The following is a 134,678-nucleotide window of genomic DNA, read 5'->3' on the forward strand; positions in this document are numbered from 1 at the left end:
TTTAGAGCAGCATTTCTTACCCTTTTTTGACCCTGGCATCCCTATAGGTCTAGGCAGTCTAGCACCTGCTAATTCTGGTTAGCACCTGATTAACTAGAAGAACAAAGGAAATTGAAGTAAAGACTGCTTGATTATTCATTTTGTCAATTCCTCAAAACTAAAACCAATTACTATCAATGTTAATAAAAGAAGTAAGAAAACCTGGAAGTAGTATTTTACTACCATGAATTTAGCACTTTCCAAAATGCCCTGAAATTTATTTAAAGACTCCCAGGTTAAACACTGTTTTAGAGGGATCAGTTGTTGAGTGTAGTTAAGGCATATTGAAGTGTGTTGAGAGGATTAGGAGAGAGGGGGGGATAATGTGGATATAGGAAAGGTAGAGGGTGGGTGGATTAAATTTTTGTATTAAGGCAAATATCTGGGAAGTTTGTAGCAAAAGATGCTTGTTGGTTTTAATGTATCTGGAGAAGGCTTATGACAGAGTTAACAGGAAGGCATTGTGGAAGGTATTGCAAATGTGCAGGATAGGGGGAATTTGTTATTGGAAAATGGTCGTGAATGAATGAGAAGTTGACACAACCTGAATGGATTCCCCCCTAGTCTTCTCTGTTTACTTGTGAGTGGTTGCCATGGAAATGAAGCAGTGGAGGTAAACCATCTTCAGCTCCCAGGCCCTGCTGTGGAGGTGGTGTGTCTTGTTCGATTGCTTCACTGGCTGAAAATAGTAGGAAGCAGTTGCCAATCACCTATATGTGAAAAGGTCATGAAATGGCGTGGAGGTTGATATTACTACGATATTATGATTAAACTCGTTAAGAAATATTATTCAACCCAGAATGGAATACACAATAATGGTGTAGTCCCTATGCAAAGAAGTTGCAAGGGAAGGGAAATTAGAAAGGGCATTAACTAAAATCATCTCTAGCGTCTGACAAGCAAATGTTAGAAAATGGCATTGCCCGCACTGAGAATAGGTGAAAGAAACAATTTTCAGAAGTATAAACGGTGTAGTCAAGATTGGGCAAGATCAATATGAATATCAAGAAGGTTTGGCAAGAAACTACATTATATGTGCGGGACAGGTCGTGGGATAACAGAAGAAACAGGCGAACAACATACTCGTAAATCTGAATAAAAATTTAATGACTGAACGAAGACTGTTTCTTAGAAACTCCGCTTATATCAGATAAAAATATAATGCCCACCGTTCAGCCGACTAAAATAGTTTGCAGTTGGACAGAACGAATTTTGTAAAGTCACGACGACGGAAAGATAATTGTGATGTCTTGATTAGATAAAGTAATTGCATATCTATTTTTTTTATATATATACAATATTTCGTCATGCAGAAGTGCAGTCGCCTTTCTTTAACTGAGTTTGGCGTTGGCACAGAATCGTCAGCCGCCATGCAGGAAAGTTTATCGAAATGACATATATACTTTAAAATTGGTGACGTCATTTCGACCTAGTAATGTCATCTGGCATGACTCGGAGCATTACGCAAGTGGGGGTTCAAATAAACTTAACCCCGTCGCTACGATGTCTCCTCCTCGGGCAAATAAAATAGTTTGATTTAGCCCGAACAGTAGTCGGTCACCCTGGCAAAAGCAGTCAACGTGTACAAATCCCTCCCTCGACTGTTGTCATGATTTTCGCAGTGGCGGCTTGTGACGAGATGAAGTTGGGGTGCGGGGGAGTGCAAACGTATGCAACCGTCGGTACAACATTCCCCTCGCTTCTCCAGAGGATGACTGTCCCGTGAAATGTTTTGTTTATACTGTCGGACACGCCCCCACTCTAACTTGGCCGCACCACAAAGTGCAGACGATTTTTAGTATGTCCTCTGCACAACCTACACATGTCAGGGAGGTCACACGCCAGCGTCATTCTGAGAATGGGGCATGCGTGAGAACCGTCTATGCGTGTCAGGCGTGTTGCGAGTGAGCCAAGACAAAAATAACCGGCTTGTGAAATATAACGGAAGGACGTTCAAGGACTAATTAATGGGATTATTATACTTAAGAAATGACAACGGCAAGGCATACGAATTGTGGCCGCGAGAATTTAACCTTGTACTACCTTCGTGAGTTGGTAGCTAGGTTCCAATGATATTAGACACGTAGCAGCATCGCACCAATCGGCAAGGACAGATAGGGCAACGCCGGCAAAAGCAACACATCTGTTCCCTCCTTGCCCACTCGTAGGGGGAAAACGTCACACACACGTGAATTTGAAACAAAGCATCATAAATAGATTAGGAAACGGGATCACACAAATGTTGCTCATTTCTTGTACTATTGTTAATAAGTGTGCACACGCGCACCGACCATAAATCGATTTGAGGCAAATTATGAGGAGTTTTGGAGACGGTATTGCTGTTTTACGCGCATACACACAAAGAATATAACTAAGTAATACACGTGCACGGATAAATGGGTCGCAAATGTACAATTTAGGAATGGAAATTGTACCGAAACCAAAAGGGAAAATAATTTCGAAGAAATGTTGGTTTAACGAAATGGGTTTCTTCAGAAACGGAAACAAAAACATGATTAAGGGATGAGTACAGAAGAAAAAGAGAGGAATCAAACTTTTGAGGAATATATTTGATAATTTTAAAGACTAACCGAAAATGTTACAACGATACGATTAAGGTCAGAATGCAACAAACTAAATAATTTTTCTAAACCACTCACTCCCATTTTGAAATTGTTTTGTAAGATTTCCCAGTTAATTCCACAATCGTAATACTGTATTTTGATTAGAATACGTGTTTATAGAGCGGATTTCCGAAGGGAACGCGTTGCATTCATCACTCATTGACGGAACGTTAGAGTAATCAAACATTTGGTCTAGATAATACCGCCTTAGGATTGATTATTAGGTATACACTCGCAGTTTCTGTTGAAAAGTGTCGTAGAATTTAGTTGAATCAGAAGAAGAGTTAGACAGTGGAGTTCGTTAATTATCCGCCCAGCCTTATATGTTTGAGCCAAACGTACGACGTCAAACGTCGATAAGGCCAGGAAATGACTGAATATGCCAAAGTTGACCTTCTTAACGATAATGATGGAAATGGGAAGTCCGACCATAGTATTGAAGAAAGTGAGGAGGAGCAGGAAGAGGAAAAACAGGGATACAGTAGAGAAAGAATAGGAAATACTGAATGGTATGTCGGCTAGGCCTAAGTCTTAACCATGACATTGCTCACCCTCTTGGCTGAGGTGGGGGTGGGGCTGGGGGATAGCCAAAGGCCAAGGCCTAATGGCAGTCATGACAGTCTCAGTCTCATGTCAAGTGTTGGGACAGTCATATTCAGCTCCATGGTCTCTTATAGGACTGTAGGCTGTCATGCACATTGTGTGAATCTGCACAGATTATGAATATTCATTAAAATGTGCATAACCAATACTGAATTCATAATTGTGTACACAGCCAATGAATTTATGACATTAAAATGTGCATAAGCAATATTGAATTCTTAATAGTGTGCACAGTTAATGAATCTGTAAGACATGCCCACATTTAATTTCTACATTATCAACCTAATGTACCCTTTTTACGAATATTCATAATATGTGCACATCAAATTTTATATCTGTGTCCAATTATGAATTCATTATTGGTGCTACACAATATTCGGTTATTCATAATCTGTGCAGATTCACAAAATGTGCATTACATAGGCTACCTAGGCCTAAGTCTATTGGCTGTGGGGATGTTCTTGTGTGTGCGGAAAGTCCCTATTTACTCTTCAGAATCATGAATTAAACAAAGAGAGAAGACAAAAAACTTTGGGTAGATTTTTGCTACCCCGGCAATAACACAAAATTATGCTTTTTATGTAGCCCTCTTATATCCAAAAAAGGACATAACTTGCATGAATGATGTAACTGAAATTGTCAGTCTTGCATAAAGGAAAGATTAAACTACATTTATAATTTTGAGATATGAAAATGATGAAGACATTTATTGTGTCATAAATGGGTTAAATTGGACTATTAAATTATGTAACCAGTATAAACCTATGACCAAAAAGCTGAAAAAAAAATCCTGTCTCAATAATATGCTTTGTTGAATATCCTGCAGTCATAGAGGGAGGTACTTTTATAAGAAAACCTTCTGCATGAAAATTTGTTAATTTATGTGTTAGTATGCTATATAACAAAAGTGAAAAGAAGAAAGACAAAATATAAAGATGAAAAGAAGTTTGTGTGTATATTCATTCTACCTGCCTACAAATGGGATGCAATTACACTTGTATTAATTTTGTTAGGAACTGATGATAGTAATCTGCAAGATAAACATCAGAGAATCCTGTTGCTACTAAACTTCAAAACCTATCAACACCTTAACCTCTTCAATACGAGTCAAATACTCGTGTGCAGTTTTAGGCTGCCCAATGTACGATGATGTGATGATGCATCACAATGTGTGTGTTATAAAGTAAAAAGTTGCAGCTGTAATACTTATTCTCTTTCACCCTGAATATTGATAACCACAGAAAATGAGATCAAACCTGTTTACAGAATATGAGAGTAACTCTGCTACAACTACAAAATGGATATACAGTACTGTAATCAGGACACTGACACCCACATCCTTGTATACCTACTTGTGCCTCATGAGACTGGTGTCAGTGTTGTTGTAAGGAAAATAGACAACTGGTGACTGATCCCTTACTACTACTACTACTACTATAAGCTGGTGACAGAAAAAAATCACACATTGATACAATGCAGACAACTGTCTAAAGTTTCTTCTCAGAGAGATCTTTGGGAAGACTCAAATACCACTGCCAGCCATTGTGGGTCTGTGGGTTTCCAGTAATTGAAACTTAGACTGTAATTATTATTATTAATTTCATCTTCACTTCTCACTTGGTTTTCACAACCATGATATATCCCTCCATTGTTATACCCTCCATCTCCAATTTTTTTCTTCCACTGTTTCGTTACCATGTACATTGCATTGAGCACTACCATTCACCACTTTATCATTGGTCTTCCATTTTGTTAAATTTCACACTAGCCGCATTGTATCAGAATACAAATAATTTTTTTAATTTCAGTTGGTGGAATCTACCAAGTGATCCGGTCCAAGTGTGGTGTGTCAGTGGAGGAACTAGGTAACCAATATGTGCTTCTTGGACCCTACAAGGAACACAGTGTCCGGACGGAGGTTGAGATGGAGGAGTTTCCTATAGAATCGCCACTGGGTGCAGTTGTCAATGCTCTTAGGAGTGAAGGCTGGGGGGTAGGTGTGTGTCAGATTTGTGTATATTAGATTAGATATTTGTCCTGTGCTTGCAAAAGAATAAATCTTGGCTTGCTATTAATCACCTGGTGGTCTGTGTTGATGGAACATGTCATTACTTGGTAGTTTGTTCCAATGTTTTCACAATAAAAAAAGTTTTACACTGTCTACTGCATGTGTATATATGTGTGTGTGTATTGTTATGACAGCAGTCTCATAATTCTTGAAAGACTTAATTATTACATATATTTATGTATAGAATTATTTTATGTTTGTATGTGATCATGCACCATTTACCCAATGCATCTTCCCACAAGATTGGAGGAGAGATGTTTATGTGTTTGTTTGTTGTTCAAGCTTGCATGTGACTGCCAAGGTGGTTCAAACACTGCCCAAAGGTGGATATTGTGGATTTATTCATAATTTATTTTTATTTTGTTATTATATATTTGATTTATATTGATTATCATGTGTGAAATGTCATTTGGTAAGATCGTGTCAATTGTAATGTCAGTACATAATATTTTGGATAAATTGTTTGTCTTTAATTTCATACATGATTTGATGCACCTCATTACTGGAACAAAGTCTACAGGTTATTGTCCCTTTGCAGGTACATAGTGGTCGATGGCTAGTTGACGGAAACCCCCAGATTGTTTTGTTCGACATTGGCACTGCATCTGACAAACTTCACAAATTCAAAGAAGAACTATATGCACAAACCAAAATTGGAATACCGTTTGGAGATGTTGAATGTAATGATGCTGTCCTCTTTGGTTTTATGGTGGCCCGTTTCATACAACAGGTGAGAAGGAACCCAGATATTTATCACAATAAACCCAAGTCAACTTTAAAGTTGACTTGAGTTTATTGTGTTGTAGTCTTGAAATCAAACCCCCTGAATGCTTTTCATCATACAGACCAATATCACTACTGTGCTCAATATCCAGATTAATTGAAAAGCTGATAAGGGCTAAAATAAAATCTGAATTATCTACTCTCAACCAACATGGAGACTTCATTTACCTCTACCTTCCAGACTCCTTTTGTAGTCTTTCCTCGTTCATTCCATATACATATATAATTATATAGATGGATGTATGGTGTGAAAGGGGCATTGGGAAAGAGGAATGTCTGTTGAGAAAGGAAGGGAGAAGACAGGGGTTAAGGGTGAGTGCAGAACGGTTGAATGGGTGATGTTGAGATGGATGGAAGGGAGTGGGTGGGGAGGAAGGGAGTATGTTTAAATGATATTTTTGACACAGCCCAAGAGAATTTCTTTTTCTCCTCTCTCTCTCTCTCTTTTTGTTGTTGAGGGGATGGGAGTTTGCCAATTGAATGAAGCAGCTTGGCTGTGGATGTTGTGTCTTGCTACATTGACTCTGACCCAGGGCAGTGGGCGAGATGCAGGGATGACCCATCATTCAGAAGGAGCCAAGATAAGAGGAGGGTGAATGGGAGTGGAATATGTGGGGATGAAATATGTGGGAGTGGATTTTATGCCTTTGTTTTTTTGCTACCTCTCTTGTAAGGGGGAAAAAGACTTTGTTATATGTGTGTGTGTGTATATACAGGTACATATACAGTATGTTATTTATTTCCTTTATGTTACTTTCCATTCCTTAATTTTTTTCTGCAGTTCCGGGAGGAAGCGGAAAATTTCTCAGATGCCAAGCCCCAAATTTGTGTTCACTTTCATGAATGGCTGTCTGGAATTGGGCTGGTGATGTTGCGCATGTGGAAAGTGGATATCGCATTAGTGTTCACCACCCATGCCACACTACTTGGCAGACATTTGTGTGCAGGAGCTGTTGACTTCTATAATAATCTCGGTAATGTAAGTGTTATGATGTCAGTGTAAGTTATTTTTATCATTTTAGTGTCAGTATAATTTTGCTTGTAGAGATTACAGGTACATTTTCATTCTGGGTAAGGTTAAATAGGATACCTAAAATTCTGTACACCAGTCCTCTCCCATGTGTTAGCCATGTATTCCAGTATGATGATAATAATAATTGATGCCTCTAGTTTTACTGTGTGGAAACTCCAGAGCTGGGCGTGTTCCTCAATGGATTCCGCTTTAGTTTGGCTGTGGTTAGCACTCCCAAACTATTAAAGCGTGAGACAGGTTCATATTGAAATAAAAGTCTGGTAGGCCACATACTATACCAAAGAAAAAAATTTGTAGGCCACATACTATACCAGAGAAAAATTTTGTAGGCCACATAATATACCGGCACTTATATGACTTTGATAGTTTGGAAGCACTAACTGCAGCCAAACTAAAGCGGAACACACTGAGGAACGCACCCATCTCTGGGAAACTCACAACCCCATATAGCTAACAACAGTCTTTTGGCCTTTCCAAAAATCTCTATGGAAAGAAACTTTGGACAGTTGTCTTTGTAGAATGGGTATAGGAATGCTTCTGTGTCACTGACTGAGAGTAAAAGGGGAGGAGTATTTACTTGTCATCATGTGACAAGGTAGGAAAAATGATGTGTATATATAGATATACAGGAATACCTCACTATACGACTGAGTGCTATAAAGTAGGTAAAACAAATGTTGGGAGTATGTGAAATCCCCATGAGGCAAAAATTGAGGAGGGGTTTGGCAGGGTTCATGAACACAACTCTCCCCCCTATTTACATGTAAAACCCACCTCAATATACAAATTTTTACATTGTGACCAGTCAGCTGGGAACACAACTTGGTTGTATAGTGAGGTATTCCTGTATGTATTGGGAATATATAATAATTATGCATAATTAATTCCTTTTTTCAGTTCAACATCGACCAAGAGGCTGGACAGAGGAACATCTACCATCGTTACTGTATGGAACGCTGTGCTGCTCACCTTGCCCACACCTTCACTACAGTTTCAGAAATTACCGGTATTGAGGCTGAAAACCTTTTGAAGGTGAAACCTCACGTCATCACTCCTAATGGACTCAATGTGCGTAAATTTGCAGCCCTTCACGAATTCCAAAACCTACATGCTCTTGCCAAGGAGAAGATCAACAACTTTGTGCGTGGCCACTTTTATGGGTATGTATTTACCTAGTTGTTTTGGTATACAACTCTGTTCTTACTTTAAAAAACTGGCTCGGTTTTGACTTTGGATTGCCCTATATTCCTTGGCTATACTACTGCTTCCCCTCAAAAGTTAGTGAATTTTGGACCGAGAATAGAATGGGAAGAATATTATGGCACATAGTCCATAGATTATTGTATTTTTGATAAGAGTGAATGTGTGTGTGTGTGTGTGTGTATATATATATATATATATATATATATATATATATATGCAAAAAGATCACAAAACCATGTGATCCAATAAATTGCTGATAACCACAAAGGAAACCAGCTTCCTTTGTGGTTACCAGCAATATATATATATATATATATATGATATTTATAAGTGATTATATATACACATGTTATAAATTTACATAAGGCTAAAATGTAATTGTAGGTGTCTGCATTTATTATACTTAATGTACTTTTTTCAGTTACCTAGACTTCAACCTGGATGAAACTTTGTACTTCTTTACTGCTGGCCGTTATGAATTTGGCAACAAAGGTGCAGATTTATTTATCGAAAGTTTAGCAAGATTAAACCATTACTTAAAAGTAAGTGTTAGTAAAACATTTATGATGACTGAACATATGTATCTACATAGTAGATTGTATGATACATTCTTCTAAAGCTGTATTCATATAAATTAAGAATCAATTATATTAATATATGTATTATAGCAGGGAAGGGATTAAAAATTGTCATGGGAAATAGGCATACGGGATTTGATGCAAATAGGAGACTATATGAAGGTGTGATTGTGCCAGTGGTATTGTATAAGGCAGAGACTTGGAATTTAAAAGAGGTAGAGAGGAAAAGCTAAAAATGTATTTGAGATGAAATGTCTGAGAAATATGGTAGGGGTTACAAGGTTGGATAGAGTGAGAAATGAGGTGGTGAGGAGGAGAGCAGGGATAGAAAAGGAGATGGCAGATAGGGCAGATGAAAGAGTATTGAGATGGTTGGGACACATGGAAAGAATGAGTCAAGAAAGATTAGTATAAGAGGTGTGGAAGGCAGAGGTGGATGGAGTGAACATAAGAGGTGACAGAGGATGAGATAGATGGATGGGGTGAAAAGGGTGTTGAGCAAGAGGGAAATATCAGTTAGCTAGTAAAGGAGAAGGCAGGAGATGGGTGAGTGGAGAATGGCTGTATATAGATGATGATGTTATGCCAGGAAATTCATTCTATTGTGTCAAGGGTGAACTATACTCTTTAATTGTCACATAAGAGGGCTGGACATTATAGATCAAGTTTGTATATGTGTGTGTGTGTATATATATATTATATATATATATATATATATATATATATATATACATACAATTCGGTCTGTCTTGGAGTTCAGAAAACAAGTAAAAATTAAAGGAAGGTTATTGAGTTTAAAATAATATAAATTCTTGATGTGAAATGTAATTGCCTTTTTTTTCAGGCATCAAATTCAAAGAAAACAGTGATAGCTTTCATGATCTTCCCAGCTCGAACGAATAACTTCAATGTTGAATCTCTAAGAGGTCAGGCAATCACCAAAGCACTACGTGACACCATTCATGATATCCAGAACAAAGTAGGAAAGAGGATGTATGAAATATGTTTAAGGTAAGAGTTTTCTCAATTCTTTTTCTTTCATTTTATTACATTCACAACCACTCTGAACTTACACCCATCTCTGGCCTTTTCCTTCTGCTCAACATACCCCCTTTGCTCAAGGACCCCTTTGTCTTGTACATCTGTCTCATACTTGGTCTTTCCTTCAAGTTCACTTTATCTACCTCTGCATTCCATACTCATTTTTGTGAGTATTTCTTCACCCATCCTTTCCATATACCCAAACCATTCCAGTATTCTTTTGTCAACTGTATCTGCCAGCTTTCTTTCCACCTCTACTCTCAGCTCCACCTATTTATTTCTTACTCACCAACACCATTCTTCTCAAAAGCTTCATTTCAGACACATTTAAATTTCTTCTTGCAGCCTCGATTACACTCCAAGTCTGTGCTCCATATAGTATCATAGGCGCAATCTCTCCTTCCAATAGTGTCTCATTTCTCCCATCTGTAGATAGATATTTTTCATTCCTCAAAGATGTTTACTTTTTTCTCTCACTCCGGTTTACCTCTACCCCAGTCCTCCATTCCCTGCTACATGTGCCTCTAAATACCTAAAATATCCACTTCCTATAGTCCCTCTCCTTTAAAACATACTTCCAGCTCACTGCCACCTTAATCCTTTGTAATCTTCACTTTACTATTATCCACATTTACTCTCAATTTTCTCTCGCATACATATACCAAAGACTTTTTCCCCCTTACTAGGGAGGTAGCCAAAAAACTAAGGCATAAAATCCACTCCCACCCATTCCATCCCCACATTATCCATTCTTATTCACTCCCCCTCCCTCCCTCCCATCATGGCTCCTCTCTCACATACCCTCCCAAATTAGCTGCCTTAGAACCTATGACTGTCACAATCACAGTGTCATCAGCAAACAACAACTGACTCACCTCCCACTTCCTTTCATTCCCACTATCCACCTCAAAACCTCAGCTCATCATGGTCATAATTTTAATAACTTTATTTTGTTTTGGATGTGGGGGGTGGGGTAGTATGTGTGAGTAAATTTTGACGCAGCCCGAAGGGATTTCTCCCCGTCCTCTCCTTATATGCAAGGGGGGACTGAGAGGGGGGGTCGCCGATTAAATGAAGCAGCCTTGCTGTGGATGTGCTGTGTCTTGCGACACTGCTTCTGACCCAGGGCGGTGGGCAAGGTGCAGGGATGACCCGTCATCCAGGAGGTGCTCAGATGAGAGGGAGGGTGGGAGGGGTGTGGAGTGTATTTAGGGATGAAATGGGTGGGAGTGTTTTTATGCCTTTCCCTTTTTGGCTACCTCCCTTGAGAGGGGGAAAAAGCCTTGGTATATGTATGTATGTATGTTTTGGATGGGTTTACTTTTTGCCTTTAACAATTTTTATGGATTGTTTCAGAGGGGATGTGCCTTGTGGAGATGAGTTATTAACAAAAGAAGATGAAGTGCGATTGAAACGCTGTATCTATGCTGCACAGAGAGATCACTTGCCCCCTATCACCACACATAATATGATTGATGATGGTAAAGATGAAGTGTTGAATGCTCTCAGAAGATGTCAACTTTTTAACTGCAAAACTGACAGAGTCAAGGTAAGATGAAATATAGTGGGTTTGCATGTTTTACTCGTATTACAAACCAACCATTAGAAATACACTTAGCTATGCCTCCACAGTGTAGGCCTCAACAGTCAGCAAAACTAGACACCTAACATAATTATACAAAATAAAGCACAAAGTATGATAAGAGGTTGCTCCGAAATTACCCAGTAGAACTCCTCAGAAACCGAAATTAATCCCAGTAGGATATTACATTAAAATGATCAATATATAGTTCTGTGCTAGAACCCTCAACCCCACTCACCCATCGTTACGTCACAAAATCAACCAGCAGAACATAAAAAAGTAGCTGAATACCACACACACACACACACACACACACTTCAACGAATGGACGGCTTGAAGAACGTTCTGAAGAAAAGTGCAGATTGTGGATCCCAACGCAAAGAGAAGTGCCTTTTTGTATTTGCAGGGTGGGGGGAAATTGCTCGTGGGGTAGTGGGAAAGTAAGGAAAGAGGAGAGGGGGAGGGATTGCTGGGGAAATGGAAGGTAATGAGGAGGTGGAGGAAATGGCCCTGACGGGCCGCCGAAAAGTGGACAAACGACCGCAAGACGAGCTGGATGATGACGACATGTCTAATAGGAATGTGAAGATTAGAGGTATAGATAGGAGCAATACAGTAGAAAGTGATGAGAATATTTTCAAGGGATTTAAAGAGGGTGGGGGGGACACAACCCCCCCCCCCCCCCCTGACAAGACTAGAAGAGAAGGTCGATAAGATGAACGAGGACTTGGAGCGTAGGTTCGGTAATGTTGACAGTATAATACGAAGAATTGAAAAATTGGAAGAACTAGAGAGGGCGAACAAAAACTTAACTAAGGAAATTGAAGAATTAAAACAACAGTTAAAAGAAGTAAAAGATGAGAATAAAGTCTTAAAGGAGAATAATATGGAGAACAAGGAGGGTTGGAAAAAAAATTCAAGAAAATAGCAAGGTTGCATTCACTGACATAATCAGACAGCAAATGAATGAACAAACTGAAAACTCAGTTATTAAAGTGATGAGACAGAAGGAGAATATAGTAAGAGACTTAGCAGACAAAAAGAAATGTATAATTATATTAGGAATGGAAGAGAAACACAACACAGATAGAACCACAAGAATCAAAGAGGAAAATGAAAAAGTAAGCCAATTACTAGAATCAGTTCAGGAAGATGAACCAGAAATTATGAAACAAATCGAAGAGAAATTTAGACTCGGAAAGTATAGCACAGACAAGACCAGACCAATTAAGATTAAATTCAAGTCACAAACAACGGCAGAGAATATCTTATCCAAAACAGGGAAACTAGCAACAAGTGAACAATACAAAAAGATATGGATAAAAAGAGAAATGAATAAAGAGGAAAGAGAGGAAGAAAAGCAGAAAAGACTGGAAGCTAAGGCAAAAAACGAGAACAGAACGGAGTCAGAGAAAGAGAGATTCTATTGGAGAGTAGTGAACATGAAACTAAGGAATTTCGACATACAAAAGAAAAACATAAGGGAAACAGAGAACACAATGGAAGTGGCAGAAAACTAAGAGTGTCTTACACAAATATAGATGGATTAATAACAGGATTGAATGAGCTGAATGATTATTTGAAAGAAAAAGAACCAGACATAATGGGAATTGTAGAAACAAAATTAAAAGGCCCACTACCACCCAACAGTGTAGGACATGATGCATACAATTATTGGATCAGAAACAGAGAGAAAAAGCAAGGGGGTGGAGTTATGTTCCTGACAAAGAAGGATATAAACGTGAAAGGTGTCATATATGGAAAGAATACAGTAGAGATGATTATGATAGAAGTGGAAGACAGAGATAAGAAGAGCAGAAAATTTGTGATAAATTATGTGCCTCCAAAAACAGCCTCATGGGAGGAGAGTGAACATAAAAGTATGTTAGAGGACACAAAGATAACATTAAATAAAATAATGGAAGAGGGAGGAAGAATAGTTATGATGGGCGACTTTAATTGCAAAGAAATCTGCTGGGAAGAAATGACAGTAAAGGGTGGAGATGACTCATGGGGAAACGCTCTACTTGAGATGATTATTGACCACACAATGACACAATGGATACAGGAGAACGCTAGGTATAGAAATGAAGAAGAACCATCGAGACTAGACTTATTAATTACATCTGAACCTAGAATAGTGGACAAGATTGAATATAAAACACCAATAGGTAAAAGTGACCACATATTGATTGAACTGGAACTTAATGAAGAAAAATATATCAAAAGAAATGAACAATATAGAAAAGGAAGAATGATGTATGAAAAAACAAACTTTGATAAAATAAGAGAATTCTTTCAACAAGAAAACTGGGAAGAAATATACAAAGAAGAAACATCAGTGGAAAAGAAATGGAATATTTTGACAAAAATTTACAAAAAAGGAGTGGAAAAGTATGTCCCAAGACAAAAACAAGAAAAAGAATATGTAAAATGCTGGTACAACAAAAGCTGTAGGGAGTTAAAAGACAAAAGAGACAAAGCCTGGACCAGATGGAAAAAAGACAGAAAACCTGAAAAATGGAAAATATATACCAGTTATAGAAATGAATATGTACAAACATGCAGAGAGGAAAAGAGAAAATATGAAAAAGACGTCATAGAAAAATGTAAAGATCAACCAAAACTATTCTACAGATTTGTAAACAATAAACTGAAAAACAAACAGGACTTGGAGAAATTAAGACAAGGGGGAGTTGAATACACTGAGGAAATGGAAATGGCGGAAATTATGAACAAACATTTTAAATCGGTGTTTACAAGGGAGAACATACAACCTGAAGAGATTGAATGGAAAGAGAAAGTCCCCCCTATAGAAAAAATAGAAGTATCAAAGAATGAAATATTGATACAATTGAGTAATCTTGATGTCAGAAAATCACATGGACCAGATGAAATAGCAAACTGGATTCTGAAAGAATGCAGGAATGAACTGGCAGACAAAATACATAGCATAATAAGCAGTTCCTTGAAAGAAGGAAAAGTTCCAGAAGATTGGAAAAAAGCAAATATAGTACCTATATATAAAGGAGGAAATAAAGAAGAACCTACCAACTATAGACCAGTCTCTCTAACAAGTACAATAGCAAAAATTTGTGAAAGAATTATCAAAAATAGATGGGTAAAATACTTGGAAAAAAACAACGTACTAAATCCAAGGCAATTTGGATTCAGACAAGGACGATCATGCGTCACCAATTTAATATGCTTCTATTCAAGGCTAATAGATATAATACAAGAAAGAGATGGATGGGCTGATTGTGCATTTCTAGACCTAAAAAAAGCTTTTGACAAAGTACCACATAAGAAGTTGCTTAAGAAACTAGAATCTGAAGGAGGAATACAAGGTAAATTACTAAATTGGATGGAAGACTTTTTGCAAGAAAGAAAAATGAGAGTAGTGATAAGAAACCAGCACTCAAAATGGAATGAAGTAATAAGCGGTGTCCCGCAGGGAACAGTCCTGGCCCCAATAATGTTTGCTATATATATTAATGATATGGATGAACGAATTGAAAGCTATACGAGCTTCTTTGCAGACGATGCAAAACTACTGAAAAGAGTGAAAACTGAAGAAGATTGTGAATCACTAGAGATCTAAATAAAGTACAGGAATGGAGTAAGAAGTGGGAGATGGAGTTCAATACAAAAAAGTGCAGTATAATGGAATTTGGAAAAAGTAAAAACAGAATAACAGGATCATATAATTTGGGAGAAGAGGGAATAAAAAAAGTAGAAAATGAAAAGGACCTGGGAGTCATTGTTATGAATAATATGTCACCTGAAAAACATATAAATAAGATTTTTGGAGAAACTTATAATCTAATAAGAACAATCAAAGTGGCATTTACATACCTGGATGAAGAAATGGTGAGGAAAATCCTAATCACCCTGATAAGACCAAGATTAGAATATGCAGCAACAATATGGTCACCAAGTACAAAAAAATGTATAAAAAAACTTGAAAGAATACAAAGAGCAATTACAAAACTGGCACCAACACTCTCAAAACTATCATATGAAGAGAGACTACAAAAACTTGAACTACAGACACTAGAGCAAAGAAGAGAGAGAGGAGATTTGATAGCTATTTACAGAATCATGAAAGGCATAGAAATTACTGATAGAGAGAATCTGATAAAATGGGATGACAGAAATACAAGAGGACACGGAAAGAAAATAAAAAAAGACAGCTATAGAAGAGATTTGAAAAAGAACAGCTTTCCACACAGAGTAATAGACAGTTGGAACAAGTTAGATGAGAAAGTGGTGTGTGCAAAAACAATACATGAATTTAAAAATTGTTTAGATAAAATGAGAAATGAAGACGGGACCCCACGAGCATAGCTCCCCTTCCCGTAAAATACAACTAGGTAAATACACACACACACACACACCTACCTACCTACCTACCTACCTACCACCTTTGCCACACAGTACATTCACACAAAACACATTCATACCCAGATTACAAAACAAGCTTTTTAAGACAGACCACCAAACTTAGAACTCCCACCTCCACCCCACCCGAACTTCATTCATGAAGGAAAATCCCTCTCAAAGGAAGCAAGATCCACAGTAGTAGCACACTTGTGTTCAGGACCCTACCCAGCTCTAAAACAGTACCAATCCAATAGACCTGGCCCAGAATCCAGCTTCCCTAGATGCAGCCATCACACAGTGGACATAGAACACCTCATTCCACACTGTCCTGCACTAACAGTCCACAGACAACACAATATTTCTTCCATGAGTGACATGTGGACCCATCTGGTCGCCGCTGCTAGACTTTGGAGCCATAGAGACATGGGGCAACAGATTGATTGACCAGTTGATAGGTTTTGCATCATTGTCTTCTTTTAGTAGAAGTAAAACAATGGAAAAAATATAATGATAAAGATGGAGAAAGTGGGAAAATGCAAAAACTCTTAATAAGCTACACGTGGTTGATACTAACTGATTAGTATTTTAGACAATGAATTTTGAAATATGTATCATAATTAAGTTTTTGGCTGAAATTTTGTAGATAAAACAAAATATAGATTACATATAGTGTGGTATTTATTGGTATCACCAGTTTTGTGTGTGTGAAGTAAATCAATTGAAAAAAAATATAATGATTAAAGATGGAGAAGGTGGGAAAATGCAAAAACTCTTAATAGGCTATACATGGTTGAAACTAACTGATTAGTATTTTAGACAATGGATTTTGAAATATGTACCTTAACAATTAAGTTTTTGGCTGAAATTTTGTAGATAAAACAAAATATAGATTACATAGTGTGGTATTTCCTGGTATCACCAGTTTTGTGTGTGTGCAGGTAATATTCCACCCGGAGTTCCTGTCCTTAACCAATCCATTGTTTGGAATGGATTATGAAGAATTTGTAAGGGGCTGCCACTTAGGGGTGTTCCCATCATACTACGAGCCGTGGGGCTACACACCTGCAGAATGTACAGTAATGGGCATCCCGTCTGTCACCACAAATCTGTCTGGTCAGTATACATATACTGTTGTCATGTATCTACTATGTTCAGTATACAGGAATACCTCACCATATGACTGAGTGCTGTAAAGTAGGTAAAACAAATGTTGGGTGTATGTGAAAGCATACATACATATACCAAAGGCTTTTTCCACCATACAAGGGAGGTAGCCAAAAAACAAAGGCATAAAAACCGTTCCCACCCATTTCATCCCTAATACACTCCACTCCTCTCCACCCTCTACCCTCCCTCCTATCTTGGCACCTCCTGGATGATGGGTCATCCCCGTATCTTGTCCACTGCCCTGGGTCAGAAGTAGTGTCGCAAGACACAGCACACCCACAGCAAGGCCACTTCAGTAAATCGGCTACCCCCCCCCCCTCTCTGTCCCCTCATGCAAAAAAAAAATAAAAAAATGTGGAGAAAACCCCTCGGGCTGTGTCAAAGTATCATTCGCACACACTCCCTCACCCCCTTTCATGCATCACAGTATCATCTATTCACAACCACTCTCCATTCACCCATATCTTCTCCCTTCCTTCCTCAACAGACATTTCCCTCTTTCCCAATACCCCATTTACCCCATCTCATCCTTGGTCACCTCCTCATGTTCACTCCATCCACCTCTGCCTTCCACACCTCTTTTTACTAATCTTCCTTCTCTTGTTCTCTTCATGTGTCCAAACCATCCCAATACTCTTTCATCAACCCTATCTTCCATCTCCTTTTCCACTGCCTTTCTCCTCACCTCCTTGTTTCTCATTCTGTCTAACCTTGTAACAGTGTGTTACATTATGTATATTTTGAAGACTTTGGAACCTCAATATATATATATATATATATATATATATATATATATATATATATATACACACATATACATACACACATATATATGCTAATAAGAACACGGGTATGTGTGTTCACTTGTGCAAAGTAGACCACTTGGAAAAAGAAACTAGCAAAGCAGAGCGCACTTTTGTATATTACATCTTCAGTGCAAAAAGATGATGTAATATATGAAAGCGCTCTGCTTCGTTACTTTATTTTTCCAAGCAGTCTACTTTGCACACACACACACACACACACATATATATATATATATATATATATATATATATATATATATATATATATGTATATATATATGTGTATATACATATATACAAAGCATACATACATACCAAGTGGCACACACTCCCACACATTTTATTCCCATCCACCATCCATAGTTTCCCTCTCATCTTAGCTCATCATGGTTGAAGGGTCATCCCTGTCTCCTGCCCAATGCCCAGGTCAGAAGTAATGCAGCAAGACACAGCACATCCACAGAAGAGTTACTTTAGTTACATAGTGACCCTCCCTCCTCATTCCCTTGTGTGAAAAATAGAGAAGACTGGGAGAAATCCCTGTGGGTGGCATTAAAATATTCATATGCAACCATTCTCCACACACACACCTATCCCCTGCCTTCTCCCTTCTTTGCTCACCAGGCATTCCCCTCCTGCTCAAAGCCTTGCTCAAGGGTGGTGGATGGGAGTGGAATGGTTACTTCCCTTATAAGGAGGAAGAAGCCCATGGTATATAGATAGATGTAAAATATTAGCTTTACTTTATGCAGTTGTATGTACACTGTTTTGATGGCTTAAAGATATATCTTCATTTTGTATTTACACCCACAATAGATGGAATGAAATCTTTCATGCCTAGATAAATTTGATTCCCTTAAACCATCAGGATTTGGTTGCTTCATGGGAGATCATGTAGCAGATCCAATGAGTTATGGTATCTACATTGTTGACCGTCGCACAATTGGCCTTGAAGAATCTGTATCACAACTAGCAAGGTATCTGTATGAATACACTCAGCTGAATCGTAGACAACGTATTATTCAAAGAAACAGGACAGAGCGACTTTCTGACATGTTGGACTGGAGGAGTCTTGCTGTGGTGAGTTGGCAGTATTGTTATTAGTATTGTAGTAGTGGTAGTAGTAGTAATAATAGTTACAAATTACATTCAAATCAGATGAGGGAGCACAGGAATGGATTTCAGGTAGGATATTATCATGAGTGTTTGAAGGAGGGAGGGAGTGGTTAACAACCCCACCCACCCTTGGAAATTATATTTGCATCATTAGATAGAGTAAAATGGCTTGTAATGGTTGCATTATATTTGATAACCATTTGAGGTAATGTAGAAAAATTTGGCTTCTTAGGAGTTCTGTGAGAAGTATGACATGTGGAGTGTGTTAATGTGAAGAATGAAAAAATATTATTTGGTAGAGCTTTTATTTACATCTATGAAATAATCAAAAGTCCAGAAGGTGTGAAGTACAGTAGTTGACACTAGATAAAGGGTCCAAACTTAAGAAGATAGGAGGAATAAGATCAGTAGTGATAGTTACACCGAGAAATCCATCATCTGACTAAACTTACAATATGGTTGAGGTGCACAAAATCCATCCGGCAAGCAAAATATGCAAATGTTATATTCATTAATTAGATCAACCAGTAAACTAAAAAGAAAAATGTAACCATAAATTACACATAATCATTTACATAGGCCATCACAATGTCACTAGATAGTCCCCCTTCTAGAATGGAGGTCTGCCAGTGATATAGATAAGCCTAATTAGACAAACTAGGGCATTGACTCAGAAATAATAGAAACATCACTCCAGAAATAATAGAAACATCACTCCAGAAATCATCAATCAAGACAAACATTAAACTAAAAGCACCCAACAGTGAAATTAAACTGCCAGAACCCTTTATTAGAAAATTATGCTAAAATTCTGGGCCCACAGCAGTTCTCAATCAATTACAAAATAAAGCAAATTGGAGGAACTGTTAAAGTGGATTGGAAGAAGAAATAAAGAAGAAATAATCTGACAGAAAAAAAATAAAAGCAATTAAATAGAAACATCACAAAGAAAATGATCACCTTGCTCCTCCGCCACTTTATTTTATTTGTTTATTTATTATATATATATTTTTTATCTTATTTTATCTATTTGTTTGATTTATTTTGTTACTAAAGTTAGTGTTATGAGAAATAAGCTTGTGGGAATAGATGTGAAGAGGAGATTGTATGAATGGGTGATTGTGCCAACAGCATTGGGTGGTAGTGACTTGGAATTTAAGAGAGGCAGAGAGGAAAAGTTTAAATATGTTTGAGATGAAATGTGTGAGAAATATGGTAGGGGTTACTAGGTTGGATAGAGTGAGAAATGAGGAGAAAAGGAGTGGCAGATAGGGCTGATGAAGATTATTAGGATGGTTTGGACACATGGAAAGAATGAGTAATGAAAGATTATTAAAATAGGTGTGGAAGGCAGAGGTGGAGGGAGTGAACTTGAGGGGATGACCAAGGGTGAGATGGATGGGTTGAAGGGGGCATTGAGCAAGAGGGAGATGTCTGTTGAGCAAGGAAGGGAGAAGGAAGGAGATAGGGATGAGTGGAGAATGACTGTGTATAGATGATACTGTTATGCAAGGAAGGGAGGGACAGGGAATGGGAGGTAGGGAGTGCTTACATGTGAATGATATTCTGATGCAGCCCAAAGGGATTTCTCCCTGTCTTCTCTTTTTCTGCATGAGGGGAAGGGGAGGAGTCGCTGATGAAGTGAAGGGGCTTTGCTGTGGATGTACTGTGTCTTGCTACATTGCTTCTGACCCAGGGCAGTGGGTGGGTTACAGGGATGACCCGTCATCCATGAGGAACTAAGAGTTTATTATGTTTACACTATTTTGGTAAAATGATGCACATGCATTTGAAAGTATTTATTTCGTAAGCAGTAAGTCAAGTGATATCTTTTCATATGCACTATGCATATGCTATAGAATAGGGTTTCTTCCTTCCCTTACAGTACTATCGACAGGCACGTCAACATGCTTTACATCAGGTGTACCCTGAACTGGTGACAGATGAAGAGGGCAAGGGTGCTGGACGTATCAACTACCCACGACCTTTGAGTGAACCCCCGTCACCCTCCTCGTCCCGTGCCACCACACCCGCTCCTTCAGAACACGGCTCAGATGATGGAGATGACCATGACAGTGTGGACAGTGAGGCAGAGGTTAGTACTTAGGAACAAACTTTAAGCTGTTTATTTAGGATGATCTTTTCTTTGATATTTATTACAACATGTTTGTGATCCTGTAGTCGTATTTAAATCATGACTCTTCAAACCTTGAAGCAGATTTCGCTTATGGTTCTTTTTGCTCAAGGATTGTTAACTGCATTTCAGTAGGTTACAGGTCACTTCAGTAGGAAATCCATGGTTCCCAGTTAACTGAATTGGCCACCAGACAGGCCCATAAGTCACTCAGGAAGGAATTACTGTGTTGTTGCCTAAGGATTGTGAGTGTGTGGGGCTTTGTAGGATAAGGTGTTCAGCATCTTCTGTGTGGTGGATGCATCTAAGGCAGTGTGATTCTGTGTTGGTACTGTTTTAATGTTGAGTGGTGTCCTGAATACAAACAACCTAGTACGTTTTATTTTTTTCATTGATTTATTATTATTATTTTTTTTTCTTCTTCTTCTTTTGAGAGGTATTTTTCTGTGTAGCTGTTGTGTGTGTAAGGTGGGAGAAGGATATTGGAGGTATTGATGAATGTTGAGTTTGGTGGCTGTCTTGGAGAACCTATTAAGTGATCTTAGTGTGAAAGTGTTTTTGTGTGGTTGTAATGTGTGTTACTGGTGATAGGTTGTGTATATATCTGAGAAGTAAACTGCTATATTTTGATGTCCAGCCGGTTGCGATTGTGTGATGTAATGAGATGGGTGAATGATATTGAGGGCTCTTGCATAGAAAGAGTGTGGAAGGCAGAGGTCAATGGAGTGACTATTTCTCTTGCACCCATGCCCTATTTCCCCCCCCCTTCTCTCTCTCTCTCTCTCTCTCTCTCTCTCTCTCTCTCTCTCTCTCTCTCTCTCTCTGTCTCTCTCTCTCTCTCTCTCTCTCTCTCTTTTTTTTTTCTTCCCCCCTCAGTCTCTCTCTTCCCACCTCAGTCTCTCTCTCTCTCTCTCTCTCTCTCTCTCTCCCAGTCTCTCTCTCTCTCTCTCTCAACTTTATTTTTATTTTCTTTTAATTTAGTCATTTCAGGTATCTTCATTTGATTGACATTCCAGATGTTTTGTATTTCCCCATGGCTATTATTTGAGTATTAACTTTATTATTCATCCTAGAATTTTGTTTATATCAATAGCTACCATAACTGTTCTTTCTGGTGTTTTTTTTTTAATCCTTCCAGTGCTTGTATGATGTTTGTGAGCAGAGTGGTTCTATTTGAATCTATGTTGATTGGGGTAGGGGGGTGTTTCTGATTTGATTCCTGCTGTGATGAGCTTTTCCAACTCTGGATATTGTGGATAGTAGTGAGATTGGTCTGTATGATGTGGGATCCCTGGGTGATTTGTTTGGTTTCCAAAAAGGTATTATATGAGCTTTCTTCCAGATGTTTGTGATGTTGATAACCAGGAGTAGTTGAATGTATCCGTTAAGGCTCTTGTGACATTTTGGCCAAGATGTTTGAGATCCTGTTTGTACCTTAAACTTTGGAATTTTTTTAGTTTCTTTATGGTGCCTTCTGTGTCTGTACTTTGGGAAAAGGGGGAGGTTTCGCTGTTTTGATTTTCCATATTTCTTTGCTTATTTCCTTTTATAGTTTAATTTTATTTTATTTTTTAAGTTGGTTTAGTTATTTCTTTAATTAATTGTATGTATGCAGAAGTTTTTTAATCTACTTTTGTAAACAACTAAATGTATTTTTCCCTTCAGCTGGAAGAACTGAAATCCACAAATGGTGACAATTGAAATCAACTTCAGCCCAGATAGATTCTTTTTGAGTCACTGTCTCAGGTAAAGAAATGGATTAGATATTGCTGGATGCGGAAGGTTTTTAACACGAATCATGCAGTTTTGGCTAAAGCATTAACTTAGCTGAAGAAATGTAAAGTACTAATAAATAAATATGCAAAATCAAAAGTTGTTGAATAGATACATACAACACCATGGAAGAAAGCATGTTCATTTGCAGTCAGAACTGAGTGTTGTCGTAAAAGTTTACAACGTTATGCCATGGAAGAAAGCATGTTCATTTGCAGTTGGAGAATGAAGGTAGTGTTGTCGTAAAAGTTTACAACGTTATACCATGAAAGAAAGCATGTTCATTTGCTGTCGGAGAACGGAGTTAGTGTTGTCGTAAAAGTTTACAATGTTATACCATGGAAGAAAGCATGTTCATTTGCAGTCGGAGAACGGAGTTAGTGTTGTCGTAAAATTTTACATAATATGCTTAAATGTTGTTGTTGTTGTTGAGTGGTATTACTTTATCTCCTGCCAGTTTAAATGAAAATTGTAGAGTTTTATGCATTGTAATGAAATAGTAAATTTTCATGTACAGTATTCATGGAATGAGGGATGTTGCAGAAAAATAGAGTCTAACATGTCATACCCCCATTTTCATGGTTTTAGGGCTGGAAGGAGTGAAAGGGATGAATGAGATGGGAATGAAAGGGGTGAAGATTTGTCTCCCATATTCAGCCACCTCACTTTGCAGGAAATGGTATGTAGGTTTGGGGATTGAGGGAGGGGGACTCCCACTAACTGCCCACCTTCCATGGTTCCTTAGTGATATACTGCCTATATAAGAAGCCGTCACACTAGTGACCTACAAATCCTTGGCTTCCTGTGAGTCTGTGAACACTTGTTATTATTGGATTCACCTTTGAATTGTACTGTCTTTCCAACCCTTTTGCTGCCCTGAGGGCATGCAATGTTTTCTGCAACCACTGACAGTTTAATATCTTATTGTTTTATTGAAATGTCATCTTTTAATCTTCGTTCAGAAGTTAGTTTGAAGTTATATGTGTTTTCAAAATATGGCAGAATATCTTTGTATGTGCATGTGTAATTTTTTTTATTTCGTACATATTTTTCATTGTTATTTTATGTGTATACATATACATGTATATATATTCATATATATCTGTATATGTATATATATATGTGTGTGCGCGAGTAGAGTTTTGCTTATTTAGAACAAACAAAATATAGATGTCTATGAGGAAAGACTTTTTTTATCTTAGTAATAGCATTGTGCATTTTTTCCAATGGTGTTACTGTAGTATATTTCATGTAAAGACAATTTATCATTGGCAAACCCTCTTACAACTGATTTTGTGCATTCTCATTAGATTTGGAGTATTCAGTGCTACTGAAGACCATGTTTTGTTGAAAGCGCTGTGATAGATTGTATTTGAGATTCTTCTTAACAGATTAAAGTCACAAACTACTTGCTTTACATATATATTCGAAACGTCTTTATAGAGGACTCCAAGCAGAACCCAAGTGTTTGCATCATGAATCATGCAGGAATGTAGTACAGATGAGAGTAAATGAGAAGAGATTGACAGTACGTTTATGAAAAGAAAGATGTATGTGTTAGCATTGAGTGAATTTAAAGTTGAGAAGGAGGGGTGATTTTTAGCTTAGAAGTGTGGGTGTGGAGGGTGTTGGGAATGAGTAGGTGATGCAAGGAAGCCATTACACTGCTGGTAAGTGATGAGATAGGAAAGAGCATGGTGAAGCGGTGGTAGGTGTCTGAAGATAATACGGGCAAAGTTGAAGTTGGGATCAGAGATATAGAGTTTTGTGAGAGCATATTGTCATGGCAGTAAGTGAAGAGGAGAGAGAAAATTTGGATTGATTTAAATGAGTATATAGAAAGGAATGGAGGAATATAATTGTAATTGGGGGATTGGAGGAGCCAATAGATGGAATAGTATGGAGGTTCGGGGTGTCAGGTATAGTGGAGAGATGTGGTTAGAAAAGAATTGATGATAAACTCAGTGTTTAAGAAGAGACATAAGTAGAAATGTATGTGGGAAAGGTTGGTTGATAAGGCATTGATGGACTATGTAGTGGTACCCAATGGAAGGAATAGAAGAGTTCTGGATGTTGATATTTTCAAGAGAGGAGATTGTCGGATCACTATCTAGTAGAGAGGAATTTGAGAGTAGAGGAAAATTGGAGGTGGAAGAAGAAGAGGTAGGGAAGTGCTAAGAGTAAATAGAGAATGTTAAAGAGAAATAATAGAATCTAAGAAGTGTTAGGTGGTGAGACATAGGGGGATACCATAGAAGAATGGGTTTATTTCCAGAAGGAAGTGATAAATGCACAAAAATTGTATGTGAGACAAGAAAGTTCGAAGGAAATAGATGGTGGGATGAAGAGACGAAGACAGTAGTAGAAGAGAAATGAGAATAGGATTGATTTCAAAGACAAGGAAAATATATGAGAGATACTGAGAAAAGGAAGTAGCAAAACATAAGGTGGGGAGGCAAAGAGGAGGTGTAAATTGAGCCAGGAGTTTGAAGGTCAGTTTTAGAATAGAATGTTTTGAAACAGTGAAAAGTGAAGGGGATTTAAGTCAAGTAGATAGGAAAAAGTGAAGGGTTTAAGTCAAGTAGAGAGGAAAACGTGAAGGTGGACAGACGCTAATGGAAGAATTCGTGGTAAAGGGAAAATGGGAAAAAAATATTTCAGGGATTTGTTGAATGTAGAAGAGGTTAGGGATGGACTGATTGTGGCTCTGGGAAATGGCTGTGAAAATGACTGTGATGGACAAGAAAATTATAGAGCTATAGGCAAAGATGAGATATAAAAAGCATTGAAAACTGGTAAGATACCTGGGGCCAGGTATGTGTCACGTGGAATGTGATGAAGGGAGGAACAGTTAGAGTGAATTGTATAGTTAGGTTGTTTTATATGTGTATAAGGTAAGACTTGAGAAATGCTTGTCCACTATACAAAGGAAAAGGGGGCAAATATGAAGGTAGTAGTTTTAGAGGGATCATTCTGTTTAGTAAGTGTTAATTGAGAGGATTAGGAGTGAACAGGGAGTAATTAAAGAAGAATAGTGTGGATTTAGGAAAGGCAAGGATCCATGGGTCAAATTTTTGTGGTAAGGTAGATTTGTGAGAAGTTTTAAGCAAAAGGTAAGTTTGTCTTTTGGGCTTTATGGATCTGGAGAAGGTGTATGATAGTATTGACAGGAAGGCATTGTGGGATGTGTTGCAGATAGGGGGAAGGCTGTTCAGGACAGTCAAGTTTTTACTTTAGTAGTAGAGCTTGTGTTAGGGTAGGAAATAGAGAAAGTGGTTTGAGATGAAGATGAGGATGTGCCAAAATTGTGTAATATTGCAATGGCTATTTCATGTGTACATGGAATTTACAGGAAGTAAATGTGAGAGTGATGGACTGGTGTTTGGAGATTGCAAGGTAATATATGGAGAAAAAAAGATAAGTTCCATAAGCATAGCTCCTGTATTGTATATTAAATTAGGTATGTACCAGAATAAGAAGACAAAACTTTTCTTTGTATAAAGTTTTAATAAGCTCTGAAATCATAAAAGAAAAACATAATCTAATAAAAAAGTGGTCATCTCCACATAAGAAAAAATCACATTATTTCACACAGGGGAGTGAATTTGTAGAGAAAGGAGATATGAGCAGTAATATTGAGTTAGATTGTAAATGCAAAAGTGAAAGAAGTGTTCAAACTATTGGAATCATTGGATGTAAAAAAAAAATCAGGGGATGATGGGTTTTCTAATTGGTTGCTTAAAAAAAGGCAGGGAGCATTAGGCATACATGATTCATAGTAAATGTGCATTCATTGAAAGAAGTAATGCCTCAGGATTGCTCAAGGGCTAATGTGGTACCAATTCATAAAAGCGGAAGTAAAGAAATACTGTTGAATCATAGACCAGTGGCCCTGATCAGAATGATGGTGAAATTGATAGAATTGTGAAGATCAGTGGGTTAAATATTCTAGGATAGCTATTTCCATGTAGCTCAAGTTCTGCAGTTGACTTGTTCCATGCAGTATCCTAAACTCGTTTGTGATGGGTTTGTCACACATTTTTTCTAAATAGTATATTAACCAGATTATTTTGGTGATTTTTAATCTGTAAAATGCTTATACAGTTAACTTAGTTTCCATACATAATATGTATATATATAGCCACCCCAGAATATTGAGACAAATAACTTAAAATGCCTGATAGAAATGGTGCATAACTGGAACACTCCTGGCACTGTATTAGTCACTTTTCTTTCCTTTTGTTGATGTTTAAAAAGCAAAGGCATCATCTATGTTTTTCACTTAACATCTACAAATACCTTGCATAGGTGAAGAATTCTTTATAGTCTTTTTGTTCAAATTTGCACGTATTTACATTGCCTTAATAGTGATAGACTTTTATCAGGATTATATAAATATATGTACATAGTAAAATGTGGCAGTTGCAAAGCTTTAATCGTAGGACCTCATATTGAGATTGTATATATATATACACACACACACACACACACACACTTCAACGAATGGACGGCTTAGAAGACGTTCTGAAGAAAAGTGAAGTCTGTGGATCCCAACGCAAAGAGAAGTGCCTAGTGTTTTTGCAGGGTGGGGGGGAAATTGCTCGTGGAGTAGTGGGAACGTAGGGAAAGAGGAAAAGGGGAGGGATTACTGAGGGAAATGGAAGGAAATGAGGAGGGAGTAGACTTTGACCAGCCAGACAAGCGGAAGGTAAACAAAAGACTTAGCGAGGATCAAATGTCTAATAAAAATGTAAAGATTAGAAGTATAGAGAGGAGCAATACAGAAGAAAGTGACGAGAATATGTTCCAGGGATTTAAAGAGGGTGGGGGGGACACACCCCCCCCCCCCCCCCCCCCGACTGATAAGACTAGAGGAGAGAGTTGATAAGGTGATCGAGGACTTGGAGCGTAAGTTAGGTAACGTAGACTCCATTTTTAAAAGAATTGAAAGGTTGGAACAACTAGAGAAGGCTAACAGAAACTTAACTGAAGAAATAGAGGACCTAAAAAGACAGTTAGGAAATGTAAAGGAGGAGAATGAGAAATTGAAGAAGAATAGTAATGAAAACAAAGAGAAAATAGCTACAGAAGCTAAAAATTGGAGAATAACTCAAGAAGGGAATAAGGTTTCATTCACTGACATAGTCAAACAGCAATTGAAAGAACATAATGAAGACTCAGTTATTAAAGTGATGAGACAGAAGGAGAATATAGTAAGAGAATTAGCTGACAAAAAGAAATGTATAATTATATTAGGAATGGAAGAGAAACATAACCCAGATAGAACTGCAAGAATCAAGGAGGAAAATGAAAGAGTAAGCAGTTTACTAAAATTAGTCCAGGAAGATGAACCAGAAATTATAAAGGAAATTGAGGAAAAATTCAGACTCGGAAAATATAGTACAGATAAGACCAGACCAATTAAGATTAAATTCAGGTCACAAACAACAGCAGAGAAAATTCTATCCAAGACAGGGAAACTAGCAACAAATGATCAATATAAAAAGGTATGGATAAAAAGAGAAATGAATAAGGAGGAAAGAGAGGCAGAAAAGCAGAAAAGAATTGAAGCTAAGGCAAAAAACGAGGAAAGAACGGAGTCAGAGAAAGAGAGATTCTATTGGAGAGTAGTGAACATGAAAATAAAGCAGTTCGACATACTAAAGAAAAACATAAGGGAAACAGAGAATACAATGGAAGTGGCAGAAAACTAAGAGTGTCTTACACAAATATAGATGGATTGATAACAGGATTGAATGAACTGAATGATTATTTGAAAGAAAAAGAACCGGACATAATGGGAATTGTAGAAACAAAATTAAAAGGCCCACTACCACCCAACAGTGTAGGACATGATACATACAATTATTGGATTAGAAACAGAGAGAAAAAACAAGGGGGTGGAGTTATGTTCCTGACTAAGAAGGATATAAACGTGAAAGGTGTCATATATGGAAAGAATACAGTAGAGATGATTATGATAGAAGTGGAAGACCGAGATAAGAAGAGCAGAAAATTTGTGATCAATTATGTGCCTCCGAAAACAGCCTCATGGGAGGAGAGTGAACATAAAAGTATGTTAGAGGACACAAAGATAGCATTAACTAAAATAATGGAAGACGGAGGAAGAATAGTTATGATGGGCGACTTTAATTGCAAAGAAATCTGCTGGGAAGAAATGACAGTAAAGAGTGGTGATGACTCATGGGGAAATGCTCTACTTGAGATGATTACTGACCATTCAATGACACAATGGATACAAGAGAACACTAGGTATAGAAATGAAGAAGAACCATCGAGGCTAGACTTAATAATTACATCTGAACCTAGAATAGTGGACAAGATTGAATATAAAACACCAATAGGTAAAAGTGACCACATATTGATTGAACTGGAACTTAATGAAGAAAAATATATGAAAAGAAATGAACAATATAGAAAAGGAAGAATGATGTATGAAAAAACAAACTTTGATAAAATAAGAGAATTCTTCCAACAAGAAAACTGGGAAGAAATATACAAAGAAGAAACAACAGTGGAAGAGAAATGGAATATTTTGACAAAAATTTACAAAAAAGGAGTGGAAAAGTATGTCCCAAGACAAAAACAAGAAAAAGAATATGTAAAATGCTGGTACAACAAAAGTTGTAGGGAGTTAAAGGACAAAAGAGACAAAGCCTGGAACAGATGGAAAAAAGACAGAAGACCTGAAAAATGGAAAATATATACTGGTTATAGAAATGAATATGTACAAAAGTGCAGAGAGGAAAAAAGAAAATATGAAAAAGATGTTATAGAAAAGTGTAAAGATCAACCAAAACTATTCTACAGATTTGTAAACAATAAACTGAAAAACAAACAAGACTTAGAGAAATTAAGACAAGGAGGAGTTGAATACACTGAGGAAATGGAAATGGCAGAAATTATGAACAAACATTTTAAATCAGTGTTTACAAGGGAAAATATACAACCTGAAGAGATTGAGTGGAAGGAAAAAGTCCCCCCTATGGAAGAAATAGAAGTAACAAAGAATGAAATATTGACACACTTGGGTAATTTTGATGTCAGAAAATCGCATGGGCCAGATGAAATAGCAAACTGGATTCTGAAAGAATGCAGGAATGAACTGGCAGACAAAATACATAGCATAATAAGCAGTTCCTTAAAAGAAGGAAAAGTTCCAGAAGATTGGAAAAAAGCAAATATAGTACCTATATATAAAGGAGGAAATAAAGAAGAACCTACCAACTATAGACCAGTCTCTCTAACAAGTACAATAGCAAAAATATGTGAAAGAATTATCAAAAGTAGATGGGTAAAATACTTGGAAAAAAACAACGTACTAAATCCAAGGCAATTTGGATTCAGACAAGGACGATCATGCGTCACCAATTTAATATGTTTCTATTCAAGGCTAATAGATATAATACAAGAAAGAGATGGATGGGCTGATTGTGCATTTCTAGACCTAAAAAAAGCTTTTGACAAAGTACCACATAAGAAGTTGCTTAAGAAATTAGAATATGAAGGAGGAATACAAGGTAAATTGCTAAATTGGATGGAAGACTTTTTGCAAGAAAGAAAAATGAGAGTAGTGATAAGAGATCAGCACTCAAAATGGAATGAAGTAATAAGCGGTGTCCCGCAGGGAACAGTTCTGGCCCCAATAATGTTTGCTATATATATTAATGATATGGATGAAGGAATTGAAAGCTATATGAGCTTCTTTGCAGATGATGCAAAATTACTGAAAAGAGTGAAAACTGAAGAAGATTGTGAATCACTACAGAGAGATCTAAATAAAGTACAAGAATGGAGTAGGAAGTGGGAGATGGAGTTCAATACAAAAAAGTGTAGTATAATGGAATTTGGAAAAAGCAAAAACAGAATAACAGGATCATATAATTTGGGAGAAGAAGGAATAAAAAAAGTAGAAAATGAGAAGGACCTGGGAGTCATTGTTATGAATAATATGTCACCTGAGAAACATATAAATAAGATTTTTGGAGAAACTTATAATTTAATAAGAACAATCAAAGTAGCATTTACATACCTGGATGAAGAAATGGTGAGGAAAATCCTAATCACCCTGATAAGACCAAGATTGGAATATGCAGCAACGATATGGTCACCAAGTACAAAAAAATGTATAAAAAAACTTGAAAGAATACAAAGAGCAATTACAAAACTGGCACCAACACTCTCAAAACTATCATATGAAGAGAGACTACAAAAACTTAAACTACAGACACTAGAGCAAAGAAGAGAGAGAGGAGATTTGATAGCTATTTACAGAATCATGAAAGGCATAGAAATTACTGATAGAGAGAATCTGATAAAATGGGATGACAGAAATACAAGAGGACACGGAAAGAAAATAAAAAAAGACAGTTATAGAAGAGATTTTAAAAAGAACAGCTTTCCTCACAGAGCAATAGACAGTTGGAACAAGTTAGATGAGAAAGTGGTGTGTGCAAAATCAATACATGAATTTAAAAATAGTTTAGATAAAATGAGATATGAAGACGGGACCCCACGAGCATAGCTCCCCTTCCCGTAAAATACAACTAGGTAAATACAACTAGGTAAATACACACACATACATACATACACATTTACTTGTAAAGGGATGAGAAGGAAGACTCACCATGTAAATAGATTAGTTGGCAGTAAACCAGCTTTAGATATCAGGACCTGCTGTGGAGGTACTGTGTCATGCTGCATTGCTTCTGACCAAAATAGTGGGGTCAGACAAATGATTGATTTGGCAGCCTTTTAACAGGATTTTATACACACATACATATACACTTACTCGTGAGAGGACAAGGAGGGAGGGTTGCACATTAGGAGTAGAACCAGCCTTAGCTGTTGGGCCAAGCCATGATGGTGTTTTGTCAGGGGTGGGCTGGGCATTTTTCACTCAGACCCAACCAGATAAAGCTTTTTCCCAAGCAGAGCTGGTCCTTGTACCAGCCCACTTGGGTACAAAAGAACCGGCCAAGCGGGCATTGCCCTAATGGCCAGTCCAACCCTGTATTTTGTCTTGCTGCATTGCTTTGAGACCAGGCAATGCACAGGGCAGAGATGCCTCTTGCTCCACAAGGAGCTAAGAGATTCTTATAAGGAAACAGACGAGTGTGGAATGGGTGGAGGGTGGGTGCATTGTCTGACTACCTTCTAAGTGGGTAGAGACCTTTTGATATACAGGCACACATATACACCCACATACCTTGGCTAATGTCAGTTCCTGTTGACGTTATTAATGTGTGCCATAGATAGTTACTAGGATTTGAAATGAATTTATTTTACTGTATAGTCAGCCTCAACACTATAATGGTGCATTTTATCAAAATGTTTAAAGAATATGTAACTGAGAGGAATTGGATATGATCGTGTCAGTAAATATGAATAAAATAATTGAGGTAAATAAATACAGGACACAAAGTATACTGTATATATAAATGTATCAGATGAAAGATGTGCATTCACAAGCTATGTAAACATTCCAATGGAGACATAAATTTGAGAAAAGGAAAAGAATTCCATAAATTCTTCATCCATAGAAATTATGTAGATTTCAATTAGTATTCCCGATGGATGAGGTTTTACTCAAGTAGCAAGAGAAAAGATTTCCAAATAAGGGGGAAAAAGCCTTTGGTATATGAATGTATGGAGCAACATAAAGATTCAACTGGTAACTTAGAGCCAAGAGTACCATGAAAATGTAGGCCTATCAGGTAGGTTGTCATAATTGAAAAAAATAAACACGAATTTAACAGAAAAAAATTAACCATGTATAGATGAACCCCCTATTTTTTTGGCATAAAATTTGGATTAAAAACTTGCATTATACTCGAGTATAAATTATGGTAATATAGTAGAACCTCAGTTCTTTAACATCTTATAAGTCAAACATATCTGTTCTCAAAAAAAAAAGAGAGAGAGAGAGAAAGGGAATTCTTTACTCAGGCAGTCGACCAAAATGTTGGTTCTCAACCAAACCAAATGGAGAAAAATGGAAAATATGGTGAAATTCAAATTTTGTGGGAAAATATTACCCTGATCAAGCTGTATCCAGCAAGTCAATAAACTTGTTTCAGTCCTCAACCAAATCTGTTCTGAAACAGTTTTGTAGAACAGATTGTTGTCGAGAACTGAGATTCTACTGAATAGTTCTGCAATGAAAGAGAATGTAGTCTCAAAACAAAAGTCCTTTTGGTACATAGAATATCTTGTAGTACCTCTACTTTTCATTTCTTAACATTCCATAAACTGTATTTCTCATATTGAGATAGTTTTAAAGCTTTGTTTGAAATAGGTACATGTATACCAAAGGGCCCTTTGACCCTTGCGAGGAGGATGGCTTAGTCAGGACATCTGACCTTCACCCATTCCACCATTCAGCGCTCATTTGGTGTTACTCCTATCTTAGCTTCTTGTGAATAAAGATTTATCCCTGTCCTTCACCCACTGCTTGGGTCAGAAGCAATGCAGTGAGACACAGCACCACAGCAGGGCTCAACAGCCAAAGCTGGTTTAACCCCCCCACCAACTGCGTCAGTACATAGCAAGCTTCCCCACTCTTCCAGTTGATAATATATAGATCAGACAAGAAGAAATCTATTTGGGCTATCTTTGTATAGGTGAAAGCAAGTGAAAAACATGGTACTTTATGTGGGTGTCGTAATGAATAATGCATTTAACGTGAAATTATAGGTTACCAGTTCTGTAATTCAATAGATGTGTGCTTGGTTGTTGGAACAAGTACATGTGGAATTCATGAGCCCACTGTATCTTAAAGAGATGAGCATTTTAGCAGACAGTACAGATTAAGCCCAGGAAGAATGTGTGTCATACCCATCAAGCTTTTGCTTGAGTGGATCATGGCAAGAGAGGCTTGTTGAATTTTGTGTACTTAGTGGGGTAGGGCGTCGTTACTTGCAGTGGAGGTCAAGACAATGACTCTTTGAACCCTGCTTGGGGCGAGTTGAACTAAGGGCATGATTCATTAAATTCCATGCTACAAAGTCCACTGTAATGGGCACCGTCCTAGCCTGCTGATAGGGGGGAGTTTGCGACGTTAAACCAAATCACATTACAGGTCAAGAGAGATTATCAGGAAGTTACCTCACCAGTAACAGTTCTAGAAACTTATGGAAATTGGAGTACTAAAAAGTAAACTACTTGTTGGAAGGAGCAATTTCTTGAATGACAGGTATATGAAGACAGAAATGAAAAATAAGATGTCAAGATAAAAGTCAGTGACTAGCAGAGTCCCACAAGGGCCATAACTAGCACCTTTAATATCTCTTACCTATGTAAATGACATGAAAGGTACAATAGTCTACCTTAACTCATTTGCACACAATGCAAAAATCATGAGAAGAGTGAAAGATAAGGATTGTAATTTATTGCAAGAACTAGACAGTATATGCTTGGAGCCAAGAGTGGAAAATGCCAGGTAGCTGTCAGTGACCATCAGATTGGCTCGCAAGTCACTCAAGGAAGAGAGATTGTGTTGTATGGACAGGGGGCAAGAGTAAGGCAATGTAGGATAAAGTGTTGTGTGTCTTCTGTTTAGTGATTGCATATGAAACTATTCAATTCAGTTGCCAGTTCTGTTCTGTGTTGGTTTCAGTGCTGGGTGGTTGCCTGAATGCAGTTATACCAGTGTGGTTCTTGCTTGTAAGAGTTAAGCTGATGTCCGTATTTATCTAATTGTAGCATACAGGAAAGAGGCAATGCTCAAGGAGTCCTGTCTCCTCTCCAATTGTGAATACCTAGCTTCAAATTCATGTATGGGTCCAACTTGGTCTGTATCTATTTTCCAATTATCATGTTTAGATTTGAATTCATATATTGTACCATCTTGGGCTATATCTCCGAAGCTATGGGAGTCAAGTAGAATCTGGAGGTTGGGATCTGTCTTGGAGTGCTCATTTTGTGACCCGAGTATGTACATGTTTTTGTAGATATGTTGTTAGGTTGTTGAAGCTTGAGTAGTATGCTTCTGGTGTTTTTGTGGTTTTGAAGAGATATATTGTGACAAGCAGGTAGGCTGTAGATGGTTCAGTAGTATACTGCTGGTGTATTTTCTTCTTTCTTTTCTTGTTCACTTGGCTGCAATTGTTACGTGGTGGGAAGGATAGGTGACATTGAGGACTGTGGCAATATTTTTCATGTGCTGCTCAGTGATCCCATGGAAAGAAAAAATTACAAAGTTAAGAGAGGTGAAGGAGCTGGAAGTGATAATGAGAGATAACCTATCACCTGACAGTAAGGTTGTGGGAAAGACTGGATTTATTGCAGACACAAAAGATGGCTCTCTACTACATGGATAAGGTACACAAACTTTTTGTGTTTTCACAAAGGGAAAGGAAAATCAGAAGTGATTGGAATCTGGCTGATATTGTGCCAATTTATGATGATGGGGGTAAGGAGGTTCCTCTAAATTATAGACCAGTGTGGTAGCTAAAATTTGTGAAAGATGAAGGATTGAAATATTTAGAAGAGGAAAATAATTTTGGTGGACAGAAAAATCACTTTTGCACTAGGAGATGAAGATCACATGTTTCCACTTTGCTGAGTTCCTATTCAAGAATAGTCACTACACTTAAGGAGAGAGATGGTTGGCTGGACCATCCTTACTTAGATCAGGAGAAAGTATTTGATTAGGTACCTTACAAAAAATTGATAAAGAAGGTCTTAAAGATAGTTGGCTGGACCATCCTTACTTGGATCAGGAGAAAGTATTTGATTAGGTACCTATCAAAAAATTAATAAAGGTCTTAAAGTGAATCTGCTGGAGTGGATGAGCTTTTCTGTGGAACACTTTGTCTGAATGCAGGGAAGTTATGACATGATGGATAATTCAACCTGTTATGCTTATTTGCTGATGAAGCAAAGATTAAGAGAATGAAGGAAGTACAGGATTTCTGGTTGTTACAAGAGAATTTGGATGAGGTATACGGGTGGAGCCAGAAGTGGGAAATAAATTTCATTGTGAAGAAATGGAAGAAATTGGAAATTGGTATAAGTAAAAATAGGCCAGTACTGTTCTGTAGAATGGTTATAATAACGGAGGAAAGGGATTTTGGAGTTATGGTTTGGAAATATTGTCTCCAGAGACATGTTACAAATGATGCCAACATAATAGTGCTCCATTACATAGACATAGGCATGAATTTTTTTTTATTGAAAACCTGATTCACCATAGACTGGATTATGCTACATTGGTGTTGCTACACAATAAGAAGATATAAAAAACATAAACTTCATAGACCAGTGACTAAAATGATTTACTCTCATACTCATAAAACAATGAAGAGAGACTGAATATTTTAGAGTTGCCGGTATTAGAAGAGAGAAGTGAATTATTAGAAATTTTTACAACCATGAAATTTGTGGAATTACATGAGAGAACTCGTAGTACAGGAACAAAGGAAAATCACTAGATATTTGAAGAACAATAGAAAATAGTCATATTTGGGATTATTGATTCATGGAGTAGCATGGATGAAGTAAGATTAAAGTAAAATTATAAAGGACAATTTAAGGTGAAAATTGACCGATGGAAATCGAGATAGGACCCAATGGACATAGATTTTATCCTGTGTAGGTAAGTACAACTAGGTTAATGCCTTTTTTTAACTAACCTTTTTTGTTAAACCAGTCCTTTATCTGACTCGCCTTTTCACTAACCCTAGATATATATTTGTTCAACATAAGTTGTAGAGGTTTAGGAAGATTTCTCTTTTTTTCTCGGTGTCTTTTGTATTCGTAAATTAATTTACTTAAAAAAAATCAAAACTATGATTTTTTTCTTAAATTTGTATTCTATATATGCATGATTTGTTTCTTATCTCATTATCTCCATCTACCAGCTGATGGAAATGTGGACAGGTTAGATAGGCAGCAAGGAAATTATTTTTAGTTAATTCCATCATATAGGACCACCATTTGCAGATACTTGTCATTAGTTCCTTACCAGGACATGTTACACGGATGTACGTTTTAAGAAAAATCAAGTACAATTTGTTATATGTTAACAAAATGTGGTCTTTAATGATAGCACAGAATATTGTTTCTTTATAAAAGTATTGCACAAAATCAATAAAATGTGTATGATCAATTCCTTTTTTTCATGAAATACACTAGTCAAATGTAGATATTATGGAAATAGGCTAGTAGTTAATAAATGTACAATTGATGCCAGAAATACGTCATTGTTTACTGACCATTGTTTTCAATAGCAAAATATAGTGTGAATAAGAAAAATATATTCAAAAAATCTGTTCTTTACTTCAGAGGTTTTAGAATTTATGAATATTTAGTATCTTTTGCCCTTGCATATTAGCTGATCTTCAATATCTATAGCAGATGTTGAAAAGGGATTAGCTAATCATGTAGCAGTTGACTGATTGGTTGAAGATAGCAATTTTTTAAATTAGATCCAAATTTTCTTTTTTTATGTGAGGTAATAGTTAATGGTACATTAATGTAATGCTTGTAGTATATAGATCAGAGTGTGGTTCATTGTAATGTTTAAATTATGCCTTTGAGATGCAATTATTGGCTTCTATTAACAATGCATAAAGCTTGTCACTGGGTACCATGTTAATATTACATACAGTTGGTATTGCATAATAATGGTATGTTGTTGATGAGTTAAATCAGTGTGTAGTTATTTTCTCTTGTTTTCTTGACACTGATTTTTTTGTTGTAGGTAATACTTTTAGCATTTCAGCTCAATAATGATAAGTTCCTTTTCAATGTGTCAATTCATGAAGCAGAATTAAAGGAAAAAAAATGTGATGCAGAAGGAATTTTTGTGCAACTTACCTGGCTGGAGTTGTTACAGGTGTTGCTTGACTCATTCCATCCCATCAGCTTTGTAGCGAGGTAGAAACCTGCCTGATATATTACTTTTTAAATAAATAATTGAGACCAGTGTTGGGTACCTGCTCATGGTGGTCCTGCAAGATAAACAGCAGAGATGCCCATTTTCAAACTCTGTTAATTCCTTACCTCCATCAGGAGCTCGGAGCTGACACTCAATGTCTGGACTCCCAATAACTCCATCAATTTCAACTGTATTTGTTACATCTTTTCATACATGGAGAGCTGGCAGTTGTTTCCCTCCAACTACTTTCAGCCAATGACAGAAACAGGAGAGTCCAAGAACTGTTGCCAGCTACTTTGGAGCTGCAAGTTTTCCATCCAGTGAAACTTGAGGCAACGATTATTGTTGTTGTTATTATCATTGTCATTAATCCATAGTTGATTTTGATTCTTTATGTATTGTTTTGTTTATGATGTGGGAGGCATAGAAGGATAAACAGGAGTATGTTAAAGTTGTGAATTAAATGTTGGAAAATGTGAAGTATGTGTGAATGGATTTGATATATCCAATTTTATTTACGTGATTTGACTAAGATAAAGTAGTCAGTTTCATGGCTGAAATCATTTGTCAATATTGTACTAACAGGCCCATCTCCCACTTTTTTTTTTCCAATGAATCAAATATTTCTATGCAAAATATAACCTGTTTCTTTTATTAAAGCCCTCTGTTTTTTATTTTTTCCTTTGTTTCTTCACCCAGGTTTTTTATTTAAAGGGTAACCATTTTGTAAATAAAAGGGCAGAGTGTTTTAGGGACTTGCTAAGTGTGAAGGAGGATAGGGAAGGAAAGGTAGTTGTAGTGGGAGGCACTAAGAAAATGACAGTGCTAAGTGAGGAAAATGGGAGAGAACCAAGAAAAGATGAGGTGAAACCAGTTATTAAAAGTGATGGGAGCAGGTAAGGCACTTGGGTTAGATGGGTGTCATGCAGTGTCAAAAAAAAAAGGGAGGTACAGTGATGGTGGAGTGGCTAGTGAGGTTGTTTAGTGTTTGACTAAAAGAGGGTAGAGGACTGGAGGAGTGCCTGTATAGTTCTGCTTTACAAGAGAAAAGGGGACAAGTGTGAGTGTACTAATTTCAGAGGGATCAGTTTGTTGAAAGTAGTTGGGAATGCTATAGGATGGTTTTGATTTAATGGATAAGGAGAGGACCAGAGGGAGTAATTGGTGAAAAACGCCGTGGGTTTAGAAAAGGTAGGGGTTGTGTGGGTCAGATTTTTGTGGTGAGGCAGATATGTGAGAAAGGTTAGGATGATTTTTGGGCCTTTATGGATTTGGAAAAGGTTTGTGATAGGAAGGCATTGTGGGAGGTTTTGTAAATAAATGGGATCAGAGGAAAGCTGTTAAGAGCAGTCAAGAGTTTTTACGAGAGTAGTAGAGCCAGTGTTAAAATTAGAAGTAGAGAGAGCAAGTGGTTTGAAATGGGATTTTGCCAAGGATGGGTCATGTTGCCATAGCTGTTCAATTTATACATGGATAGGGTGGTGTGAGAGGTAAATGCAAAGGTAATGGGCCAGGGATTGGAGATGGTTAAAGAAAATGGAGAAAAATGGGAGATAAATCAGTTGTTTTCTGACTACACTGCACTTGTAGCAGGATCAGAGGAGGGATTAAGGAAGTTAGTGACAGTTTGGGAAGGTGTGCAAAAGAAGTTGAAGATAAATCTGGGTAAAAGTTGATAATATCTACAAGGGGAAAGGATGACAGCAAATTGGAAGTGAGTATTAAGGGAGAGAAGCTGGAGGAACTGGATAGCTTTAGATACTATGGGGTGAATGTGGTGGGAAAGGAAGTGGAGGTAGAATGTAGATTGTGAAAAGCAAGTAAATGCCTTGGGGATTGAAAAGTATGATGAAAAATAGACATTTGGGAATGGATGCTAAGAGGAGATTGCTACAGGACACTTGGGTTGCAACACAACCCATGAGATCATCAGAACTAATACCAAGAGGTGATGCTGTATGCTATTTTAGAATGCAAATTAGCAGCTGATGAATATTTTCATCAAAAAGTCCCTCGATTAGTACTTTTGGGATTAGATATTAGTTTTACATGGTTCTCATGAAAATGGATAACATTACAAAAGAAGAAATTCAAGCGTTGCTCCTTTCCTGTACACTATAATTAGGTAAATACATTAGCATGTCTAAGTTCAGGCCACCATTCAGCTTTAAAACCATACCAAGATGGAATAAGCCTGATCACAGAAGCAAATTACCCCAGATGTAATGACCTCATAAAAGACACTGAACACCTCATCTTAAATTGCCTTACTGTACTCTTACCCAGTCAAAAACAAGTCTCTTCCAAGGGTGACTTGTGGAACTTGTGGACTAATCAAGTAGCTGTTGCCAGTTACATTGGACCTGTGGGTCTTCTGCAAGTGACCTGGAGCAATTGATTGATTTCACTTGAAGAAAACTTTTGTGGTATTTGCCTTCTTGTCAATGAAAAATGAATGGCTTCTTGGAAAAAAAAAATGTAAGACCAAATAATATTCGAAGTGCAAGTTGATGTTCAGATAAATCTCTTAAATAGTAATTTAGATGTAATTAAGTATTTGGAGGTTTACTCTGCAATCATGCTTTCATAAGCCTATTTTAGTGTAAGTCTGTACCACAGTGGTGCATTCAGCTTTGGCTTCCACCTCATGAATATGAAGGTTCCTGAACAGCTGTTGATGTTTGCAATTTGCCTGTTCCCAGCTGACTGTACAAATAGTACAAAGGTTGGCTGTAGTTGAGCACCTTTTGACTGAAGTTTCTTACTTCAATGATAATCTTTTGTCTTATGTCATAAGTTTATCACTATGTTTTGATCTATAGCTGTGCATTTTTTCTCTATTGTACCTGTGTCCTCTTCAGCCAAGTTTTATACAGTATTGTTTGTCCATTCATCTTCTCATTTTGTAGTAGACTGAAGAGAGGAATATATTTTGAAGTAACAAGTGAGTTGATATCTCCATGTGCCATGTGTCATATAATTGCTGCTGCTGTTGTTGATATTGCTGTTATTGGTTAACCCAAAATGGATTACGAGATAAGAATTATAGAAGCAGCTTGTCACCCTTTTAGGATCTTACCTGAGATACAGAAATTATATGAGCCCAAGTTAGAATGGAATGAGCATATAACCATACAGTATTTAAAACTTGTAATTATAGGATTTTCAAAGGGTAGGTGTTATCTTGGGTAAACAAGATAATTCCATAAGAGATCCTGTATTTTTACAAGGATATGGACTGTATGGACTGTATTCCTTAATTATTTTTGTACAATACCAGGAAGTTTGAAAATAAGGACAAAACTCAAAAGTTGTTCAAATGTATGAGTGTTTATTAATGAAATATATTTTATAATTGTTAACTACATAAATAATTGACTTATGAGTTGAACTGATGGCTGTGACTGATTTTGTGGAGGCTAAGGTATCTCTTATAACAAAGTACTGAGGTAACAGATTGATATATTGATTGTAACAAATATAGGCTCCAAAGAAAAGCCAGGCATTGAGAATAGGATTAGAAAAGTAAAATCTTTCCATGACCATAAATCAGCTCCTGCTGTTTTGAAGTTGCAGGCATATATCATGCACACACACATACAATTAGGGAAGCACATAATACAAAGGGGAGCAACCAAACTGGTCCCCAGCCTGATAGATAAACCATACAAGGATAGACTAAAGGTACTGGGTCTGCCAACTTTGAAAGATTGGAGAGAAAGAGGTGATATGATTACAGTATTCAGGTCACTAGAGGGGACAGAGTGCATTGACCGAAGAGATCTGATTTAAAGATGGGAGGACTTTAAGAGGTCATGGGAGCAGATTAAGAAGGACCACATGTCTAGACAATGTGAAAAAATACAGTTTTTTATATAGATGCATAAATACTTGGAATAGCTTAGGTGATATAGCCCAAGCTCAAACAATGCATGAGTTTGAATCTAAATATGATAAATGAAAACAAAGGATATAGATTAAGTTGGAACTGTACTTAGGTTTGAGGCTAGGTATGATACAAAATTAGAGAATAGGAGATGTGACCCAACAAGCATTGCATCTTCCCTGTAAACTACAATTAGGTAAATACACATGTATGCAATAGGAGAAAGTTGAAGGTAAATGTGGGTTAAAATTAAGGTGATGAGATGTACTGGAGGAGAAAATTGCAGCAAGTTGGAAATAAGTCTTGAAGGAGAGAGGCTGGAGGAAGTAATAGTTTCATTTGGGGTCACATGTGGCAGGAATTGAAGGATTGGGGGTGGAGGTAAATTGTAGATTGAGAGAAGCAATTAAATGTCTTGGGGGATTGAAAAGTGTCATAAGAAATAGACATTTGAGAATTCAGAGAGAAAATTATACGAAGGGGTGATTGTCCCTACGATACTATATGGGGCTGAGACTTGGAATTTAAGACAGACAGAAAGTAGAAGTTTAAATATGTTTGAAATGAAATGCCTGAAAAGTATGGTAGGGGTTCCTTTTCAGTGCGATTCAAATTCTCGCGTGCAGCATTGGCTGCCTGATATACGATGACTCGATGATGCGTCACAATACTCACATTATGATGTATAAAGTTACAGCTGTATTACTTGTTTTCTTCCACCCTGAATGTTAATAACCACAGAAAATGCAATCAAGCCTGTTCACAGAATACAGGGGTCACTCAGCTATGACTACAAAATAAATATAATCAAGACACTGATGGTGGCATCCCTATGTGCCTCATGATGCCAACATCAGCGTAATTATTTGGAAGAGGTTAAGAGTTTAGATAGAGTGATAAAGAAGGAGGACAGCGAGGGTGGAAAGGGAGCTAGCAGATAGGGCTGATGAAAGATAAATGGGATGGTTTGGACACATTGAAAAAATGAGTTGAGAAAGATTAGCAAAAGAGGTATGGAAAGCAGAGGTGGATGGAGGGAACTTGAGAGGATAGCCCAAAACAAGGTGGATGAAAGAGGCCTTGAGCAAGAGGGAAATGTCTGTTTTGCAGGGAAGACAGAAGGCAAGGGATAGAGGTGTATGCAGGATGGATTGTGCATGGATGATATATTGATGCAACCCAGAGGGATTTCTCCCCATCTCTTATTTTCTGCATGAGAGGACAAGGAGGTAGGATTGCCATGTAAGTGAAGCAGCTCAGTTGTGGATATCCTGTGTCTTGCTGCATTTTTTCAGACCCAGGAAGTGAGCAGGAAATGGGGATGACCCCTCATCCAAGAGCAGCTAAGATGAGAGGGAGGAAAGGGTGGTGGATGGGAATGGAAGTGTGCCATGATTTGGCTACCTCTTGTATAAAGGGGAAGAAGCCCTTGGTGTATATTTACCTAACTGTAATATACAGGAAAGAAGCAGTGCTTGATGGATCATGCTTCCTATTCTCTTATTTATTTATTTATATTTTTATCATACCTAGATGCAAATTCATGTACAGTTCCAACTTAATTTATACCCTAGATTTCCAATCATATTTAAATTTGAACTCGTATATTGTTTGAGTTTGAGCTACATCACTCCCTAAGCTATTCCAAGTATTTATGCATTTATGTGGAAAACTGTATTTCTTCACATCCTTTAGACATGTAGTCTTCCATAACCTCTTAAAGTCCTCCCATCTTTAATCACGAGATTTCTTCTGTCAATGCAATCTGTCCCCTTTACTGTAACCATATCACCTCTCTCTCTCCAATCTTTCAAAGTTGGCAGACCCAGTGCTTTTAGTCTCTCCTCATATGGTTTATCTGCCAGGCTGGGGACCAGTTTTGTTGCTGTCCTTAGTATTCTCTCGATCTTGCTTATGTCCTTCACTCTGTGTGGGGACCATACTACTGATCCATATTCCAGTCTTGGACGGATTAGGGTTTCAATGAGTTTTTTCATCCATGTAGTAAAATACCACTGATTTTCTACAGTAATCTATATGTTTGTCCCATAATCCTGCTGATATGTTTGTCAGGTGATAGGTTGTCTTTTATCAACACTCCTAAACGTTTCTCCTCTTTTATCTTTTGTAATGGGTTTAACCATTTCAGTATGATTCAAATTCTCAGACGCAGCATCAGCTGCCAAACATATGATTCATTACACTATTCGCATTATAAAATGTAGTCAATGCTGTATTATTTGTTCTCTTTTACTCTGAGTAATAATAAACACAGAAAATGTAATCAAACCAGTTCACAGAATCCGGGGAGTAACTCGTGTACTACTACAAAAAATATAATCAAGAAGCCGATGCCAGCATCCTTGTGTACCCACTCACACCTCATGATGCCTATGTACGTGTCATCATTCTGTAGATGGTCATTTGAGTAAAAGCTTAAAAGGTTTGACACCCACAACCTTCCAGATCTGAAGCCAAAATGACGCTCTGTCAGAAACTTAATCTTTTCAAGATATTTGGTCAATTGATCTTTCACAATCTTTTCACATAATTTCACTATTGTGTGTATGTGTGTATATGTATATATATTTTTTCTTTCCTTTTTCTGTCTTTTTCCTTTTCTTCATTTCTTTTTTTCTTTCAAGGATGATTGCTTATGTTTTAGGTGAAATGTGTAGAGGACAGGCTGATAACAAAATTAAATGGTTCATCAGGAAAACGCCATGGATTCTCAATAAATAAATTAATATATTCTCATGTCATAAAGTGCACAAATGTACATCGTATATAAAAGGTTCACTATACAAAATGAATAATAAACTGTTTTTGAAAGAAAATTAAATGTGTACAATGAGCTGAGATCCAAACAAACTGAAGGCAGACTATGTTTGCTCTTTAAGTTATACATGTTTCATGGGTAATTAAGTTAATTAACAGAACATGTTTATATATATATATATATGTATATATATATATATCCCTCTGCATTTGATTCAAGAGCTCTGGTTTTATTTTGCACTGTTTCAGTACATTATTAAATTAGTTCTTGAACTGATGTTATTACTAGAAACTTTAAGAGACAGAGGGAAAGGACTTATAAAATAAATGCTGCTAATAACTGTAAAGAGTGTCTTTATTCACCTACTCCAAGTTTTTTGTGAAGAATAATTGGTACTCATATTTCAATTTTATAGATGTCTTCAAAATATTATCTATTGGCTTAATACTATCTGCAATGCTTTTTATTTCAGAAGAAATAAAGGCAGTTAGTGACCTATAGGAGTGGAGGAAGTGAAAATTGAGTTGACTAAGCCCAGATGGCAACATCCAGGGAAGATTAAGAAATATAAGATCATAAAAGGAAAAAATAGCTCTGAGTACAATGGATGATATAAACTGGGAGTTTAAGAGAAAGAATAAAAGAAAAGTTTGGCAATTGGATTCCTGATTCAAGTAATGGAGACAAAAAGAAGAAAATACAAGTCACGAAAAGGACACAGCAGCTAGTGCATTGATGATGAGTGGGATTGTGTCTTGGCTGGGTCATTCCCCTTTAAAGTGATGAATATCAGGGTGATAAAATATTGGAAAGGAGGTGCTTGACAAAACTTCCATATGGTAAGGAAAGCTAGTGTTAGAATGAGGAGGTGCAAGAAGCCATCAAAACAATGTTGCTTAGATGAAATGGAATTCGTCAGTAACAGAGGGAAATGTAAGTACAGTCTGGCAAATAAAAGAATCTATGTAGGGTGTGTGAAAATGTGTGAGGAATTGGTAACACTGGAAAGAGAAAAAGCTGGTTAGGATCACAATGTTTATTTTCAAAATAAGGCAACCAAGGGTTTCACACAGATAAGATAGAATGACATTAAGAAATTTATTTGTGACAATATACAAACACTGCACTGTATTGAAAAGATGTGGTAACACATATGGGGCTTGGATGGCAGGTGAGTACAGTTAATTCTTTGCCTTTCATCTATCCTTGCTCTCTGATCCCCGTTGCACATCCTATTCACAGCTGTAATAGATAACTTTTATTGTCTTGCACAGTACTTTCTCCATTAAAATATAAAGAAAGAATATCTGTATCTTTGTTCTATTGACCTGGTTAAGCCACCTTTCCTAAAATTTCAGTGACCTACAGCTACAAATAACCACCTTGGTATGATCTCATTATCCTCGTGAGTATCTGCTGACTGGTACAAAAGGTAAAGGTAAATTATCTAGGATGATTCTGTCGACATGTCATCTCTCATCTCTGCCATATAGAAGTAAACGATGAAAACTTACTTTCTTATACCATGTTGTAAGGCACTTAATTTATTTAAATGTAAAGAAAAATTATGTTTATCTTAATGTATTAATCTCCTTATATATTTACCTAATTTACCAAACAAACAAAAAGTTGTTAAAATGATAATGGAAATAAACAGAATATGCCCAGCATGGCACAGCATGAATAGGAGACACAAAAATCCTGTTTTCAGCTTCAAAATATCATTACCTTTTAATGATGGTGAATCAGCTATTTTCTATTGTATTTGTGGAGGGAGTGAACATGAGGGGACGTCCTAGGATGAGGTGGATGGATGGGGTGAAGGGGGCTTTGGGGAAGAGGGGAATGTCTGTTGAGGAAGGAAGGGAGAGGACGGAAGACAGAGGTGAGTGGAGAATGGTTGTATATGGATGATGATGTGATTACATGAGGAGGAATGGGCGGGGGGGGTGGGGTAGTATGTGTGAGTAAATTTTGATGCAGCCTGAAGGGATTTCTCCCAGTCCTCTCCTTATATGCAAGGGGGGATGGAGAGGGGGGGTCGCCGATTAAATGAAGCGGCCTTGCTGTGGATGTGCTGTGTCTTGCGACACTGCTTCTGACCCAGGGCGGTGGGCAAGGTGCAGGGATGACCCGTCATCCAGGAGGTGCTCAGATGAGAGGGAGGGTGGGAGGGGTATGGAGTGTATTTAGGGATGAAATGGGTCGTTTTGGTCACTTGCCCCCATTGGGTCACCACCTGAGCCACAGGTCGAGGGTCACCAGGGCTCTTGCGGACTCCACTTAGATACTGCTCAGGCTAAAATTACGGGCGCCAAGAGGCAGAAATGAGAGGGGAAAACACACAAATTTGGCTGGTCGCCATGACCTTGCCCTTGGGACCAGGTTCCCCCCGTCTACCTCGCCGTGACCTGTGGACGACTCTCTCCCTCTGGAGTAAGTTTGGGCCAAATCGGAGACATGACGATTTTTAGCCAAATCTGTGGGTTAACCCCTTTGGTAATTTTGGGGGTCATTTTGGTCACTTGACCCGATTGGGTCACCACCTCAGCCACAGGTCGAGGGTCACCAGGGCTCTTGCGGACTCCACTTAGATACTGCTCAGGCTAAAATTACGGGCGCCAAGAGGCAGAAATGAGAGGGGAAAACACACACAAATTTGGCTGGTCGCCATGACCTTGCCCTTGGGACCAGGTTCCCCCCGTCTACCTCGCCGTGACCTGTGGACGACTCTCTCCCTCTGGAGTAAGTTTGGGCCAAATCGGAGACATGACGATTTTTAGCCAAATCTGTGGGTTAACCCCTTTGGTAATTTTGGGGGTCATTTTGGTCACTTGACCCGATTGGGTCACCACCTCAGCCACAGGTCGAGGGTCACCAGGGCTCTTGCGGACTCCACTTAGATACTGCTCAGGCTAAAATTACGGGCGCCAAGAGGCAGAAATGAGAGGGGAAAACACACACAAATTTGGCTGGTCGCCATGACCTTGCCCTTGGGACCAGGTTCCCCCCGTCTACCTCGCCGTGACCTGTGGACGACTCTCTCCCTCTGGAGTAAGTTTGGGCCAAATCGGAGACATGACGATTTTTAGCCAAATCTGTGGGTTAACCCCTTTGGTAATTTTGGGGGTCATTTTGGTCACTTGACCCGATTGGGTCACCACCTCAGCCACAGGTCGAGGGTCACCAGGGCTCTTGCGGACTCCACTTAGATACTGCTCAGGCTAAAATTACGGGCGCCAAGAGGCAGAAATGAGAGGGGAAAACACACACAAATTTGGCTGGTCGCCATGACCTTGCCCTTGGGACCAGGTTCCCCCCGTCTACCTCGCTGTGACCTGTGGACGACTCTCTCTCTCTGCAGTAAGTTTGGGCCAAATCGGAGACGTGACGATTTTTAGCATGCATCATCCATACCTTTCTTCATTCACGTCTATCTTCTGTCCTCTCTCGTCCTTCCTCAATAGACATTCCCCTCTTTCCCAATGCCCCTTTCACCCCATCCATCCATCTCATTCTAGGTTGCCCCTCATGTTCACTCCTTCCACACCTCCTTTTTTCACTCATTCTTTCCATGTGGACACCACAAAATAATCCATTAATACTCTCTCAATTGCCCACCCAAGATCTTGGCCCCTGGTTATTCACTTGCCCATCTATATGTAAATATATATATATATATATTAAAGAGGCTTCATCCCTGTAATAAAGGAGTTGATTATTCACTAGATATCTGAATTATGGCTTCTTCCACTATCTTTAACAGCTGCCATAATGCACATTAATCTCCTTTATGTTGTGGTTTTCTTAGTGAAGGGTAAAATAAATCAAAATGTAAAGTACTAGATACTTTAATATAAAAATACATGGAATGTTTTGAAGGATCCTAGATAATTAATGATTCTTTAAGGCACTGGAATACTAGATGATTATTCTTTAAGGCACTGGAATATTAGAAAATTATTCTTTAAGGCACTCAAATACAGTATCATACTGACCACTATCCTTTTCATTTAGATCTTTCTTTATACAATTTAACAACTCTGCACTTCTAAAAATGTTGACCAGTATACTTTATACCTAAACAGTAATTACATATGAATTTAGTAGATAAGTATAGAACAATGGGGAAAGTCAATTGTCGTTTACTAGTGACATTGCACCACTGGCTGATTCTGAGGAGAGATTGGAGCTGTGGGAGAAAATGTTAAGCAAGGGGAGTGGGAGAAAATGGGGGAAATGGAATTATGAAAAATATAAGGAACGTTGATGATGGCTTGTTAAAAGAGCGTTTGAGTGGTGAAATGATTGAAGAAATGGAGAAATATTAGTATTTGGTCACATGTGAATGGAGGAATGGATGTAGAAGTGCTACAGTATAAATGATGTAAGTAAATGTCTGGAGGGAATGAAAAGTGAGACATACAAACATATACCAAAGGCTCTTTTCCCCTTTACACGGGGGGGGTAGCCAAAAAGAAAAAGGCATAGAAACCACTCCAACCCATTCCATCCCCTACATATTCCACTCCCCTCCACCCTCCTCTCATCTTGGCACCTCCTGGATGATGGATCATCCCTGCATCCTGTCCACTGCCCTGGGTCAGAAGCTGTGTCGCAAGACACAGCAAGGCGCTTCATTGATTCGGTGACCCCCCCCCCACTCCATCCCCTCATGCAGAAAAGGAGAAGCCGGGGAGAAATCCCCTCGGGCTGCATCAGATTATTTCTCATACATACTTCCTCACGCCCCATCCCCCACTCACTCCCCCTCGTGTACCACAGCATCAGCCATACACAACCCTTCTCCATTCACCCCTATCTTCTGTCCTCTCCCATCCTTCCTCAACAGACATTCCTCTCTTTTGCAATGCCCCTTTTAAGCAAGACAAGTAATAAAAATTTGAGAATTAACATAGAGAGCAATTGTGCCCATGCTACTGTAAAGTGTGATCTTAGCATGTAAGAGGCAGAAAAGGATCATTTAGAATGCATCTGAGATGAGGTTTTTGAGATGTGAGGCAGAAATCAAGTGTTGGACAAAAGCCATCTCAGAGGTCTACATTTCATTACAGACTATCACATTGAATAGATGGAGTCATAGAGGTAGTGAAAGCGAGAATTAAAGAATTTTTGTACTTTAGATGTTACAAAACCACTTACACTGATCATCTGAGTTACAGTAACAGAAAACAGAGACCTATTTGGTCATTTGCCATTATTAAATGCTCCTCAATCCATACCTTTGCAAACCTTTCCTTTAAACATAGCATAAAATATTTTCATTCAAAATCATTCCACATATTTACCATTAGATAGCAAATAACATAGCGCAAATCATAGATACACATGGTCATCTGATCAACACACACCAGGTGGTGGAAAAAGCCCTACTCCATCAAAATAGGGATGTTTGAGGGCATATTTGGCTGTCACACGCCGGCCTGGGTCATACGTCAGCATCATCTGTGGCAAGAAAGTAAAAAATTCATGATTGCATAAGTATATAAAATGCTAAGATGCTGTAATTCAATTAGTTAATTTACATACATAATCAATCAATTGTTGCCTCAAGTTTCACTAATAGGAAAATCCACTGCCTCACAATGGGTGGGTATTGGAACCTTCCAAAAATATCTCTAGGAAGAAACTTTGGCCCCACCCACTGCCTCAGTCAGAAGTTATATGGCAAGACATTGCACCTCCACAGCAGAGCCCAACAGCTGAAGCTGGTTTACCCCCACTGCTTCATTGCATGGGGACCCTTCCACAAGGGGACACGAGAAAAAAATTAAGAAAGACAGTTACAGAAGAGATCTGAAGAAGGGGAGAGGGAGAGAGAGAGAAAAAAGAAAGAAAAAAAAAAGCAAGCAAGCTTTCCACACAGAGTAATAGATACATGGAATAAATTGAAAGAGGAAACAGCGAGTGCTAAAACTATACATGATTTTAAGAGAGAACTTGATGTGGAAAGATACAACTGCGGGTCGCTACGAGCATAGCTCTCCTCCCACAAAATACAACTAGGTAAATACATGAAATGAGAAATTCAAGAGTACATTACAGGATGACCCTTCCACATGAAGAGAGAAATTTGAGAGTAAATACAGACAAAATTTAGGTGATAAGATGTCCAAAGAATGACGATGGCAGCGGGTTGGTGGTAAATTTGAAGTGTGAGAGGCTGAATCAATCTCACTCAGTTGCCCTGAATATCTCTTTCAAGAGACCCACAACTCTCTGGTATGACCACCATGCAGACCCATAGGTCACTCAGGGAAGAAATATTGTGCTGTTGTCTACAGATAATTGTATATGGGTAATACGGAAGGTAAACAACTGGGTGATGGGCAGGGGATTGGAGATGGTTAGCGAGAGTGGGGGCAAGGGGAATGTGAGCCAGTTACAGTTGGCTGATGAAACTAGATTTCTAGTTGGGTCAGTGGAAGATCTAAAGCAATTTGTGACAGTTTGGGATGGTGTGTACAAGGGGTGAGGAAGGCAGTGAGTTGGCAGTAAGGTTTAAAGGGGAGAGGCTAGAGGAGGTGGATAGTTTTAAGTATCTAGGGATACATGTAGCAGGAAGTGGAGGTAATATGGAGAGTGAGGGAAGCAAGTAAATGTCTTGGGGAGGGGGTGGGGAGGATAATAATAAAAAAAAAGAGGAGAGAGAGAGAGAGAGAGAGAGAGAAATAGATACCTAGGGATGGGTGCAAAGAAATGATGGTGATTGTGCCTAGTGCCTACAACACTGCATGGGGCAGCTTTGGAATGTAAAGGAGCCAGAAAGGAGCAAATTTTGTGCTTGAGATGAGGTGTTTGAGAATTAAGGTGGATAAAGAGAGAAAAGAGGTGAGGCAGAGACCAGGGATGGAAAAGGAGCTGGCAGATAGAGTTAATCAAAGAATATTAGGATGGAAAGAATGAGTGAGGAAAAACTAGCACAGTGTGGAAGGTAGGGGAAGATTGAGAATGGGATAGATGGATGGATGAGGTGAAGGGGAGCTTTGGGTGCATGGGGAATGTATGAAGTGGGTGTATACTTTGACTTGGCCTCCCACACCCCTTGTAAGGTAAAGCCTTTGATAGTGTATTGGGCTAAGTCACTGCCATTTTGTCATGGGTGAGCTGAGTTTGAGTCTTCGGCTCAACCACGTTTCAATTTCCAACGTATGCCTCCTTTGAGCGACTCTCAGTCTCGACTGTGATGGCATGGAATTAAAAGTTATTTGTGGTTGAAAAGTATATATATATATATATATATATATATATATATATATACATACATACATATACCAAGGCTTTTTCCCCCTTACAAGGGGGGTAGCCAAAAAGAAAAAGGCACAAAATCAATCCCACCCATTCCACCCCTGAATACACTCCACACCCCTCCACCCTCCCTCTTATCTTAGCACCTCCTGAATGACGGGTCATCCCTGCACCTTGTCCACTGCCCTGGGTCAGAAGCAGTGTTGCAAGACACAGCACATCCACAGCAAGGCCGCTTCATTAAATCGGTGACCCCCCCTCTCCGTCCCCCCATTGCATAATATATATATATATATATTTATATATATATGTATATATACACACACAAAAACGGGTCATTACAAGTATAGCTCGTCCCATAAAATACAACTAGGTAAATACACACACACACACATACATCCAAAGCTACAATGTACCATGCAAGAAAACTACTGCAAGTAAAAATACATATCATTTCACTGATTAATACATTACATTCCAATACATATTTGGTCCTTACCCTTAGCAGTTCATGACCATGGTGGTCAAGACTAGGCAAAAGTTGTTTCATATTGGCTGCAACGTCCACTTCCCAACGAGGAAAGCTACTCTTGAAGTCTTGCAACTGTGTGACTCCAGGCCAGTCATCCTCACTTGGTGTTCCAAGAGTCCGGAAGATTCTAAACAGTTGGTCAATCTCCGAATCACCACGAAAGAGTGCACTGCGAGTGAACTGAAACAGAACACGTCTGTAGTAGCTTCTAAAAAGTTAACAAGAATACATTCAAATAACAGTTGAAGGCTCCTTGCATCAATTCCTCTCTGGATAGACTATTACTCAAAACTGAAATAAAATCCTTCATAAATTGACCCCTGGATGAGGTACTGACAACATAAGTTTTGTGAGAGAATAAAAAATAAAATTAAATAAATAAGCCGACTGATTTGTAATGTCCATTTTACTTGAAGATAAACAGAGAAAGAGAAGCAAGCAGCATAAATCAAAGCTATGAGAATATTGTGTTAATGTAGGAAGTGAAACAGCCCAATGTTTTGTAGGATTCCACTAATGTTTATTTGTAGTATGTTTTGAGTGAATTTTTTTTTGTTGGTTGTCCAAAATTATTGTGCATGTGAAGTGAACTCATGAGTGTTGTATTTTGCTAGTTTTTCCTTACTTCTTATGCTCCCGGGTAGGCTTTCAGCCTGTCAGGCGGGCCAGCACACTTCTCCAGTTAGTCCTAAAAGCTTTCTTCCCTGAAATCCTCTATTTTTTCTAATTATTCTTTTCTCGGAGGTGCTAAGATGGGAGGGAGGGTGGAGGGGTGTGGAGTGTTTTCGGGGATGGAATGGGTGGGAATGATTTTATGCCTTGTCCTTTTTGGCTACCTCCCTGGTAAGGGAGAAAAAGCCTTGGTATATGTATGTATGTATTCTTTTCATATTCCCAAAACATCCCAGTAATCTCTGATCAATTCAATCAGCTGTCTCCCTTTCCACTCCTGCTCTCTGTCCTACCTACTTGTTTTTCATGTCATCCATTTTTGTAACCCCCACCACAGTTATCCATCCATCACTTTTCATTTTCTCCTCTCTGCCGAATTTATGAAGCGGCCTTACTGTGGATGTGCTGTGTCTTGTGACACTGCTTTTGGCCCAGGGCAGTGGACGGGATGTGGGGTGACCTGTTGTCCAAGAGGTGCCAAGAAAAGAGGGAGGGAGGAGGGTGGAGGGGAGTGGAATATATAGGAGGTGGAGTGGGTGGGAGTGGTTTCTATACCTTTTTCTTTTTTGGCTATCCCCCGTGTAGGGGGAGGAAGCCTTTGGTATATGTATGTATGCCTTCCTTACATTCCAAGTCGCACAATCATGTCTTCATATAGTCTTCTCTCACTTTTCATTCCACCAAGGCTTTACTTCCCTCGCTCTAGTTTACCTACAATCCAATTTCTCTATTTCACTGAATACTTAATGCTATCCCCTTCCTCTAACCTCTCTCCTTTAAGATTTACCTCCAACCCACTGCCTACCTTACCCCTTGTATATAAGATCACCTTAGATCCTCCTGACTTTGCCAAAAGTGTCCTCAACAAACAACAGTACAGACGCTCCTCTACTTTCGTTCGTTTTACGTTTTTTTATTTTATGTTTGAACTGACTGAAAAAAAAATTGTAATTTTTTTTTATGAGTGAATTTTTGAGTTAAGCGCTCTCCGTAGTATGAGACATTCAAACAATACTTACGCATGATGCTGCGTCCATTGTTTACATGGTACAAACGACAGACGGAACGTGCCTTGCCTCCTCCTCCTCCACCATCTCGCTTTATGTTGCTTGAATTTAATTTATTTGAAATTAATGTTATTATTTTACAATGTTGTTTATAATTAATGATTTAGGGGTGTTTTATAAGAAACAGTAATAGAATTTATGGATGTATAGTACAGTATGAACGGTCATACATTACAGGAACATACAGTAACAACTTACGTTCATTTTCACGTTACATTCGGCCGTTCGGAATGTAACTAAAATGTAAGTTGTGGAGCATCTGTATACAATGTATACAAAAGGATTACAAATAAAGAAGATGCCAACAGGAGACTTTTTGGTCCATAACTAGGTGAGATTAGTGTATATATATATGTATATATATAAATAATCCATCTATAGGTTTAATTCCTACCCTAGCATTAAGGTCTCCCAATATAACTACATTGACTTTTCTCCAAAAAGCCTCTCCTCTACACTTTTCTCACTACTAGGCCCATATGCACTAACAAAAATCCACATCTCCCTTCCCAGCTTCACCTTCATTTCACATTAACCTTGAAGAAACTTCTTTCCACTCCATTTACTAGTATAGCCACCCCTTCTCTCCCTCATCTTCTCTTCTCTTCACTCCTGAGAACCTCCCAACTAAACTTCCAAACTCACACTGGCCCCTCCCTTTCAACTTAGTCTCACTCAATGCCAACACATCCATCTTTCTTCTCCCAAACATACTGCCTATCTCTTCCCTTTTACTCTACATCCAGGCACATTTCTCTCCTATTTCCTTCACCCATCACTGTCATTTTCTTAGCACCTCCCACTGCAACCCCCTTTCCCTCCTTAATCTCCACATTTTAACGACTTCCTAATACTCTGACCATCTTCCTCTTAACTGCCACCTCCTCCAATATCATCTCTTCATCTGTTTTTAACCTTTTCTTCTCTATTTGGTTTGCTTCCCCTTCTTCTCTTAACTTCCTTCTAAAACATATTTTCAATACTTTCAATTCTTTTTTGTCTTACTCTTCCATTTTAAATATGATCTCTTTTTTTTGCCTCCTTTATCTTGTGGAAGATGAGGGAAGTAAAAAGGAAGGTATATGTAAAATGGGGTAGGAGTATGACAGAATTTTGAAGAGAATAAAAAGAAATTTGAAAGGAAGTGATGAGAGTGAGGGGGGTCCAAGCCAGAGAGGAGATAGTAAAGGATGCAGATGGCCAGATATTGAAATAAATGAAGGTGATAAGGTTCAGGTGGATAAAGTATTTTAGAGAATTGCTTAATGATTGATTTTATGAGTTTTTGGCAGACGGCCAGGCACTGGGACCAAAATGATCATTCAGCGCCATGGGATTGCTTAATGTAGATAAGGTAAGGGAGGAATTGATTATTGCTGTTAGAAGTGCTAGGAAGGTGACTGTGATGGGAAAAGACTGGGTTATAAGAAAAGGTGAAGTGCAAAAAGCATTGAAACTGATTAAAGCTGATAAGGCATCTGGGTTAGTGGGTATTATGTAGTATCTGACAAAGGGAGGAATGGTTATGGTGGATTGGCTAGTGAGGTTGATGTGTGCCTGATGGAGGGAATTGTGCCAGATGACTGTAGGGTTCCAGGTATAGTTCCAGTTTACAAAGGAAAAGGGGACAAATCTGAATGCGGTAGTTTTAAAGGGATCAGTCTGAGTATACTCAGAAAGGCATATGGGAGGGTGTTGTGAGAGGCTTAGAGGAGTTATGGAGGGGGTGATTAGAGAGCAGTGTGTGTTCGGGAAAAGGGAATGATGTATGGATGAAATTTTTGTAGGCAAATATGCAAGACCTTCTTGGTGAAAGATAGGGGTGATTTTTGGGTTTATATGGATCTGGAGATGGCTTATGACAAGGCTGACAGGAATTGCAGATATATGGAATGGGGGAAAAGTTAAGGGTAGTTAAAAACTTTGTTAGGGTTGGGAATGGAGAGAGTGGTTTGAGGTGAAGTTGGGGCTCACCCAGGGTTATGTCACCATGGTTCTTCAATATGTACATGGACGGGGTATATGGGGGTTAAATGCAAGGGTGATGGGCAAAGAACTAAAAACAGTAAAAGTGGAGGGAAGTGGGAGGTGAGCCAGTTGATCTTTGCAGATGGAGAGATGATAATGGAAGCTGGCAGTAAGAGGAAGATGGGCAGAGTATTTTAGAGAGTCGCTAAATGTGACGGAGGATAGGGAGGGAAAGGTAGTTGCAGTGCCAAGTGCTAAGAATATGACAGTGATGAATGAGGAAAATGGAGGAGAAATAAGGAAAGATGTGGTGAAACCAGTTATTTAAATGAGAGCAGATAAGATACCTGGGTAAGATGGGTGTCATGTGGAGTGTCTAAAAAAGGGAGGTACAGTGATGGTGGACTGACTGGTGAGGTTGTTTAATGTTTGTCTAAAAGAGGGTAGAGTGCTGGAGGATTTGAGTTCCTATATATTTTTGCTTTACAAGGGAAAAGGGGACAAATGTAAGTGTAGTAGTTTCAGAGGGATAAGTTTGTGGAGTGTAGTTAGAAGGCTTATGGGGGTTTTGATTGAGAGGATTAGGAGAGGAACAGAGGGAGTAACTGGTGTGGAACAAAGTGGGTTTAGGAAAAGCAGGGGTTGCGTGGATTAGATTTTTGTGGCAAGACATATGTGAGAAAGCTTTAACACGGGAAGATTTTTTTTCTTTTTTTTAGGCCTTATTGGATTTGGAAAAGGCTTATGACAATGTAGACAGGAAGGCACTGTGGGAGGTATTGCAGATATATGGATAGGAGGAAAGCTGTTAAGAGCAGTCAAGAGTTTTTACGATAGTAGAGCCTGTGTTAGAATCAGAAATGGAGAGAATGTGTGGTTTGATGTAAAGGTGGGTCTTCACTTGGGATGTGTCATGTCACCATGGCTATTCAATGTGCGTACATGGATGGAGTAGTGTGGAAGTTAAATGCAAGAGAAATGGGCAGGTGGTTGGAGATTGTTAAAGAAAATGGAAGAGAGTGGGTGGGGAATGGGGGGTAGGGGCATTAGGGAGTGGTTATTTGTGAAGATTTTGATGTAGCCTAAAGGGACTTTTCCCTGTCTTCTCTTTTTCTGCATGAGGGGAATGGGGTGGGGGGGTTGCCGATTAAATGAAGCGGCCTTGCTGTGGGTGTGCTGTATCTTGCTGCATTGCTTCTAACCCAGGACAGTGGGTGAGATGCAAGGATGACCTGTCATCCAGGAGCCAAGAAAATGGGAAGGAGAGGTGGTGAATAGGAATAGAGTGGGTGGGTATGAAATGGGTTGGAGTGGAATTATGCCTTTTGACTTTGGCTACCTTCTTTATAAGGAAGAAAAATCCCTTGGTATATGTATCTTCCATTTTGACTCTCTTCTCATAACTTCCATGTGCTTCACTACATCTACCTTGCAACCAATCTTCATATTTTTGCTTCTCCTCTAACACCACCTCAAGCTTTTCATCCCACCATTCACTACCTTTCTTTTGTTCCCTCCCATCCTCTTCATCCCAAATACATGTTTGCATACTTTGTTATTTCCTCGAGATTTAGACATTCTTCTACTACTCATACATACATATACCAAAGGCTTTTTCTCCCTGCACGGGGGGGGTAGCCAAAAAGAAAAAGGCATAGAAATCACTCCCACCCATTCCATTTTATATATTCCACTCCCCTCCCCCTATCTTGTCACCTCCTGGATGACAGTATTAGTAGTGCACTAGAACACTACTACTCATGCCTCTCCTTAATTCTTCATCATTTCCCATGATTCTCTCAGCTACTCCTTCTCTTCACCCTTAAATCAACTTGTTTACTCCCAAAACTTCTCTACTTCCCTCCCTTTTCAATTTTTCTTCCATTTTCAATTTCCCTTCCACCAAAAAAAATATTCTGATACTACCAAACTCTCCCCTCAGAAAACATGAACATCCAGAACTCTTCCAATCCTCCCTCTGGGTACCAGTACATAATCCAATAACACACTATCAACCAACACCATTTACCATGAATACTTATGCTCGACTCTCTTATAAACACATCTCCAACATATGTACACCATATTTCTTACCTGGCATCCAAAACCTCCCCACAACCTAACCTAGATGCCTTGCCACTTTTCACAATTTTCAACGCTCTTTGTGCTGTATCTCGTCTTTACCTTTAGCCCAATTAATTTCCAGAGAAGTACGAAAAGGGGAGATATTGAGATAGGTCCCCTTGATCATAACACCAACTCATATTAATTAGATAAACACAGAAAGGTGTTCTTTGTACTATACCTCGTCTTTACCTATGGTCCAATTAATTTTCAGAGAAGTATGACAAGTGGATACTGAGATAGGTCCCCATGATCATAACTCCAACTCATATTAATTAGGTAAATAAACACAAAAGGGTGTATAATAATATATCTTTCTTTAATAATCTTTAATCTGCACACTTGGGAACTTACCATTTCTGCAAAGATACAGCCAAGACTCCACATGTCAACTGCAGTACAGTAAGTCTTAGCTCCCAAAAGTATCTCTGGGGCACGGTACCAAAGTGTCACCACTTCATGAGTATATGCCCGGACTGGTACCCCAAAGGCACGTGCTAATCCAAAATCTGCCAGTTTAATGTAACCTGTAAAAGATGTAATGTTTTAACAGTGCTAAGTCTCTATGTGAAACATACCCTTAAAAATTAACCAGGTGACAAGGTGTGTTTATAGCATTCTTTGTCTAGAATATGGTAAGTGCAACACTAACGAACTGGAAAAAAGTTGATGTGTTGGTTTAATGTAAGTGTAATAAGTTTATTGTCTTACCCATTGAGTCTATAAGGAGGTTTTGTGGCTTCAGATCTCTGTGTAGGATGCGGTTAGTGTGGCAGAAACCAATACCTTGAAGCAGTTGCCACACATAACTCTGTATTAAAGGCTTGGGTAGTCCCTTGCTTGTGTCAAACAGTTTTCGTAAATCCTGTAAGGAACGCAATTCAAGTTCAAATATATTGATTTACATCTAAAACATGCAGCTTTTATATTAATTTTCTGTATAAAATTTAAGGAAGGGTTAGGTAACCTGTAAGATGTTCTATAAGAAACCTAATATGGTACAAAACAACTGTGTGTGAAAAAGAGGTATCAACAATCAATACAGTCACATATATAATAGCTCCTATGGGTGAGGATAAGCAACAATTTCAAATGAAAACAATCATGGGGGGGTTGGCACGGCAGTGCTAGTGTCACCACCGACAATTATTTTTTATTTTTTTATCTATTCATTTTTTTGGGTGGGGGAATCAATATGGTGATGGGTACTGTATCATATATTTCATGAACATGCATGGGCCTTTGGACCAACAATGGGTACCTATAAAAGGTGGTCCTGCAAGAATCATCCTCTGCCATCCATCTTCAGAACCCGCAATCACCCACTAGAGGTATAACCCAAACGGCTGTTACTTGGTCTCTAGACAAACCAAGACCTCCATCAACTTTGACTGTATTTCTTCCACTTTTTCACATAAATGGCAACTGCTCCTTCCTTTTTACTACTGTATGCCAGTATTACAGAAACAGCTCCACACAAAGAAATAATTCACTGACACCATAAACGAGTTTAGGTTTTAATTCAATTAACTGTTGCTTCAAGTTTCACTAAGTGGAAAACCTGCAGCTCCAAATTGGCTGGTACCAGTCCTCAGGCCCACACACAGACCACTCTGGGAACAAACTCCTTAAACACTCATCTAATCTATCCAAAAAGCTTCATTTTCCTCTTCACTTTTTTCAATACAAAGTCAATATATGCTTACTGAAGTCCACATCTCCCATACCAGTTTCACGTTCATCTACATTAATCTCGAAGATATTTCCCTTTGCTCCACCATGTGCTTTCCTATCATCACTTACCAACAGAACCATTCTTTTCCTTTCCTAACCCCTTTATCATTCCCACCACTCTCACCACCATACTTCCAAACTCAAAATTCTCCCTCCGTTTCAACTGTTTCATTTAATATCAACATGTCCATTTTCCTTCTCACAAGCATATTGCCTATCTCTTCACTTGTATTATCATCTGTGCCACAACTGTGCAGATATATTGACCCAAACTTTAGGGGTCTGGTTGGTGTTCTCCCAGACCTTATCCCTTGATTTCTCATAGGATGAACATACAGAATCAGTGGTATAATTCTTCCCCCTCCTCCCCACCCTACTGCAGGGAATAAGACATATTTACAGATGTGGTAAAGAACATTTTCAAGGGAGCAGTATAAAGGAGAGACACTTGTAGTATGAATGTAGCATTGCTCCTCTATGAGCAGAGGTTTGACTACAAAACAGACAATGATGTGTGACTCTAGTCTGTTGAAAGCCTCATATCTGTCCCTAAAAAGCATCAGCTGCATGTCTGCCATGCAATCACTACTTCATGATAACATGCAGTCAATAACCTATTAAATGCAACACATGCCACTCCTGGTTCTACCCGACATGCACAATACTTCCCAACAAAAACCAGTACACAAAAAACTGGAGCTACAACAGTGACACAAGTACCCAAAAACACACTAACCATACTACAAATACCACCTAGTTTCTTGAATGCAAAATTTACATATTACTAATTCAAGAAACAAATCTGACTCTACAAATTAGATTACCCACATTAACTGATTGCACAACAGTAAGACAACACAACACAAATGTGGAATCACAGCACTATTATACAGCATACCCTTTTCCAACAAAACAAGAAAAACTAAAGAAACACCTACAGACATCACAACAGAAATAATTACAATCCAAACAATTAAAGAAAACAACTCACATTACAAACATATACATACCACCCAACATCTACCCCTGGTGACTGCTACCTTCCAATTCTTTCAGCCAGTAATGCAATTAGCTCCACACAAATACAACATTGACAAGAATACAAAGTTTCTTCTCAGGGAGATTTGTGGGGGGTCCAAGGACAATTGCTAACTACTGTGGGGCTGTAGATTTTCCATGTAGTGAAACATGTGACAATTGATTGAACTGATTGCATGCAGGACAAGTGGGCTTGGGTTTGTTAAGTCACCAGCTAATATGAAGGGGTGTGGTAGGGCACTTGTATGAAGTTGTAGTTTATATGTAGGATAGATAATTATAATCAGCGTAGTGACAATTTAGGCCTCCTCCAGAGAATAGATACCTGCCTCTTGGGCAGCAATTCCTAGTGGATGTTTGGGATGGTGTGGTGGTTCACTCCAATGGAGGTTTCCTAGTCAGCAAAGGCAAAATACCACTTACTGGTTGTTTTTCCTTGCCTAGAGTCAGTGGAACTTTTAACTGTTGCCTGAAGATCTTCCATCTGGAAACCTAAATCCCCAGAGCAGATAGCAATGGTCCTTGGGTCCCTCCCATTTATCTCTCAGGGAAGAAATTCTGAAGATCTGCACTAAAAGGCAGAACTTCCTATTTCACTAACCTAAAGCAGGAATAGGGTAGCAGTCGTTTGTTGTCAGTTCTTATGTGAAAAGGTGAAAGAAATAAACCATAGTTGACAGAGAGAGACCTCAGGTAGTCTAGAGATTGAGAGCCAGCTCACTGAGATTGCACCTCTTCATGGAGGTGAGGGTATCGAGACTGAGGACAGCAGGCAGGGATGATTCTCTCTTATGTCCATTTAGCACCACTACCACCAGTTAATCTTACCAGGAAGTTTGTGTGAGGTAGCTGTAGTTACCTATGAACAACAAATTTAACTACTTCAATCAATGCAAATCCTATATTCAGGATATGAGAGAAAGAAGAAGAGAAAAAAAAAAAAGAGCAACATACCTGGTTGAGGTATTCAAATACAAGATACAACTTCCGGTCAGCATGTACTACATCAAGAAGACGCACTATGTTTTCATGGTCCAATTCCTTCAGAAGAGTGATCTCCCTAATGGCAGTACTTGGCACACCATCTGACTCACTGTAAAACCAATGTCCACTATAACAATGAAGTCAAAATATTTATGGCAATATAAATATGGTCATAATATGGCTTGGATTTATTGTTTTTACTGACTGTAGTGTGACATGGATTCAGTTTCCCATTTTTTTCTTCTTCTCCAACTGTGGTTTTATTTTTTTTTATATAAACACACATATATATATATATATATATATATATATTGAGACATTCTGACAGGTTGACGTAAGTGGAGTAAGAAACACGGGAGTCTTAGTCTAAGTTTATTACTGACTAGTTTCGCAGGTATGCTTTTGCAAAGCATACCTGAAAAACTTGTCAGGAATACACTCAGACTAAGACTCCTGTGTTTCCTACTCCATATATATATATATATATATGCTTTGGGTATTTGGGGTCACATGCGGCAGGAAAGAGAGGAGTGGAGGTTGGGGTAAATTGTAGATTAAAAGAAGCAAGTAAACACCTTGGGGGATTAAAAAGTGTCATGAGAAATAGGCATCTGGAAACAGATGCAAAGAGGAGTGTATAAAGGGGTGATTGTGCTGACATCTGTATAGGGGAGAAACATGGAATTTAAGTGGCAGAGTAAAAGTATGAATATGTTTGAGATGAAAGGTCATGCACAGCAAAATTTATGTTGGGTGAAACTAACAACTACTGGGATAAAGGCTTAGGTTCCTAGCCCCCACTCATTTTATATTTTTTATCACAAAGTTAATGAATAAATAGTAAGACTACCATTCTTAACTTATTAACCTTTAATATACTGATGCCATTTTGTGGGAATGAGAAATTTACTCACATGGGATGTTTTGTGAGCAAATTGTATGTTGCAATGAACTTATTTGTGTATACAATAATTCCTTTTTGTGGGAAAAAAATGTGGAAATCCCAATTTCCTTTGCAAACACTTCCTTACCACAGTTCTTGTAAATGGCACAAACACTAGTCTCATGATGCCCCTGGCTTCCTTCCATCTTCAGTCCAAGACATCTAACACCTCAACCTTTTCTGCACCTTTTTTCACTTGACCCATGGGTTGAAAGGTTTAACATGCTTTGAGGTCATTGTAAAGCACAGCACACAACGAAGAAGTTACTGTGTGAGGGTGGCTGGAGAGAAACTGAATGCAAGTGCACCACTGGTAGGGTTTTGACTGGGTGAATCAATTTTGTGATTGAGGGATGTCACAAAGGTGAGTCCACTTTATGGCTGGGGACTGTGGTGTTCACACTCCACCAATTTGTGCTATTACAAAACTGTGTCATCAATGATAAATCCTTGGAAATTTTACCTTATCATGAAGCGGCCAAGCTGTGGATGTGCTGTGTCTTGCGACACTGCTTTTGACCCAGGGCAGTGGACAGGATGCAGGGATGACCTATCAGCCAGGAGGTGCCAAGATAAGATGGAGGGTGGAGGGGAGTGGATTGGGTGGGAGTGGTTTCTATGCCTTTTTCTTTTTGGCTACCCCCTGTGTGAGGGGGGAAAAGCCTTTGGTATACATATGTATGAAATAGCAAATATTGTGCATGACAAGTCCATATTAGGTGGAGGGGGGGGGGGGCACAATAGTAATACACAAGTAAATTATCAATATGTTGCAGCCTCTTCAGAGATATCAAAACTGGCCAGCAAACAATCAAGTGAAGTGAGTTCCATAAAAAACAGCCAATCAGTCCTAACTAGATATCACTGGGGAGTACAAGACTTTGGTTCAGACCCTACTGATTCTAAGTTTGGGAAAATAGTCACTGTCATGTGAATCTGGAGAAACCTGCCTATCAAAATCTAGAAAAGCATTAAGAGAGCTGCGAGAAATATGAATGACTGTAAAATTATTGGTTGGACTATGAAAATGTGTTGTATCCCAAATCTAAAGTCCCTAACTCCTCAACCTCAAAAAGAAGCAAGTAAAACACCTCGGTGGTTAATGTGTGGTCTTCTCGCAGTGGGTGGCGACAATTAAAACCTAGTAAAAGAAAAGGAGAAGGAAGGTCTTGCATGAGGTGGCTATGGTCATTCCTCTTGACAGGAACACTGGGAAGATAAATACTACAAACCGTATTAGAACAGTTTAAAGATTGTGACTGTTACAGCCAGTAGTGGAGTATGCAGTTCAAGAGTAGTATGAGGTATATTGTTAGGAATCAGAATTGCAGCCCTGCTTTGATTTAGGATAAAATGCACAATATCTGGAGGCAGAGGGAGGAACAGTCTCCTCAAGACAGACACATGCTGGAGAAATGCGACAGGAGACTGCTCCTTCTGGGAAGCATGCATACCTTGACAATTATATCGAGTCATTATGAAATGAATTATTTTGAGAGTTTTCAAAGGAGCCCCGAGGAGTTTTCCATTGCCAACCTAAGTATTTTGCTCAACCAGCGAGGTTATTTAGTGTCTCACGTTGCTTGTAAAGCAAGTAACCCAAGATTGGGGGCCTGGTGCAGTCATAGGAATCTGCACAAAGGTTCTATTATCTGGTTTGGGACCACATGATGCTCCCAAAAGTTATCTTTCTTGTGGGTAGGTTTGTGAAGTCAAAGGACTTAGAGGATCCTTGAGTGTGTTCCTGGTGGGACTGAGAAAGAACTGGGATTTTTCATTACTATTATTATCATTATTTTTTGTGAAGAATATGTGTGTGTGGTTTAACATCCTTGAATGTGTTCTTGGTTAGGAATCCATGTACTTCAGTGATATGGACTTCTGTAGAGGAAGTCTGTGATGTTGTTACTGAAGATACAGCGGAGGCCTTTGCTGATGATGCAGTAGAGGGTTCTGCTGAAGATACAATGGTGGGATTTGCTGATCCAGAACAGGGTTTTGCTGGAGATGCAGTGTAAGGTTTATGCAATTTTTCAAAACTGAAAACTTGTTGCAGACCATAACACCAGAAGCAGCATTGTCATAGGAGTGGGAAAGTTCTGCTGAAGGTAAAATGGAGGGATTTGCTGATGCAGTACAGGGTTTAGCTGAAGATGCAGTGTAAGGTTTATGCAATTTTTCAACAGAAATCTTGTTGCGGACCATAACAGCAGGAGCAGCATTCTCATAGTAGTGGGAAAGAAAAATTGGTGGTTGGGAATGGCAGGAAGGTGCCATTACTGTATTAGATGGGAGTGGAAGAAATGTACTAGAAGGAGGAGGGTCTTACATTGGAGACTATTTGTACAGTTCTTCCTTCTGTGACTGAACTCATTACACAAGTAACATTGTAAAGGACAGTCAATAAAAGCCTTTTTACCGGTAGAGAAAGAGGACCAATCTTTACGTGCTCAGGGAGATAAGAACCATAAAATGTATGATCATGTCACTATTTCCTCCAATCACTGCTCATTATAAGGGCATAACTGTAGGATGTCATCTTCTGAGAATTTATACAGGTCCTGGTTAAAGATATGCCCTTTGCAGTAATCAAATCTCTGGTGTGGTTTGATGGATTAAAAATTTAATTCCACTTGAAGGGCAAGGTAGATGGAAAAGCATCATGACCTGTGTTAAATCCCTAGCTTGGATCAACACACCTTTACCATTCTTCTTCATGTTATTTATAGGGAGCACCCCAACCTATCTAGATATTTAGCAGTGTGAATAAAGTTACTTTAGTCCTCTCCATATGCCACAAACCAGTAAGGCGTAGGGATGTGGCAGACTTTGGAAACATGTTCTTTACCATCACCAAAGAGATTGGGACAATCATGATCAATGTCAGCTACACTATTTGATCAAATTATCTCAGCAATAGTTGTAATCTCCCAAGATGTAGAGAATCTACTGCCTCAAGAGCAGTTTCGACAGCATTATCAGATGTGAATGTCACAAAGCACCAATCAGGATGACAGTCAGTCATATTTGAGACAGATGCAAAGAAGTTCCAAAAGGCTTGGAAGAAGAATGGAGAGCATAGTATGATAAAATGCATAGACACTGATTAACTTTACAACGTTAATACAGGACTTTACAGGTGACCCATGGGGCTTTCCAGCTTGAGAAACAGCAACAGTGGGAGTGCAAGTTCCAGCCTACACATGTGTAGCATCACCATAATGATCAGAGGGTGATGTCCCAAGTGCCTGGTCGACCACCCTTCAAGGATCAGGGTTTCTATTATAATCCATACAGATATGAAAAGTTAAATGGCTCCAGGGGCCAAGGGTAACAGGCTATTGGGATTATGAGTCCCATTTTAAAAAACGGCTCCTCATGATTCACGAGTCTGTCCACGATGAAACTAAGAGTCACCCCCTTCCCCCACAACCCTTCCCAGCCCAGACACCCAACCATCCAATACAGAAAGACCTAAGTAGGTCAAGGGAATGAAGGCCTCTTTAGCCTCACTCTTCAGGTCATAGGGACACACAAGCCTCTTCCACCACAAGGTGGTTCCCACTAGGGGGCTTGAGTAATGGACTGAAAGCCCTTTTCCACCATTACTCCTTTTAATGAACACAAGACTACAAATCAACTTAATCCTTCTTTCCACTGGCCAGAAAAATGCTGTGATGGTGTAGTGATTCACATCTAAAGCCTATTTATATGATAAAACTAACAATAATCTGACTCGCACAGATGATGTAAAAATGGATTGAAGTATTGGGTCAATTTCCACAGCTCAAAAAAAAAAAGGATCGTGAAATTAGACTTGGGGACTGGAAACCTGGTTAAAAATTGGATGAGTGCTACCCCACCACCTCCAAATGGTGCTTCTTGGGACATGCCCTCTCCTGGGAGTTGCCAAGAATGTGGAAGTGACAGACTGACAGTTTATTCAGTCACTACCTCTTCCACAAATAATAACTTCATTTCTCCAACTCACAACTTTAAGTCCACCAGGGATGGTACATGACAGCAAAGGTAAATGGTAGATACCCTTAATCAACCAACATGGTAAGCAGTGTAGGCCTAGTGGTCATCCCGTGTGAGAATGGGGGGTAACAGCTAGGCAGCAGCACACACAACTGAGTAGCCCTATTTAGCATTCTGCTCATCCCACATGGAGAAAGGGAAAGAAAAGTTGCCCTAAACATATTCTCCCCAAAGCTAACCAGGCTGAGGAACCACCCCAACATGGTCAACCATAGTGCAGTATAAATAATAATAAAGAAAACAAATCAAGAACAACAGGGAAGAACAACCCTCTCAAAACTAAAATCCCTCAGTTGCACTCCTGCCCCATTTCCCTGTGAGTGAAACAGAGACCTGGCCCCAAACTCAAGAACAATTTACAAAGATAACACTACAGCAATTACCCACCCTCTCCAGTGATAATTGCTGCTGTCAGCCTTATCAGCAGACTACCACCACAATCATCAATTACAATCCCAATCTCACTAATAGAAATAGCATTCCTGAGCTTACCAAGCCCTGCTAGCTATCAGTGTGACCCACACTAAAATGAAGTGGACAATCTAGATTACCCAATATTCTTGGACCTAAAATCTACTAACAATGAATACATAGAAATGCCCTATGAAAGTATATGAATAAAACCAATCTAGAACTCCTGGATAATATAGCCCCAAGGAGGTATCCTCACAATAAACCTATAATCAAAAACTCAACAAGGTCAAAATATTAACGACCTTGACATGGACCCCATGTTTGTGTTAGTCTTGCCAATTGTTAGAAACCATGCTGTGGAGACACAGTTGCAGGTGGTTCTTATGAATTGTTTGTAGATGGTTATTACAATTTCTGTTGTCCAAAGTCTGTAATAGTGATGCATTATAGATTTATTTTCTTGTTGATTTTAGGTACAAGGTCTTTGTTGGTAGGATAGTCATAAGAGTATCAAATACAAGGCCTTGAATCTTAAAGTTCTTTTTCACTGGAAGGATTTGGCCTTTTTACTATAGGGTGGTTTTGCGATTCATGGTTGTCAGGAGTAAGTGATGTTACTGATGATTTCTAGAGTGGAGCTTCCATTCTATATTTGAGCCACTGTTCTAGTCAAGTAGGCTTGTCTGTTCTTTGTTGCTATTTTGTATTTTCTGTACTGGGTTATTATTGTTAAGTTAGTTGCATATTAAAAAACATTGATGTTCAGTTCTGGAGTTGGAAGACCAACCATGAAAAGTTTGAGCAGTAATGGTGAAAGTATTCTTTGCCACATGTTAGCATTGCAGATTGGAAGGCTGGGTAACACTGTTACTGACAGTTGTTGTATTGGGTTGTAGTTTACCAGTACTTCTATCTCTACAGGCAAATGTGTGGCGATATTGTGCATTATTTTGTAATTCATGTGTTGATTTAATTAGTCAATAGCGCTTATAGTTTGATTAATAGTTATTTCTGTTGGAAGTAGTAGAGAAATTATAGATATTAGTTGACTATAATTTGGTGTAGTCCTTGCTGTTTAAGTTGGGGGAAATGACTGAAGATAGTTGTGGTCTGTCTAGCAGTATGTGTGATATTGTGAGGGGATCCTTACATTGAAAAGCCTATTTATATACCATTTATTGAACATTGCTGCCAAGATCCTTTCCACATGCATGGTATTGCTTATCAAAGAACTAGGTAACAGTCTGTTACTGGAAGTGAAGTGGAGACATAACAGGTAAATGGACCCTTTGAGTAGCTTCAGTTTATTCAGTGTTGCAGGTGCTTACATAAGGTGACACTCAGTATAAGTATAAAGATTTGAAGGTGGTGGTTGGCATAAGCAGGGTGGGTTTCAAAGCAGTACAGGACTAGGTCATTGATATTTAAGCTGGCTATTGTTATTACTATTATCATTTATTTTTTTTTTTTTTGGGGGGGTGCATTAAATCATCAATGGATATGATGAAAATTAGAATAATGAAAGTGCTTCTTTGGGGAGGGGGATTCCTTCCTGTTGGGTAGGTGGTTAAGATATGCATACTCATAATGTTCTCTGGGTTAGGAATTGGGATATGAACCTGGGCATAATTCTTTGAAATCCTAGGATATTCAATTTCCAGGATGTCATAATCTTCTTCCAAATCAAAGAATACAGCATGGGCATAGTTTCATAACAAATGCAGTATTTTCTAAGGAGAGCCGTGTTAATTGTTGGATAGATTCCTGGTCCTAGTTGCCTGTGTTATGATTTGAAGTTTTTAAGTTTTCTCAAGAAATGGACCAAAGTTGTGGAGATAGGGTGGGGTGGGGGCTGCATGGTGAAAATGAGATTTGGTCACTACGATGTAGATCTGGCTTTACTAACCCTTCAATCTATGAAGAGATCTGATGTGCATGAAGATAGACCTACATGTGTAGGTCATTGGATTGAGATAAAAGACTTGGCTGGTTTGTGAGTGGTCTTCCATTACAGTTGTATGGTCCATGAAATGTGGGTTGTGTACTTTGTGGTGTTGATTTTGTTTTAGATTAAAGAATCTAAGTATTGGTGTGGTTATGTAAGAAAGCAGTTCCATGTCTTTGTATGAGATTACATTTGTTATTTGCAGTATGCTTGGAGCAAAGATTTGGAATGTAAACGAGGCAGAAATTTAAGAGTTTGAGAATATAGTAAGGGTTATGAGGATGCATAGTGAGAGAAATGAGGTGTGATGAGTAGGGGTGGAAAGGGACATGGCAGAGGAGGTTGATCAAAGAATGTTGGAACAGTTTAGGGATACAGTTATGAAGACTAGCAAAAAATGCATGTGAAAGGCAAAGGCTGAGTGAACTTAAGGGAAACAGAGATTAGATTAGAATGGATGAATGGAGTGAAGCCCTGGGTAAAAGATAAATATCTGTTAAGCAGGGAAGGGAGAAGGCAAGAGATAGGTGTGAGTAAAGAATGGCTGTGAATGACAATTTTGTAAAGGCCAAAGGGATTTCTCTTCTCAACCCATGAGCCAACGAGGTGGGAGGGTTCCCATATAAAGCAAGTGGTGGAGGTAAATTTTGGCTGCAAGGCCCTGCTGTGGATGTGGGTGCACACCTTAGCTGCTTACTGTCCTTATATTAGAAGGAAGCCCTTTGGTATATGTACATGTTTGGTGTGTTTTTGGGTACAGCTTCCATTGCTAATCAATTCAATTTTTACCTAGTTTTGCAAATTAGAAAATTCTCAATCTCACAGTAGCTGGTGACAGTTCTTGGAGCTTCATATAGATTGCTCTAGAAAAACTTTGGGTGGCTGTGTTGTATTAATGAGGGGCTGTTTCTATGTCACTGGGTCAAAGTGGTAGGGACAGGAGAGCAGTTGCTGGTTGTCAGCCTTCCACATGACAGTTGAAGTTGATAAGAAACAAACTTCAACCAAGTCTGGAGATTTGAAGGAGGCTGCATTAGACCATAGGACATACACTGCAGTTCCATGTCCATTACCAACTGCCATCCCCATCCATAAAGTTGTCTAACCTTTTCTTAAAACAACCAATAGTTTCAACACTCACTACATGGTTACCAAGTCTATTCCATTCACTGACCACTCTCTTGGTAAACAAGTTCTTGACTATTTCCTTCTTGAATCTAAATTTGCCCAATTTAAACCCATTACTGCGAGTCCTGCCCTGTTGTTTTAATGTGATATCCTTTGATCCAGTTAAACACCTCTTTAGATCACCTTAGATCACCCAGCACTGGTCTTTCCAGAGAATTTAAGTTAAAGTGCCTCCTATCTTCATATGGCAAATTTCTCCGAGTCCATGCATCATTTTGGTCATTCCTCTGTATTGATTCTAGCAACCTGATATCCATTCTATAGAATGGAGACCAAAACTGTACCTCATAGTCAAGGATGGATCAAACGCCAGTTTGATAACTCCTGCACTTTTATTTGTAACCATCCTAGCAATGAAACATAATGCTCTATTACCTCTATTGCACTATTGCCTTGATTGGCCTGGGCTCACTAGAACTCTAGTCTCTCACTCCGTTTTCTCTAAAAAATGTTATCTAAGCTATTGGGTTGTATAAACCTACATTCAACATGCTGTACTTTGAGATAATGAAATCCATTTGCCATTTCACCAACTATGTGAACAATTTGTTAAGATCCTCCTGCAGTCTTGGCATCATCTCCTGACCTAATTAGGCATCCTACTTTAGTCTTGTTTGTAAACTTACTAACATCACTATTAATCCCATTCTCTAAGTCATATTTACAAAATAAGCAATAAGGGACCCAAGACTGAGCCCTGGGGAACTCCACTAGTAACACTCCTCCATTTGGATGGTACACTGTTCATAGTGACCCACTGTTCTCTCACCAATCTAAGTCCTAAGCCATGGGCTTCTTTATTTAGTAGGCTCTGGTGGGGTACCTTGTTGAATACTTTGCTAAAGTCAAGGTAAATAACATTGTAACTATCATTATCTGATGCCTTGAAGACAGTGTAAAAAGATTGGTTACACTTACCCTTGGAGAACCCATGCTGCAAGTCACAAATCAAATTATTTCTCAATGTGATTTCTAATCCTATTAGCTATTACTGATTCAAGTATTTTACCTCTTATTGGCCTATCCTCTCCTTATTTTTTGTTCTGTAGAGATGAAAGAAGCCCTTTGGGTTGGATTTCACTTGTTAGACAACCTTATTTTTGTAGTTACATTTTCCTATGCACGTGTTCTTTTTAACTAGTTTAGCCTCATCATTATTTTTGGATCTATGGTGCATTTCCCAGTTTTCAATTCTGATGTAAAACCCTCTTTTTATTCTGATCTCATTTTTCAGCCTATCCATCATCCATTTGGGAGTATTGGTATTCTTTCATATTACCTTTCAGGAATAAATTCATTTTATGCATTCAAAATCAAAATCCTGCCAAAGGTGAGGGGGTCGACATATTTTGAAGAATGGACAACTTCACTGTCCATCTTGCAGGGCCACACATCCCTTCCATTGGCATTTTTGTATGTATTAATTCAGCCCTTCTTCCTCCCAATACCTCAACTATCTTCCACTACCCTTGTTAAACCACCACCTTTCTCCATGTGTAATACACCCCCATTACCTTAGGTTATCATCAGATCTTTTCTATTTTGATCTCAATTACACATGTCAGGTCCTCCCTCCTCAAATAATGACTTACTATCTATACATTAAAGACTTTCTCCCCCTTATAAGGGTGGTAGCCAAGTCAAAGGGCTACCCAACTAGCCACTGCTGTCCACCACACTTTCTTCATAGATGAAGGGTCATCCCAATCTCCCGCCCATAGCCCTGGGTCAGATGCAATGCTGGGAGATCAAGTATATCCACAGCCATTGTCAAGCACCTTACACTTTTTCCCCTTGACAACTTTTCCAAATACTATTTCCTCAGCTTTTGGTCCATCACTAATAAACCTTGGCCTTTTCTTGTTGTTCCTATCCACTGGCCATTTTTTGTTCTGGCTTCCCTGATCAACTCGTATTTTTAGCCTGCTTTACCAATGTCTCTCGATTCAACTAGTCAATGTCTGCCAGCTTCCATTTTTTACTGATTATTCTGTTCACTAAAGATTGTGCTTTTTAATTCTTATTAGTCTTTTCCTGCCAACTTCATATACAAGAGCTTAAAGACTTCCTGTTTTTTGCATTTTTGGCAGGACCAAATCTATACATGACCTAAAGTCATGGACATTCCCTCTACATTAGTTGTATAGACACGGTAAAGGAAACATGGACTGGAGGTGAAGCTTTTATTCCTGACGTTTCGTTTATCGACTTCCTTTGAGAAAGTCGATAGATGAAACGTCAGGAATAAAAGCTTCACCTCCAGTCCATGTTTCCTTTACCGTGTCTATACAACTTGTTCACATGGATTTTCATCTACATTAGTGCACATGGATAACTATCATATCTCCCAAAGGAGAATATGGTCATTCTTAGTGACTATTGAAGGATTGGGAGTACTGCAACATACAGGCTATACCAAATATCAGGACAATAGAGCAAGATTCCTGACATATTTCTCAGTTGTGCTAGCCTTTAACTTCTATCGCAGGCTACTGCCTGCCATCTTATTTATTTTTCATCCACCGTATCTCAACTTTTTTCTTAACCCAAATTGCCCGGGTGCCGCACATGTGCGGCAATCACTTTTGTTCCAAGATTTCGGGGTCAGCATATATGTGGTACTTGCAAATTTCTGAAGATATCGGGTGTCAGCATATATGCGTTACATAGCCACGTTCCAAATTTACGGGGAACGCACAAATGCGGTGTTGTCTCTTGTTCTCGGTCCTCAGCATATGTGCGTCTTTTTATCCTATAAGGCCAGAGGTTCTTTGTTTACCATTTGAAGTAAGAGGGGAGGGGGACTGGGGGGGATAATTAGTTTCGCCTCATTACTCCAATACCCCCCTACTCAAGGGGGGGTGAATGATGTCACCGAATTGGCGCATTCTGATTGGTTTATTTGAAATATATTATCTTATAAGACGATCTGAGATTGGATAATAAATTATGTTACACTATCTATGATTGACCATAGAGGTGAGGGGTGAATGATGTCACCGAATTGGCGCATTCTGATTGGTTTATTTGAAATGTATTATTTTATAAGACGATCTGAGATTGGATAATAAATTATGTTACACTTGGCTATCTATGATTGGCCATAGAGGTGAGGGGTGAATGATGTCACCGAATTGGCGCATTCTGATTGGTTTATTTGAAATATATTATCTTATAAGACGATCTGAGATTGGATAATAAATTATGTTACACTATCTATGATTGGCCATAGAGGTGAGGGGTGAATGATGTCACCGAATTGGCGCATTCTGAATGGTTTATTTGAAATGTATTATTTTATAAGACGATCTGAGATTGGATAATAAATTATGTTACACTTGGCTATCTATGATTGGCCATAGAGCTATATATAAGGCGAGACTCAGACTCAGCCGGTTGAAGTCGTTTCTCGCCAGGCCTCTGAACTGCTAACATGCCTCGCCAGCCCTCAACCTCTCTACGTTCAACTTCTCGACCTACGAGTCATAGAAGGCCTACTTCCAAGTCTCGCCCTTTGCGTATATCATCCTCTGACGAAGATGACCCTGCACCTCTTGCTCCATCACCCAAAAGGCGTGCCATTCCATCTGCAAGTGGAACACAACTTGTACCATCGGGTACACAACAACCTGTACCCTCTACTTCGGGTACACAACAACAAGTAGGCGATTCTGACTGGGATCCTGAGGACGTGGACAGCTCAAGTGAGGGCAGTGATGAAGAATGGGGAGAATTGGATTATGTAAATATACATGATTCATCAATAGACTCGGACGAGCCGCTAGCCAATGTGGTGAGGAAGGAGCACGACAGGAATGCACCAGGTACATCTGGTTTCCAGTGGAAGAAGAAAAATAACGTACCAAGGAGATTTGCTTTCTCTGGTTCTCCAGGAGTACAGAATGAAGATCTGGATGGATACTCCACTGTGTCTGATGTATTTTCCTCTTTATTCCCTCCTGAAATGTGGGAAAGATTTGCTGAGGAGACAAACACATATGCCAGCCAGAACCCACCCAAAGCCTATGCCCATTCGAAGCCTTGGACACCTGTGGACGAGACTGAGATGAAGGCCTTCATAGGTCTCCGTCTTCTCATGGGAGTGCAGAATCGTCCGCATGCACAGCACTTCTGGTCAAAAAGCAAACTTCTGCACTCCGAAATATTTGGTGAGACCATGAGTAGGGACCGATACTCCATGATTGCATCAAATATGCATTTCTCCAATAATATGGATCCTCAGAAGGACAATGACAAGTTGTGGAAGCTAAGGCACATCATTGATATGTTTGACTTCACCTTCAAGACTGTTTATACATCCCCCAAAATTGTGACAGTCGATGAGAGTCTCTTGGCATATCGTGGCAGACATCATGCTGTCCAGTATAATCCCTCAAAGCGGTCACGGTTTGGTCTGAAGGTATACAAGTTGTGCTGCAGTGATGGTCCTGCTGCTGGCTACACCATAGCTTTCAAGGTTTATATGGGGAAGGAACCAGGAAATGATCCAGTGGCTATGAGGGCAGTTGTTGATCTGATGACGAAGGCTGACATGATGGACAAAGGATACGACTTGTATGTGGACAATTGGTATTCGTCACCACAACTTTTTCACTACCTCCAGGCAAGGCGAACAAATGTGGCTGGCACAGTAAGGATGAATAGAAAGTTCATGCCAAAAGATATGGTAGTAAAGAAGAAAGGAGAGATAACATCACGGTCAACAGCTACAGGCATGATATGTATATCCTGGATGGACAAGAGGAGAGTAAACATCCTCTCAACAATGCACAGAGACAACATGGAACCCCTTCCACCCAACAGGAGGGGAGAGGTACGCCACAAGCCACAAGCCATCCTAGATTATAATCTAGGAATGAAAGGAGTGGACTTGTCTGATCAAATGGCACAATCGTACCCTGTACCGCGAAAAACCAACAAGTGGTACATAAAGTTATTTTTTCATCTGCTGGACACTGCCATTGTGAACACTCATCTCATTCACCGGGCACTTGGAAGCACCAAATCACATCTGGATGACAGGCTGGAGCTGATAGAAGACCTTATTCAACCTCATCACACCAGATGCCGCTCACCATCACCAGGACCAGGAGTTATAGGTGTACGACCAGGTCATCTTTTGACTGAAGTCCCAGACAAGAAAAGAAAACGCTGTCGCCAGTGTCGCTTAGAAAGTGGGACAAGAAAAGACTCCTTCTACTGGTGTGCCAAGTGTAAGTTAGGTTTCTGCCCAGGGAAGTGCTTCAATAACTACGCAGAACACAGACATGTCTTCTAGACTGACCACCAGTGGACCAGAGGACGGGCTGCCGCATATATGTGGTGCTTCTAATTTTATTATTTTCCTTTTTGTAAATTCAATAAAAATTATTTTGTGATCACTATTTTTATTACATAAACATATATGTAAAGGATGGAACCTGATATACATAAATAAAATAAAAAAAACAAGGTAGTTGAAGCTTCTCTTAGTAATATAAGCAACCAAACTCAAGCTTACATAAATTTAGGATGTCTTACAAATTTTATTCTCATATGAACACATCACAACACATAATAATAAATAATACATGTTCGTGAATCTGAAGGGCCCTGGCCTTATACAGAAACCCCGCTATGCGCGGAAGTTAAGTAGATAAGACGTCCGAGAGTGAGATGCGTCAACAACATCTCAGGCCCGTCAAATTTGGGTTAAATACTCTTATTATACATTTCATTTCATTACCTTGTTCTCCCTTTCTCTGCTATTCAATGATCTAAAATTGTAACAACACTTGGCTGCTGCCTGTTCCTGTTTACAATTCTGTGGTAGTTGCTCATCCCTACTTGCATCCAACAGCTGTTCCAGCATCCCAAAGATGCTCTTTTCCAGTTTAAGATTTTATACTTGTTCTTCCATAAGTCATCCCTGTTCCTGGTTACTGGAGTCCATTTGTCAATTACCACTTACCTAAACTCTGTTACACCAGTTCAAGTCTTTCAGTTCCTGTGCCCTACTATATTGAGTATACGGTCAAATTTTTTCAGACTTTTTGAGACCTCTTTTGGTCCCTCGTTTCATTTTCACATGTTGCATGTTAAGAGTAGATGTATTCAATTTAAGGGACAGTGCTGATAAAGTACAAAAAGAATAGAAGGAAAATAAAAATGTCTTTACCCCAAAAAGATGTCGAGCGATTTTTTGTTGCCTCTGGGGATTGTCTTGTCTACATTTTATATTAAAGGTGTGCACAGCAGCACATGTCTGTGATTGGTGTACTGTTCAGTGTTTCAATATGCTGTCCTGTCTCTTCAGTGAAAACTTCCCACTTTGCTCTTTTGTAATTACTGTACGCATGTCTATGGCCAACTGGCATGTATCATATTCTGGTGGTGATAATTGAATGGTGGTCGGATCTGAGGGCTCTGACCACTTTCCAAGAGGTTGTTGTAGTTAAACATGGTGTTGTTGACATACCAGGACAAGTTGAAATCACCATCCAGGACAAGGCTGGGGATGGTGGCAAGTTGGTTGTGGTTATGCTTTTGTTTGGAACTGTGGGGGATGATGGGGTACATACATATTAACCATGGTGATTGTGGATTTGTTACTTGCTCAGATTTAGATTGATCGGGTTTCTGTGGTGCTGTCTGTGGGGGGAAGGATTTAGTGGTGGTAGTGTCCACAAAGGGTAACAAGTCCACCACCAATGCTGTTGGACCAGTCTCATCTGATGGTGAAATTATTTTGTTTATTGTATGACAGCAATGATTTTTTTTTATATATCCATGTTATAATGCAAGATGTTTATATTGTGTGTTCTGTTTATGTTGCAGTTTGCTGTACAGGGTTGGGGTACAGGTGGGGGAAGATTAGACATTTTGGGGGTATTTGAAAGTGTTTTAATAATGCATGACAGTGCACATTCTCAAGTACAAGGCAGTGAAAAGGTTCCAAATGAGCATAGTAATAAAAATGATATAAGAGGGGGAGAACAAGAACAAGAATGAGGAGAAGAAAAGGAAATTGTGAGAGAGAAAATCATACATCAAGGTCCTACATGAAGAAACTGGGTCACCATAGACATCACCTAATTTGCAAACTGGTGAAAAGGATGTATCCATAATAAAACTTGTACTATTTTTTATGTATTTATTATATAACTTTTTTTTTTACATTTTATTATTCTCATACTGCTGCCTCCTTACTTGAGGCACACAGAAAAAATAAAAAAATAAAAAATAAAATAAATATACATCTAGGCAAGCCAAAAACATTGTTACTGCCAACCCAGAAACAGTTCAGTGTATGTGTATGCATTTACTACCATGGTCTTGAATCATCATGTGTTTAGCAGCTACTACCTTCCCAGATGAGAGCTCATACTCCATCTATGGGTAATGCTGTAACCCTACATACACACCCTCAACTCTATCCACCAATGCAACAATTCTCCCCCCCAAGCCTTATGCCAAACTCCAACTAGGATACCTGAATTAGCAGTCCAGAATATTACCACTGCACCATCAAGCCATGTGTGTACGTTTGTGTATATGTGCTTATTTATATCTGTCAGGACTAAGGACAGGCACCTATTTACGGTGATCTTACAAGCCAGACAGATAGATGAGATGCCCATTTTCATAAGCGCTTCCCTATTTTTTTAGGCGGCAACGCAAAGTCCTACACCAATATAACAGTCCAAGGTTTCTGAACAAATAATGATTGCTGTACTTCATTGTTTGGCTTGGGTAAGGAGAGGGGGGTATTGGTATACATCACCCTTTAAATAGGGTGATAATTATTTCCCCCCAGCTGTGTCTGCTCGCATCGCTTCTGACCAAGGCAATGGGCAGAAGGTAGGGATGGCCCTCTGTCCACAAAGAGCAAATATAAATGGGAAAATAAATGGGTATAACATGGGTATGGGTGTGCATGCCTTGCCTGGCAACTTTTATTGAGGGCTAAAGCCTTTTGGTATATTTAGATCTAATCCAATACTACAACTACAACTTCAAGCTCTTTTTATTGTCTTTTTCCCTTTTAAAACCCTTTGATATAATTTCCTCTGCTTCTGGGCCATGAACCCCCAGTGAAATGTTTTCTCCATTTCTATCCATCTGCCATTTTACATCCTAGCTTTCCTGACTAATCTCTAATTCTTGCTACCATTGTTAAATTTGCCATAGTCAGTCAATCTCCATGTTTTACTAATTATCTCGTTTACCAGATTGTGACTTGCATTAAACTTTAACTTCCTTTGCTCCACCCTCACATCAAGATGGTACATGTCCTCAATCTTATCAATGTCCATCCTATTGTTTAATATTATTTGTACATGTCCTTAGCTTTTGTGTATGTGTGTGCATGTTTGTGTCAAAAAAGGTGATTAGGATTAGCTGGGGCCATAATCAGACTTGACCAATTATTGGCATCAATGTTCCTGGGTCAACTCTCCAGACACCTTTATAGCCTAGTAGGTTCTTGGGGTATCCAAGACATACAGCAGGAAGGCTTAATAATAACTACCTGCCACTCCACAGCCAAGAATGGGCAAACCACCTAGCATGCCTATTCAGGAAAGGCTGATGATGCCTTGATCAGTTAGAACCATTAACAGCAACTATCCTCCACTTCATTGTGAAGGGTTCTTGAAACTTCAAGAGGATGATCTGTCCAACTCTTATGACATGGCTGTTGATCATCCAGCGGTTGGAGATAAAGATGGTTGAGAGTACATAGTTGAGCTCTTGGAGGGCTTCATCTTGCTAGCTGGGGTGACAGCATGTGCAGGTTGATCTAGCTGATTCACTGATGAAAGCAGAGTTGCCCAAACAGGCCTGGCAAAAGAAATGAGAGGGCGTGAGGGTGAGAGGATGTGGTTAAGACCGGCTCCTGTGCTGTATCCCAGTCTGCCAATGGCTAACATGTCAAATCAAGGAGTGGCTTCTACATTGGTATGAGAAGATTGTGCTCTGATGATGATAATGAAGCAATGCTGGCACAACACAAGAGACTGGGCTAACACTACTGTGGCATGTGAAACTCTTGATAAGGGTATCATTACAAGGAATCTTCAGCTGGCCAGCCTGTATCTTGGTGCTGCTACTCAAAATCTTGGGACACTATCACCTTTCTAGATAGGAAGGGCTTTGCAACTTTGATGAGGCTCTTATAACATGCCAACAATAACTAAATGCCTGCCACATCACATGAATTAACTATTGCCTTGTATATATATAATAACACTAAAAAGTATTCCATGTATCACTTTTGCACAACTTTTTGATGTCCTTTTGCATCATTAGTTTTTCATCTTGGCCTCTTAATTTTTCTTTGGTCTGCACACTAGGTCTTCTTTATCAAACATGTCCACACTTTTCATGGTTCTTAATCAGTTATTATATCACCTCTCTTCTCTAATGTTGGCAACCAACCCCAGAATATTAATTCTTTCTTCATATAATTTATCAGAAAGCTGTGGATTTATTTTAGCTGCTCCTCTCTGGAGAAACTTCATCTTGTTTGGATTTTTCTTGCTGAGCGGCAACCCCACCACAGCAATTTATTCCAGCCTAGGTCAAGTATGGTTTTTGATAATCTTCATGTTTGTCCATGTAGTAGAGTGCTATTCTTGTGTTCTTCCAACAGATTACATGTTTCCCCAGTAATCCTTCTGATGTGTGTTGCAAGTTTCCCATTATCATCACTCCTAAGTTCCTCCTCCTTTGCTCCTATAATTAAAACATTACCTATTCTATGGTGACCGTTTTCTCTTACGCCCATTTCCTACACCTTCATTTCTTTACTTTGAAACTAATTTCCCACTCCCTGTTCAACTCATGGCCTATCCATATCTTAATAAGCTACAACCCTCTATACAGTATTTCTTAATCTATGATCTTCCCATTAACCAAAGAATAAATATTATTGGTCAAATTAACCATCATGATATTGAAATATATCAAGAATATTACAGGAGCCAACACTGATACCCCGAGGGACTCCATAACTTCCCTCTATCCAGACATTTTGTCCTTAGCTGATCTATTCTTCAGTCTCTAGTACTTTCTAGCAAATATCCTTTAAGACCTTTATGTTACAGATTCCATAATTACCTGCATCTTGTAAAGAAGTTACATGGATATACAGTGAGAAATGAGGAGGCAGAGAGCAGAGGAAAAAAGGGAGCTGGCAGACAAGTTGATCAAAGAATACTGGGTAGGTTTGGGCATATGGACGAATGAAGAAATACTAGCAAAATAGGTGTGGAAGGCAAAGGTGGATGGAGTGATCTTGAATAGAATGATATAGATGGACAAGGTGAAGGAATATGAGGAGAATGTCTGTTGAACAGGGAACGGAGTGGGCAAAAATAGGCAAGTGGATAACAAACTGTCATAGCCTGAAGGGATTTATTCTCATCTCCAATTACTTTTGAGTGGATAAGGAGGGAAAGTCACCATATAATGAAGCAGTGGGGAAAACCAGCTTTGGCTGTTTAATATGGAGGTGTTGAGTTTTGCTGCATTGCTTTCTGACCTGGGCTGAGCAGAGGCAGGGATGGCATTCATCCATAAAGAGCTTAGATAAAAGGTACAACAAAGAAGTGCTGGATGGATTAAGACAAGTCCCTTGGCTGGTCTGGCCACCTCATAAGGGTGGAAGAAGCCTCTTGGTACATGTATGTATACACCTATAGAGCTCTCCCATTATTGCCAGGAGTACATTCCTTTCATAACTGTCCATACCCAAGAGTCTATACTGATTTTTATCTGGTAGCCTCCTTAAGGATTTTAGGTAAGTGGAGAGGAGGAGGAGGAGGAGGAGGAGGAGGAGGAGGAGGAGGAGAAGAAAAAAAAATATATATATATATATTACCCCTTTTGTTGTGGAAAGTGGATACATCAGCAAAATATATATATATATATTACCAATGACTGCAGAAAGCAGATTAACCCCATGGCTTGGAGGAGGAGGAGGAATCAGAAAAACTCTTTTATGCTGCAAGAAGCAGATACATCCCCAGTGACTTCTAAACATGGCAACAACCCTTGCCAGCTCAGTATGTGCTGCCATCTATGGATCACCACTGCAACTACTAGCTTTGTTGATGTCAGTTTCATGTTTTCTAGATATCCTGGACATTTTATTATTGTTTCTACATGTTGCACTGATCAAACATGCCCAGCAAGATAATATTTATTATACTGTACAATAATAAATGCCTGAGTATGCCTGTAAATGTGATGTTGCAAAAAAGTGTTAGTAATTCTCCACAAGCCAATGTTTCTTGTGCACCCATGAATTATCTTTTTCATACATTTCATCAAAAATCTATTTACTGAGCAAGAATATATTAAAAATGTGGTGGATATGAAAACACAACATAATGAAAAAGTATTGCCGACATTTTTTTTTTTGGATAATTATCATCATTACAGGAATGACCATAAAATCTAATTCAATTATGCCATGAAAGAGGGGCATACAAGAGGAAGAGATGCAAAACATTAGGCAAGGAAGGCAAAGAACATGCAAAATGGGGTAAGAGTAAAACAAAAATAAATAAATCAAAAAGATAAAAGGAAGAATATGAAGAAGGGGGAGCTAGCTAGGTTGAGGGGAAAAGGTAAAGGTACTGATGGGCAATTGTTAATTCAGGAGAAAGCAGTAAGGGAAACATGTAGATTATTTCAGTTGTTAATGTGGAGTTTAGGAAGGGATTGATCATGGGAATGAGGAGTTGGGCAAATGATATATCTATACCAATGGCTCCTTCCCACTTGTAAGGGAGGCAGCAAGTGAAGGCACCCACTTGCATCCACCACTCAATGTTTCACTCTCATATTAGCTCCTCATAGATGAAAGGTTATCTTCATCTCCGGTCCACTGCCCTGGGTCAGAAGCAATGCAGCAAGACACAGTGCATCCACAGCAGGACTGCTTGATTTGTACAGTGACCCTCCCACCTTTTACCCTCAAGCAACAATAAAGAAGACTGTGAGAAATCCCTTAGGGGCGATTCAAAATATCATCCATGCACAACTATTCTGCACTCACACCTATTCCCTGCCTTTTCTCTTTCATACCCAACATATGCCCCTCTTACTCAAAGCCCTTTTCACCCCAATCATCCATCTCATCCTCAGCATTCCCCCTAAGTTCACTCCTTCCACCTCTGCTTTCCATACCTATTTTGCTAATCTTTCATCACTCATTCTGTGTCCAATCCCAATAACTTTTTAAATCTTTACCTTTCCACCCTCCTCATTTCTAACTCTATCCAACCCACTATAATTCTCAACACAATTTCAAACATTCAAAATCTTCCTTTCTTAAATTCCAAGACCCCCATATAGCATTGCAGGCACAATCAAACCTTCATATAATCTTTTCTTTGCATCCATTTGCAGATGCCTATTTATGAGAATTTTCAATTCCTGAAAACTTACTTCCTTCCCTCACCCTACGGTATCCATCTCCACTCCTCCATTTCCTGCCATGAGCAACCCAAAATACTTAAACTATCCACTTCCTCCATCCTCTCTCCTCTACGAGGATTAATATGTGGTAAGGCAGAATTATGAAAAGTTTTTGGCAAAAGGGAAAAGTTTTTTGGGTCTTTATGGATTTGGGGAAAGTTTAGAAGACAGGAAGGCATTGTGGGAGGTATTAGTTTAAGGGGAAGGGGGAAAGCTACTAAGGGCAGTCAAAAACTTTTACATATAGTACAGCTTGGGAATGGTAAGTGGGAGCAGTTTGCAGTGAAGGTGAGGCTGCAGGAGATGCAAGGAGAAACTGAAGAGTGGAGGGAAATGGGAGGAGTCAGCTAATTGCTGACAACACTGCACCTGTTGCTGAGTCAGCTAGTCTGAGAAATCATCCTTAGTACTTCCCTCTTAGTTCCCACCTATGTGCTATGCGACTTTTTTTATTCAGTATATAGTAACGGAAGCTGCATAGTACGAGTATAACATTTTAGGTTTGTACATACATACATATACCAAGGCTTTTTCCCCATACAAGGGAGGTAGCCAAAAAGTTAAAGGCATAAAATCATTCCCAACCACTCCATCCCTGAATACACTCCACCCTCCCTCTCATCTTAGCACCTCCTGGATGACAGGTCATCCCTGCACCTTGTCCACTGCCCTGGGTCACAAGCAGTGTCACAAGACACAGCACATCCACAGCAAGGCCACTTCATTAAATCGGCCACCCCCCCTCTCTGTCCCCCTATGCATAAAAGGAGAAGACGGGGAGAAATACCTTTGGGCCGAGTCAAAATTTGCTCACACATAAAACCTCACCCCCCATCCCACCTCATGCATCACAACATCATCCATATACAACCATTCTCCCTTCACCCCTGTCTTCTGTCCTATTCCGTCCTTCCTCAACAGACATTCCCCTCTTCCCCAAAGCCCCCTTCACCCCATCCTAGGATGTCCCTTCATGTTCACTCCCTCCACATCTACCTTCCATACCTCTTTTACTAGTCTTTCTTCACTCATTCTTTCCATGTGTCAAAACCATCCTAATACTCTTTCATCAACCCTATCTCCCAACTCCCTTTCCACCTCTGTTCTTCTCCTCACCTCCTCATTCCTCACTCTATCCAGCCTAGTAATCCCCATCATACTTCTCAGACACCTCATCTCAAAACACATTCAAACTCCTTTCTTCCTCTCTTATGTTCCATGTTTCTGCCCCATACAATGCTGTTGGCACAATCACTCCTTCATATAGTCTCCTCTTAGCATCCATTCCCATATGTCTATTCCTCATTACATTTTTTAATCCTCCAAGGCGTTTACTCACTTCTCTCAATCTACATTCTACCTCCACCTTAGGTTTGTAACAATAATTATCCTACCTGTCTCACCAGTGATGTCTCAGTGTCAACATGGGGGAAAAAGCGCTGCCATGGATCACTGAATTTATTTAAACCAAAAAGGTATATACCAAGGCTGATTTGGCAGAATGGTTAGTAGTAAATCATGATGTATGTCGCACCCTGAATGAATTCCTTGGAATGCACAAGGCTTGGGAAGTTTGTACAGTTTGGAAAAGTATGCAAAAGGAAGTTGAGAATTAATGTGGGTAAGGTGATGAGAGGATCAAGAAGTGGGGGTGGCAGCAAACTGCAAGTCTTAAAGGAGAAAGGCTAGAGGAAGTGGATAGCTTTCAATATTTTGGGTCGCACATAGCAGATGATGGAGTAGTTCAGGTAGAAGAAAACTGTAGTGTGGGAATGAATGAATCATAAGAAATAGGTATCTGGGGATGGATGTGATGAGAAGATTGTATGGAGTGGTGATTGTGCTAATGACGCTGTACAAGGTAGAAACCTGGAATTCACAGGAGGCAGAAAGGAGAAATTCAAACATATTTGGGAATTATGGTGAGTGGTATGAGGATGGATAGTGTGAAAAATGAAGTGATGAGGAGAGGATATGGGCAGGGAGTTGGCCGATAGGGCGGATGAAAGAATACTGGGATGGTTTGGGCAATGGCAAGAATGACTGAAGAAAAACTAGCAGAAAGGGTATGGAAGGCAGAGGTGGATGGAGTGGATCTAGTGAAGTAGACCAAAAATGAAGATGGATGAAGGGGGCTGAGTAATAGGAGAATGTCGAGTGGGAGAGGGCAAGAGATTGGTGTGAGTGGAATATAAATCGGTGGGGCCCAAAGGGACATCTCACTTCTAAATTTTCACACAAGAGGATACAGAGGGAGCAGCAGCCCCTACCGTGGTTGTGCTGTGTATTGTTGCACTTCTTCCAACCTGGGCAGTGGCAGGGTATGGAGATGACCCTTTGTCAATTAGGCAATGGTTGACAGATGGAAGCGAGATGGGTGGAGACAGGCCTACTGATGAGTTCGTGTGTGTGTATATTTCTCAGTTTACACCAAGGTCTCTTCATCCAATGCTCACCAACCACAATTTGTACAGATGTTTGGGCCCAGTATGTGAACCCACTTTGGGAACTGAGATTATGTCCTGGGCCAAAATGTCCACACAAGTTGCAGTTGGCAAGTGTCGGATTAAGAGATCTAGGTATACTGGTCTACTTGGAGCAACAACCTTTATTTATTGGCTGAAGTGTTATTTTGACTACAAAAGTAATTACCTGTGAAACATTACTGTTCTGACACACCTTAATTACCTTCCCTATTATAAACTTTGAAACCAACTTAAATAACCCAGCACCAAGTCTGCTTAGGACTGGTCTACAAACACAGGATGGAGTGCACTCTTAACTGTTCTCCGACACTACAGCATCAGAGCAATTCACTGAGGTACATATGGCTCAATTGAGAAATGTTCTGGTACAACTGTTGCACTTCAATTGTCAGATGTCCCCAACCAAATATTTACACACACAAAGACCTTCCATTGGTCCTCAAATTGCTGTTTTGAAAGAAAATTCTAGACAATGGAAAACCATTAACCTGTTGGAGGCAGTTCCATACAATTTTTATCAAATAAATAACACTACCAAGGAACTAAGGGTGGTCAGCTTTGCTGGTGAAAGGGATGGCAAAAAAGACAAATCAGTACAATGATTAGAAGAACTATTATGGCTAGTGCTCAGCTTCTTGCAAGAAGCAGCAGTGAATTTCCTATCAAGGTCCTGATATTTTACATTATGCATATTAGATGTCCAAAGCTATCTCCTAGAAGTGGTTATACTCATCAAGTAGTTCAAAATGTTGAGCCATGAGTTGGAAGCTGACAGTAAAGATGCCCCAATTGATCTGGAATCTCTCCAATACAGAAATTATCACCAGATCAGGCCACCAACTTGGCAACCACTGCATAAAAGAGAATGTATGTGCATTTCAATGAATTCAAGTTGGTTGACGAGAAGTCAGTTTGTGAATGGCCTGAAGATACCATAAAACAAGCTGTGGCAGCTGTTATAGTTATGAGGAATTCCATGAAAAGTAACTAATAAATGTTGGTCAGGTGAAGATGCAAGGAGGATGAAAATGGCTGAGGAAGAGGGGTGATGAAGGGAAAGGTGGAGGTAGGGAAGGGGTGAGGAATGAAAAATGTGGAAGAGGGGGAAGGGTGCAGAATGAAAAATGTGGAAGAGGGAAAGGGATGAGAAATGGAAAAGGTGAAAGTGGGGGAAAGGGTATTATCGGGGCCCAATTGCTATCAGTTGTAGTTCACCAGTGCTTCATGTTTGTGGACAATTTTCAACTGTTGTAATGCACTGAGAAGGTGAGGGGAATGGGAGAAGGGGTCATGTAGGGAAAGTGTGAGTGGGTGACGCAATGGAGAGCTAAAGGGCTGATGTGAACGGGTCTTGGGGCAAGGAAAGGTGCTAGAAGTAATGTGGGGGTTGAGGGTGAGGTGTGTGATGAGGGTGAGGTGTGTGATGGGCATGAAAGGTGACAGGCTGAAGTGGTTGAAGGGTGAGGGAGTGATGTTTAAAGGTGAAGAGGTGTTGTTGGTTGTTACAAAGTACAGCTTACCAGCACTTTTATACTCTTAGACAATATTGCATGAGCCAATGCCACATGTTATTTTCTACATCATATGTTGGTTTAGTTAATTTTGTTAATAGTCCTATGTTCAGTAAAAAGCTGTGGATAGATGACATTAACGAGTTATCACTTAGGATTTGCTGTTTGAAGGGATACATTAGGCAATCTGTATGTACAATATTGCAAGTAGAAAGTCACTTTGGCAACTAGGAGTTCCAATATACAATGAACTGTACTATTTAATTGGGGGGGGGGGGGCATTCCTTTGGTAACTGATGTAAGAATTTAATTCATTCCAGTCGGGTCTGGTGGGGATACTGAGAGATCTAGGCAGCTAACATATGGTCCAGTACTAGTATGTGGTTAATACTGGGATAGGATTGATTTCAGCCTGTACTGCTGAGCCTGGTTTGTTAACATTACTGGGGTGGGAAGTATAATTTATGTACTCCATTAGGTCTTCTATGGTTTCTCTTGGAGCGGAAGGGTCGAAAGTGAGGTGGATATGGAGGAGGGGTGAATGGTGGACTGGAAGGTGAGGGGTTAATGCAAGGTAAAGCTCAGGGAGTGACATGGGTAGAAGGGTAATAGGATGATGTTGGGAAGGGTGAATGGGTGATAAGGAAGGTGAGGGAGTGGCAAGGATAGGGTGAGAGGATGATGTGGGGGAATGGGTGACAATGTTGGTAGTGTGTAATGGATGCAGGGGTGATGTGGATTAAATGTGAGAAGGGTGATGTGGGTTAAGGTTGAGGGTGTGATGATATGGATTAAGGGTGTGTGTGGGTGAGGGGGGAAGACATGGGTGAAATGATGGGATGGGTGGGAGAATGGTGAGGGGTTAATGATTGAAGAAGTGATAGATTTTGTGGGTGAAGGGTGTTGTGGTGTGGGGAAAGAGTGGGGGTGATCTAGGGGAAGCAGAGGATGTGAATTTAAGGGTGTGGGGGGAAGGGTGAGAATTATGTGGGTACAGGATGAGGGGAAATCTAAATTGCTGTAGTTTACCAATGCTTGTACCCTTGTGAATGATGGGGTAGTGTGGGGAAAGTGTGACTGGAGTAAGGATGAAAGGGGAAATGCAAGGGAAAAGTAAAGGAATGGAAAGATGAGAAAAAAGGACAAGAGGGGGAAGAAAGGAGGGGTTCAGGTGATAAGGGGTGTGGGACTGGGGAAGAGATGAAAGGAGAGGGGTGAAGATGAATAGAGGAAGGTGGAAAGAGGGGGAGGGGAGGGGAGAGTTGAAGAGGGGGAGTGAAAGAGAGAGGGTAGGAGGAAAGGGGAGAGAAAGGGGGAAGGAAAGAGGGGAGAGAGGGAAGAGGAAGAGGGAAGAGGAAGAGGGGAGAGTGAGGAGTGGGGAAAGTGTGAGGAGAGGGGAAGAGAAACAGGAAAAAGGGAGATGGTAGATAGGGGAAAGGGGAGAGTGGTGAGATGTGGGAAGGAGAGAGGGAAAGAGGGAGAGGGAGAGAGGGAGGGAGAGAGGGGGAGAGAGGGAGGGAGGGAGGTTCACCAGCCCTTCTATTCTTGTGGACAACCTCAAGCCAAGTACCATGCATAGTCTATACTTCAGACATTAGTCATGTTAATCATGGGTATCTAGTCTGGTTAATAGCAGTTTACTGTGGGGCACTGGAGATGATAGAGGTATTGGTGTTTTTGTTGCCTTGGATTTGCTTTCATTGCTGTTTGAGGGGTTAAATGACAGTACATTGTTCTTGAGTGGTGTGGACTAACTGAGCAGTCTAGTAATATGATGATGTGAGGGGAGCCTTACAATGGGAAATGTAAGGCTTATTTCCCATCATGAGGTGGCCATGTGTGAGGCAGGAATGGTGCCAAGTCATGCATTGTCTTCTCTTTCATGCTGCTTTTGTCAGGTGTGGGTATTTATAGTTCGGTTAATATTACTTTCTTCTGTTGGAAGTTGAGACAAGGGGCATTGGTGTTTCTGTTGTTCCCTAGACTGTCTGAGTATGCATGCCAGACCCCCTTGGCGTTTCTGTTGTCCGATTCGGTGAAGTCATTCCTGTTTGCAAGTTTAAATGCACGAATGGTTGTTATGAGGTGCTGGGTAAACTGGGCAGTCTAGCCGTGATAACGTGAAGATGGCCCCACACTGCCAAATACAAGGTTCACCCTCTGTAATGAAGTGGGGTGGTCTTGTTCGTGGGCATACATGATATTCTAAAATGGTTATGTTTAAGTGAGGACATCCACAGTTGTATTTGGGGGATTTAAATTTACTTATTTTTTCACTTTTCACTTTGTTTTTCAGTAATAACTAGTGCTTATATCTTTGGGGGACAATATCATGCTAAATAGGTGGTAGGAGGACAGGAAAATACAGGGTACATATCTATCTACTTTTTTCATGTTTATATATTTTCAAATAGTCGTTAATTGGTCTATGGGGATATCTCTAAGTTGCATCCCCCAATAAAAATCAATACCCCCATACTGAAGATGAGATAAGACAGTAAAGGAGAGCATATACTGGTAGAAGGTCTGGGGGGACAAAACAGAATATAGGACTTGGGGAGACTTTTAAAGCAATTGAAATGCATTGCTCCAGTTGTTCTGAAATAAACACTGCACAAAATTTTATTACAACTCCTCTAAAGTTCTCAAAATACCTTATATCCTGCATCCTATCCTGCAAACTGAAATAATGCCAAAACTTCAATTCTGAGCACTACTACATCCAACCCACCAGATTACCCCGTTCAATAATCATTTTTTAACACTGCCTAACATACAATATTTTCTTTTTTATACACTTATACACTGAAGTGGCAAGAAGCAGCCATGGTTATATACTTATTAGGGAAGTTACAATATCTGTTGGGAATACACAAATGGACTCAGGGTTTAATATGGAGTCAACACCTCTGGCAGTATCTATTGCATAGTCAATTCTGCATTAGGTTACTGCAAATACGAATGGCTACATAGTTTAATATTGGGTTGGAAGTTGCCATCAAATGAATCAGTGGGGGTAAACCAGCCCCAGCTCCCAGACCTTGAAGGAGAAAGGCGAGGTCTAGAGCTGCAGTACCTTGCTGCTTTGCCTTTGACTCAAGTGATGTGGCAGGGAACTGGGTTGACTACATTCATGTGGTGGTTGTGGCAATGAAAAGGTAGTGGGTTATATGCTTCAACTTTGCCACCCTTATACTGATTTGGGAGGTTGGGTGGGGGCTTTGGTGATCTGTGAACTCACATACCTTTGAAGGGCTGTGTTCTGGGCAACTGGAAGTAGATGCTAATAATTTGTTAGTAAAAATATTGCTTTCTCTGTGGGTTGTGAAAGTGTTACAACCCATGAAAAGTGGCACAAAACTATTCTAATAATTTCCATGTATTATTCAATGAGTAAAAAATTTCACTGCTGTGCATGTCGCTGTATGTACTATTGGTGGAGAGAACGAGAAGGGGGGAGAGGGAAGTACTGTAGGAAAAGTTTTGCCTTGGGTTGTTTGCATTTTTTAATTTTTTAAGTACTTACGCCAAGAACCCTTCCCTCATAAAAAAAGACACTGTACAATTCATTACTACATTAAATATAATAAATTTGGCAAGCCATTACAATTTAGTGCCAAAGATCACATTAGACCTAGCACATAAAAAACCTGGCACTAATACTGAAGCTGTAAGTAAGACTTCCTGGTTCTCGTTTGATCAACAGCCTAAGAAGCCCATGGGGCGAGTATTATGCTGAATCCTGTGGTGCTATGACTCGACTTACATACCCACCACAGCAGCCAGCGTACTCCTCACCCTCCACACTGCAGAAATAGTAAAAAAAAGAATGAAAAAAGAAAAAAAGAGGAAAAGAAAGAAAATATCTGGCCACTGTCAGACCAAGTGTTCACTGCAGACATAGCTACAGTTTGGTGGGGGGGTAAAACAAAACCTTGTCTATTACTAAACAGGGTTCTAACAATTAAATTGTTCATTTACCCCCAAAATTACCAAGATCTTGGTAATTTCATGTTGGAAAGCAAACAAGAACAAGAACAATACCATATATTTGTCAGTCTACAAGGCACACCTGAGTACATACAAAGTATAATTCATCACATCTGATGTGTTCACATACATTTCAATTGCTGCTCTTATTTACACATTAATTTTTGTGTGTGTATAACTTCAGGGAAAGCTTACAAAAGCTTCTGTTATAATGTACTTTAGGTATAGATCCATCAGGATGGGACTACACATATGCATAACAAAGCATATTAATAGTAGTCACAGTCATATTTGTATATGTATAATGGGTTATTTTTTAAGATAATACTACGGCTGTTCAATGCATATATGGATGAGGTGGCAAGGGATGTGAACGTGTGCAAGGCAACGTATAGAGTTTGTGGATAAAGGTGGAAGGACAAGAGGGAGACGGTTGTTTTTGAACGACAATGCATTTAAAGATGATCCCGAGGAAAGACTAAAGTATTTCATCAAAGTTTGAAAATGTGCGAGAGTAAGTTGAGAGTAAATGCTGACCAAAATAAACAGATGGTGGTAGGCTGGAAGTGAACATTAAGAGTGAGAGGCTCGAAGAAATTTTTTAAGTTATCTGGGGTTGCATGTGACAGTGAATGGTATGTGATGAATACGAGTAAGGGTGCTATGTAAATGTCAGCATGAAATGGAAATTGTTAAAAGGAACAGGTTTTTGGGGGACAATTGCAAAAATGTTGTGCAAATATTCCCACAGCATTGTATGGAACAGACTTGTAATACAGGGCAATTAAAATAAATCTCTTTCTATGACATGTACGAGATACATGACAATTCAAAAAATGGATAGAGAAATGGAATGGTCAGACAAGGAACATGGCTGGATAGAGCTGTTGGATAGGAGAGATCAAAGACTGCCACAGTGGTTTGGGCATACGGAAAGAGCGAGTGAAGAGACAATGTGAATGGGGCCTTGGATGTACATGGAATGTCTGGAAAATAGAAAAGATTGCATAAAATCAGAGTAAATAAAGAGACTCAATGGACAACTGGATGCTATGGTCTGAAGGAATGGTCTCATTTGCTCTATGAATATTTTTGATTGATTTACAAATTTTTTGGCTTGAAGGCCAAGCGCTGGAGCCAGTAGACCATTCAGCGCTGAAGATTTTTGACCTGGCGAGGAGGGGAGGAGTGTTGCCATATAATGAAGCAATGGGGGTAAACCAGTTCTGGCTGTTGGTCCCTAATATAGGAAGTGCTGTACCTCACTTCCCTGCATTCAACCACAGGTGAAAAGAAGGAACAGTGAAGTGCAAAAACTGTAAAATGTGTGCTTTGATAGGGTCACCTAACTTAAAAATGGGAAAGGGCCTTTGGTGTCTTGTTATTATACACCCAGTGAAGGCAAGTTCTGGTCTGCAAACTTTTCTAGAATTAAAAATATGTCACTTTTATGGCTACCAAAGTTTCCTCATGGAAGGCAAGATGATGAAAACACAGCTTTCTAGTGAAATATGCTCATTTCAGGAAAAGAAAAATCCAAACAAATGGATCAAGGAACACCCATTACCAAAATAACTGATCATAAACAAACACTTCTACACGGGTTTCATACAGAACTACAGAAAGGAACAAAAAATATTCATACAATGAAACCAGAAACAATGTTACTCTTCCCATTTCCCTAACATTATGTAGAAAATATAATAAAGAAATTTATGAAACTCGCATGCAGGAGGTTCTGACATGATTTCAAATTCCCATCTAAAATACCTGGGTCAAAAAGAAATACCTTCAACTTCGCCCGTACAAATAAGCATATATATTCCCTATCTTAGAACCTACCAAGGACTTCCTATCTGTGTCCCACACTCCTAGGAAATGTATTAATTCTTACAGAACCACATACAGAACTCAAGGAACAAGGTCTGTTGTGCAGTGAATGGAGAGGTTGGGAGATTGGGGTGACTGAAGAGAGGCAATGAATGAACAAGAAATTAATGTGGCACAAAGAATTTTCCTGTCTTTTGTAGTTTCTCAAATGGAAGAAGAGGGTTGCCACAAAATGAAAATAGGCAAACCAGCTTTGGCTGTTGGGCCCTGCCATGTAAGTGTTGGGTCTTGCTGCATTGCTTCTGACCTAGAGGACAGGGGCAACTCTGCATCCATAAATTGCAAAAATCAAAGGGACAACTAGCAAGTAACGTACAAGTGTGGGATAGGTGAAGGGTGGGTGTATGCCTCAACTAAGCCACTTTTAAAGGAGAAAGGGCCTTTTGATACATGTATTACTATGGTTGTGTATAAGATGTAAATTTGAATAATCAATTACAAACATGTCGATATACCAAAAGCCTTTTCCCCCCTTATAAGTCAAGTCAAAGGCATGTACCTATTCCCAACCACTGCCCTTTCCCCACCTCTCATCTTAGCTCCTCATGGATGATGGATCATCCCAGTAGCCTGGCCACTGCCCTAGGTCAGGTGCATTGTAGCAAGATACAGTACATCCACAGCAAGCCCACTTCACTTAATTGCCCCCCCCCCTCCATTACAATAATATTCACAAATAAACATCCATTACCCACCCCTCTCTTCCATGGATAACAGTATTATCTATACACAACCACTCTACTCATCCCTATCTTCTGCCTTCTCCCTTCCTTCCTCAACAGACATTCTCCTCTTGCTCAATACCCCCTTTACCCCATCCATCTCATCTATGGACATCACCTCAAGTTCACTTCATCTAACTCTGCTTTCCACACCTCTTTTACTGATCTTCCCTCAATCATTCTTTCCACGTGTCCACACAATCCTAACACTTATCAGCCCTATCTGCAATTTCCTTTTCCACTCCCATCCTTCTCCTCGTTTCTCACTATCCAAACTCTTAACATACTTCAGATATTTTATCTCAAGAATCTGCCTTTCTTAAGTTCCAAGTGTCTGCCCCATACAATGTCGTCAGCACAATCATCTCTTTCTATAACCTTTGATACCATTCCCATCTTTACCTCAAACCACTTGCATTCTCCATTTCCAATTCAAATACAAGCTCTACTACTCATAAAAACCAACTGCCATAACAGCTTTCCCCTAATCCCATACATTTGCAAAACCTCCCAGTGCTTTCCCGTCACCTTTTCTAAATCCATAAACATCCTTACTTTTTGCTAAAGATCTCACATATCTGACTTACCACAAAAATCTTATCTATGCAACTAGTGATGGAATTCAGCCAGTTCTTATTAACCTGTTCTTGCAATTTCATGAGCTCTATGAACTGGCTTATATAGTATATATACATGCTACTGACCCAACAAGAGAACCTGTAGTTAAATGCTTTTAATCCCACCACTGCATACAAACCCTACCTTTCCTAAACCCATACTGTTCCCCACCAATTACTCCCATCTGTTCCTCTCAAAATCCCCCCTAAGTTTTTCCAACTACTCAACAAATGAATCCCTCTGAACTACTACTCTTTGTCCTCTCTTTCCTTTGTAGAGCAGAACTATACAGGTTCTCCTCCAGTCTTTTGGCACTCTACCCTTAGACACAATAAAACCTCACTAGACAGTCCACTATTACTGTACTTCCCTTCAGACACCACATGAGACCCATCTAACCCAGGTGCCTCACCTAAACTCATCATTTTCAATACTTGAATTTGTAAACAATGAAACCTTGTTCATAAATTATTCTACTAAAGAATATACTTTCTCTGTCGCACCGATATACCATCTCACCCACTAATAATAGACCTATCTCCCTACTATCCACCATATCCAAATATATGTCAAGACTAATACTAGAAAAAGAGAACCCACACCTGCCCCCAACAAACATGGATTCAACAAAGGCCAATCCACCAGTAAACTTCTCACAAACATTACTCAGCGAAAATTAGACAGAATTAACATTAACAAGACAGCACCACCAAAAACCACGACAGTGATAGTTTTAATGTAGCATGCCCTTTCTAAACCTTTTTCCTGGCAGGACTGCAAAACCCAACGACCAGGGGAGGCACTAACCATGGCCCCCAGACATATACCAAGAAAATTAATATGGTGATTTGGTTTAACGTCAAACTCCTTCCTATCAGGCTAGGACGGTGCCCCTCACAGAGGACTTGGTAGCGTGGAATCTAATGAACCATGCCCTTGGTTCAACTTCAACAGATTGTGTTGTGTTGTTTAGTATAAGTCCATTTACAGGCCTTGTCCTCAAAAAATGCAGGTGAGTAAAAAAGTACTCACCTAAATTTTCTACATGACTGCTAGGCAAGCACTTCTTTCATACTGTTGTAATTGAATCATGACACTAAGACATTTTTTCTTCATCTATCTCGGGCTGTACCTTACAAGAACGAGGTAGGCTTACTCAATGAATTTACCGTGATGCTCAGCTTCATTCTGTGGTAAACATAGTCACTGAGGCACATGAAATTTGAACTTTGAATTTAAGCGTGTTATGGCGTGGGCACAAAAATGCATGCCAGACAAGCCCCACGTTTAAGTTCATTCTCTATCTATTCATGATCTTTGTTTATTCATTCTTATTTATGGTCCTCACTAAGTTGGTTATGTTTATTAGCGACCACAGCTGAGTGTGACTGAATACGACTTCAGTACTGATTAATATCAGTAGTCAGTATATTCAATTATTTTCTTGTTGATTTTCACTAATACTTGATATTTAGGTTAAGAACTAGTATAAAGTGACAAAAGTGCAATCACCTCAGGATTTTTACCATTGCTTGTAGTGAGAAAATAGAATTAACCAAATATAATTACAAATTGATATAATTGTTACGAGTTTAACAGCACATGAGAAACCCTTGTTTACAGGTGTAATTCACTATTTTATTACATTTGATTACAGATGCAGTTTTTACTCTCCTTGATGAGAGCCCATGAGCATATAAAACCGGATCTATGAGTAATGGTGACTAGCCCATCCCCAACTCCCTCTCTGGTGTACAGGCTTGCAGTGTTGTGATGCTTTTCAGCCCTAGGAAAAGACAAACTCAAACTGCTGAATTAGCAGATGATCACAGTACTACTATATCAGCAAAGTGTGCATCTGTCCATGTAGTGATCCTGTCTAGCAAATGAAACGTTTAATTTACCTTCACTATAATCACGTGGGATTGCTGGTTATCTATTTTACAACCTTTAGTATTGGTAGGGTGGATGATCCTGTCTGCCAAAACATCCCCCCCCCCACTCTTCTCAAGCTAAATACAGCAAAACAAGATTTTATCTAGTTAAGATATCCTGATTTTTCCATGTTTTGCACTGGAGGAGCTGGGAAACAAATAATAATGCCTGAGGGGACCATCATGTATATAAGAATGCATGTTGACTGCACATGTTCAGGTTTGTGTGATATACCCATGTTGTTCATGTTTACATATATGCAGTTACATAAGAACAATTTCAATCTCACAAATAAACACCAGTTCTTTTAAATATTTGTATTTTTTTTAAGCACATAGTTAATCTGTTGCCACACTTTCTTGCAGGAGACCAACAGCTCCGAGGCAAACAGCAATAGCCACCTAATAGATCTACAGGAGACTCGGAAGAAATACCATTATCCATGATTAGTTTGCCCAGTCTTTGTCAAAAGACCAGATGTTACTTCCAAAAATATTTTACATTCTTTTAAATCTTGTAAAAGTTTGGTCAGCAATAATATAGGCATTCCAGTATGAACAGAATGTTACTATCACTCCAAAGTAAAATATACTGTGTACACAAAATTGAAGATATGTATACAAACTTGACTCCCCCCCCCTCCTTTGTAACTATCACTGTGGAAACAGGAGGTATATATACCATATATATATATTTATATATATATAAAAAGGAAAACTACAACTGCGTAGACATTGGGGGTACAAAGCATTTATCCATAAATAATGGAAATATGCTATTGGTGTGCTCAGAAAAAATCAAATTAGTGTATATCTTAACCAGCCTATTCAAAACAACCATACAAACAGAACCCCCCCCCAAGAGTAAATACACATACAAACAGCCCTCTATATGGAATAGCAAATGAAAATAATTGGCAGTTCTACACAACAGCCCTCAAACCTTCCACACTACATAACAGAACAAGATGTACCTATGGATGAGGAAGTAGATGTGTATGATGTATATAATACCACTATGAAATGACACTTGGTCCAAGTCAAGTAAAATAAAATAAATACTTCTAACACATCCAGGCTATATGACATACAGCCATTCATCATACAACTTATGTCATAAGCACAGATTCAGAAACCTACTTTATAGGTGGACCGAATGAATATAAAGAATTGAATGTATCAAAAATTCGTGCCGATATTGTAGAAACTGGATGGGTGTGGGGTGAAGGGTGGGAGAGCCCATTTACAAAGGAAAAGGACATTTTGATGCATGTAGTGCTACTCCTTCCATCCACATATACCTGTGGCCTAATGGCCAACTTCCCCTTATAAGGTAGGTGCCAAGTAAAATCCTACACCCACCCATAAAACCCATACTATGTCCCTCCTTTAGCACCTTGTTTAACCCCCCCCTCCCCAGCCACACTACTCATGTAAAAGACAAAGCAGCTAAACTCAAAACTTCCACAACAGGGCCCGACAGCTGAAGCTGGCTTCCTGCTTCACTGTAAATCAATGCCCCCATTCCCTCTCCTTATGACATTAACACGGAGCAGATTTAAAGAACACCCTCCCCTTTTTAGATACATTTCCTCACCTCAAATCCTTGTGTTCACTATTGCCTCTCTTATTGCTGCTCTCATTTTTGTTCATTTTCCTTTGACTATTAGTTTCAAGGTCAGCTTGGTACTGTAAAGGCAGCTGTGGTGTCTCCCCTGGTGCCAAGGTGATTTCAGCTTTATAACAAGGGTTGCCATTTATGAACACCTCCAAGGTGGTGGTAGAGCCTCATGAAAGCACATGGTATCACCCATTTACAAATTTAAGCTGAAGATAATCCAGTAGCAACAACAGAATAGCTGCTAATAATACCCATATTATGAAAAAACTAGAAGAGCCCATCCCTAAGATTTTGTCCAACTTTACTCCCTCCATACCATGAATAAAAGAAATGTCCTAACTGATGTTCTGGTGAACAAAAGGAACCCAATCCCAGTCTAAAAATCCATAAGAACCATACTTCACTTTACTTCCACAACATTGTTTCTAACAATCAAGAAAACCTTTACACTCTACAAATCAAAACAATACCAATATGCACTCGCACTAAAGAGTTACGTTTTGATTAATATGCTGCTTCCAAACATCAATGAACATGATGATTTTTTTTTTTTGTATTTGTGCAACGAACTGATTGTACCACCAGCAGATGTCAGGTAAAGCCTCATCTTTACACAGTGACAATTATATCAAACTAGCTTCATAGCTGGAGAAAAATAAATAAAAAATAAATACATATAAAAATTAAAACCACATTTACTCCTGTCGGTTGTGTCTGCATCACAGTATTGCATTTAGTATTACATAAATGTGATAATTTATAAAATTCAGTCCAATTTGCTTACCATTTCAACAATGACTTCTGAACAGTGCACCAACCCTTGCCAACCCAGTACTTGCTGGAATTTATAGATTGCCACTGCAACTCTTAGCCTTGTTGATATCTGTTTTTTATGAACTTATCAGATATGTTCAGGAATATACTTATAATGTATAATATAAATGCCTTGGTATGCTTGTAAATATGTAAAGCGTGAAGTTTTTGCTATACCCCACATGATGATGTATGTGGTTCTGAAGGTTTCACATATTTCATCAAATACCTATTTACATATCAAGAATCAGATATAAAGACCTTGCCTACTGGATATTGAAAAAATATTTCAGAAACAAAATTGAATTCTTTTTCCTTTGGTGGATAATCATTATGGGAATGACTACGAAATTTAATTATGCAGTGAAAGGACGAAGACATTTGTTGGAAAGAACAAATTTATGGTCACTTAAAAGACCAGAAGCAACACTCGTGGATTCCTGCATCTTATCATACCTAGTTTAAAATACATGCATGGTTCCAACCTGGGCTACACACTTTATTCTCCAAATCACACAATCTAAATGTTTACCGTTCTAACTTGAGCTCTATCATCTATACTATTCCAAGTTAATGTATTTCTTTACGTCCTTCAAAAGTTTAGTATTTCTCAATTTGTTCTCATAACCTCTTCAGATTTCATTTATACCTAATCAAATTCTCTGGATTCTGTCAATGTAGTCTTGTCAAAGTCATGAGTTTGAACTAGTTTATTCATCTATTCATCCATAAAGTCAAAAGCCAGAATGTTTCAATTCATCTTTGCCCTATCATTTCAAGGACATGGGAATGTGGGTCAGAGATAACTTTGTGAAATATGAAGATGTTTATAAACTAACGAGCAGCATTTCAATACACGAATAGGGAGATGTCAGATTACGATCCACCCCAAGAAATATGAAGCAGTAGTGTAGTCCCTACACGTAATGGTCAATCGAGACTAAAACCAACCCAAAATGGTAATAGCAAATCATACAAAATAATTAGAACAGTCCTTATTTGAAGGAGTCAATATGATGACATTGTTCAGGTTATTGTAGTGGACAAAATTGACAGGACTCTTGGTTTAAGAACATTGCCACATTAGGTTATGGGGGGGGTGGGGTGATTAGTGTGTGTGATACACAGAATCCTAAGGATACCATGAAAATTTTCCAAGCTGGAGAAATACCATCTCTGTATAAATACCAATCAATTGATCCACTGACCCAGATCTCTTGCGGGAGACCCATGGTTCCCATTAACTGCCAACAGCAACCAGATTTGCCAACAAACCACCCAAGGATGGAAGTATAATCAGGGTAAGATGAGGTATTTGACTGCATGTAATGCCATTCTCTTGTTGCCAGGCCTACCAAATGTTGGCATGGTTTGAAAGCTGGATGGAGAGTTGAAGTTGTACTTACTTAGGATCTAGCTTTCCCTTAGAGGATTTCTTTGTGGGGCTGTCTTGAAGTGCTTCATTTCATGATATGAATGTGTAGGCAATTTTATATGGATATGTTGCAAGGTGTAGGTGAGGAGAGCCTTTGAATGGACTCTCCTACATCATACAAGACAGCATCGTACAAGGACCAAGACATCAAACAAGGTCAAGGGCTGAACAAGCAATGCAAATTCTCGTCCTCTAAATCTTATATGTATGTACTAAATCTCAACCCAGAGGTAAGGCCATAGAGCATTGGTACATCATCTCCACAAAATGTAAAAATACATTGGGTATTGGTTAATAGCCAAAAACAGAGTAAAGATACTTTAGGAAAGACAAAAGCACAAAATCAAGGAGATCACCAAACACGCATGAATGTCCTCTTCTACTTGTACAGGGGATGGCAAAGACCATACATCAAAATAAAAATCCATTTATCAACCCGCCCACACCTACGCACTGGATATGAAGGGTCCCCCTACCCCATTGCTTGGGTCAGGAGTAATGCCGCTAGGTAAATATCTACAATATGGCCCAAAAGCCAAAGCTAGTATATGCCCACATCAGCTTATGGCAACCTTCAACTTTCACCAAATATTTTAAACAGTTAGGAACATCATTCTAAGCCACATTATCCCTTCATCCATTCAAAACTTCATTTACTGTAATCTTTAGTACTCTTTCCCCTCTTGACATATTCCACGTGCACCTGAAGCCCCCCCCCCGCCTCATTTTATTTCTCTCAAGCTCAGTCCATCTGCTTCTCTTTTTCCTCATTCATACCTGTATCAGTGTTCTACTCTATCAAATGTCTCCCTTTGAACCAATTCTTTCCAACTCCAAATGCCACACTATCCTAAAATCACATCATCCCAGCAATATCACCAGTTTACCGTTGAAGCACCTTTTTTGTACAATAAGCACTTGCCTTGGTCTATGTTCAAGTTGCCAAGCTACAAATCCGCATGTAATGATATGATTGCCCACATTAGAAGAACTAAGAATTACCTTTATATTGGAAATACAGTAATCTCTTTTTTATCCAAACAACTGTGGCCCTGGGTGTTCAGACTTCAGGAGTATTCTGATGTAAGGGAAAACCAACTCCCCCTTTAACCCATTACACCATTTCAGTGCTAATTTTTTTTTTTTTAAGTTGTAACCAATGCATAAAAATTGTGTGATAATGAGGTTTGTATATGGGTGAGGTTACTGTAATTGACTAAGGACTGTTAGTGCATGATGCAAGATCAGGAAAGAAAAATAAAGATAAAAGAATGATGAAAGAATATATTAACTTACACACCTGTGCACCTTGATATGTTGAGCATGCTGGCAACATGTTAATAACAGAGTCTGCATATAATTTTCACAATTTCATCACTGTACATTAGCATTAACAAGAATTTTGACACCAGCAACTATCAAACAACATTCTAAGTGCTCCATGTTACATTTCCTACAATGGATTGGAATGCTTCATTATTAAAGATTTAATTAACAAAATACCAAATTATCAACTGGTGGCATACTTGAAGTGCATTGGGTAGCCTTTGTGAAATGTTACCACTGCCACTGAAGCCTGGTTGAACCTGTACACTAGTCGTATGCAATGTGTGTTTAACCTGCTATTGTTGTGGGAGTAACAGTTATCCTCTATTTATTATGGGAAAGTCTTCCCACTTATATAGACAAGCTTACCTGAATAAGAACATCCTGAAACAGAACATTGTACTCAACTGGAATAGCAATACCAATTCATATTTTCCCTTTTTTCCAGTTGCAAAACTAGTACCCATACAATGCAAATTTTTTTTGAACATGTTAACCCTGCCAAACCTTGGCAAATATTCATTCATACCTTCCAAGACAAATTTGTTTCTCAAATTTATTAAGTCGCATAGCCAATGATCCAACCCGAAGACTAGTGAACAGCGACTCTAGGTAACTAGGACTGTGATAGCACCACGAAATCCGCTAGTCACAGCTCCAGGCACCTTGAGTAACTGTGCCTGAACTTGAGAACCTGCAATTAATATGACTTTTGGCAATTGATCACTCCGATGTGTACAAAAGAGGAAGGTTGATTGGGAGGGATGGAGGGAGGGAGAAAGAGCTAAAGCAAAATGGGTATGGTAAGGTAAGGCGAGGTGAGGTGGTGTGTGTGGGGGGGGGGGGGGGGGACTGGGTCAGTGAAAAAGAGAATAGAAGACAAAAAACAGGTAGCAATAAAAATGGAAGGGATGAGAGAGAGAGAGAGAGAGAGAGAGAGAGAGGAAAAGAGAGAGAGAGAGAGCAGGAGTGGAGGACAAGAAAATAGTGAAGGAGAATGTGGGAGAACGAGAGAGAGAGAGAGAGAGAGAGAGAGAGAGAGAGAGAGAGAGAGAGAGAGAGAGAGAGAGAGAGAGAGAGAGAAAGAGAGAGAGAGAGAGAGAGAGCAGGAGTGGAGGACAAGAAAATAGTGAAGGAGAATGTGGGAGAACGAGAGAGAGTGAAGGAATGAGCAGCAGGAAATAATTTTGGGAGTGGAAGAAAAAGGAATCTAAGAGATGAGGGAGGAGATACAGAGAGGAGAGAGGAGAGGAGAGGAAGGAATAGGGAAAGAAGGTGGAAGTTCTCATCAGAACCAAAACAATTACCATGGTATTACATTGCTGCATGTGCCAGGAATTTCAACTCCTTTTGCACAACACTTGAAAGAACCCTGTAAGGCCTTCCACTAATGATTCTAGAAGGTTGGTACAAAGAGTTCAAACAGAGAATGGCAATCACCCACCCAACTGCTTGTCATCTAGTTTCAAAACTAAGTACAAAGCAGCTGGATTGGGAGTTGACAAACGAGTTGGCAATATCAGGATTTGAATTGTGGAAACTGAAAAGTATCAAACATTAAACACAAACCTAAAGTAATCATTGTAAAATGATGATTAGCATACCAGACACTATTACGAGATCACCCACAAGCTTTAAAATCAATCTACAAATGCTTTACGGCCATCTTTCATTTCTAGTTATGTCTGTGAAACATTTCCTCTCTACTTCTTTAATATTTTGCTTTATGATACAAGAGAGAAATATATGAAAGACTGTATACATTTAATCATAAGCCCCGTTTGGTGAAATGTTTGTAAACAAAATGTCTTTTCAGTGAAATACCATTGGTCAATGGGGTTGCTTGACAAGAAGCAACTTGCAAATCACAGGTACAACGACTAAATAGGCAAAGCTGCATGGTTCAAAATATGGACTGTTATTGAAGGACAAGTGGGAAAGCAAGAAAAATGAGATGTGGAAAGATGGAAAATGAAGAGGAGGGATAGACATGCATCTAAGGAAGAGGGAAGGATGGGAGAATGGTCATGAGGGAGAGAGAGGGGAGTGTGGGGTATGAAGGAAATCAGAGGGTGAGAGGGGGAGGAAAAGGAACAACCTCGCACTACCGTTGACATGGGTTGAAGGTCATACAGGTTGTGATGCCTTGAATGTTAAGAATCTTTTCCATGAGAATGGTTTGCTTAATTACACTGCAGTTTATTATATTAATAATGATATATTATTATATCTTCTATGCTGAGCAAGGAAACATGGGTGAGGGGGTAGAAGAGGGATTGTGGTTGTGCGTGGAGGATATTCTGACATAACTGATTCCTCACAGTTCTGTTCTCCGCTTACGTGAAACGGCCTCAATGTGGTTGTACTTTCATGCAGCACTGCTTCAGACCCAGGTAATGGGCAGGAGACAAGGATGACCCTTCACCCATACTGAGCTCAGATGAGAGTGGTGGATAGTCATGCATGTGCAACTTGGCGACCTCACTTACAAAGGGTGAGGAAGCTCTAGATATATATATATAGACAATTGTTCACTCTTCCTTTGCTTTAGTAATTAACCATTACCCAATACAGAGCAATTGTCCTATTCAACCACTTTAACCTTCTCTGCTCCTTCTCCAAGCTTAGATTTAATAATAATGAATAGGTCATTTTCCTAAGTCCTTACAAAGATCAATTTTACCTTTCTTGAAATGTTTCCCCCATTCTTATTGTGTACCTATTCCTGAACTTCTTTTTCCCCTTCTATGTTTCCCATACTTACACCCTTCCTCGTAACTGAAACACATATTTGGTTAAATAGTTCCTACATAACTATCTCTTAGTTTCAGTACACATTTTTCCATTCCTAAATTGTATACAGTTATGGTACCAATTACAGATGTGGTAGTTCTCAAACATGTAGTGTGCATAATAACCCAAAATAATCAAATTTCTGTCCCAACAAGACTACAATAGGTCTCCAAAATGCAACACTTACCTGTGCCAAAACCAAAACATTAATCTATTTATACATCAATGAAATTAAACATCCAAACCTTTAACTGGAAAAGAACTATAATACCAGGCCTCACTTTCAATACTGACAACCAGCCCTGACAGTTAAGTTCCAATTTTATATATATAAAAAATGTACACACACAGATAATAGTATCTGATTTTTTTCTCTATCAAAATATGAAAAAGGAGAGAGAGAGAGAGAGAGAGAGGAGAAGAGAAAGAGAGAAGAGAAAGAGAGAAAGAGAGAGAGAAGAGAAAGAGAGAGAGAAGAGAAAGAGAGAGAGAAGAGAAAGAGAGAGAGAAGAGAAAGAGAGAGAGAAGATGAAGAGAGAGAGAAGATGAAGAGAGAGAGAAGAGAAGAGAGAGAGAGAGAGAGAGAGAGAGAGAGAGAGAGAGAGAGAGAGAGAGAGAGAGAGAGAGAGAGAGAGAGAGAGAGAGAGAGAGGGGGGGGGGTAAGAGGTAAATGTTTCATACAATCATTTATTTCCCCCCTCCCTCTCTGTCAGTCTAAAGAAACACATTTGGAAATAAAGGCAGAGAAAAATAAAGACCTATTGTCCAAGTTAGATTTTTTCAAATATGCAAAACTTGTGCACAATACTATATATTTACACACACACAATCTCTGAAGAAAAATGCAGTGGCACATTGAGATACTAATAAGCTAAAACTTAAATCACATGTCCCCATTGACAAGGACTAGAGTTGAAAAATAGAAAGTGGTATGGTGTTTTGCCTAATCATTTGCATTACAACTGGTATAAACTGAGACATGGCATGTTAAACCCATGGCTCCTACTTGTCTAGGTAATGTTAGTATGGGGCAGTTTAGGATGAGGTGCTCAGCATCTTGGGCAATTTCTGTGGCCAGGTCCAATCAGCGTTTAAGATATTTTGTTTGAGCAAAAAAAATCTGTCTTGAAGATTTCGTTCAGTGATCTTGGCGTGATCATTTTAGTGTTGCTGTAATGTGCAGTATGGTTGGTAGGTTGTACTGTATGATTTTTTATCGTATTCAGTAAAATCCTTGTCTTATGCAATACAAGTGGGGCAGGCTCTAGCACAATTTGTGTACCAATAATTTTTACACAAACTGCAGTGAGGATTTTGGTTTCAGTGTGTAGGTGCCCTACTGGCGTGGTTTTGGTACACCATGATATTACTCTCAACACTTCACTTTGTATAATCTAAAAACAGTGTCATTAGAATGAGGATTTAGAACTACGTGATGAAAGAAAAGCAGTGTGGTTCCTTGCACTTGTTTGTTGACAAATTTTCTTCTGACTAAGCCCATGCCTATGAATAACTAGGTTTATTTTCAATGTATTTTCGTCAGATCTTCAAGTGGGCTGAAGGTCACTAGTACAAAACCTAAGGCCTAAGTTATAGATCTTTTCCTATGAAAGGATGTTGTGTATACCCCTTCCTACCACAACTGGTAAATTTCTCGAGTGCGTTGTTACTGATAATATATGGGGGGGGGGGGCATTCCCATTTCTGAGCTACTCGACTTTTTAGCTATTTTCTAGTTTTAACTTTGGTTCAAGATCACCAGGTCATTTGCACAGGTAAGTATTGTCCTTCGTGGGACTCTGATTCTAGTCATTTCGTCCCAGAAATTTGGGTTATTTTGGGCATCTTTACACAGACTAGCTATGAAATTTCCAATTTCTCATCTTTGTTGTGAATAACTAATTTTTGAATCCAAGAATTACAAAAGAGCATGCCGACAAGAGACCTTTTGATGATGTCTGAGAATTTATTAAATGCATTGTTCTGTCAATAGCCACCACAATCTCTCTGGCATTTGGATGAGGTTTGCGAAGTGTACCGAGGTAGTAGTCATTTGAATCCATGTCGGTTGGGGTAAGTGGTTCAGCGGTTCCAAAATTCATTTAAATAGTAAAATTGTCTAGTTTACTCAATCACATTTTTAAGTTGAAAGAGAATGATACCCAATTTTCTTTACAAATTACCAATAAATTGATGGATGGCGGGAATATTTGTCTGAGGAAATTTACTGGAACTTCGGTCATCCTAATGTGTTCAATTATGAAAATATGTTTTTCATATACATTAAATGCTAAATTATATATGAAAAAAAAAAAAAAAAAAAACACCTATTTAAAATAAATTGTTCTATTTGCCCATGTTTGCTTGATGTCATCCCTTCCCATCTTTTCCATTGCATCCACAGCGTTGTGGTCGTCGTGGTGGGCACCCTGTCGAACATGTTGAAATATACATTATTTCAAGTACCCGATCTTATATATTTTGCATCAATACTGATTTTGTACATTTATAGTTAAACATGAACAGTAGCCTTATACATAAATAATACATACAAGTAAAACACTGATGGTTGATATCACAAATGTGCATGAAGCAAACATAGTCATTTCTTCCCAGAATGTGTTCCATTACATTTACGAAAGTATAAAATCAGTATTGGTGTAAAATACATAAAAGATCGGGTAGCTGAAATAACATTTATCTTTATTTCAACATGTTTGATGGGGCACCCACAACGACAACCGCAACACTGTGGACGCAATGGGAAAGATGGAAAGCGATGACAAAGCAAACATGACCAAACAGAACAATTTATTTGAATCTATGCGACATGGATGAAAATTAATTTAAAAAAATATAAATATAAATATAAAAGTAAGTAAAGTGGGATGCAAATTAAGATGTCCCCCTGGAACTTAGAAAACTTGAGCAAATAACGATGTATCACTTCAGTGAATCTTGAGGCATCGGCAAGAATTTGTAAGTCGCAATACCTTTGATATGAATACTAAAAGTAAAATTATGTAATTTATCTCAGATATGTGGCATTTGCAGGCATAGCAATAATGCTAATAAACCTAACCTAATTATAACATTATTATAAACTATAGCAATCCAACAAATTATACAATTCAGAGTAAATCGCATTATAATAATCACTCATTAATTAACGTTTGCCCATAAAGTGAAAATCATATAGAAGATAAGCATTCTCATAAAATAACTGAACATGGAACACCAAAGTATTTGATAAGCACCATATGCTTCAATTAGTCCAATAATTCTACATGATGAGTGATGACGAGGAAGAATGGGAGGGAATGTAGGGAAAATGCGAGTAAATGCAAAGTTATCTTTGAAGGATGCTGCCAACACCCCCCCCCCCCCAGCAGTAAAGGGCATGGTCTAACCCTACAAATGTGATTAATCATTCGTTAGAAAGTTCTAAGAAAATAAAATGACCTTATATGTGTACAATACATTTCAGTCTTTTTAACAAGGGCGTGTCCTTTGGTTGCATCACTTGCAGTTCCATTATGCAACAAAAAGTTAGTGGATCACAACAGCATATCAATATTTCTCAGTTATGATCACAAAATAACAGGTATACCATAACACATTGTACATTTAGAAACTTGATATATAACTCTTGATTGGCAATATGCATTTTTCCAAGTTTTACCACAATTACTTTCAATAACCAACTCCAGTATAATTTGACCGAGTACCAGACAAAAACTGACTGGTCATTAACATCATGTTACATTGCGTTTCAAACCTCATCTATGGTTACATCATGCAATGACTGGGATTTTAATAAAAAAAATTGAAGAAACACCCCATATCAAGACTTATCTACTACAGCATCGTTACAATGCTAATGCATTAGTCTTTAAATCCACAACAATCACAAACACCTAAATTCGCCTAAAACATGAATTCTGATCATAAGGCCTGCATCGACTTGCCACATACAAGCAGTATTTTGTTTGATTTCAACAATTACCTTCTAGCTGTACTGACCCATGGCCTTGATTGGATATGGGGCTGAGGTAAGTACGAGCAAGATGTCCAAAATCCGAATAAATTCCCTACAATCCTCATTAGTGCGGATTTGGGATCTGTGCTGACGAGGGTAAATAAGAAAAATAATCCCAGCCAATAATAAGAACAACCTATCCTAACACAATGTTGACTAGTCCGACTTCTGCATGTTTCACAAGTTAATTTCGATTTCTCAAGCTGCCCACCAAAGAATTACTGGAAAAATACAAAATAATTGACAAACATTTGCTATAGGGCTATTATTGGTAATGGCTAAGACACAATTGCCGCAGGAAATTATATGAATCATCAAAACATTAATAAAATCCGACGCTCCACTTTTATAAAATCTCTTTCCGTTGAGGCCATGGTAATGCCAAATAAAATTAGCATGCTGACGAGTTTAATTTTTATTAAGTTAGTCCCACTTAATTTACAAGTGATTAATCACCACAAAATTACAAATGCTTGAATATTTCACAATTACTTAATGCTGAAAATTTTCAACATGCCTGCTTATACTATGGTAATATCAAACAAAATTTTCACAATGAAACTAACGGGATATTAGTACCAATGGATGCTGGGTAAATTTCCTTAAACACGCCCAAATCCTGTTAAACATCCCACGGCCCTTACAAACAATTTACAGGGAACTTCGCGGTAAAACTCTCCTACCCACAGCAGTTAACACCCACGACAAAAACTCCCAATGAAACTTTCAATGCTACACAAGAACTCTGCCCTTATTAATTACAATGCACTAAGCTCGATATTCTCTATTGATCAGACCTTACGCCTAATACGGGTAAAATCCCCCTTATTCATACAAATACCTACCATCATGTAGAAGTTGCCATTTCTCCCAGCAGTCCTCTAATTTCCATTAGTCAATACATACCCATTTAAACAAGAACTGCAAAATTGCATTGTACGGGTACGAGCTGATGGATTAAAAAACAAATACACTATTCCTGTTTACATGATGGAGACAATGAAGAAAGAGGGCGAAGTTATCGAGTCCAGTCAGATACACGTACGAAAATAACCTGAGCATGCGATTTTCGAACACGCGGGACCAAGTTCGATGAACCCGCAAAGTTCTATCACACTCCTTGGTAATCTCCAAACAGTACAATCTATAATCACATTCCCCTCCCAACTGCAACACTAATACTGGAATTGGTGAAAAAAATACTTACTTATCGAGGCGAATTTTCTTTAACGCAACTATTTTTCGTGTTTTTCTGTCCTGCGCTTTGTAAACAACGCCATAAGTCCCTTCTCCGATTTTCTCAATCTTCTCGTAGTTCTGTAGAGCCATATTGCACTTAATTGCACTTGGGCCACTATTCAAAAGCAATCCCCCTTGAGTTTAAGCATACATATGATGCTTTATATGGGAAAGCCTTACATCATTAGCGAGTGTATCTTTCCTACGTAGTTCTCATGGCGTCCACTCATTTCCCGCGCGTTGCGTTTTGTTCCGCCAAGTGATGCTACGCTCGAAAAATAAAAATCGATATTAATTATTGTTTATTTATTTCTCAACAAATATTATTTTACCGTAGCAATTACTTTATGTTACACTTCTTTATATGATGTAGTTGATCAAAATAAAATATTGTAATGTTAAATATTATTTTTTCGAGAATATTATTTTCCCTTCCTCTCAAGCTACCGTTTTCTATGACTGTTGGGGTGAACATTAAATTATTCGTGATGGTCATACACACTTAAGCATGAAAACAAATACTATAGGAACAAACATTATTTCAAATATGTTATCTAAATTGGATATGGCACATGTAATGTAATTAATTTTGTTTTTATAGCATCAAGAACACAATATATGTCCTGTGAAGAGGCTCCTGAGCTTCATGCAGGCATGAAAGGCCCCTTCCATGTATGAGTTACTGTCAGTGGAAAGTAAAATGTAAAACATTATTTTTCTTGCAGTGCATATTCATGCTCACACTTATGTACACAAACTTGAACATCTTTTTTAAGCAGCAAATAGTCACAAACCGATACTCTTGTTTTCACTTGTCACACTTCTATGCTAACACCTTGAAATTATTTTCGTACAGGTCGGAAACCATTACGCCATTGCTATTTTCACAGTAAAATATTTAGGCGCGAAAAAGCACAATTAAGTATTTTGTCGTTTACGCCAGTATTAGGCTTGTTAATATTTAATTAGGTTAAGATATTTTTAAGTATTTAAGGTCACATGCAACAGGGAATGTGTGCGTAGGAATTGTACAACTGCAGAGTGAGGGAAGCTAATAAATGTCTGGGGAGAATGAAAAGTCGTGAGAAATGGATGTTAAAGGGTAGATACAAAGAGAATGCTATATGAAGGGGTGAAAGTGCTTACGACAATGTCTGGAGCACACACTTGGAATTTAAGGAAGGCAGAAAGGGGAATTTCAATGTGCTTGAGATGAAGTATCAAAGAAGTGTGATAGACGAGACGAGGATGAATCGAGTGTAAAATGAGGAGGTAAGACGAAGAGTTGGGGTGGAAAGGGAGATGGCAGATATGGATAATCAAAATACTGGGATGGTTTGGACATACGAAAACAATGAATGAAAAATAAGGGTAAGAAAGGCAAAGGTGGTTGGAGTGAATTTGACGGGAAGACCAAGATTGAGATTGATGGATAAGATGAAGGGGACCTTAAGGGGGAAAAAATGGGTGTCTGTTGAGCAAATAAGGGAGTGGGCAAGAGATAGATGTGACTCGGGAATGGTTGTGAATGGGTAACAATTTAACTCAATGTAATCTCTCCTTGGCTTCTTCAATGACTCATAAGTGGACAAGGAGTAAAGAAAGATGTAAAGAAGCAATGGGGGGTGAACCATATTCGATTCCCGGGGCTCTGCTAGGGTGTTGTGTCTTGCTGCATTGCTTCTGACCCAGGCGGGGGGCAGGGTGTAGGAGTGGCTCATCGTTCCCAAGGAACTAAGATGAAAAGGAAAAGAAATGGTTGGACGACCACAATGGAAACAAGCTTAATGCTGTTTTGTGTTATCCTCGGCATTTGTAATTGTTATTTCGAACTATGTGTTCTTTTAATTATCTGCACTTCATGTATGTTGATGCAAAGCCAAATAAACTTATTATTATCATTATTACTATTATTGTTATTATTATCATCATCATCATCATCATCATCATCATCATCATCATCATCATCATCATCATCATCATTATTATTATTATTATTACTATTATTATTATTATTATTATTATTATTATTATTATTATTATTACTATCATTATTATTATTATTATTATGTATGTATGTATTATTACTATTATTATTATCATGCTTTGGCTAGCTATCTCTATTATAATAAGGAAGGAGCCTTTTGGTAAACAGAAAAAATATGTTAAGATGTGGTATAAATGTGGTGCGAATATGGGTGTGCAGTTGGCACCCCTGGCATGGGGTCAGAGGTCACCATGTAGAAGGGTTAAATGGGCGTTGGCTGATGCGTATGGGCAGTATGTATGTGGCGCGAACGAGAAAAGGAGGGGAAGAGAGTGAGTGAGAAAAGTGCAGCGGAAGAAAAATATGGAAAATAATTACCTAGGGTAGGATTGATAGGCGGTACAAGTGGAAGAGAAATTAGCTAGAAGGGTCTTCGTCACCGAAGAAGAAGAAGCAGGAAATAACGCGGGTAAGGTGATACGTTGCCCCGCGACCACAAGCTATCTAGGCATGGCCGAGGCGACTAGCACAAAGGGCGAATCGTTCAAGATGAGCAACATAAGCCTAAAACAGTTTGATGGGAATGGAGACATCGCCGCGTGGCTTAAAAAGGCAGATTTGGTGGTAAAATCAACCGGTGTGAGCGACGTCACGAGCTATATTGCCCTTAATCTGGAAGGCGACGCATTCACCATCTACCTAGAAATGAAAAAAAAGAGATCAAGCAGATGCAGAAAAGCTACATAAAAACAGGGTCTCGAAGAGGCATTCGTTGGGAGTGTGTTCGAATCGTTTAATTGGCTACAAAGAATGCGCTGGGCTGGCGAACAGGGTGTACTTGCCAACGAAATTAGGAGATTAGTGGGACTATCGAGACTTAAAAGCAAAGATTTGGAATAAGTTGTTAGAATGGTGTTTGTGAATGGCTTTCCAGACCACGTATCTGCTGGGCTACAGAAAATAGATGATGCCGTGTCTGTGAGCATGGACGTGTTGGCAGTCCGTGCTAGACTTATCACAAAAACACAGAAGGGTAGGCCGTTAGCTGCAATAGCGACAGAGAAATCAAAAGGCCTTGCACGAGACCAAGGATCGAGATGCCAGTGCAATGACTCGCCCGAGAAGAGAGGAGACCTACTGGATCAGAGTCCACCGGCCGATAGAAAAGGGAAAACGTGGGAGTCCAGGGCAATCAGAGCGGATGGAGAGGACCCCCCGCCCCTTAGAATGCGTTGTTATGTGTGTGGGCGCCTCGGCCACGTCGCGAGGGGTTGTGGATAGACGGAGTCTATCTGTTACGAATGCAGAGAACCAAGACATATCGCTCGACAATGCGAGCAGGGAAACGGACAAGGGGCGGCTGGTGTGCGAGCTGCCGCCCAATCAATGCAAAGGCGCTCCCGAACGATATGTCAATTGTAGATGTCCGGCTGAGAGGAAGGTGTGCAAGAGTACTAGTAGATTCCGGCTCTTCAACCACGATTGTAACGGCCGACATGATTAAAGGATTCATACAGAGAGACATGGCCCTGATGACTGGTGACCGAAGAGAGACAAAGTGCAAAGGCGACAATGAAGTTGAAATGAGAGTGGAGGGCATTCCAATACGTCTAAGAGTGGTTGTCATTAGAACTCTCATAGAGGGAATTGAAATGGTGCTGGGAATGGATGCAATTATAGAGCTCGGAGAAGTCACGTTTGTCGCCGGACAAGTGAGGGTTGGAGCTATACGTGACTCGAGTACGGAATGGATGGGTAGGAGCCGTCAGAAGCCGGAAATTAGACGTAGGAATGACAGTGAGGGCCATGGAGGGTAGTATCGCTACGAAGCTCGACCTTGACGAGAAGGCGGCATCTTGTACCATTGAGGGACGAAGACTTCCTGGCGAAATTTGATGGACAGAAGTGGGAGGCAGAGTGGTATCTCAAAGGAGGTTCGCCCATATTGAAGAACAAATTCGACTGTAATGAACAGATTCTCGGAAAGTTGGTGCGAGATTACTTTGACATCGAAACACAGCGGTGGATTAATGAGGGAATTTTGAGTCCTTAGGAGGAACCAGTGGAAGATGGAATCTTGCCTCTGATGGCGGTGGTGTAGCAAATCAAGACCAAAGTACGACCGGTGTTGGACTTCGCGAGCTGAACTAGTTTGTAAGGTGTCACACTGGCGATGATTTTGTAGACATATATAACGAGACTACGCAAATGGCGCCAAATGAGGGGTGCGCCCACGATTGTAGACCTACAGGCGGCATACCTCCAAATTCACGTGGAAATACCAACTAATATAATATAAAGGTAAAACATATTGCTTGATCAGACTGGGATTCGGGCTGTGCTCAGGCTCTGAGGATAATGACGAGAATCCTGTAGACAGTGCTGAAGAAGTTTGAAGTGATGAAGAAGGGCATGGATTCCTACCTCGATGACATATTAGTGGATGATGCTATTGTACCGTCGTCGGATGTAGTGGAGCACTTCGCTCGGTTTGGACTGACCTCGAAGGAACCGGAAACGATGGAAGGAGGAGTGGTGTTGGGGCTGTGACTAGAGAGGGACGGGAGCGGAAACCTGATGTTCAGGAGAGGCAATGATATCTCTGATGTAACGGACGAGATGGGCAGACAAGAGCTCTTCTCGTTGTGTGGAAAATTGGTTGGTCACTTCCCGATCGCCGGTTGGCTCCATGTGGCGTGCAGTTATATTAAGAGGCGGTAAGGGTCGAAGGGTTGGGGAGACAAGGTTGATGAGGGCACGCTCACGATGATACGTGATATCGTATGACGGGTTAGAAGCGATGATCCAGTGAAAGGACAGCGGGCTGCACCGCAACAGAATATAGGTGTAATATGGTGTGATACTAGCAGCATAGCAACCGGCGTAGTTCTTGAGATAGAAGGTGTGGTGGTCGAAGATGGGGCGTGGCAGCGCAAAAAAGGACGACTACCATCACAACGTACCGTAGTTGGATGCAGTTTTAAAAGAAGTCAATTTGGCGCTGAAATGGGGGCTACGCGAGATCGAAACCAGGACAGATTCAGTCACGATGGCGGGATGGATGAACTCAGTGCTGACTGCTGAGAAGAGAATACGCACGAAAGGGGCAGCAGAGGTCATTGTGAAACTTTCCTTGGGATCCTAAGGGAGTTAATAGACGAGTTCAGCGTGAAGGTGAGCACAATCCAAGTGCCGTCGGGAGTGAACAAAACGGACGTGATAACCAGAGTAAAAAAGAAAGAAAGAAAGAAAAAAGTTGGCTGAGAGTGCCGGAAGAACAGGAAGAGGAGAAGGTTGAAGTGTGCGCCGCGGGATCCTTATGTGTAGAGGAGTTGCATGGAACACATCACCTAGGTGTTGATAAGTCATTGTACTATGCAAGGAAAGTTGACCCGAATATAACGAGGGAAGAAGTCCGGCGGTCTGTGAGAGCATGTATCCGATGTCAATCAATAGATCCCGCCCCAAGACCGTATGCAACGGGGAACTCAGCGTAGAAGAGAACTGGAGGAGGTTGGCGGTCGATGTAACCCACTATCGACGGAGCATGCACTTATCGATAGCTGACTGTGGCCCAGGACGATTCGCCGTCTGGCTGGAGCAGAAGATGGAGACGGGGGAGGAAAGTACACGGGTGATGAATGATATATTTCTAGAATGCGGTCTAGTGGATGAAGTCCTGATGAATAACAGAACCGCGTTTCGGTCGGGAGCACTGGAAGAAAAGCTGAACAAGTGGAGCACGAGACGTTTCTTTAGGGCTGCTTACCGGCCAAGCGGAAATAGAATAGTAGAATGACACCATCGCACTATTAAGTCCATCGCCGAAAGGGCATTAATACCGCCCAGGGAGGCAATCTTCTGGTATGATAAATCCCCTAGGTTAAGCCAAGACGAAGACTTGGTTCCACAAAGAGCATTATCTAAGTATGACTGGCGACATCCCAGGGTAGCGCCGGTGCTACTGGCCGATGCTGAGGAAGGCGCTGCCTCGGCACAGTAGTAGGAGGAGGTATAGGTGAAGCCAAATGATAGTAAGTGCACCTCACAATGGACGACGCGGTATCGTGACGGAAGTAAATTCGCGGAACAACATCTCTGTCGAGGGAGTGCCACGACATATTCTGGATCTTCGTCGTGTGGTGGATGGCGGAGAAAACGATGAAGATAATTACGACGCGGTAGTGGATGGGGGAGCAGCGCCTCGACGACCGCAGCGCAGTAGACATCCTCCGAGATGGCTGCAGGACTACGAAGTAGGAAGTGGAGGAGACGAAGAATAGGTTGATCTCGAGATCAAGGGATGTGTGGTATGAATATGGTACAGATATGGGTGTGCGGTGAACACCCCCGGCATGGGGTCAAAGGTCACTGCGTAGAAGGGCCGAATGGGCGTTGGCTGGTGCGTATGGGCAGTGTGTATGTGGCGCGACCGAGGAAAAGAGGGGAAGAGAGCGAGTGAGAAAAGTGCAGTGGAAGAAAAATGTGGAGAATAATTAGCTAGGGTAGGATTGGTAGGCGAAACGAGTGGAAGAGAAACTAGCTAGAGAAGTCTTCGTCATCAAAGAAGAAGAAACAGGAAATAACGCGGATAAGGTAATTGATACGTTGCCCCGCGACCACATAAGATAAGATAGGGTTTGACAAATGATGAATATGCTTCTTATTATCATTGTTTTTATTATCATTATTATCATTTTCAATCGACGAATATACCGATCTAACATGGCCATCGGACAATGATGTTGGCGGAAAAAATATGGCGTGTTTTTGTTTCTGACTGATTTTGCGCCAGAAATGGCTATAGCCTCGGTGATATCTTCGTTTATTTATTTATTTTCAACAAACAAAAAATCTTATTCTGAACCACCCAAGGGGTTCAAGAGAAGGAAAGGGCTGTTGTCTCATCACAACTACAAGACTGGCTAATAGGACCTACAGTTATCATACGGTGAATATCTTACTTCTTACTTCTGCTCCCAGGTAGGCCTTCAGCCTGTCAGTCGGGCCAGCACACTTTTCCAGATTGTCCTCTCAAAGCATCCTTCTTCCCTCAAATCCTCTATTTTTTCCGAATCCATCTTTTCTTCGGTCTACCTCTAGAACTGCTACCTTCTGGTCTCCAGTTCCATCTTTTCTTTGCAATTCTCTCTTCATCCATTCTCTCCACGTGCCCAAGCTGACCTGCTTAAAATCATCACACCCTGAAACCAGTCTATATATGGAGAGCTTTTTCCCCCTTACAAGTGAGGTAGCCAAGTCAGAGGCACGTACCTATTCCCACCCATTTTACTCCCACTAGTGGCAGATCCAGGGGGTGGTGGCTGAAGCCTGCCCTCTCCCCCCAAATTTGTTCTTTCATTACCTCATTGTGAAGGTCGAGAAACCTGCCGCGTGTACACTGGTACATGGCAGAAAACAGTACTACAGTGGCAGAAGTATATTCAACACACCACTGAGAGCAAATCTTTAAAATGAAAGGCAAAGTATTACTTTTGCACAATATTCTGAAAAAAACTAAAGTGAGAACATATATTTCAATTTATATTCAAAATCGTCGTAGTCGTGCTACAGAGTACATCTCATTAAAAGCGCCATCTATATTTACAAAATTCAGGTTAGCCCCCACCCCAAAGCGTCATCTATATTTACAAAATTCAGATTAGTCCCCACCCCACTCGCAGCGTCCAGTCAGTAACAAATTTGTCCCTCCTATCCTCCTTTCTGGCTAACTTCCCTGCCCAATTCCACTTCCATTCCTTTATCGCAATAGTTTTTACTCCCGTCTGCCCTCTTGTCCAGCATGCCCTCCTCTTGTCTTTCCCCGTTATTCTGACGTTATTTTCTCCAGTCCTCTGTTCACAAAATTTTGTCTACAATGCCTTTGTCAATTTGCATGTCTCATCTATAGATCATGAATCATAGATTACAGTAAATTTTGTGTTTGATATATATATATATATATATATATATATATATATATATATATATATACATATATATATATAACTAGATAGCCTCTCACGATGTTTCCACATCTACAACCTTCCAACCTATTTAATAATTTGTTATTTACTTAATTTCTAGTTTAGTCAATTTTAGCACTTGACCTGAATAACTATATTCTTCATTTTTTCAAGATTTTTCATCATCATATAACTTGAACATTACTTTAGATTTACTCTTACTTACCTTCAAATTAAATTTTGAGATCTTCCTGGTCGAGATCTGTTACAGAGCTGGGCGCGTTCCTCTGTCCGTTCCGCTTCAGTTTGGCCGCGGTTAGCGCTTCCAAACTAATAAAGCAATATAGGTGCTGGAATAGTATGTGGCCTACGAAGTTTTTTTTTTTTTTTTTTTGTATAGTATGTGGCCTACGAATTTTTTCTTTGGTATAGTATGTGGCCTACCAAACTTTTATTTCGGTATGAACCTGTCTCTTAAGATTTAATAGTTTGGGAGCGCTAACCGCGGCCAAACTAAATCGTAACGCACCGAGGAACGCGCCCAGCTCTGATCTGTTAGGCATGGGGTTTAGGGGAAGACAGTTAAATACACGACAAATACTAAATATACTTATTACGATAGGTAGTGCCATCTACATAGGTTACAAACATGTACAGCCGGCACATTTAATGAAGAACACTAACCGGTGGAAATATTCCCCAATCTGACATTTAATGTTGTGCACGAGCAAGCAGGCAAGCTGGGCAGGATGAACAGCCAACGTGTACATTAACATAAGTTGGTGACAAGCAGATATCTTCCCCTGTAAAATAGCGCCTTTCCATGTGCGGGCAGCTAAGGTGAGGGCCGTCCCGTTAGAGCTGTAGTACCCGTGCTACCGGCGAGCAAGGCGAGATGAGCGGAGGTATTCGCAGCCAACCTAAGGTTGCCGTTGTGGACGTGGGGTCCCATGGGGCAAGGCTGGGCGTGTTGCTGCAGGGCAGGTAGTGCGTTACCGTCGGACATGTAGCGCGTTACCGAAAAATCTATATATACTGAGAGCAGTTTCGGTTACCCGGGCGAGTACCACAACCCTTTTTACTACAATGCACCTTAACCATTCTTCTGCACTGAGGGGTAATTCTCCAGCGATCACCCCTCTTCTCCTACTATCAGCCGGAGATATAGGGAACAATCCTTGGCCCACCACAAAATATACATGCCCAACATGCTACAAACACAACCTCGAGCCGGCAGACAAAGGGCTCAGTTCAGTGCAACTCATGAAAAAAACTGGGCCCACCTCACTTGTACATCCCTTCCTGACATAAAACAATATGTAAACACCTGGACCTGTTCTACTTGCCCACCCATAACTTTACTCCCATTGTCACACCTCCGGCCTGCATCCTTGCACACACACACACACACACACACACACACACATACACACACACACTTGGCATCCCCTTCCCCCCCTTCTCCTCAAACATTCCTTCTTCTGACCCTGATCCTAACCCCCACCAGTATCCCAACCCCATACAACAACGTACAACACGTACAAAACACACATCAACATCTTACAACATAACATTGATGGCATAAAAAACATGAACTCGAACACTTTCTCAAACAACGCAACATACACGTTGCCCTCATGCAAGAAACAAAACTACGACACTCCCAAAAAACACCCACAATTCATAATTTCACTACCATTAGACAAGACCGGACTGACGGCAGCGGCTGTGGACTCATCACCCTGATCCACCTGTCCATTTGTTTTATGGACACAAGTGCCACCACCAAAATCCTCCTCCCTACCACAGACAACACCACCGAGACCCAACCAATCCAAATATGAACAGGTAACATGTCCACAATTACACTAATTAACATGCAGACCCTCCCTCATTGTCCCCCACAGTTCCAAACAATTTCAGGTCTAACCAACTGGCCACCATCCCCAACATTAGCCTAGGTGGTGACTTCAACGCCAAGTCGTCGGCTTGGTATATCACCAACCCCAACACGGACAGAGGGTTTGATCTGCAGACACAACTTGACTCATCCCAGTTGGCGACAGACACACACTCCAATTACAAAAACGCAAACCGGGAAGCTTTCACTGAAGATACAGAACAATACTTTGAGACACTGAAAGGTACACAAATCACAGACATAGATGCTGCTGTGCACACCATCAATATAACCATACAAAACGCAGACAAGAAATACATCCCTACAGCCAACAGAAAATCACACAACACAAACTTTACACCAGAAATCCAAAGACTCATCAGACAACGTGACACACTTAAGCACAATACCCCCACACCTGACTTTCAGAACATAACAGACCAAAATATAAACACTAAACACTGAGATCAACAATAAAATAGATTAACAGGAACACTATGTTGGCAGACATTTGTCTAGAGATTTGATCAGGGAAAAATGTACAAGACACTCAACAACATTACACTATCCAACAGCACAACACACTCTCACACAGCGATAACCATAACAACAATTAATTTACACTCAAAAAGACAAGTAAACACAACCGACGCATCATTTGATATAAGAAAGACTTACCCACAGACCCAGACTACACACCCTTATAGACATCCAGACGAAACATACAATGTAATCCATAACCCCAAGCAATCTTCCACCTGTGGCCCTGACAACATCAGTAACGTCCAACTAAAACACCTTGAACCACATAGCATACATGTATTCACCAATACTGCAAAACTACATCTATTCACACAACACTATACCCGACGTCTGGAAGCATGGGGAACTCATCACCATCCCCAAATCTAACAACAACACAACATTTCCAACATCACACCGCCCAATCACACTTCTCTGCACTACCTCCAAAATTATAGAACGCCTCATAATACAACTCGTCACACCACATACCCCATTTGCTGATTCACAATATGGTTTTAGACCACTACACTCCATAAATGCTCTTCTGATAAATCTCACACAGAAGAGTTTTCGATGGCATCAGTTCAGAAAAAAAAAACATACAGAAAACTTCTCGTAATACTAGACATCAGTAAAATTTTCGATGCCATCCCCCGTCACAATCTCACAAACGAAATATATAACACAGACATGCACAATGATACCAAAAGATGGCTGGCCAATTATCTGTAAGGCAGAATTGTCTCTGTGTCGTGTAATAGCCAATCATCGCAAACCAGAAAATTTAAGAACGGAATAGGCTACCACAAGGTTCAGTCCTATCTTCTTACGCAGACGACATAACAATTACAAAAGAACATAACATAAGAATATAAGAATGAAGGAGACTGTAGGAGACCATAAGGCCTACACTAGGCAGTTCCATGTCTATTACCACCTATTATTGCCTAACGTGTTCTTAAAACAACCGATAGTTTCAGCGCTCACTACATAGTTACTAAGTATATTCCATAAGTTGACCACTCTACTGGTAAACCGGTTCTTGCATATTTCCTTCTTAAATCTAAATTTTTCCAATTTAGATCCATTACTGCGAATCATGTCCTGTTATCTTAATATGATGACTTTATCTGTAGCCTCGTTAAAGCCCTAGATCCACTACAACTATTTACTATTAGATCACCCTGCGCTCTGCGTCTTTCCAGGGAGTGTAAATTAAGGTACATAACCCTATCCTCGTAAGGTCACTTTCTGAGCCCTCTTGTATATTGACAAATGGAATATATGAATAAATAGGTGAATAAATAAATACACAAATAAACAAATAAGTAAACGAATTAATGAATAGATGAATAAATTTATTAATGAATGAATAGATAAATGCGTAAATGAATAAATGTATAAGTGAACAAATAAACAAATGAATAAGTGAAAAAATAAACAAATGAATAAATACATTAATAGATAAATGAATAGATAAACAAATTAATAGAAAAGGAATAAACAAATAAATAGACATACGTAATAAACAGATAAACAAATAAAAAGAGAAAGAGAAAAGAGGTGGGGTGGACGTCGTATAGTCATGGGAAAGACCAGGTAGTGGCTCGAAAGCTCTGGCAATCAATATCCATCTAACATGACCTCGTGCATTGCGCTGCTTCACTGTTCGTTATGGGTGGGAAGGCACCGTCTCTCTCTCTCTCTCTCTCTCCTTCCACCACCACCACCCTGCCAATTTTGTGGAGGTCAAGCTGTTTTCATACGATAGAAGAAAGAGGATAGATCCGTGGTGTAAATAAACAGTCATCACTGTGCTTTCGTCTATTGCGTCCATTTGTGCAAGGTCATCTGCGATTATTGATGTGTCGTATTTGTGTTTATCATTGTCGCTGCGCATTTCTTGTTTTACATTTTATTTATTTATTTATTTATTTACTTGTTTATTTATTTGTTTATTGTTTCAAATATTTCTGATTATGTTACTCTGAAGACAAAACGTCATCTATGGATAACTTTGGGTAACATGTTTTTGAACATCCTCCAGATGGCAGGAATCTTGATAGAAAGTTGGAAAATAGGATGAGGAAGATTATTACCTGCCATAATGTTGTCGTTTTTTAATTCTACTTGTGTTTTTAAGATTCTGTTCCCTTCTTTCACAAAGAATTACAAAGGTGGAGCATGCCGACAGGAGACCGTTTGGTCCTAACTAGGTCGGATGCAGAAAAAATGCATAAGTATAGTTAAATGATAAAAATGCGTAAATAGCACATACGCAAACACACACACACACACACACACTCGTGGCGCAGTGGTAGAGTTCTCGCCTGCCACTACGGCGGTCCGGGTTCGAATCCTGACCAGGGCTGAAATAATTTCAGTATCGCTGCGCTGCGGGTGGTTACCCCAACTTTCGTGGGCGGGCAGTTAGGTGTGTGTGTCCGTGTAAGGTCGCAATATTACCCTTAGATCGGTCATACGAGCTCTGAGCTCTCTTCCGGGTGGGAAATAGCTGTCGATCACGAGTCCTGCACGTGATCCAAAGACCAAAGTGAATCACACACACGCGCGCACTCCCACACACACACGCGCGCGCACACACACGCACAAAGTACACTCAACACATTCACATGCACACATACACAAACATGTTCACACACACACACAAACAAATTAATATCAGCACCTTATTATTAATGCAAGTTACACACACACACACTCTCTTGACCTATGCATATACATAGATAAATATACACGAGACTACAATTGTACACGCATTCACGCCCACACGCGCACTCCCACATACACACGCGCGCGTGCACACACACACACACAAAGTACACTCATACACATTCACATGCACACATACACAAACATGCTCACACACACACACACACACACACACACACACACACACACACACACAAAAAAAAATTAGCAAAAAAAAAAAAAAAAAACATACACCATATCTTTCTCAATTTATTTTCATCGTAATAATAGGTTAGATAGGATGATGTCTATGTTTTATTAATAGAATCACCAGGAATATGTCGTGCGTGTTTAATTATATTACGTATATGAAATTAGATAAAAAATCAAAAGTGCATTAGCTTATCTCTTTTGCGGAACCTTAGGGTTCCGGGGAACCCTAAGGTTGAGAGGAACGTTGGTCTACACAGCAAAGACCACCCGCTCTCACGGGATCGGTGTTTGAGGGAAGGGGAAGAGAAGTCTGTAGGAAAATGAAAAGATAGTTTTGTATAAAAGGTAGTAAGAGCCACTGAGCATTTTTTATGAATATTAACAGAGCCGGGCGCGTTCCTCGGTGCGTTCCGCTTTAGTTTGACCGCGGTTAGAGCTCCCAAACTATTAAAGCTTAAGAGACAGGTTCATACCGAAATAAAAGTCCGGTAAACCACATACTATACCAAAGAAAGTTTTCGTAGGCCACATCCAAAAGGTAGGCAATATACTATACCGGCACCTGTTTTGCTTCAATAGTTTGGAAGCGCTAACCGCAGCCAAACTAAAGCGAATCGCACCGAAGAACGCGCCCAGCTCTGGATATTGATTACAGTATGTGTTGTGGCTCAGGAGCCATGGGGAGTGATGTGGCGTATCAGGTGTTCGTGTTTGTCGTGAAGTCTTTTGAGGTGTTTGGTGTGGTGTGGTGTGGTGTGGTTGTGCTGGTTTAATGGACGAATGTTAGCGACGTGGTGTAGTGATTCAGAGGTTCTGAAGTTGTTCCAGTTCGTGTCCGTGATGAATCGGAAGGCGACGTTCTGAAGGTCAATGATAGGAGTATTTCAAGTGCATGCCATCTGGCTTGATCCAGGAGACTGGCACATTATCGGTCTGACTATTACCGAGTACAGACGACGTTTAACGACGATGGACGCTGTCGAGAAACGCCTGAGCTTTCCCGGCGTGGCTTTAGCTTTCGCTCTCTGGATGACTTTTCTTCAGTGGCATAGTGTTAGTCTCCGAGGTAGAGTTGATAATGGACTGTGGACTACCGGCCAGCGTTTCTCAACCTCTTTACCCTTGCGTAACCTTTAAGATAAATTGCATGTCTCAAGGAACCCCAGGTCAGGGCACGATCCAGCATGCTTTCCACCACGGTGGCCTGGCCATTAGTTGGAATGTGTAGGTTAATTATGGCGAGAGGGATTTCGACGATTGTTTTGTTGTTCGTGTTGCAGCGCACTTCGACACATTCGTCTTAATGTGCCACTGTTGCTCCCATGCATATGCCCGGTCTAGTGTGTCTTGCATGATGTCTATTACTCCCAGTAGTGTATTTGTGTCTGCAGAGGTGGTTGGTGTCGTCCTCATATGAGAGAGTTAGGGCCTAGTTACGAGGGTAGGGTGACTCTGGGATATAATTCACGAAGATTTGGACGAGGTTCGTGAGTCTTCGCCATCCTTCCTTTATGACTGAGGGTAGAACACTCTCCATCTCCCTTCCAATAAACTCCAAAAATGTTTCTTTGAAGCCATCCCAGTATGCCTGACTGTTCCGCAGGCTTGACTCAGTGAAGACAAGGATGAGAGGTGTACGGTCCGAGAGGGTGACAACCCCGGGTGTGATAGTGAAATTGAGAATCGCCATCTCCTTCCCCTGCCATCACGCACCATCGCCAGAGGACTGGGATATTAGTGTTAAGGATGAAGTTATTTTTAAAGCGTTGGAGCAAAGTTCTGGTTGGAACTGAATATATTGTCAGTTTTAGTAGCTGCCTCACATTTTACATCAATTTCACCGATAGTTGAACCCAGGGTGCACCACTAGGGAATGGTGAAGCAGTAGTTGTTTTTTCTTCAGGAAGAAAAGCACAAAGGGTCTCCTAGCTCCGCATTTTGTGAAACAGCAGCTTGTCTTCTCTTCTGATGTTCAAAAAACATTGCCCGAAGGAAATAAGGAATGTCAAATCAAACCTAGAAATGTCGACATACAGTACTTTGAAGTTTATTGTATAAGGAAAATATTGTTCATAAGTATGACCTTATAAGTACATTGAAACTAGAGGAAATTTGGATTCCTTGATACACACCAGAATGAGGGCATCCTCTGGTAATCCTTAGATAAGCCTTCAAGCTGAACTAATTCTAGAATAATTAGTTGCCAAAGCCTTGCTTCATATTCACAGTTCCATCCTCCTCGCTTTTTAATCAACTTTGATATTGCTCTTATGATACTCCAAGCATACAGTATATAATGGATGTTTTGTTGCATAAAAAAGACAGGAGAGAGAGACAGAGAGAGAGAGAGAGAGAGAGAGAGAGAGAGAGAGAGAGAGAGAGAGAGAGAGAGAGAGAGAGAGAGAGAGATATTAGAAATGCCTATTTGGGGTGACTACTCACTCAATATTTCTGAGGAAGGTAGTCCAAAACATGAGGTCTCATTAATGTTTCTTTTATTGACAATATTATACCTTTACCTCTTTTCCAGAGCTAGGTGCATTCCTCGGTGCATTCCTTCCTGCGTTCCACTTTGGTTTGGCTGCTGTTAGCGCTCCCAAACCATTAAAGCTTAAGAGACAGCTTCACACCGAAAAAAAGTCCAGTAGGCCACATATCATACTAAAGAAAAATTTCATAGGCCACATCCAAAAGTGTAGGCTACATACTATACCGGCACCTATATTGCTTTAATAGCGTGCAAGTGCAAACCGCGGCAAAATAAAAGCAGAACACACCAAGGAACGCGCCCAGCTTTCCTCTTTTCTACCTGTGTTCTTATGGTTACTGCTTTTCTGAACTCAGTAGTTGCATGACTTCCATCCTTGGGGGGAGATAACACAACAACAGAAGAGGATGGATGACCGCATTGTGAACAGCTGCCCAGGATGTAACACTTCACCCCATACCATACAACACATAATGGAAGACTGCATTATACACACTCATGCACGCAAACAACACAGCATACACTCTATAAAGGTTTTGTGGGAAAACCCAGTTTCAGCAGTAGCATTCCTTGGGGAGACGGGACTGCTCGGACAGACAGTCTAGGGAACGACAACAACAACAACAACAACAGCAACAACACCAACAACAGATGTTTAGAACAATCTCACCCTTTCTGTGTACAAATACCTTTTGCAACAGTCAACCAGTATGCTCCGTCTCTCTTTTCTTACACTGGAGGGCTCTGAAACTCTCTTTCCCCAACCCCCATGTCTTTCCACCTGCATATGGTTTGTAGTCTTTCAAGAAAAGAATCCGAAGATGCTTTTCCTTTAAGAGTATTTGACTTTGAACTTATGTAAACTTAGTTCTTTTCATTCCAGAGCGGTCTGACAGTAGGATTATTATTATTATTTTTTTTTTTTTTTAATATGAAGATATCAACAATCTTTGAAAACATTCCTAATCTTGGGTTCCTCTACCCCTAACCCCCAATGTTCCACATGTAATAAAGAGAAACATGCAACTCAGAGGTTTGGCCCTATCCAAACAGTTGCCAGTTCACTTCAAAATCATTACAAAGTTGTCATATACATAGCAGAAGGTTATGATTTATCTATCCTATAAACTGTCAATATGCCTGTATACAATCAACCTTCGTGCTACCTGGGATGTCTTTTGATGCTTTTGAAGTAGAGAGAGAGAGAAAAAAAAAAAAAAAAAAAAAAAAAAAAAAAAAAAAAAACAGCCGCTTATCAAACTTAAGCTCATGATAATGGGCATAATGTATGTATGTATACATGTGTGTGTGTATATATGTATATATATATATATATATATATATATATAAAACAAGAGCTTTTTCCCCCTTATAAGAGAGGTAGCCAAGTCAAAGGCACATACCTACTCCCAGCCATTCCACTCCAATCCACCACTCTTCCTCCCACCTCATCTTAGCTTCTTGTGGATGATGGGTCATCCCTGTATCCCGTCCACTGCCCTGGGTCAGAAGCAATGTAGCAAGACACAGTGCATCCATAGTAAGGCTGCTTCACTTAATTGGTGACCCCCCACCCCCTGTCCCCTCATGTAGAAAAAGAGGGAAGACAGAGAGAAATTCCTTTAGGCTGCATCAAAATATTATTCACACATAAGCACCCCATCCTCCACCCCTCCCTTCCTTACATAACAGTATTATCTATACACAGTCACTCTCCATTCACTCCTATCTCCTGCCTTCTCCCTTCCCTACTCAACAGACATTTCCCTCTTGCTGAATATCCCCTCCAACCCATCCATCCATCTCATTTTTAGTCATTCCCTCAAGTTCACTCCCCACACCTCTGCCTTCCACACCTCTTTTACTAATCTTTCATCAATCATTCTTTCCATGTACCCAAACCATACCAATACTCATCAGCCCTATCTGCCATCTCCTTTTCCACTCCTACATAAGAACATAAGAATGAAGGAGACTGCAAGAGACCATAAGGCCTACACTAGGCAGCTCCTGCTCTCCTCTTCACCTCGTTTCTCACTCTATCCAACCTAGTAACCCCTACCATATTCAGACATTTCATCTCAAACATGTCTAAACTTTTCCTCCGTGCTTCTTTTAAATTCCAAGTCTCTGCCCTATGTAATGCTGTTGGTACAATCACCCCTTCATACAATTTCTTCTTTGTACAATCATGTGTATATATATATATGTATATATATATATATATATATATATATATATATATATATATTTATATATATACATGCGTGTGTGTGTGTGTGTGTGTGTGTGTATACACACACACATGTATAATTCCTAATGCCAATCCCTTTTTTCCTGTTTGTCAGGGCATAATAACTTTTTTAATTTTGTGCAGTATTACTGGTTCATTTATGACATCCAAACTAACCCCACCTAGCTCTTTGCAACATGCTGTGTAATGTCTTTATTTCATACAGATCACTGTGCTATATCAACTATCTTTCCTTTCATGTATATAACAAAAGCCATGGTGATAATGAGATTCTTTGTGACCACACAATACCAGTATATTAGGAAGCTATTAAAAACATCATTAATGTTTAGTTGATAACTATTAGAGCATTCCAGATCATTTAAAGAATTAATAACTCATCATAACCTTACATGAGATCCATGTGCTTATCACATCATCAGTAGCTACTGAGGCAGCTAGTGTCTTCATAACTTTTTCACAAATGTTTTATCACCAATATACTCATATCTTTATCCCTCCTTTCTATTTTCCTTAAATCTCTCCTATATTACCTCTGTTTTCACCTCTTCAATAGATATTGCCCCCAAGGATAAAAGCACTTGTTATTGGCGACAAAATACAAATACCTTAATCCTCAACCCATCAACTTACTCAGAAGCCACGATACCCCGACAAGAGAGACAGTGCCACCAAGCGGGCAGCATCGGCAGTGCCGAGTGCATCTCTGTGGCTTCCCAGCTCTGGGTTGACTTCAACGATGTCCACAGCCGACAAGTGTCCCTCTTCCCGTACAGCCTCCAACAACTGCAGCACCTCCCGCAGCATAAGGCCGCCACGAACTGTAAGGGAAAATGTAAAATCTGTAGAAAGCTGGAGAGCAGTGTTATGCTCGCATCCATGTGCACACTCATGTCAATGACTAACACTGATGAAATATACTGCAAAAGGTGGGAGGGGAGGGGGTTGGTGATTTTTTTTTTTTTTTTTTTTTTTTTTTTTTTTTTCTCCCATGGAGAGCAGACAACTGGTGACTGCTTCTCTTCCTCTAACACTTTCATCCAGTGACTGAGAAACAGTCTCACATTAATACAACTCAAACAACAACTTAAAGTTTCTTTCCAAAGATGGATCCGAGGACCATTGCCAGTCAGTTGAGCTGCAAATTTTCCATTTAGTGAAACTCAAGGCAATATCTAATCAAAATTATTTTCCCTTTTCTGAACCTACATTGTTCTTCCTTTATTGTTCCCTTTGTCCTCCTCTTTATCTTTTCAATTAACCTTAATTACTCCCTTTGTTCCCCTCCTTATCATCTTAGTTATCACCCTCTCATATGCTTTATCAACTACATTAAACTGATTGATGGCTCTAAAAATACTACATTCATATTTTCCCCCTTTTTTCTTTGTAAAGTGGAACTATAAAAGCATTTCTCCAGTCCTCCCTTAGGCACACATTAAATAACTCCACTAGCCAATCCACTTTCACTGTGCCTTCTTTTGCCAGATACTCTATGTGACACCCATCTAATCCATGTGCTTCACTGGCTTTCACCACATTCAGTATTCTTGGTATTTCATAATTTCCGATAGCCACATATTTTTCTCGTCACAGCTATTTTCCTAATATCTTCCACTGTCACAATTAATCCCTTCTTAATTTCCTTTACATTCAGTAAATTCCTGAAATACTCTACCCATCTTCCCTTTACCACCTTTACTTCCATTAACATAGCACTACACTATTTACATTTTTATTTCCATCTGTCAAACTCCTGCCCCCCTTTATGATATGCTCTCCTCTTTACCTCCCTCAGCTTGAGTTCTGTTTCTACTTTTATCTTTCTGTACCTGCTATATGCTGCTCAAGTTCTAGTTTGCAACCAATTGTCATAAACTCGTTTTTTCTTTTCTTCTACCACTGTCCTCACCTTTTCCTCCCATTATTCACTGCCTATCCTTCTGTTCCTTCTCATCATCCTCAACCCACATACCATCTTTGCACACTTTATCTCTTCCTTCTTGTGAAACATGCCCATACTTCTTCTATTACAGTTTTTCCCTATCCCTCACCATCTCCCACATTTTGCCCAGATTCTGGTATTTTTCTCTATATCCTTATCCATCTCATTTAAGTTGTTTACCCTCTGTACTTCTACATTTCCCATTTTCTTCTTCCACCACTACTGGACATAGAAAAATAACTTGTGTGTGAATATACATGCAAAACAGGGAACTGTGCGTCCCTACAATCTTCATCAATTAAGTTGCTGCCCAAAGTCTCACTAGCAGGAGACCTTGATGTCCCAAGTAACTAGGAACGAGCACCATGCAAGATTATATATCACTCAAGAAAGAAATACTGTATTGTTGTCTAGGGACTGTTAATGTGGGACATTTTAGAATGAGGTGCTCTGTGTCTTCTTTGTAGTAGGTGAGATGGCAGGTGCCAGTGTATTGACCTCCTTATATGAAAACAGGAATAAAGGAGGGGGAGACGGCTGGAGTTGACCATCTCGCCTTACTTATCGCTAGAGTACTTACCCGGTGTTCCCGTCGACGGCGCCTCAAGTGGATCTAGGGAGTCGATGTCGAAGGAGATGTGAAGGGGTCTGTCAGGTCCTAGGTTGAGGTGCTTAATGATTCGACTGATAACATCCTTGGTGCCGTGTCTGCTGACGGCTTGCATGTCATAGTTGACGATACCCAAGTCCTCTAAAACCTTCCTGCATATAGAGTGAGAACTTAGAATAAAGAATCTCATCCTTAATATTTTGCTGTTTAACAACACTCTTCGTTAACAGTTATAACTGAAATCTGCTAGATATATTTATCAACTACAATATAGTGGTTACTAAAATGTTTACTCAGGATTTATATTTTTGCTTCTTTCTATCCATTCATTATTCCAGATCGGTGCCCACCTATCAAATTTGTGGCTAAATGTTGGAATGTTTTTAGTTTGAGTATTAAACTTCATTCACTTATATAAACCCCTACATTCGCTTATATAAACCCCTACATAACTTCCCATTTCCTGTATTTATAACAGGTTTTGTGTCCCATAATCTTTGCCGCTGTCTTTTTGTATGTATTTATGTTTGTATACCACCTTTTCAACCACAATTCACTTTTAATTCCATGCCATTGCAGTTGAGACTGACGAGAAGCCCGAAGGAAGCATATATATGGAAATTGAAATGTGGTCGAACTCACCTTGGACGTGACATTGCGCTATCAAGAGAGAGAGATCTTGATGACGCAATGGGCTAAATCACTGACACTTTGTCATGGAGCTGAGTTCGAGTCCTCGGCCCGACCACATTTAAATTTCCACATATATGCTTCCTTCGAGCTTTTCGTCAGGCTCGACTGCGATGGCATGGAATTAAAAGTGAATTGTGGTTGAAAAGATGTTAATCTGTTCACTGGGAACCATTAAGTGTATGTATAATTATGCTTGTATGTATGTATGTATGTAATTAAGGAAAAACAAGTCCATTCGATTCTTTAAGGCTATATGATAACCGTACTGACATTTGCGTACTTACTTTTCGCCTGCTTCGACGTCACGTAGCCCCAGGTAGACGATATTGGCTGCCTTCAAGCTGCGTGAATCCAGGCAAAGCGAAGCGGCACGGAAGCAGTTATGAAAGAAAGGAAAAAATATATAAATATAACCATTGAATTATAGTTACCTTGGTTTCTAGATTTATTAATTTAAACTGGAACTAACTGGGCAGTTATCCTGCCCTGCTTGTTTATGTTATTCAGTTCAACTATTACAAAGTTGATAGCGACGTGCTGAAATACGGCGTATTTCAGCACGTCGCCAACAAAAACCATCGAATAAATTGGGACGATGCTGAAATAATCTACAAATCTAAATGCAGTTTCAGAAGAAAAATAATAGAATCCTCTTTAATCAATAATTTTCTAAATTATAATATTTCCTATGGCCAATGGTCACCAGATTGTATAATCTCCTTGGCAATAAATAAAATGCTACCTTCTACATTAGCAGTGGACAAAATCCACCAATGTCCACGCAACGCCGGACACGTGACCTGAGCCCCCGTCCGGAACTTCCTGCTTACCTCACTACTTCTGTATAAATACTTGTTGTTCTCCACTCTGTAATTCACATCTGCTGAAGACGATCACAGTTAGTGATCGAAATATACGGATCTTTTTACTTTCGCTTATTCCTCTCCGAAAGTGGGTCATTAGTATTATATAATATAATGTACAACAGCGGCGCGACTGTCCACAAAATTACTGTCCCATTAGCACAATAAATCCTGCCCACAGGACAATTCGACATGCCACATTAAACATGTTACCCCTTTCACAAAATGTAATCAACATCAACATATATAGCTGAATTAAAAATAAAGAGAAATTTTCGTTTATTCGTTATACAGTATTTGAACACTGTGCATCTCTAAAGACTACTGACAAATACGTAGAGAACATCAGTGGGATGGATGGAATTGCATGCTTGAAGCTAGTTAAGGAATTCTTGGCTTCTTGATTTTCAGAATTCTGATTACTTTTTGTCACCCTTCCATTACTCCCGAAAAAAATTTAAATTACCCCCCGGGGGCAATTTACCACCAGTTTGGGAACCACTGGGTTAAACGATCCTGCAAAAGAGCACACTATTCACACAGCACACAATGACCATCAACCATCACCCGACAAGGAGAGGCGTCTCATCTATGTGGCCCACCTTACCTCGGCTCAGGGAAGTTAGGATCCTCTTTCAGTTCGGGTTCGATGAGATGCTGCATTTCATGGAGAAGAAAGGCGACGGGCATCCCGTGCATGTTGCCCGAAACACTCGAGGAACCCGTGTTGATATCTGCATGGGCGTCGATCCAGAGGGTTACGAGCTAAAAGAAAAAAGAATGAAAATAAAAACGTGACTTTGACGAGTCCAGCAAATATGAAGTAATCACCGTAACATTTGAAGAATCCTTAATGTCAGTTGAGGAAGTTTTCCTTCTACTGGTACCACAAAACCCAGTACTACCTGTCTCATGGTAGGATTGTTGGCCACTAAACCGTATTGGACACCCAGATCAAGGAAAAAGATAATCACCAAAAGCACAGATGAACTCTATGGCCATCCAAACCCAATATGGGTCACTAACCGGCGTATTTATCATGCATGGCATCCCTGCAGAGCCAGGAGACGGGAGTCGTGCCCGAGTTTGTCACAAAAATGTCTGTCCTCCATTTATCATGTGGAGTTTCCTTGTCACTCTCTGGTACATTGAACATGTCTATGTTATTCTCCTTTATTTATCTTCCCTTTCTTCTATTTCTGCCATTATTCCTCTAGGCACAGTCTCCACTAGCTCATTTTCCCTCGCCTTCTAATTATTATCTAGCTCTTCTATCTTTTTTCTTCAATTCCCCATTTTGCTTTTTAACAATCTCTAGCTCCCATTCCACCATCATCCTTTTTCTGATTCTGTATTGATGATCTTCACCTCGTATTTGTAATAATTCTTTGCTATCATTCAGTGATATTTTACCAGTTTACCCAGATCCCCTTTCACCTCGTTTCTCTCCATAAGTGTCTTGGATTCCCCCAAGGTCCTGTTTTACCTTACAACTGTACTCCTACACTAGTAACAAAGCCTTAACATAACTTCCTGACTTACTATCTCCGTGTGCGGGTTTATTATTATCATTATCATCATTATTATTATTATTATCATTACTATCATCATTATCATTATTAATATCATTATTATTATCATTATCATTATTATCATTATCATCATTATTATTATCATTATTATTATCATTATTATTATCATTATCATCATTATTATTATCATTATTAATATCATTATTATTATCATTATCATTATTATCATTATCATCATTATTATTATCATTATTATTATCATTATTATTATCATTATCATCATTATCATCATTATTATTATCATTATCATTATTATTATCATTATTATTATCAATATTATCATTACTATTATCATTATCATCATTATCATCATCATTATTATCATTATTATTATTATTATTATTGTTGTTATTGTTATCATTATTATTATTATTATTATTATTATTATTATTATTATCATTATTATTATTATCATTATTATTATTATTATCATTATTATTATTATTATTATTATTATTATTATTATTATTCTATTTCTTAGATTTCCAATGGCACCATCCTTCGCATTTATCACATTGCAACACTTCACTTTCGTTGGCCTTGTCGCACCGAATACAAGTTTTCTTCTCCCATTTTTCCTCCATTTTCGTAACTTTAGCATAATGTTTCGTTGTTAAATTTCACAAAGAAACCGCACCCCTTTACATACCCTCTTCCTTGTTCCTCTGTTTCTGTTTCTTTCCCCATATCTATTCAATTAGATCACAGACTTTCACACACCAGAAAATGGTTGGCCCTAGCCTTACTGAGGGCTTGGTCCAGAAACCAAGGTGGATACGCCAACTTCTCAAGTTGACATTTGATCCCCTCAATCTCTTGGTCCAGAAATTGAGGACTGCAAATCCTGAAAGCCCTCAAGAAAAGGCCAGAGGCAACACTTTTCTTAACATTGACAGGGTGATCCGTTATAACCGAGGATCCCTTGCTATAACGGGGGTTTGTCCAGTCAGATATTTTGTCCGTTATATCCGGTATCCGGTATATCGAGATCCGTTATATCGAGGGTTTATGGTATTACAAATTCTTTACGGTTTTCAAATCCTTCATGTCTATCTGTAATCCTTTTAAAAATTATCTTGCTCATGTCTTATCATACCAAAGTCCTTGTTATAATCGATAAAGCGTATTCTTTTCTTTTATATTTTCTAAGATACTCAGAGAAGAAACAATACTGTAACCTTCCTTCTCATGAATCTACTTGGCGAATACCGATTGAAGATTTTATTTGTCGTTTCAGCTTCCTTTTTTCCTTCTTCGTATACTACTCTATATACTTTTAGCTTAGATACTCCTCTGTTTCAGCCTGCCATTTACAAATCTATAAAGCAAATTAGGCTCATCTTGCATTTGTTGATATCACAAATTTCAAGTTCTTTTCTTCCTCTCTTCTAGTTCTTTTGTGTTCGCATCTTGTACTCTTGTATTGTCTACTGTCTTTTTTGTTATTTATTTTTCCGCGTGCTGTCTCGCATTTTCTGTTTAACCTCTCCGTTTTTTATGATTCTCTCATTTTTGGTACATATGTATCCATCCCCACACTATACATTTTCAGTAAACCTTCATTATTCTTTGTTTCTTTTATCTTACTGAACTCTTTCCAATCTGCCT

The 134,678-nt window shown here is 39.4% G+C and overlaps 3 protein-coding genes across 5 annotated transcripts in view; 1 reads left to right on the forward strand and 2 right to left on the reverse strand.

Annotated features, from left to right (window-relative positions):
• Glys (glycogen [starch] synthase) overlaps positions 1 to 22,906 on the forward strand; it is a 28,831-nt gene extending 5,925 nt beyond the window's left edge. Inside the window, exons 2-12 of the mRNA XM_076206137.1 lie at positions 5,075 to 5,259; positions 5,873 to 6,064; positions 6,899 to 7,096; positions 8,048 to 8,310; positions 8,775 to 8,895; positions 9,776 to 9,942; positions 11,329 to 11,521; positions 16,876 to 17,050; positions 18,779 to 18,990; positions 20,912 to 21,121; positions 22,826 to 22,906. Coding sequence (XP_076062252.1) covers positions 5,075 to 5,259; positions 5,873 to 6,064; positions 6,899 to 7,096; positions 8,048 to 8,310; positions 8,775 to 8,895; positions 9,776 to 9,942; positions 11,329 to 11,521; positions 16,876 to 17,050; positions 18,779 to 18,990; positions 20,912 to 21,121; positions 22,826 to 22,861 — 1,952 coding nt within the window. The 3' untranslated portion in view covers positions 22,862 to 22,906. The remainder of the gene's footprint in view (positions 1 to 5,074; positions 5,260 to 5,872; positions 6,065 to 6,898; positions 7,097 to 8,047; positions 8,311 to 8,774; positions 8,896 to 9,775; positions 9,943 to 11,328; positions 11,522 to 16,875; positions 17,051 to 18,778; positions 18,991 to 20,911; positions 21,122 to 22,825) is intronic.
• A 25,429-nt stretch (positions 22,907 to 48,335) lies between these two features.
• On the reverse strand, positions 48,336 to 109,573 carry LOC143037619 (cyclin-dependent kinase 2-like). Its single transcript, XM_076206138.1, has 6 exons — positions 109,291 to 109,573; positions 61,859 to 61,997; positions 58,844 to 58,997; positions 58,487 to 58,659; positions 52,269 to 52,481; positions 48,336 to 49,966 (listed from the first exon to the last, which is right to left on the reverse strand). The coding sequence occupies exons 1-6, from the start codon at positions 109,410 to 109,412 to the stop codon at positions 49,862 to 49,864; spliced, it is 906 nt and encodes a 301-aa protein (XP_076062253.1). The 5' UTR covers positions 109,413 to 109,573; the 3' UTR covers positions 48,336 to 49,861.
• A 16,381-nt stretch (positions 109,574 to 125,954) lies between these two features.
• Positions 125,955 to 134,678, reverse strand: part of LOC143037620 (arginase, hepatic-like) — a 26,935-nt gene continuing 18,211 nt past the window's right edge. For all 3 annotated transcript variants that reach the window (XM_076206139.1, XM_076206140.1, XM_076206141.1), the window contains exons 5-8: positions 132,086 to 132,243; positions 130,900 to 130,956; positions 129,893 to 130,074; positions 125,955 to 128,188 (exon numbers count right to left, since the gene is read on the reverse strand). In XM_076206139.1, coding sequence (XP_076062254.1) covers positions 128,001 to 128,188; positions 129,893 to 130,074; positions 130,900 to 130,956; positions 132,086 to 132,243 — 585 coding nt within the window. In that variant the 3' untranslated portion in view covers positions 125,955 to 128,000. The remainder of the gene's footprint in view (positions 128,189 to 129,892; positions 130,075 to 130,899; positions 130,957 to 132,085; positions 132,244 to 134,678) is intronic.

This window comes from Oratosquilla oratoria, chromosome 22, assembly GCF_046742065.1.
Source record: "Oratosquilla oratoria isolate Oo_2021 chromosome 22, ASM4674206v1, whole genome shotgun sequence".
Taxonomy (NCBI): Eukaryota; Metazoa; Arthropoda; class Malacostraca; order Stomatopoda; family Squillidae; genus Oratosquilla; species Oratosquilla oratoria.

Coding starts and splice junctions, on each gene's coding strand:
- LOC143037619 (XM_076206138.1), bottom strand. CDS start 109,412: ATGGCTCTACAGAACTACGAGAAGATTGAGAAAATCGGAGAAGGGACT. Junction 58,998..61,858: donor TATTTGAATACCTCAACCAG/GTATGTTGCTCT, acceptor CGTTCCTTACAG/GATTTACGAAAACTGTTTGA. Junction 49,967..52,268: donor ATGGTCATGAACTGCTAAGG/GTAAGGACCAAA, acceptor TTCTTGCCACAG/ATGATGCTGACGTATGACCC.